The sequence below is a fragment of the Podarcis filfolensis genome (assembly GCF_964270895.1).
Source record: "Podarcis filfolensis genome assembly, chromosome: 9".
Lineage (NCBI taxonomy): Eukaryota > Metazoa > Chordata > Lepidosauria > Squamata > Lacertidae > Podarcis > Podarcis filfolensis.
Window position 1 is genome coordinate 49,560,799 of NC_139610.1, and position 144,179 is coordinate 49,704,977.

The 144,179-nt window shown below is 40.7% G+C and overlaps 1 protein-coding gene and 1 long non-coding RNA gene across 5 annotated transcripts; one reads left to right on the top strand and one right to left on the bottom strand.

Annotated features, from left to right (window-relative positions):
* The first annotated feature begins 7,202 nt into the window (after window positions 1-7,202).
* PRDM5 (PR/SET domain 5) lies at window positions 7,203-91,795 on the top strand. Of its 3 annotated transcripts, XM_083571307.1 has the most exons (17): window positions 7,241-7,511; window positions 10,654-10,737; window positions 21,342-21,464; window positions 26,596-26,794; window positions 27,740-27,914; window positions 30,971-31,063; window positions 31,361-31,482; window positions 36,085-36,164; window positions 41,255-41,339; window positions 42,934-43,091; window positions 50,852-50,941; window positions 54,673-54,766; window positions 57,657-57,817; window positions 60,448-60,541; window positions 73,600-73,685; window positions 80,576-80,680; window positions 90,217-91,795. In XM_083571307.1, exons 1-17 carry the CDS (start codon window positions 7,419-7,421, stop codon window positions 90,379-90,381), a joined length of 2,007 nt encoding a protein of 668 aa, XP_083427433.1. In that variant the 5' UTR covers window positions 7,241-7,418; the 3' UTR covers window positions 90,382-91,795. The 3 variants fall into 3 exon arrangements, with proteins under 3 accessions (XP_083427434.1, XP_083427433.1, XP_083427435.1); XM_083571308.1 differs by lacking the exon at window positions 50,852-50,941 and having other exon boundaries at window positions 7,203-7,511; XM_083571309.1 differs by lacking the exon at window positions 42,934-43,091 and having other exon boundaries at window positions 50,847-50,941.
* Window positions 91,796-92,448: 653 nt separating this feature from the next.
* LOC310742536 lies at window positions 92,449-105,963 on the bottom strand. 2 transcript variants are annotated; one of them, XR_014538525.1, is made up of 3 exons: window positions 105,486-105,963; window positions 99,290-99,478; window positions 92,449-92,653 (listed from the first exon to the last, which is right to left on the bottom strand). It is a non-coding gene; the product is annotated as an uncharacterized lncRNA (long non-coding RNA). The 2 variants fall into 2 exon arrangements; XR_014538526.1 differs by lacking the exons at window positions 99,290-99,478; window positions 105,486-105,963 and adding an exon at window positions 94,573-98,276.
* Between the last annotated feature and the right edge of the window lie 38,216 nt (window positions 105,964-144,179).

The window sequence follows — 144,179 nt, forward strand, 5'->3', positions numbered from 1 at the left end:
AGAGCAATATAACTCGATTTTCCACAAACCATTTTAATCTGATTTTCATTTAACCAGTCAATCCACAGTTAGACCAAGAATCTGCCAACAATCTGAAACAATATGATAAACAAAAATTGGAACAAATGTTCGCACTGTATAAGTAGTATACAAAAGTCATAATTAAATCTCACGAGTTTAATGTTGATGCACTTTTCAAAACAAACTTTTAAGAGAAAAAATCTGTTACTTGTAGATGACAGTACCTAAACTATTTTCTTTCTCGGGTTGATGGAATTTCCACAGGGGACTCTGAAATTAGTTTTTGAATTGCATATGTCTGTAAATAATCTGGAAGAACATCATTGATCAGAGAGTACTTTCAGCTTCAAAACAGTTTCCTTCAGTTTTATGTGGAGCATTAAGTGTTCAAAAGTAATGTATCCCAGACAAAAAGTCACTTAATGTCACTTGTGAAAGCTGCTTAAAATTCCAAGCCATTGGCAACAAAGTATTGTTCAATTAAAACAGGATATTCTTATTTAATCTACTGCTTTCATTTCAGTTTGTTCTGAATTCAACAGATGGGAATATGTCTAATTGAACTCAGCCTAAAGCTGGAATCCTTAACATGCTCATTTGGGACTGGAAGTAAATTCCATCAGCATTGGTGGAATTTATTTCTAAATGAATAGGTCTTGGCGTATGGTATACGTCTGCTTAACTGCAAGCTTAACTGCAAGCAAGCGCTCTTTATTGATGGATGTAGTCAGTTGACTGAGGGTGGTGCGAGTGGTACCCATCACATGCAAGGCATAGGTGAGATGCAAGATTGGCTGCTGCCCATGGAGTATAGTCCTCACAAGCCCTTTTGTGTATCTGTTTCTCCACTGTATTCTGCCTTTGTGCAATCTCATTGCCTTGGATTTGGCAATAGAGACTGCTGTCAACCAACTAAAACTGATCCACTCTGCTGTACCAAACATTTTGTGTCAGTTTGGAATGTCATTTGTGATTCTACACTTTGATTTTCTGGTGTAGTGGCTGATCAGAATGAGCTGTACAATTTTACTTTATCCATTTTAAAAAAATAAAAAAAATAAAGATATGCATTGAGCTGTGTAAACTGAAAAGCAAACAATCAATCTGTCACAAAATTCCTCAGAGGTAAACAATTACATATTTAATTGCTTGTTAATTCTCCATAACAAAGCAATTGAAGGATGGCAGGGAAAATATTTTTTTAGAGCGACAACCTAAATGGAAATGCTAATTAATGCCAAAAGGTTTGGGGAAAGCTACTTTTATCTAACAAATGCCAGCCATTTTCAAAGCTGTAGAAGAAATTTGCTTCCAGCAAGTCAAATATATTAAAGGATGAGTAACATATGTTTCCAAAATCACCAGAACTGAGGATAAAGCAAATAACATGATAGGAGGGGTGGTGGAAGAACACAACTCACTTCTCTTTTGGATGGGCTGCTTAATTTGGCATTTAATATGCCAAAGGGGCTGCTTAATTGTTTAGGCAAGTCTTCGGTTTCTTGTTAAGGATTTAAGTTCAAAATCAGTAGCACAGCATGTGCTTTGTATTTTGCTGATTTTAACAAAATTTGCTTCCAAATGTCCTGAGCTCCATCAATGCTGGCACAAGAAAAATGTTTTAGGAATGGATACAGAAGGCTCATTTTAAAGTGCATGAAGCAGTCTGGAGGAACATGACGTGGACTTCTTTGCTCTTTGCAGGAACTCTGAAATACTAATTTTCATATGCTTTTTTCTTTAATAGAACTGTTCCTGAGGAATCAGACCTGCTGAGAGATGTGGCAAATTGAGCAATGGAGTAGGTGCCCAGGTTCTATGTTATACCCTAAACACCAACTCTTAGTATCCTAAAAAAAACAACACTTTCCTGGAATGTTTCCCATTTGCATGTTACACAAAAGGGAGCCTGAAACAGTCAAGAAAAGGAAAGAATGGCAGCACAAGGACATTGGTGGTTTCAGGTAACAGGAAATGATCTCATATCTTCATGTTGTAGGTAGGAGAAGAAGAAGATGAAACAGCTAACCTCAAAGAGAGGTGATCTAAAAATGTTGAGGGAATGAGATGTGTGTGTGAGAGAGGGAGAGAGAGAGAGAGCTGTCCTCAGCCAAAGTGATCATAGCTTTTGTCCTTGGCATGCTACAATTTAGCCTTGCTCTCCAACAAGTGTATTCCCCTCTTCCCCTCTCCATTTCCTCCTCTTTGTCAGATGGCCAAGTGATCTAAAACGGATTTCACTTTCACCGTGTTTCCCTAGCAGTTCAGTAAAATTGTGTGCATATGCATAACACACAGAGAGGGGGTGTTAGGTTTTTCTTCTTCTTCTTGGGGGACAATACAACTCGACACACAAGGATTATTTTCACATTTACAGAGCTATTATGTAGAGAGTTATCAGGAACACTCCTGCAATATTAAATACTGTCAGGAATATTGGCTATAATGGATGACCTGAATACTATCGAGATTCATTCTTCCTCCTCTCTAAAAAAGTAAGTTGGAAAAGGATGCATTGTGTCTGCTGCTCCTGGCCAAGCCAAACATTGTTCATCAGGATAGATGCAGGGCTGGATATCAGAAGAGGCAATTAGAAAGCTCAAAGCAGTCGGTCAGCTTGGCAAGCATTCTTCTCATTACGCCAATTGCAAGCAGATCCCCAAAGGCTCCTTTGCAGTTGCTTTACTAGGCAGTCCAGTCCTGAGCCAGTCCTGGTTCCAGTCCTGAGCTTTGGCCCTGGAACAACTGTGGCTGTGGGAGGCTCTCCAAGTGTCCCATTTACCACCCTTATAGTTGCTCACTGACCCCAATAAAACTCTGCTTGCCTTTTGCCTTGTGGTGCTGTCTTTGGGCAGGAACAATCACACTGGCAAGTGTGACACGCATTTCTTCTGGGCCCAAACATGTCAACAGCAGACTGTGCCAGTGGCAAAAGAGGGTGAAGCAATGAATGCAAATTTTACTTTTATACCGTTGGTTAATTTCTAAACGCAGTCACAGCTCACTCTCTGTCTTTCATCCAGGCAAGCAAGATGCATTGTGAGAGTTAAAGGACTCACCTCAGCCAGACAGAAACACCCAGGTCATTGAAGGGTGTTGCTTGGGGAGAGTCCCAAAGGCCTGACAGAGCAGCCTGGAAGTCCAAACTTAGCCACCATATGCACCCTAGATTATCTATCTACATGCACCTAAACATGCCCTTTTTAAACACACCTGGGTACCACAGTCTGTATATTTGGTTAAGCCTGAAAGGGTTTGCATTTTAAGGCCAACTTGTATGCCCTTTTCCTTATCTTTTGACTTCAGAAGGAGTTACAAGGCTCTTCAAGCCCCCCAGTTGCACCAGGCGTAACTTTATCTGCGGTTGTCTCAAAATGACAGCAAAGAGAATGAAGTAATTGCACCCTTTGGTGTGCTTGAAAGGGTAGCCATGTCAAAGGAGGGCGTATGTAACAAAGCATAAGCCAAAAGAACAAATCCAGAGCAGCCTAGTAATTAAAATTATGAGATGTAAGCCCACAGCGTTAAATTTAGAATTTTAAATACTACAGGTTTGTCAGTTTCTCCTCACCTCCCTTCCCCCACTCTCTCTCTCTCTCTCTCTCTCTCTCTCTCTCTCTCTCTCTCTCTCTCCCTCTGCCTTCCCCCAAATGCATTGTTTTTCTTTCAGCTTTATAATCAGATTTAAACAAATACATCTCCCCGCTGGGAAAAGAACAATCTTTGGCCAGCTCCAATCTGCACTTTGATAAACTGTGTATAAACGAACCCAGGAATAATACGAGCACTCTGGATTGAATTCCCATCTTAAATTAATCTGTTTAATAGAGTGAGTTCACTTTCAGGTCCCCCTGTCATTCAGAAAACTGCTAGTGGATACTATACAATATTAGCAAAATAACCAAAAGTGATTTACAGCTTGGTGTTCAAACTGGGACAAGGTATAGCATTATTCAAAATGTAATGTTCCAACTGGGTGCACTTTGTCTTTAATGATGTATTTAGTTTTACTACGTAGAGGAGTATTTGGCAAAAAGGTTTTCTTTGGGTCTCCTCCTCCTCCTCGTATGTTTTCTGACACCACTGAAGCCTGGGATTATCTGTTATGCCTTCTGGAAAATGGAACCTTAGCAATTCAGCAACCAAAGAGCAAAAATGCAGCTCGCCTTTACCAAGTCATCTTCTTCTTCTTGTAAAACTTGGTTTGATGTGACCCTTAAAAAACCCCTCTATTTTAAGCAGAGGTTGGATGGCCATCTGTCATGGATGTTTTACTAGACATCCCTGTATTGCAGGGGGTTGGACTAGATGACCCTCGGGGTCCCTTCTAACTCTACAGTTCTTTGATTCTATGAAGTGAAATGTACATGTTCCAAGGCACCATTGAAGGGCCTTTGGTGAGGATCCTGTAAGGAAAGAGCTTGCAAAGTCCTGACAATTTAATTCATCTGTTTAAATGATTGCTAGAGGGGAAACAATTGTCAGTATGTTTCCTTCCCAAATTTGGGAATATGAAATATTCATCAGAATAGCTTAGATAAACATGTTCAAGATCCATTAGTAGATTACAATCCTGTGTATGAAGGGCTGGCACCAGTGGTTGGTCAGATGGGGCACTGGCCAAGGCCCCCGGGGTTAAGAGGGGCCTCCACAGCCCTGCTTTGCCACCATTCCCCATAAGGACTTGACACTAACTTCCCTTGTATTCATTAATAGCCTGCTTTTCTATTTAAATAACAACAAAAAGGGCCCATTTTTCTAAAGTACCCAGGTAATAAATAAACTTAAGTGACAGGTCTTGTTTTTTATTTTTTTAAGGTACTACACACTTTTTTGGGGGATGTGGGTGGCGCTGTGGGTAAAACCTCAGTGCCTAGGGCTTGCCGATCGCATGGTTGGCGGTTTGAATCCCCGCGGTGTGGTGAGCTCCTGTCTTTCGGTCCCGGCTCCTGCCCACCTAGCAGTTTGAAAGCACCCCTAAGTGCAAGTAGATAAATAGGTACCACTTTATAGCGGGATGGTAAACGGCGTTTCCGTGTGCTGCGCTGGTGCAGGCTCGCCAGAGCAGCTTCGTCACGCTAGCCACGTGACCCAGAAGTGTCTTCGGACAGTGCTGGCCCCCAGCCTCTTAAGTGAGATGGGCGCACAACCCTAGAGTCGGACATGACTGGCCCGTACGGGCAGGGGTACCTTTACCTTACACATTTCTTTGTAGAGATGGTGCCATCTCACTCTTAAAACCATAGACAACTTATTGGAACGCTTGCTCTAACATGTTGACTTGGGAGATCTCCATGCACAGGGCTATTTCAGGCAACAGCGACTATATGCAGAGTTTATCATCACTGAAACTGAATGCACTAACTCTGTAGAGAAGAATCTGGAATACTGGATATCGTAGGAGCAGAAGCTAAAAAGCTCAAGCATCTGTCTGGCAAACATGTCTGTCTATCTTTTCTGTTGCCTTACACCTGCTGCAAGTGTCCACTGTAAGATGCAATATCGTCTACAAATATGCAAAAGTTAAGGTAGGTTTGGGGGCTGATGTGATAACTACACTGTACAGCCAATGTAGAGGAAAAGAGACAGTGGTTAGTTTCACGGTTTTGTAGATGGGAAATCCAGATTCAAATTCTTCAAGACTTATTACAGGAAGCTTGCAGTGTGGTCTTGCACATGCAATTGTCTCTTGGCCCAAAACAATATAGACTGAAGATTACTGTGAGGCAAAACTTTGAGTTCCTTGCACGTCAATCCTTTGTTGCCTTTACAGAATTTAGATCCAGCTACAATTGGTGGGATACAAATGCAACAAAAAAACAAATGTATCATACAGGGTTGCAAATGTAACAACTGAGATATAAATGCAACAAATAGGGATAAAAATGTAACAACAAAAAAACTCCATATATGGGATACAAATGAAACAAAAAACCCAACAACCTTGGAGATCACAGATAGTCATCCCATGTTCAAAATCCCTGCTCAGATGTGAAGTTGGCTTTCGGCTGTTCAGTTTAGACCCTTCATCTGTTGACTGTATACCAGCTTACTTACATACAGTTCTTATATTTATTTTACCATTACAGCTCAATCTATTTACTTATATGCATCTGATGAAGTAGTCTGTTGCCTTTGTGGGGTGGACGGACCACCAGTTTGTGTCTAAAAATATTTTATTGTTCTGGTGCCATCCAAGTTAGCATTTATGGCAAGAGTAACAGAGGAATCCCCTGTAAATTTACTCAGAAGTTAGTCCCACTGTTTTCAATGACATTTACTCCTACTGTACCACATGTACAGCATTATTTTTATTTTTATTTTTTTTAATCACAACAGCCTTGTGAAGTAGGATAGGGTTGAGAAATTGTGATTTGTCCAGCATCACTCCTTGAACTTCACAGCTGAGGGATGGTTAGTCGAGCATCCTAACTCCTACAACACACTGTTTATTCAGGTTAGTATCCTTTTAAGGGCTCCTCCAGACGACATATCCAGTTCTCTCCCTCCAAAGTTTATCCTCACAACGACGCTGAGGCAGGCATTAGGCTGAGTGGGAACTGGAACCTTGGCCTCAAAGGCCCTACGCATGATACCACCAGTGGCAGACCTACATTTTTGGAGCCCTGAAGCTTGAGCTGTCATTGGGGCCCCTTCGCAACCGGCAAGGAGGTCTGGGTAACCACTATTATCTTCTTCAATGGAGTTGTTCCATGACAGATCACCACAGTGTTTTCACAAAGATCAACTGCTACAATATTTTGAATGAAATCGCTGTTCTGCACTGGATTATTTCACATGTCAAAGTCACTAACGTGAACAAAAAAATCCCTATGCCATATAGTTTTTGAGTTATGGGAGGGGGAAATGAAAATTAGGGAAATGTGCCATACATGCATCATAGAATGATTTAAGTCGCGCCACTCAAATTAGGTCTGCTAAACCCAAATTTCCAAAGCATTTTTTTAAAGCCCTGGAGCCCACGCTCCGCAGCAGGAATGCAGGGCTCTCGTGCTGTCCCGAAAAGAGAAGCTGCCCGCTTTCTCCCTGCCCAAGATTCCCGGGATCCTTCGCTCGCCTCGCAGGAGTCGCGCGCTCTGCCTTTCCTCGCTCGCTCTCGGCAAAACTTTCAGCCAATCGGAGCGCTGCCTTTCTCGAGCCTCGGCAGAAGCGCCGGCCCAGCGAGCGAGGAATCGGGGCGGGGGAAGAAGCAGGCCCGGCCCGGGGGGAGAGCAGGGGAGGAGATCGAGCAGCAAGGCTTCCCCGCCCGATCCCTTCTCCCTCCCCACACGCCACCTACCCAACCCGCTTCCCTTTGCAATGAAAGCCCCTCTGGATCCCTTTCCCCCGTTTAAGAGGCTACATTAGTAACTCCCCCCACCCCATAATAGTACAAAATGCTGGGCATGTACGTGCCGGACAGGTTTGCCCTGAAGTCATCTAACATTCAAGACGGGATGGGGCTCTTTACGGCCCGGAGAGTAAAAAAGGTGGGTGATCCTTGCTGTTGCACCATTAAGGTGAGGGATCGGCAGGACGGGAGGGGGGAGAGATCCGCCAGGCTTTTCCTGCAAGCTCTTCCTTCTTCAACCTTCCACCCTCCCCAGAGAGCTTGCCACGTATTTCTCTTTCTCTCTCTCTCTCTCTCTCTCTCTCTCTCTCTCTCTCTCTCTCTCTCAGATCTTCACCATTTAATCCCAAACCCCTCTTCCTCTTGTGATACTCTTTAGTTCACTTCCGTCCGGCAACTTGTGGAAATTACTACATAAATGGCCTCAAAACTTTTGCTTTTTAATCTATCTTTTTCGCAGCGCCTCCTGCGCCCATTGTTGTTCGACTGAGCTCTCCTCGGCGCAGTCAGAATCCTCATCAGTTCGACAACAGCCACATAAAAGAAGGAGCTGTGAGCTCAAATCCGATTCGCATCCAAAATAGATTTGCCTGGGGGCAGGGGATTCAATTTGCATCTTGCAAATCCGTGACAGTCTTCGGTTTCAAAGGAAGAGCCTGTGTATTTCAGTCCTTCACCTCAATGGCAAAGGGAACGAGAATAAACAAAAGGTGCCTTTCCCAAGCCGCTCTCTTGAGCTGGTTTAGGTAGCCAAAGCTTGCCAAATTGTAGCAAACTGTTACTGGCCTTTCTTACTGTAATTGCTCCTCTGGTTCCTGGTTTATGCTTTCTGGGCTGTAGCTCCGTATAGATCACCTGTGCTTTGTGTAGACCCAGGTTCAGTTGCAGGTATGTCCAGGTACAGTCAGAAAGCAGCTGCCAGTCAGTGTGGAGAATACTAAACAAGACTGACCAATGGACTTAGTATAAGGCAACTTCCCTTGTTCCTATAAACAAACAAATAAGCAGCTAAGCAGTGTAAAGGTAAAGGTAACGGTACCCCTGACCATTAGGTCCAGTCGTGGCCAACTCTGGGGTTGCGGCACTCATCTCGCTTTATTGGCCGAGGGAGCCGGCGTACAGCTTCCGGGTCATGTGGCCAGCATGACTAAGCCGCTTCTGGAGAACCAGAGCAGCGCACGGAAATGCTGTTTACCTTTCCGCCGGAGCGGTACCTATTTATCTACTTGCACTTTGACATGCTTTCGAACTGCTAGGTTGGCAGGAGCAGGGACTGAGCAACGGGAGCTCACCCCATCGCAGGGATTCGAACCGCCGACCTTCTGATCGGCAAGTCCTAGGCTCTGTGGTTTAACCCACAGCACCACCCGCGTCCATATTATGCTAAATAATAGGATGGATGATTGACTTAGTGGATCATGTGTGAGTACCATATTTGCAGTTTATCAGGTAGCACAGCAGAGGACATCGTGTTCTCTCCCCACCCCACCTGGACCCCTGTAATTGACAGCATGTACACTGAACAAAACTGACAGGCTACTTTCCTGAAGGTTGGGTCTCTTTGACAGCATTCCTATTGCCATGGCAGAGAATCACATGTGTGACCTTATGAGCTAATTCTCCACATTGGGGGGGGGGGAGAGAGTAACCAATAGGATCCAGGGGTTGGAGCAATTCCCCCATGAGGAAATGTTACAAAATCTGGGGCATTTTAAGTTTTAGAAAAAAGGCAAGTAATTTGGGGGGTGGGAATGAGAGGTTTTTAAATCCTTCTCATAATACTAGAACCAGGGAATATCCAATAAAGCGGATGTGAATTTCAATTAATTTTAGTATTTTAACTTTTTGTATGTTTAAAAGTTTTGTAATTCCCCCTCCCCCTTGATTTTCTTGTTTTATCCTTTTGTAAACTGCTTTGAGGTTGTTGCTGTTGTTGTTTTACATTTGATTGGTATATAAATAAGTAAATAAAAATAAAATAAACCTGAAAGGTGGAAAATTCGAGACAGATAAAGGAAACACTTCTTCACACAATTAACTTCTGTAGGCACGGAATTTGATCCCTCGAGATGTAGTGATAGCCACCAACCTGGACTTCTTAAAATGGAGATTAGGCACATTCACCAATGATGATAAGTCTATCAACGGCTACTAGTCATGATAGTGATATAGAACCTTTGGAATGAGAGACAGTTTGCCACTGAATACTAGTTGTTGGAGATCATGAGTGGGAGAGAGTCCTGCTGTGCTCATGTCCTGCTTGCAGGTTACCCAAAGGCATCTGTTTGGTCACTGTGAATAGAGAAGTTTGGACTAGATTGACTTTTGGTCTGATCCAAGTCTTCTTATATCCTTAAAGGTAAAGATAAAGGGACCCCTGAGCATTAGGTCCAGTCGTGACCGACTCTGGGGTTGCAGTGCTCATCTTGCTTTATTGGCCGAGGGAGCCGGCGTACAGCATGACTAAGCCACTTCTGGCAAACCAGAGCAGCGCATGGAAACGCCGTTTACCTTTCCGCCAGAGCGGTACCTATTTATCTACTTGCACTTTGAGGTGCTTTCAAACTGCTAGGTTGGCAGGAGCAGGGACCGAGGAGGGGGGGATTCGAACCGCCGACCTTCTGATCGGCAAGTGCTAGGCTCTGCGGTTTAACCCACAGCGCCACCCACGTCCCTTCTTATATCCTTATTAGGCTGCTAATTTGTATCATTAAGCAGTTAAAAAAATACAGTTGTTAAAAGGACTTTGCATGATATTCAAGAAGTTTTACTCAGGGTAGACTTAATAGACCAGACATAGTCATGTTCATTAATTTGAGTAAACCTTAGTTGGATACCACCTATTAGCCCTCTTCAGAGATTCAGGATACTTGTCCCCCATATCTTGTTTTATTTTTTTCAAATAGGGTATGGAAAGTTAACCTTTCTCTCCAGTTCTGATTTTCTGATTCGGAAAACATCTGGACATAGCAATTGTGCTGGAAGGCTTTTACCACTGGGGAATAAAGCAGCTTTTTGTGGGGTGCTAGGATTGATTTCCATTGGGGATGGGTGCTGGGGGAAGGGTATAAACCCCTTTCCCCACATCTTTGTTCAGACATGAATCCTCTAAATCTGAGCCCCATGTAAGTAATTTAAAGAAACGGTGGTGCAGTCACACATTTCTGTAATAATATGTAGCTGACCCCAATAAAGTTGTGAAACTGAACATAGCAATACATTTTCCTAGAACAGAAGGAAGGGTTTAATGGCTTTGCTTTGCTTGTGTTTCCACTCCTTAGGGCGAAAAATTTGGACCCTTTGCAGGAGAGAAGCGAATGCCTCAGGAGCTGGATGAAGACACAGACTGCAGACTGATGTGGGAGGTGAGGACTGCAGGAATGGCTTGGCTCCTGGGGCTCTAGGGACTCAGTTGGTACATTGTTTTGCAAAAACAAAGAAGTCACACCCAAATGATACATTTGAAGCACATGGTTCCCCTGCCCCAAGAATCCTGGGAACTGTAGTTATTATTATTATTATTATTATTATTATTATTATTATTATTATTAGTTGTTGTTGTTGTTGTTGTTGTTGTTGTTGTTGTTGTTGCTGTTAATTATTTATACCCTGCCCATCTGACTGGGTTTCCCCAGCCACTCTGGGCAGCTCCCAACAGAATATTAAAAACGTGATAAAATACCAGACATTAAAAACTTCCCTAAACTGGGCTGCCTTCAGATGTCTTCTAAAAGTCAGATAGTTGTTTATTTCCTTGACATCTGGTGGGAGGGCGTTCCACAGGGCGGGCACAACTACCGAGAAGGCCCTCTTCCTGGTTCCCTGTAACTTGGCTTCTCACAGTGAGGGAACCGCCAGAAGGCCCTTGGCACTGGACCTCAGTGTCCGGGCTGAACGATGGGCATGGAGACTCTCCTTCAGGTATACTGGGCCGAGGCTGTTTAGGGCTTTAAAGGTCAGCACCAACACTTAGAATTGTGCTCGTAAACGTATTGGGAGCCAAATGTAGGTACAATTCCTAGCATGCAGAGCACAATTCCTAGCATGAGAATACAATTCCCATGATTCTATGAGGGAAGCGACGTGCTTTCAATGTACTGTGTGGATGTGACCGAGGGCTAGAATTGCTATTGTTTGTTAGTCTAACTCGATATGATGGGATACGAAACTTTTTCTTCTTTGTATCATCTTCTTCTATCAACATAGGGACTCCGGTGGCGCTGTGGGTAAAACCTCAGCGCCTAGGACTTGCCGATCGCATGGTCGGCGGTTCGAATCCCTGCGGCGGGGTGCGCTCCCGTCGTTCGGTCCCAGCGCCTGCCAACCTAGCAGTTCAAAAGCACCTCCGGGTGCAAGTAGATAAATAGGGACCGCTTACCAGCGGGAAGGTAAACGGCATTCCGTGTGCTGCTCTGGCTCGCCAGATGCAGCTTGTCATGCTGGCACGTGACCCGGAAATGTCTGTGGACAGCACTGGCTCCCGGCCTATAGAGTGAGATGAGCACACAGCCCTAGAGTCTGGCAAGACTGGCCTGAACGGGCAGGGGTACCTTTACCTTTACCTATCATCTTTGTATCTCTTCCTTCTGTTCCCGATCACATTTACTTGCATTCAGTGTATGAGGTCTCCACACTGTGTGCCCTTCTGCCCCACCACCAATTGCCAGTGATGCGAGGTGGGAGTTGGGCAACTCATAGGGTGTGGATGCTATACAATACACTGTGTTCAACCCGGGTGGAAAGATGCAGAGCAACAGTGGCAGCTACAAGGGCGCTACAAGGGCGCTACTACTTGTGACAAAACTTAGACTCACAAAATGTAGTTGAGAGAGAGAGAGAGATAGACACAGAGAGAAACCTAGGGAATTATAAACCTCTACAAAGGCATGAATGGTCACAACTCTTCCAATTTAAACCAATCCAGACTACCTTTTCTTAATTAGGGCCATATATTACAGTTCTATTCTTGAATGGATAGCATTTCTGCTGTTTTATCTAGTTTAAATGCCTGTATTTTTTAAATAATGGTGGCATGGCTGCTTTTAAATTTTAAGTGTGCTCTTATAAGAAGTGATCCACTTTGGGTGTAGTTTTCCTTTAATAAATGCCATTTTAGCAGTGGTGCTTGTTTAAATTTTTCATTACCAGGGGCACCAACTATAGGGGGATCTGGGTGCCTGAGCATCCACAAAAAATTGTTGTGAGTGCTGCCCAACGCAACTTCTGAGGTCTTGTAAGGTCTCGGAGCCTGACTTCCGTTGCCACTGGAAGTCAGGTTCCGAGGCTGGGGAGGGTGAGGGACATCATGACATCACACTGCAATGTGACGCCATGATGTCATGCTGCAGCGTGACATCATTATGTCATGTGCACTGGACACCCATAACCTGGGACCCAAGTTGGCTCCCCTGTTCATTATGAAGAACGAAGATTCTTTTTGTCTAATTAAAGTGACCTAGAAGCTCAATAATCTTCTAAATGCTGTAAATGGTTTAATATTAATTTGAGAGTGTGACAGTGTTTCAGTGACACGTAGATGTTCTAACAGCAAACCATAAAATCAGGTTTTATATGGTTCTTTGACATTTTTTCTTAACTTTCCCCCTCTTTGACCTATTTTTGGAACCTTGCACAGATTCCTGCATACCGCATTTTATGACTTCCTGAATGTTTGAACCCAAGCGGTTTACGTTTACAGACGCTGATCTGAATACAAGTGTTGTTGTGCATTATGAATCATGCTGTGAAGTGGCCTTGAGTTGCAAGCCTGTGGCTAGGGACACGTAAAGTAAAAAGCAGCTGTCCAGGTTTACATAGATAGCCATTCAAGAAATTAGGAGGGCAGCTTCAAGTTAGTGACTGTTCTGCTGGAGCTCATATATTGTCTATTATTATTAGTAGCAGTATTAACCATATTGGTGCACCCTCAAAACAGAGTTAAGATCACTCCAGTTAATGAGGAAATATTATTCGTAGGTTACATAGAATCTGAAAGACCCCTAATATAGTTCCCACCCATCCTTTAGTGGGGTGGCTTTTTTGGGCAGGGGGATGGATCAATTGTAGGAAACCTGCCCACGTTCAGACAGATTATTTTTACTTTTGTTATTTAAAAAATCTGGAAAATATTTGTCACCAGGCCCCCTTCCTGTAAGTACCCTCCATGAAGAAATGAGAAAGTCCTATGTTTTGTTAGTGGGTGATAACCAGACCTGGAGGACAAGGACGATCCATTGGGGGGGGGGGGAGGGTTATTGTGCCCCCAAATCACTGTGATTGGAGTTCAGCTGGAAAATAGCTGACCAATTTAAATGCTAGACCTCTCAGTCAAATCAAAAGATCACCCTACCTCTCCACTCTCCTTTCCACCTCTTTCCAGTTGAATTCTGAGTGTTTTCTCTATTAACTTGGGGATCTTCCAAACTTCTACTGGCCCTGCCACTTTCCCCTGGGAAATTCCGCTGTTTACTGCTGAATTTGAGCAAGTATCAATCAGGTTTTCTCCGGATTAACATTTGTTCCAGTTTAAATAATAAGATATAATATAAGATAAGATGGTAAGGTAAGGTAAGAAAAGATAAGATAAGATAAGATAAGGATGATGATGATGATGATGATGATGATTAACACTTCACCCTCTGTCTGGGTTTCTCTAGCCACTCTGGGTGGCTTAAAGGTAAAGGTTAAAGGGACCCCTGACCATTAGGTCCGGTCGTGACCGACTCTGGGGTTGAGCGCTCATGTCGCTCTATAGGCCGAGGGAGCCGGCGTTTGTCCGCAGACAGCTTCCGGGTCATGTGGCCAGCATGACTAAGACCTGTGCTTTGGAGGCACCAGAAAAGCAGAAGTGTGGATGAGCCCTGTGTTTCATTTCTCAAAAAGCCAGTCTGTGTGGGGTGGCGGGATGGGGGGGGGTCATATATTTCACGCTACGGAAAAACTGAGGCAACTAAACTATTCCGAGGATTGGGCGCTGCCTGATCTCCCTTGGCATTATCTGTTAATGGCGCAATGTGGTAACGTGAAAGACTCCTCAAATCACTATGCTTTTCCTCACGATTTGGGCTACACACAGAGCTTACGCCCACCCCTAGTATCCATGCCTAGCATTGTCAGGCATCAAAAGTGCATACTCATTCATGTAAACAAATAAAATTCTGCTCATTGAAAAATAGGATATCAGGTAGAAGGCTAGGCTGGGATTTTTCTCCTTGACACTTTGGTAGGCAGGGAGATTTGGATGTGCTTGCAGCGTTCCAGCATGCCTTTTCCCTCTTCATATTATGAAATGATACAGTGCTAGGAGGGCTGCATCAAGTGCTTTTTATAACCATGCAGTTCATATCTTAGATTGAGCCCTTCTGAGCATTTGGTTTGACTATAGCTCTTAGTATGCTTGGACCTTCAAAACTCTGTTGATTTCATTAAGGCTTTGGGGATGCTCAGTGCATTTGGGATTACAGCCCATATCCTGTGGATGTGTGGTCTTATATGACAGAGCTATTGCTTGATCTCCGATGAGACTAGTATTCTTGGAGGGCGTCTTAAGGAAACCCTGCTGGGTGGTTTGGTGTTTTGCTTTGTAAAAACAGTTCCTAAATTAAATATTTTGTGCTCATAGAGTGACAGTATTTGTAATCAAGTGACATCATTGCTCTGCCTGCAATGCTCTTGCAGCTGTCTGCTTTTGATGAAATTGGGCATCAATACACCCTCAGCTGATGGGCTTCTGAAGGTTGAAACAAATAACAGTATCCTCAATTCAGTTGCCAAATTAAGAACCATGGCATGAAGTAGTAGGGTATGCAAACATTTTATCTGTAAGCCACAGACCACTTGCTCTGAAGTTATCTCATTGAAGTTACTTCACTAAAGACCACATGACTAATGCAAACCAACACTGGGCTTGGCAGAACATTTATTGGGCATTACCTCTCTGGATAAGCTTCCTAAAATACCATTAAAAATATTTGCCATCACCTACAATATTCTGCAGAGGACTGAAGGTCCCTGAATAATAAACAGCAATTAATCTCTATATATTCCTTTCTATTGATAGTCTATGGATAAAGTATCCAAAGCGCTGGCCTGGTTCGCGCCTAACGCTAAACCATGTTTTATTAAACCATAGTTTCTTTGCTCATATGAATCAACTTAATTGGAGTTTGTTTAATGCCAACAAACCACAATTTGAAGCCATGGTTTGTTGTTGGTTTGTGAACCTTGATTTGTTTTAACTATGGCCTGATGTTACATGTAAGCCCAATACTCTTAACCATGGTTTGTTTGGCCATCGCACTCCAGATGCACATCAAGATGCAAAGTTACAAGGCAAGAGCAGCTGGAAAACATGCCAAACTTTATAAAACCAAACTATAGTTTGTTTGTTCAGTCAACTGTGGAAAAGTCTTCATCTTTTAAATTTTCTGCCAGAATTGGAAGCAAATTGCAGGCTTGGTTGCCCCTTTTGAGTGAATGGCGTTGGCAAATTTCAAAAAGATAGATGCAACTTGACCTTGGAGGGGCTGCACTCCATTAGATAGAGTCTCTGAATGGCATTGCTCTAACCCAGCAAGGCTAACATTTAGCTTCTAAGAGCATCCCATACCAGGTCTCATGTGTTCTGTTTCAAAATTAAATTAGAGGAGTCACGGAATATCCCCCCCCCGCCCTTGCTGTTTATATGGGAATGTAGTTTCTTGCCTTTCTTATTTAATAACAATCCACCAAATGGCCTCCAAAATTGCAAGCAATGTGTTTACTGAGTGCTGTAGCAGAAGCCATCTGTTTGTTATCATTGCTGTGCTGACATTTTCCCCTCACTGGCTGTAAAGTATTTGACTTCAGCTCACAGCCATGCTTATGTAGTGCAACAGAATACATCCCGCTGCTTAATCCTTTTGGCCAAACGCAACATGATTTCATTTCAAACTTGAGAGAGTCATTTAGCAAGTTGCCTGAGCTACATATGCCAATACAGTGGTACCTCGGGTTAAGTACTTAATTCATTCCGGAGGTCTGTACTTAACCTGAAACTGTGCTTAACCTGAAGCACCACTTTAGCTAATGGGGCCTCCTGCTGCTGCTGCGCCGCTGGAGCACGATTTCTGTTCTCAACCTGAAGCAAAGTTCTTTACCTGAAGCACTATTTCTGGGTTAGCAGAGTATGTAACCAGAAGCGTATGTAACCTGAGGTACCACTGTATAAGCTTTCTACAATTTTTTTTTTGCCTTCACCAATACCCTTCCCCAGAGTGCTGTTTTGTTTGTTTGTTTGTTTGTTTGTTTGTTTTAACCAACTTGCATTATTGGCTTGCATCAAGGCCACCATTTCACATTGGTGGGTAGTATTCACTGAAGGTGTTTGAATCTGCATTTCACTGCTTTATACAAACCAATGGCCCCCAGTTCCTGAAAGTTGTAATCTCTTGTCTCCCAGCTTGTGGTAAAGTGGGTTCAAAGGAGTTGTTAGTTCCCTAGTTATTGTCTTTTTCCAAATTAAACAATCTGTTGTATCTCACAGAGCTACAGCTTCCAGGGTGGTTTCAGAACTGGTCCTCTTTCCAGAGAACTAACTCTGGGTCTCCTAACAACTATCAGTGAGTGCTCTTAACAAATTACAGTTTCCAGAATTCATTGTGGGGAAACCATGATTATTTAAAGTGGTATAATGGTGCTTGAAATGTAAAGTGTGGATGTGACTTCTGTCTGTTTAATGGGAATCAACAGACAAAATAGCAAAACTCCCTTTAGCTAAGAATAGAAATAATGTTCACATCAACTGCAAATAGCTAGAAATCATGACTGATTTGGGTGCTTCTCCCCATCACTGTATAAGTGATTAAAGGCTTCAATCCTATACCCATTTACCTTGGAGTAAGCCCAATTGCACAAAACTCACATAGTTAGGTTTTCTAAATTCCACTGAGGTCAATATACTTTTAAACAATCTAACTGTGTACATGATTGCAGCCATAGTATTGTCCAAAAGGAAAGCTCCAATTTTCCTGACTGCATTACTTGTCTGCTTATTTTAATGTACAGTTTTGTGTACGGCAGTGGTCCATTCAGGCTTTCAACCCTTTCATGTTGAAAACACAGCATAAACTTGTGCTATTGTGGAAATGTCAGGCTGTTTGAAACACGATAGCTTTAATTTCATCCATATTCATGCAAGAATTAACACTGGCCTTGCTTGTCTGTCCCAAACAAAGTCAAATACATATAAATATAACTTTTTGGAGCAGATTTTGTTTTTTCAGAGGCACATACAAATCCTGTTATCTTCAAAAACAACTTATATTCACATCTCTGTCTCTTTGGGGAACAAAATCTCTCCTTGGAAAAAGAGTAGTAAATTGGAGAGACTTTTATATTGTTTTGCAGAACCTCGGGAGCAGTTAAATAAAGAAAATAAGAACAGTGTCAAGAATACTCTCATGTGGTTTTTGCTAAGCTTTGTCATAATAAGGCTACCTGTGTCTGTCAGTGAGGAAGTAGGATGTCCCTTCCCGAGGGTAACTAAGACAAAAAGCTTGTATGGTGCAGTGGGCATTGTGTCAGACTAGGACCTGAGAGACTCAGGTTAAAATCCTCATCCAGCAATGAAGCTTACTGGATGACCCTGGGACTGTCACACTCTTAGTCTGACAAACCTCTCAGGATTGTTGTGAGAATATCGTATTTTTCGCTCCATAAGACACACTTTTTCCCTCCTAACAGGTAAGGGGAAATGTGTGTGCATCTTATGGAGTGAATGCAGGGGGAGGCAGGCAGGAAAAGCCCCCAAGAGCCGCACACAAGCTCCGTGTGGCTCTTGAGGGCTTTTCCCCAGGAGGGAGAAGGGACTGACGTGGCCAGTCAGTCCCTTCTCCCTCCTCGTAGAAAAGCTCGCAGGAGCCGCACGCTCCTTAAAGGGTGCACGGCTCCTGTGGGCTTTTGCGGGAGGTGGGGGTATTGCCTCTCCGGCCGGGAGAGGCTGCACGCGGCTATGGCTTATTTAGCCACGCGCAGCCTCTCCCGGCTGGAGAGGTTGCGCACAGCTAAAGAGGAAGCCAAGACAGCGAGCAGGATCCTTCTTGGCTTCTTTGCTCTTTGGGGCTGGGGGGGGGGACCCAGGCTTCCCCCGGCAGCCCCAGAACCTCTGGGAGAAGCGTACAGGCTGCGAGCAAATAAGATTTTTTTCTCTTGATTTCCCCCTCTAAAAACTAGGTGTGCCTTATGGTCCGGTGTGCCTTATGGAGCGAAAAATACGGTAATATTGTGGAAGAGGTAGATAACCACACATATTAGAAAACAAGACCATCAATGGCTACTAGTCATGATGGCTTACATGAACAAATCATAGAATCATAGAGTTGGAAGAGACCGCAAGGGCCATCGAGTCCAACCCCCTGCCAAGCAGGAAACACCATCAGAGCACTCCTGACATATGGTTGTCAAGCCTCTGCTTAAAGACCTCCAAAGAAGGAGACTCCACCACACTCCTTGGCAGCAAATTCCACTGTCAAACAGCTCTTACTGTCAGGAAGTTCTTCCTAATGTTTAGGTGGAATCTTCTTTCTTGTAGTTTGGATCCATTGCTCCGTGTCCGCTTCTCTGGAGCAGCAGAAAACAACCTTTCTCCCTCCTCTATGTGACATCCTTTTATATATTTGAACATGGCTATCATATCACCCCTTAACCTCCTCTTCTCCAGGCTAAACATGCCCAGCTACCTTAGCCGTTCCTCATAAGGCATCGTTTCCAGGCCTTTGACCATTTTGGTTGCCCTCCTCTGATTTTCAATGTCTTACTTCCAGAAGCTGTGGATACCCAGGTGATGTAGAAAATGATGCCACATATTACCAGGATGTTAAACTACTATATCACCTTAAGATTCAACCTGTTGCTTTATGGGGATGGAGAATGTGACCTCCATTGTGTTGCTAGCATGAGTAGACCAGGCCACTCATGTTAGCAATTAAGTGCATAAGAATTTTGGGTGATGGGTTGAATCTTACCCTTGAAATCTGGAACCAGTGCTTTTCCTAACAGTTTTCCTAACAGTTTTCCTAACAGTTTTGGAAGAGATCCACCTAACCTTTTGAAAAGTGTGGTTTCAACGGAATAATATTTTCTCCCCAGAATTTTTCTGTTTTTGTCCAATGTGAGTACACAATGCTAAAGAAGTATATTATAATATCACTCAGGAACAATGGTCAGTTACAGTCCCTTTTGGCACAACGGTGAACAGTGTGCTAGTTTGTTCTTTTATTTTCCAGGTCCAAGGTCTTAGAGGCTCAAGTTAAAAAATGGAAAAGGAAAATATATATGAAGTATTGAATAGACTGCTTTGGTTAATATTATTAAAGCACGGCCTTCCCTCTTCAGAGACCCTGGAAGAGGGTCCATTACTGTTTCGTAATATAAAAACATTTTCTTAAAGGAATTGGGAAAATGCTGCAACCATATGTGATGAGGAGCAGTACAAATGTGGGTTTTGAAAGGCAAATGAGGAAGAATGGTTGGAGTTGAAAGTGCTAAGGAGAGCACAGATGTGTTTACCTTTTCCCAACCTATCTGGGCAGCTTGCCAGGGGCTTTAGAATATCTTAAATAATTTTGTCCAGAACATTTCTTTGGGTAGCCCATTGCAATTATTATCTCCAGTGCATCCATTATTTTTTGAAGGCCTTTTAATAACATTTTTTTTAAAAAAATCTTTGAGTATTGTTGATCATAATTTTTAGTATTTTCTCTGCTGTTTGACAGTGGTTGGTTGGTTTTCAATCTTTTCAGTGCAGCTGTAGCTCTTCTGTTGTGTAAAATGAGATGTGCCTGGCCTTGTTTTACTCTTCTGTTCAAGTTTTGGTTTTGGTGTGGATTTGTATTATTCTTCTACTCCAGAGTTGTTCTTATTTAGCTTATTGTCACATAGCCATTATTATGAGGTAACAAATATAAATAAATAAATAATCCAGCAACTAGTTTATATATTTTTATTGGACTCAGCAGCTCAGCTAAAGAAGTCCTTTATTAAAGTAGACCAGAGATGGGGAACCAGAGGCCCTCTAGATGTTATGGGAAGCCAGCTCTCATCCGTTGCAACCAGCATAATGCCAGCCCAGAGGAGTGCATTCCATAATACAGTGCTACCTCGGGTTACATACGCTTCAGGTTACAGACGCTTCAGGTTACAGACTCCGCTAACCCAGAAATAGTACCTCGGGTTAAGAACTTTGCGGCGGCAGCAGGAGGCCCCATTAGCTAAAGTGGTGCTTCAGGTTAAGAACAGTTTCAGGTTAAGAACAGACCTCCGGAACAAATTAAGTACTTAACCTGAGGTACCACTGTACTGGTGCTACCAGTGGAAAAAAAGCCTACCTCCACCTCACTAGAAACTGACAACAATCAGACTTGTGCCTGTGGGAGTTGTAGTCTGACACCAGGGGGTGGTCAGGTTTCCCTATGCCTGCTGTAGACCAAGATAAAATGGGAGCAGGTATGGGTTCAGAAGTGGGATTTGGAAACTATCTAGTTTTGTGCTTTTGACAAAACCAGAAGTGTGGGAAGCAAGCCCTTCCGTAGGTAACTTATAGCACACGTTTTCACCTGTGTTTTTTCCGCGTGTGGACTGTATAAGATGCTTGAATTCTATAGTTAACCTTTTGTGCTGTCTGAATTAGTGTTGTTGGTTATCCAGTGGGGCTATTTGACATAGGATGGAGCTTATTCATTAATGAACATGAGCCCTGAGAAAAGAAGGCTGTCAATTTGAAGAGAGTTAGCAAAAGAGAAGGGCCAGTTGCTGATGGAGGTACATGGGCCAAGGATGTGAGACATGGTGGATTCCTGGGAAAGTGACAGATTTGCTTCTTCTGCCAGGCAGAGTAAGATAGGCTAGGAGGGTGAACCCTGGTGATTTACAGTGGAATATTTTAATTGTTCTGCAAAGTTTTAGTTTTGCTTAACGGTTCTTGCCATTGCAGGTGCGTGGGAACAAAGGTGAGGTGCTTTATGTGCTGGATGCCAGCAGTCCAAGGCACTCCAACTGGCTCCGCTTTGTACATGAAGCACCATCCCAGGAACAGAAGAACCTGGCTGCTATCCAGGTAAATTTGGTAACCGCTCATTATCCTTAATCTCCGTAAAGGAGTGCTCATTTATTTATTTAAATAAAGCTTTAGCTTTGACTTGATTCTGCCTTTAGATTGGAGTCTATGAAATTAGAGTAAAAGCTAGGCAAGAATAATTTTACAAATATCCCAAAATCATGCCTTATAGATACAAGCGGTGCTTTTTTCTGGAGGTATGCAGGGGTACACATACCCCTAAACATTTTGTGAATCTTTGTACTTTTGTCCATTTACTGTATTTATTCTTCCCGATTTCAACTATAAAATGGTGATTTTCTTGAGTCAAAATGAGAGCACCTCTAATCATTTTTTTTAAGAAAAAAAGCACTGGATAGAAGAAATTAAAAATAGTGGCTAATCATACATCCATATTCAAGCAGATTAGCTTTGTATGCTGTGCCTGAGCTATGGAAATTCTAAAGAACTGTAAAAACTATTTAGAATCTGAAGTCAGTTGAGTGAGTATGCTTTGTTAAGCAGATAAGAATGCTAAGAGTTGCAGGGAGCGTCAACTATCTCCCCACTCCCACCCCGTCCTCAGATGCATGATATACTTTTTGACGCCTCCCCCAGTGGAAGGAAATGGTTAATCAAAGTTTTTGGAATATTGCCAGATTGAATGAGGACTTGTAAGGCCATGTATGACATATAGCTATGAAGTCATTGGCCTTTTGTTGGAAGCTGTAATCAGTGTGACAGCAACAATAAACCTTCAGTCTTTTCTCCTGTCATTCAACTGATCAATGAACATATAAAATTCACAATGCCTCTCAAAGCTAAATGTGTTTTCTGCTTGCTTTCCTGTACCTTAATCCCGTTTTGAGTAACCTGGTTGAATAAAAGGCCTGCATTTGCTCCTGTGTTTGCCAATTACATTTTTATACTTTTTTTTAACAATGGTGTCTGCTGGTGACTACTGTATGGCGAAGGCCCCTTAGCTGTTAATGTCAAAACTCTTTATAAACAGGATCACAGCCAACCCTTACTATTCAAGCACTCTGTTCATTAGCCACCAGACATTCTGGTGGTCTGGACAAGCTCAGCAAACTGGAATAATGAAATGGCAAAGGTTAATGGGAAAAGAGGTATTTACTGTGATGCAGTAGAGTGGTTTAAAGTCATACTTAACAAATGTAATAATGGAAGATTAGTATTTGAGAATCAGTCAACACTGTAATAAATATGGCACAACTGGTCTGCCTCTCAGCCTAAAAGGCAGGCGGGAATTTGGGAGAGGAGGTAAGCCACAAAGAAATCCAAGATAAATGCATCTTATTATAAGAAGACAAGGAGAGTCTTGCTGGCTCAAACCAAAACCCTATCTGGTCCAGGATTCTGTTCTCACATTGGCCAAACACATGACTATGGCAAGCCCATAAGTGGGACATGAGCATAATAGTCCTCTTCTGCTTATGATCCTGCTTGTGATTTTATATATTTACCTATTGCAATATTTACTTATCATAAGGCAAGTTTGAGGTTTTCTGTTCATTTCTTGTGCTGCCCATAAGCAATTATATTAACACAAAGTTAATACCCAAATACATAGCGTTTGACTTTTATAAGAAAGCAGGACCATCTCCTTGTTTTAGGGGACCCGTGGCAGACTGCACTCCCTATATCAGTGGTCGTCCTATATCACCACCATCATTCAAATATACAGACCACATCAAAGTATAAAACCATCAAAGAAGACTAAAACAAACAAGCACAGGTTCAAAAAACAATAAGTTCAACAATCTCAAAAAATGATAAAACCACTCATCTAAATCTAAAAAGCAAAACAATTTCATCGGTTGTAAAATTTGAACCGCCATAAACCTTCAGTGGGCACCTAAACATCATTGTGCCAGGCACCTGTCTGATTTTGAGTGGCTAGTCTGAGAACTAGAGCTACAGGAATAAAAGCCCAATTTATAGTACAGGCTAAGCACACCCATCTGCTGGACAGAGATACAGTAGGAGAGATGGTCCCATAGATACCCTGGTTCCAAGTTGTTTGTTGACATGGCAGTCCTGGCAGCAGTAGTGTTGGACACATTGCTCTGAGCCACCATTTAAATTTCTAATAATGTAGGGTCATTATGGGAAATTAAAATGGTAGCTGAGCACACGTATTTGAGCATAAACCTTCAGCAGTAGTCTTAGAATCTTGGTATGGGGTGAACGAAGGCTAAAACCGACACCCGGGGCGGGGCAAACCACCGGCTGTGCATACGTTGTGCCACTACGTATGACGCATGCATGGTGTCACTACGTAGGGCGCGTGTGTGGCGTCACTACGTACAGTGCATGTGTGTGACACCACACATGTGTTGTACATAGTGGTTTGTCACCGGTGCTGCCCCAGCACTGTACGGACGGTGGCGGGATTTTCCGCTCACAGCTGCAGCGGCAGCAGAGGGATCACACCGCCATCCGTATGGCGCTCGGTCCGTGCCAGTGGCAAACCGCTATGTACAGTGCAGGTGTGGCGTTGCTATGAACAGCGCATGCATGTGACACAGCACATGCATGTGACACAGCACATGCGTTGTATGTAGTGGTTTGCTGCCGGCACTGCTCGAACGCTGTATGGACCGTGGCAGGATCCTCTGCTTGTAGCTGCAGCCACGAATGCGGCTGCGGCGGGGCAAGAACCCCACGGGGTGCCTTCTTGTCACCCCTCGAGACATAGCACCCGGGGTGAACCGCCCCCTGCCCCCCCTTGCGACACCACTGTCTTGGTGATCTTGGTAATCTTAGAAATGACTCTCTCTCAAACTTTTATCAACTCATGTCCCCCTTCTGGATTTTTGGTGCCTTCTGCCCTTCCCTTCATGCCCTGCTTCTAACAGCAGAGGTATGGATTTGATACAAAGATTGTAACTGAAGCAGTGCTTGGTTTTATAAATGAAGTCATAGTCTTAGGAGCCTTGGTTTGGTTTGAGTGTGGTTTGGTGTTACCATACACTCTACCCTGCTTCTTGAACCATGCTTTGTTTGAGCTCCCAGCCAGAAATGCTCAACAAACTGCAAAAGTTTTGACTCAAGAGCAGCTGGAAAACAAGTCCAGCTTTGGAAAAACTAGCCATGGTTTGTTTGATTGTCTATGGGACAACTTGTGGTTAACTAACGATTTGTTAAAACAAATCATGACTTAGCCTTTGTGTATCAGGGCCTTTGTGTGCCTGGACATATGTTTCCTTGAAACAAGAAAAAGTAAGAGCCAAATCTTTTTACATTAGGAGGAGGGGGGAATGTCTTATAACTTGATTTATTTTAAGTTTTTATTGTGGTAAATTAAAATTCCCTGGAACATGCAACAGTGCTATAAGAGGAAAAAGTAACTCTTTGATGAAGGCAAACTATCCTGATAGCTATCTGAACTCCACTGTGAAATACACATCTTGAAGAAAATATGTAATTAATTTTCTTCTCCCCATTCCATCACTGATGTAAGAGCAAAAAATGTGTCTGGTCCTTGAACACTGTTGCTTTTGACAAGTTTTTCAAATTAAATTGACTTTCCCATTTCATAAATAAGTCATTTTAATCCATTACAGACCTATCTAAGCTTTAGAAGTAAGATATCCCTTGTTGGCAGTTTCAATGAATCTTAGCATACTGCAAATTAAAAATCATTATCTTGCTGTAGCCTCGCAAAGCTTGTCACAAAATATATGGCTATGCACACCGTAAGCAAGGCTGAATTAACTTTACTGGATGTTGATCAGATAAGAATTATGATTTACGACAGCACTTGGCAGCATTTGCTAGGTAAATGTGATTCTCCTTTTGTTTCCTTTGGAAGAACCCAATGCACTTTGCTCATCTGATAACTGTTGCCCAAGTCTGCATTACCATAAAACCGTTGACTGAACCATATGAAAGCAGGCCCATGGAAATGAGAGGTGGGCAGAAGCAAGAGGCTTGCAAATTTCAATAAAGCTATAGAGACAGAGCACAGGGCACACTCCATGTTTTGAGAGGACCCTGGGCAAAGTGTCCTCTCATGGACTTCCTCTTATGTAGATATAGGTCCCATTGGGAATACCTGGCCACAGTGTTGGAAGTAGCAGGAGTAGTCCTTGGGGGGCTGGGAACTGGCATTGTAAGCTCTCAGAGTTCCATAGTGCAACTCCACGACATCCTGAAAAATGTCAGTGGGTGGCTTGCAGACAGTGTCCTGACATCCCAAGGGACCTGCTAGCTGCCTAGGGTGCTGGTGCTGAGCTTGATATACTGCAAAACAAACATCTTTATGTCTTCAAAAGCATGCAAAATTAGTAGGTGGGCTTCCATAGGTTACATGATTCCAGCTGTCTGGAAATCAGTTACCAACTGAAATTAGGCACACAACTAATATTCTGATATTTAGGCAGCAGTTGAAAGCATTTTTGTTTAAGAAGGCTTTTCCTAATATGTAACTCAGGCATTTTATGGACTATTAATTGTACAATTGAATTGCCGAAATGGTTTTATTGCTGCTAGCTCATTGAGTCTACAGGGTTTTTTTTGTATTTTATCTTACTTTTCCTTCTGTCATACACTGCTCTGGAACCTTTGACTGTGAATTGGTTTATAAGTTTGCAAATAGTAAATAAATAAATAACAAGCTCAATTGTGTCTGAAGGGAAAAGTCAACCTTGTGGTACTTTAAAGACTAACAGATTTACTATGGCACAAACTTTTTAAAAAGTGCAACAAGACTATGTTGTTCCTACTGGAACTTTTGAGCAATATATTATTTTCAAAACAATGGGTGAGATTCAAGTAAATTGGCTGATCAGAATGAGCTCTAGTCGTGCAGTGGGATTTCCCCCTCTCTCTTCCACCTGTATGTCCCCCAAATCTGCTTTAGGGGGCTGGGGAAACCCCCAGAATGGGTTTAGGGCTTGTGGGGGTACCCAGAGGAAGGAGAGGGGAGAAAGTCCTATTGCACAAGCAGACCTTGTTCAGCTCATGCATACCCGTCTTAACGCTACTATGAATTCCACCTTGTATCTGACAAAAATGACTTGTTCTTGTATCCACTCAGAAACTTGTATTTCTTGATGCTTTTAAAAATTAATTTAGCTGTATGCTTTCCTAAAGGGACTGTCCAATCTCTTGCTTTCCCCAACAGGAAGGCGAAAATATTTTCTACTTAGCTGTTGAGGATATTGAAACAGATACAGAACTGCTGATTGGTTACCTTGACAGCGACATGGAAGAAGTAGAGGAAGAAGAGGAGGAAGTAATTACTAACCAGGAAGAAGATGACAGCATCATCAGCAACAATGGTAACAGCAGCCATAAGGAATTGCAACAAACTAGTGAGAAAGGTATGGATGAAATTAAGATGAATGGAAATGATGTCCATCTGTTTAAAAGCACACAGTCATTTCTTAATTTAAGAAAATGAGGGGCACCTTTTCTGTATAGTTGAGGATTTTGGTAATTTTAGTTTTCTGAACAGTTTACAAATTGCAACCTTTGCAAGCTATCAAGACTACTTCAGACTTCGTACCTTTCTGCCTCAATAACTACGAAACAGGATTCTATTCTTAAACATTACTGAAAAAACCCACACCTCTCTATGTGACTCTTTTATAAGATTATTTCAGTTTTAAAATATATATTTAAGGTGCTTTCTTAAGCGTCTTAGAAGGCACTCATAGCAAAGAACTTATCTTTATTTAATGAAATAACATAAAACTCCAAAAAATCAAACAGCAGTATATAAATAAGGACTTTACAGAAGTGATAGAATTTACATAAATGATATAATAAAACAGAGCACCATCCCTCTCCCCCAAGTTCTTTCTTTTAGGTGGTGTCACCACTAAACCTCTTCCTTGAAAGTTGATCTTTCTGTTGGCTGGAAGGAACATTGCCTCATCTCAGTCACCTCAGCAACACAGCAATCTTCTCAAAAGAGTTGCCACTTAGGAAATGGAAACCTACAGCCCTTTATAATATAAAGAGCACCAGTTCTCTTTCCAACTGTCTGCAGAATTATTATAGCAATGTATGCTAGAGGGTTACACCAAGACAAAGCGATGCAGAAAAATAAGTTGCACAGAAATAAACAAACATAATTAAATTTATTTGCTGTTTTCAGATGTCAGCTGAATTAATCATGTTTCTTTTTGCAGTAATATGAACTCACCACAGCTTAGAAAATATTGTGGATCCTCCTTCATTAGAGCATTTTCTTAGAATATAATCTTCCAAACATGTTATACGCAGGAAATGATTTTTCTGAATTTTTCTTCTTTGCCGTGCAGATTCTTTTAGTTGCAAAGAGGACCATGCCTGCCCTAACTGTGAATCCAGTTTTGCCAGCCAGGAAATCCTAGCTGAACACCTTCAGACATTGCACCAAAAACCCAGTGAAGAAAAGGAATTCAAATGCAGGAATTGTGGGAAGAAATTCCCAGTTAAGCAAGCTCTGCAGAGGCAGTAAGTGTATAACATCATTAACTATGATTCCATGTCGCTCAGATCATTAACTTGAACTTCTCTTCTTTAGGGATGGATGTATTGCAAAGTTAGCAAACATTTTTAGACTACTTTAAAATGTACATTTTTGAACGCACACTGAAAACATCTTATACCTGGAATATGACAGAAGTTGTGTGCAGACAGATGCACTGCAGCAGGTACACTTCTCAGAGAAGTCAGGATTGGCTTTGACTTCCTGCTGAATGTTCCCTCAGTGAGCAACCTGGGTTTGTCCTGTGTTGTCTATGAAACGGAAGTTTTGGAGGAGAGGTAGGCTTTCATGTTAGTCTCCAAGCATTCCTTCCAAGTACAACAGCCCATGTTGGCTGTTTTCGCTGAACATTTTGGACAGGCATAGGCAAACTCCGGCCCTCCAGATGTTTGGGACTACAATTCCCATCACCCCTAGCTAACAGGACCAGGGTCAGGGATGATGGGAACTGTAGTCCCAAACATCTGGGAGGCCGGAGTTTGCCTGCACCTCATTTTGGATAATGCAACAAGCTTGGGGAACATCATCATAGCTATGAATGTATGGGTTCTGTTTGGGTTGGGTGGCGCCATCTTCCTGACAATGACATCACTGCTGCTAACCTGGAGGCAGATGGGGTGGGACAGAGAGACTGCAAAGTTGGAGTCACCAACTAGAGAGTGGTGGCCCCGCCGGTGTCTCTACACAGTCCCAACCTTGCCACCACCTTGACTCTTGAAGACCTGGTCCAGGTAAGAACAGCAAAGCCAGTAAAGGTAAAGGTAAAGGACTCCTGGACGGTTAAGTCCAAGTTTTGGGAGAGCATCTGTGTCCCACCACAAACTCCACTACTAGTTCACCTTCACCTTTCCTTCCAATGTTCTCTAATATTGTGGGTGCTGTAGACTTAGCTCCACAACCTCTTTGAATGCAGCATGGAATCAAGACAACTCCACTGAAAGCACAGCACATTGATTGCGCTAAATTGTATGAATCCAAATAAGCCCAAATAAGTTATGAACACTCATAAGGACTCGTAAGAATTGGCACCTCAGATAAGTTTCAGCTGTAATTATTTCTCCCCAAAATGCAAAAAAAACCCAAACAAACCCCATGATGTCACATAATATTTATTGTACATAGAAATCGCATACGACCAAAGCTTGATAGCTCAGTTGGTAGAGCATGAGACTCTTAATATCAAGGTGGTGGGTTTGAGTCTCACATTGAACAAAGGATTCCTGCATCGCAGGGGGTTGGACTAGATGACCTTCACAGTCCCTTCAATTCTATGAAAACAGAAGAGAACATTTAAAATTGAATTAATAGCAAATAAAATCACATAACCAGAAGATCAAACTTGCAGCCTATTTGTAACATATTAAAATGAGAAAATATACTATGTTTTAAAGGTATACATGAAGCAGCTAAAGGTAGACAATTTGTGAGAGGTTATTAAGTCTGACCTCAATAGAGAGATACATTTTGTTTCTCTTCAGGGGATTCAGCATGTGAAAATATTCCATATTTTAATTGTGTATTTTGTTTTTGAAAAAGCAACCCTGGGAATGTGTTTGAAGTGCAGAGGAAAATTTCTTAAGTAAATATTGTACATTGGAGCAGCAGCAGACCTCTGGAAATTATACAGGGCGTACAACACACAGTTCCTCTTTCCAGCAGAAATGGAACATTTTCTCCCCCATTGATTTGCATTCTGAGACACAATCTTTGTAAAAAGCAACCGTTTAAATAAAATGGGCATGGTTTCCCAACAAGGCAGGAATTTTAGAAGTTTTCTATATAATGGTGTGTATTATAAACAATGTATATGTAAGTAGATCACTGTATAGAGATCCATTGTGAATCAGTTGTTCTGGATGTGTTAACGTTTGTGGAAGGGGAAAAGAACGAAGGGTTTTCAAAGGTTTATGTTGTAGCTGTTAATCCCAACATGTTTCAGAAATAGTTTTCCTTCTTCAGGGGCATTTTGTTTGGTCAGAATACCACAGAAAAATACTATTGCATTCTGCAGCCTTGAAAATATGGAAACCACCCAAAAAAACCACAATATTTTTTTTTTGACTGGGCTGATGGGAGTTGTAGTCCAAAATAGATTTTGCTGATCCAGCCCTAAAACTTGATTGTTGATTTGTGTTGTGATCGTGGTCTCCCCTTCAAGACACCTAGTATATTAAAAACAACAACAAAAAGTATATATATAATTTAACTATAAACTTTGTAAATAAGATTACAGCGGTACTTCGGGTTAAGAACTTTATTCGTTCTGGTGGTCCGTTCTTAACCTGAAACTATTCATAACCTGAGGTACCACTTTAGCTAATAGGGCCTCCTGCTGCCGCTGCTGCCACCACTGCACAATTTCTGTTCTCATCCTGAAGCAAAGTTCTTAACCCAAGGTACTATTTCTGGGTTAGCAGGTCTGTAACCTGAAGCGTCTGTAACCTGGGGTACCACTGTACTCAATTTAAATAGCATACATTGTTGCATTAAGATGGCTAAACCACAAATTAAGTGGCTCGTCGTAATATTCTTAATTTCCTTCAATAATTCATATATAGTGGTACCTCGGTTTAAGAACAGTCCTGTTTATGAACAGTTCAGTTTTTAACTCTGCAAAACCGGAAGTAGTGTTCTGTTTTGCGAACTTTACCTTGGTCTACAAATGAAAACTGAATGTTGGAAGGGCACCGGCGGCGGGAGACCTCATTAGGGAAAGCGTGCCTCGGTTTAAGAATGGATTCGGTTTAAGAACGGACTTCAGGAATGGATTAAGTTCGTAAACCGAGGTACCACTGTGTATGTATGTATGTATGTATGTATGTATACACACACACATTTACCCTTTGAACAAATATCCCAGGATGTGTGGGAAGCCAGTCAATTCCTGAAATCTAATTGACCTTGGAATGTTTGACTTCTGTTTTATTTTGGAAAACAAACAAACATAGCATAAATGTGGATGGCATCGAACGCCCACACAATTTAAGCAAATTCATTTATTTTCTTTTGTCTTTCCTGACAGTGTTCTCCAGTGCACTGAGAATGTCAACCCAGGAGATCGTTCGAGAAGTTTTCAGTGTTCTGTTTGCAACACATCCTTCAGCTCAGAATTGAGGTTCCATGTCAGAATTACTGGACTGCTCTCATGCTGCTGCTGACCTCCCTTTTGCATGCTTGCTTGCTTTTCAAGTTCCTTAGTTGTTTTCTGAACCCTAACTGTGCAAGACGAGAAATGCTTTCATGCCTACCTGCAGTAGGTTATGCATGAAGTGACCCCAGAAGTCTTCTGCGCAGCATGTGTTAAGCGCACTCAAAATGCCTGCTGAGAGGCTGATTCTTTTTGGAGAGGGGGGAAGTATCTTATTTCTTGATGTATTATTTTTTCCCCACTCTCCCAACTCTCCAACATCAGCTACGAGCAACACAAAGAAGCATGCCGAGGTGATGCCAGGTTCGTATGCAAGGCTGACAGCTGCGGGAAGAGGTTCAAGAGCAAGGATGCTCTGAAAAAGCACAAGGAAAATGTGCACACTGGTAAGCATAAAATGTTGAAATCACCGGTGTTTAGGGAATCACTTCCCAGTGTTCAAGTTTCCTGAGCTGAATCTGGATTCAAGAAAATGTCAAAATCTGTGGCTATTAACTGGGAAAACCAAAGTGTTCAGAGGAAGAGAATGAGAGCTCCATGTTCAGCTCCATGTTGAGAGCCAGTGTGGTGTAGTGGTTAAGAGCAATAGACTCACAATCTGGGGAACCGGGTTCGCGTCTCCGCTCCTCTACATGCAGCTGCTGGGTGACCTTGGGCTAGTCACACTTCTCTGAAGTCTCTCAGCCCCACTCACCTCACAGAGTGTTTGTTGTGGGGGAGGAAGGGAAAGGAGAATGTTAGCCGCTTTGAGACTCCTTCGGGTAGTGATAAAGCGGGATATCAAATCCAAACTCTTCTCTTCTTCTTCTTCAGAAGCAGGACACTTGAGTACCAGTTTGTGGAAAGAAACACAAGCCCATGTTTTATCACTATCATCTGGGCTGGAGTCAGTCCAGAGTACCCTTCTCAGAGGCAGTATTCTGGGATTTACAATTGGGGAGTGCGCTGTTGCATTTAGATCCTGCTTGTGGGCTTTCCATGAGCATCTGATTGGCCACTGTGGGAACAGGATGTTGGCCAAAGATGGACCTTTGGCCTGATCTAGCAGGGCTCTTCTCATGCTCTTGGGTAGCTGCATCATCGCAGGATGGCCAGAACTGACGTCCATGCCAGTTTGGTTCTTCCTGCTATTCCCCTGGCTGTGTGCTGGGCTTACCTGAGTGGCAGTGACTGGGTGCGGGAATTTTAACATGATGAGCGGTTTTCACAGATCCAGCCACTGCTGCCAGGTGAGCCTGTAGCCTGTGAGACACTGACTGGCCAAGTTCACAGATGACCATTCACCTCCCCCCCAACCCCTCTGACAATTACTGTGGGCTTCCTAAGAACAACTGGTTTGTTATTGTTGAAGACAGAGTGCTGGACTAGGTGAAACTGGATATCCTTATGTGCTTCCGTTTTGAAACTGTTGGACAGACATGGTTCAGAGCATTACAAGGTTACACTTTTGCACGCTACCTGGAGTGCCCAGGGGAGGGCTAATGATCCTTCACTACATTTGAGTCTCCATGCTTTAAATCAAATTGTGACTTGAAAGGGGCAGCCTCCCTAATCTGTAGTGTAATATTGGACCATAGTATGGGAAATTTTGGGAGTTTAAAGCAGATGTGGCAGGCACAGTTAAGAGAAAAGTTAAGAGGCTCACAGTTGGGATACTGTCTGGCAAAGTCACCCTTTAAATACGGTATCTGCACACCTAGAGGAAGCCTCCCTTAAAATCATCTTCCACTAGTATTGGACACCAATAAGACTAGCTAAAATAAACCACAGGCTGTCTTTCCTTCTGTACTGGAAAGGGTGCTGGAAGCCTGGGTATTATATGCACGTATGAGGGATGTGCATTAATTGTTCAAAAATTCTAGATCAATGTTTTCACAGTTGTTTCTATTATTATTTCTAAACAACCATTGCAGACTAATCAAGTCTTAGCACTCCTCATACTGGACCTTACTGGGAGTCATTTTGGACTCACAGCTGTCCATGGAGGCACAGGTCAAATCTGTGTCCAGGGCAGCTGTTTACCAGCTCCATCTGGTACGTAGGCTGAGACCCTATCTGCCTGCGGACTGTCTCGCCAGAGTGGTGCATGCTCTGGTTATCTCCCGCTTGGACTACTGCAATGCACTCTACGTGGGGCTACCTTTGAAGGTGACCCAGAAACTACAACTAATCCAGAATGCGGCAGCTAGACTGGTGACGGGGGGCGGCCGCCGAGACCATATAACACCGGTCTTGAAAGACCTACATTGGCTCCCAGTACGTTTCCGAGCACAATTCAAAGTGTTGGTGCTGACCTTTAAAGCCCTAAACGGCCTCGGCCCAGTATACCTGAAGGAGCGTCTCCACCCCCATTGTTCTGCCCGGACGCTGAGGTCCAGCGCCGAGGGCCTTCTGGCGGTTCCCTCATTGAGAGAAGCAAAGCTACAGGGAACCAGGCAGAGGGCCTTCTCGGTAGTGGCGCCCGCCCTGTGGAACGCTCTTCCAGCAGATGTCAAAGCGATAAACAACTACCTGACATTCAGAAGACATCTTAAGGCAGCCCTGTTCAGGGAAGTTTTTAACGTGTGATATTTTACTGTATTTTTGGTTTCTATGGAAGCCGCCCAGAGTGGCTGGGGAGGCCCAGCCAGATGGGCGGGGTATAAATAAAAAATTATTATTATTATTATTATTATTATTATTATTATTATTATTATTATTACCTCAAGTTGTGCTAAGGGTAATAAAAAATTAATTGGTTTTCTTCTTACTGTGGATTTTTGAGGGAGTTTTTAAAAAGTTTCATAAGGAAACTTGCACATTTGACTTTTCCAGCATTGTAAAGATGGCCACCATTTTGCTTTTAAGACATAGAACAGACATGTAGTGTTGGCAGTGGCTCACAGATTAGCCTGAAGCATAATTGGGATGAGTGGAAACTTTTCTTGGTGTTAGTTAATTATGTTAAAGGGCAGAGGAAAACATGTATTACAGATTCAAATCAGAAGAGGTTTTGGTGTGCTTTCAACTTATTTATGACAGGAAAATCTAAGAGATACGTGTAAACTTCCAGAAACGAATGGATTTGGAAACCTTGTTTCCTGCGCATGTCTGAACCTCCAAAAGAAGCCACTAGCCCTTACTTGGCTTGTAGAACTTGGCAGGGAGAAAATACAATAGTGACACAAATGGTAGTTTAGCACCAGAACCTGGGACAGTAGCACTGTTGGAGCTGGAGCCAAGACTGAGGCCCCATCAGCTCTGCATCTTTAAAGGGGTATCATACCACTTTAAACACTCATGGCTTCTCCCAAAGAATCCTAAGAACAGCAGTTTGTCAAGGGTGCTGAGAGTTGTTAAGAGACACCTATCTCCCTGATAGACATACAGTTCTCAGAGTGGCTTAATAGTTAGACCCTCATCCCAGGGAACTCTGGTAACTGCAGAGGGCCTTCTTGGTAGTGACACCAGCCCTGTGGAATGCCTTCCCATAAGATGTCAAGGAAATAAACAACTATCTGACTTTTAGAAGACATCTGAAGGCAGCCCTGTTTAAGGAAGTTTTTAAAGTTCAAAGTTTTATTTCGTTTTTAATGTTCTGTTGAAAGCCACCCAGATGGGCGGGATAGAAATAATAAAAATTATTATTATTATTATTAATATTATTATTATTATTATTATTATTTGTTTGTTTGTTGCTGTAGTAGTAGTAGTTGTTGTTATAGCTTTCAGAAGGAAATAGGTGTCTCCTAACAACTCTCAGGATTCCTAACTAACTACAATTCCCAGGATTCTATGGGAAGCTATGACTGTTTCAAGTGGTATGATACTTGTTTAAATGGTGTGAATGTGGCCAGATTTTTTTATGATATTGCTGCCTACCATATGTGAAGCGAATAATCTGGAAGGTTGCTCCAGTGCTGGTCTGAAACTTGTTGAAGGCTGAAATACCCCTGCAAGACACATCTGTTCCAGGGTGTAACTTGGATTAAAGAGGTCACCCTCTTTCTCTTGACTGAACTTAGGTCAAGCTGGTATGTCTTCTGCCACCTCTGGTGGCAAAGGTATGGTGCCGAGAGCTGAGGGAGTTTCTGGGGAGAAGTTGGCAAGGAAACATTTTCCATTTCATTTCACTCTTAATTTGTATACCGCCTTTCCATATTACTATACACAAGGCCATTTGCAAGCTGAAGAAACAACGAAATATATAGAAAAGATCACACACCTAATAACAATATGACCCAATACAAAAAAAGTCATAATAAAAACATAACTTTAAAATAAACATTATTGGGAGCAGGGGTAGAGAAAGCACAGTACATTTTTATTCATCTTCTGTGGAAATGCCTGCAAGAACCACAGTACCACTGTCTGAAGTCTGAAACGATCTTCAGTTTATTGGCCCTCATCCAGTCTATTACTGACTCTGGACACTGTTTCAACTCTTCCACAGCATTGCCTGAATTCACTGAGACTCATTTAAGCCTATGGGACAAAACCATTCTAAACTATGGACTATGGCTGCCTTCACTAACCTGCTTCCCTTCAGATGTTTGGGAGTTGTAGTCTAAAACATTTGGAGGGCACAAGATTGGTGAAAGCCAAACTATGATTTATTCCTCATAATTGCTTATTGTAAACACAGCATTTTTAGAAAATAACCAGTAATTAATAACTAAACTGTTGTTGCATTCTGAACTGGAGGTTAATAAATGGATATGTTCTCATTGATTATATTAGGTGACGTAATATAATTGGATTGCTTTATTTATTTATTTATTTTTAAAGCAGCCAAAGCTTTCTTGGAGCTACATTCCACAGGCCAAAACTTCTGTAGGGCACCCACAGAGCTGTCCTGTAACATAATACATTTGCGGTGGGGTAAAAGTGTAAAATTCTTGTGTCCATCAAATGGCCTGTGAAAAATGGCACAGGCAGTGAAAACATTTGGCCTCTTCCTTTGTACTTCTTTATTAAAGCTGTTGGTGGTATTTTTGTTTCTGGCTTAGGAAACTCTAGGAAGAGGCTGATGTGCTCAGTGTGCAATAAGAGGTGTTCTTCAGCAACAAATCTTCAAGAGCATCGAAAGGTCAGTAAAATGAAGGCTGACCCCCAGCAGGTTGTGACTCTGCCGAGGTAGAAGGCCATAGAGTAGGGTCGCTAGAGAGCTGCTGAAATTCAGACTATCGTTTTTCTCATGTTCACAAAGACAGTAGTCTGCTTAGATCCTGAGATTTTTATTTTCACAACCACACAGTAAATGAAAAGAAAATGATCTTTTGTTTCTCTTCTTTTCTTTCGTTTGCTGTGATCAGTACTTTATCTTTCTGTTACGCTTTCACTTTTCAGTCAAATTCCATGTAGAACACTGAATATATTCTGAACCCATTAAACTTATAACACCCTAAAAGAATAATTGGATAACTGGCAAATCCACATAAGGAATTAATTTCTTTTAACAGAAGCCCACTGCATATTGTTTGTACTGCTAAAGGCTATTAATGCTAAGAGTCAAAGCAGCAAGTAGCGTGCAACAAAAATAATCAGGATTTAAAAGAAAAGAAAAGAAAAGCTTACTGCTCTAACCTTTACAAATTATGGAAACGAAGCAAAAAGGTATCTCTACAAATAGATATCTGTTTACCTGGTATGCAAAATGCACTTTGCTTCTGCTTGTGACAGATTGAGGGGACACAATAGCCCTGATCCTGCAAATCTTGTACAAAATGCCTCTGGCATTTTGAGATTTTTCTAGGTATCAGCCACACATTTGCAAGCCAATCGGGTACTCTTAATTGTTAGAAACAGATTTTTAAAATGAAAAGTGATGTTCCCAACTTTTCTGTCTAATGCCAAATTCTGCACTTATATTGTATAATTATTTTCTATTCGAAAAGTGCATCTAAACTATTTTCAGTTGACCTAAACTAAATCACATTTTGGGGGCATCCTTTTGATGTGTAGAAGAACTTGCAGTTGTTGCTCATTAGGACACTGAAGACACAAATACACTTGCTGAAAATTCATAGGGCAATTTAATTGCATTAATAAGACCCTTTAACTGCGTTAATAAACCTGCCTGAATTTCACTTCAGTTTGCTTGGGTTTTTGTCAGGTTTCTACTGCTGCCTGCCCTTATTCTTTGCCAGTGTTATTGATTGCCAGACTTTTATATCTTGTTTTGCAGCAACACCAAGTCATATGACCTATTATAAGAATCCCAGCAGCAGCATAAATAACCAGTCTCTCTGCAACTCAGCAATGTTGCCTCCATGCTTACTCCAAGCCACTGTATGCTAGTACCATATAAAGGGTTTTTTGGGGGACCAGGGGAGATTTTGGGTATCTTTTATTTACGTAAAAATAGCTTTAGTGAGAGTTTTGAGGGTTTATGTGGCAAATAAGGCACAGCTGGTAAGACAGATTCTATTATTTAGGCTGCATTTATTACAGTACGAAACTGGAAAGGGAGATGAAAATCTTCTGTAGATTTTCTTTTAAAAACTCTTAAAAAATATATTGTTTGCATTAATCTTCTTCTGACCTTTTAGCTGAAGACAGTCTTCAGAAAGGAATGTTTGAAGATTTTTTACTTTGTGTCTAGCTGAGTATCACATCGGGGATAGGAGCTCATTGCTCATAAAACCTGGTTTAAGATCTGGTCTTATAAGAAGAAAGGTGGTTGTGTTTCCCTCTATTTTACAAATATCCCAGAAAGCCATAAACTGGAAAATCATTCCTTTGAGCTGTACAATTAAGTTCTACTTAAAGCTATGGCATTGAGATTATGTGGTGAACCAGCTGCATTGATAGGGTTCCACCATTGTAGGCATTTGTTGCTGGAAAAATCATGCCAAATACAGACTGTATGTCTGAACAAGTTCACCTAAATGCAGGTCTGCATCAGCATACGGAAAGTCCACTTCATTTTGTGGCAGCTGCCTTTCACAACCAGCTTGTTCTTTGGGGTGGTGGTATCCGTTACAGTTGAACGACATTTGGTTCATGCTAATTCAGATGTACCTGTGAAAGGTGTGGCAGTCTGGACAGGCCTTTAGGCCTGTTGTTTTGCCTGGCTGAAGATCAACTACAACATAGTGGCAAATAAGGGTCAATACTCCACTAAGTTATTATAAAATTTAGTGATCTTAGGAGGCATATGAAACAAGGACCGGCCTTATCATTGGACCATCTAGCCCAGCCTTTTTCAACCTTGGATCCCTGATGTTAGATTACAACTCACATCATGCCTAACCATTGGCAAAACTGGCTGGAGATGATGGGAGTTGCAGTCTGATCTAGCCAATGCTACAGTCTTGGGTAACCTTTGACCCTCCAAATGTTTTTGGACTACAACACACATTATCGCTGGTATTGGCTGGGACTGATGGGAATTGAGAGTCCAACAATATCTGAAGCTCCAAAGGTTCCCCAGCCCTGCAATATGATCTACTTCAACTAGCAACAGAAGTTTTCAAGGTCTCAGGCACAGTTGTGCCAGCCCTGCTGACCAGGATCCTTTTAATTGGTTTAGGACTTCGGTTATACCAAGCATGTGCCCTACAGTGGTACCTCGGGTTAAGTACTTAATTCGTTCTGGAGGTCCATTCTTAACCTGAAACTGTTCTTAACCTGAAGCACCACTTTAGCTAATGGGGCCTCCTGCTGCCGCTGCACCGCCGGATCACAATTTCTGTTCTTATCCTGAAGCAAAGTTCTTAACCTGAAGCACTATTTCTGGGTTAGTGGAGTGTGTAACCTGAAACGTATGTAACCTGAAGTGTATGTAACCCGCGGTATCACTGTATTAATAGGTTCCTGTGACTTGAAAACAAAATGCCAACTGAAAACATCCCTTAAAATTCATACCTATGAGGATTCTTTTGTTTCCAGTGCAGACTCTAGGTTACCTGTATACTAATTTACTTGTCCTTCACATTTTTAATATTATTTCTAAGCAGTTTGTTTAATAGCTACCTTCAAAGGCAAAAAACTGATGCAAATCCAGGAACAGTTTTTGGAGGGCAGTGATACAGAATGAGAAATCTCTTTCACAGACATATAGTTGTGAAGTTAATTCCTGCATAAAGCCTAGAACTAGCCAGCTATTTCGAATTGTCTTAAAAGTTTGAAAGGTCAGATCACATTGCTTGGATTAGTGAATCTCTTTAGGGGCTTATAGTATTAGTTGAGTTCTAAGGAAAAACAATCAGGCAGATTTATGGACTGTAAGTCAAAGTCTGTCAGGAATTACCCAATCTGAGGGGTATCCCTAAACATTGCTATGCAAGTATTTCAGAGAGTGTTACTTGTTCTGTAATTATTCTTTCCTCTTGATTTTCTTCCAACTGTTTTTTGGTTGATTTTCATGTTGCTGCTGCACACATAGGGTTTTTTGAAGGGCAAACGACACCTTTCTACTCACCAAACCAGTAGATTAAAGGACACACTAGGTGTGATGGCAGCAGCTTTTAATGTGTCTGCCTCCTTTGCCTAAAGAGCAAGGGGGAATCTTACCTCAACAATAAAAATGCACATAGGAAAGAGGTCCTGAAACCTGATGCTCTGGGGACCTTTTGCAGTTCCCTGGTTAAATTTGTACCCCATTATTCCTCCCAACAGAGCCCAGGTCAGCAAACAGCAAAATATTTAAACATAATTAATGTTTTGTGTTCTGTTTTCCTCTTTGAGGAGCTTAGAAATTTCCACATCCACTTTAGATAACCCTCAGTTTCCTATTATGTCCAGATCCTAACTCTGGCTAACATAGTTAAGATTAACCACAGTTTGGGTTTGGATATTACAACAAGTAGTGGTTAATCTAAAATGGAAGCAAAAGTATCTGAATTTATCACTGTAGCTGCACCCAGAGGGGGGGGGGACAATACACATCTGGATTTTGCTGTAGCTCATTCTCATAATGTACAGGCCTACATTTTTGAGAAATTAAAAAGAATCCTCTATTGAGGCATGATGCTGTACCCAGATTATGACATCATGCAAAATTTATGGTGCTGTAACTTTCCTTCTGACCCCAGTCCCAACACAGAGGTGGGAATTTGGAGCAGACTCTTGATTATATTAAACATTGGGCATTTGATGGGTTTCAAGTTCCACAAAGATCTATCTGGAACAAATAATTAAATGGAAAAAAAGCTTTTCATATAAATATCAAAACCACATAAAAGTTATGTCTGCAGCAACATTTGGAATTACAGGTTTCTTGGAAAGCAGAGAAGAAAAGCAAATGTAGAGAAAGAGGTCAAATATATCATCTAGTTTTAAATTTAGTCATACTCAGAGTACCCCCATTGAAATTATTGGAACTAAGGTGCTAAATCCATACTGTGGTTATCATGCAAAGTTAATCTATGTCAAGTTCACCTTTGGAAAGTTTGGCAAATTATTTTTTGTCCTTTTTAATAAGACAAATGAAGATTTCTGAAACTGTCACTTTTAAAAAATGAAGAAATATGTTCATTTCAGGCTACACAGACCTTGGTTAGGCTGAAGCAATTCAGACAATTAGTGTTTTTTGTCCCCAGACATCTTTGTCCAGAAGCTTGGTATTCAAAGAACGGTAATATAGAGTTATATTTACAATTTTAAAATCATTGCTACTTTGGAAAATATGATAGTAGCCAAGAGAATGATTTCCAGTGCAATTCTTATGCAAGTTTACTAAGAAATGACTGCCACTGTATTCAATAGGGCTTACTCTCCGGTAAGTATGACTAGTGTTTATGAGTACATTAGACTATAATTATATTCTTCTTAGAAGTCAGTGCACATTATTGAAATGTTCTCTGTATTTTCAGACTTTATGCTAGAAGAAAAAAAGGTTATGTATAAAAATTGCCTAGTCTGAGAGAATTATTTTTTTGGGGGGGTGAACACATATTCTACAGTAGTCCTAGAAATGTTGATTTTTAATTTTTTTAAGAGTGGGTTATGGATTGTGGACTGTGAGGTAATTTTTGTTCACTGGAATGAACTTTTTAATTTTGGAAATGTGGTTGTTAAGCAAAGGAGTTAAGGAAGGAAGTACATCCATGAGCATTAGCATAACTCCGAGCTAAGGAATAATTACAGTCTATTTGAGATGTTCTTTTATTAGCTTAAGATGTGTGATCTTGTGTAAGACACATACTTAATTATCATTAAATACTCATATTGCAGGTTCATGAGATCTTTGAGTGTCAGGAATGTGACAAGAAATTTATTTCAGCTAACCAGCTAAAACGCCATATGATTACTCACTCAGGTAAAAACCTTTTTCTTTTTTTATTAAATCAAGCTTCACATAATACCTTGAATTGCTATTGTATAGTTTTTTGTTGTTCTATTGGGCTTTGCATTAACAAACAGGTAAGACCTAATAATGAGGCTCTTTGGTAGTTGGTTCCATAACCTAGTTTTGTCAATTTAAGTGGAGGGAAGTCTGTGGCCCTCCAGATGTTGTTGGATTCCACTGCCCTTCAGGTCAGGAATAATGGGATTTGTGGCCCCAGCATCTGGAGCGATTCAGTTTATTCATCCCTGATTTTAGATGGCTGATCACATGAATATGGCATATACTGCAGCTCTGAACACTTGCTTGTTACACTTGCTTCCATTGTAAGTGTGTTTGGAGTTTTGGCAGCCTAAAAATGATTTAGCTCAAAGGACTGATTTAATTGGTTTGAGAGTTTCAGCCAACGCATATAATCCTAATACTTTACAATTAATAGGTTGAGCATTTCCTTTTAGAAAACTCCAAGTTTATTATATGGGCTCCTGCTTCCACATATCTTTTTTCTTCTTATTGGACACACTTGCATCATGATATTTGCCTTGAAACTTGATTGAATAGTTATTTTTTAAAAAAATTAGTAGGCTCATTGTATGGTAGAAATAATGTAAGCAACGCCGAGATGGCTTGAGGAAATGTTTCCGGGATGTTTCCTTGGGCTGAAATAAATGGGAAGGTCTTTAAATTATCTATTGGTCTCTAGGTATCAACAAGATGCTTCCATTGTTTCTAAAGCAGACCATATACACCTTTAGGCAATAGCCTGAGAAGGCACCCTTTATCAATGATGGAACTGGCAGAGGAGAAGCCATGTAGAACTTGCAAGAAACACTGTTTTGTCTGATTGGACTCTGCCACTTATTTCTGTTCATTAAGCTCTGGCATTTCCACATCTTTCATTCAATAATTGGAAAAAGGTGCAATCAAAACCTGAATTTCTGTTCCCTACCTAAATGCTTTAAAACAGGGTTTCAACATTGCTAAAACGGTTGATGTTTAGCTGCTATCTCCATTTCATTGCATGCTTGAAGTGCATTTGTTTAAACAAGCAAACAAAAAGGACTGTATCTCAGGGGCATTTAGCTGAGTTTTGAGATTCTGGATTAGAATATTCTACATTGTAGTGCTAGGCTTCATATAGCAACTGAAACACAAAAGCATATACACACCAACTTTGGTTGTTTTAAAAACGAATCTGCTATGTATATTGTTAATTAAGTTTTAAAACATTTAAACTGTCATGCCCTCTTTCACATTTGTAGTCTGGCAACAGGCTTTGCCTCTTTGAAGTCATTCTCTTTTGATTTAAGCTAATTAATCAGAGTTTAGTTTTAGCCATGATTGTGGCAAAGAACGTGCCAATTTCTCAAGATGCGCCATGGCTCATCTTTTACGAAGCGACTTAACTGTGTAACATAAAGGGCATTAGATGTCTTTCTAATTGGTTTAATCTTAATTGGGTTGACTTCATTGCAGAAATCTCTCCAACGAGATGGCTGTCTCTGCCTTTCATCTTCTACCCCTATATAAACAGGAGATTAAATGTCCCCCCACTCATTTTCTGCAGAAAAACGCCCCTACACCTGCGAGGTTTGCAATAAGTCCTTCAAACGACTTGATCAAGTGACTGCACACAAAATAATACACAGTGAAGATAAACCCTATAAATGCAAGCTTTGTGGAAAGGGATTTGCCCACAGAAATGTTTACAAGAATCACAAGAAGGTAAAAACAAAAACAAAAACAAAAAACACTCTGCTGTTGTTGTTTACAGCTATGCCAGGCTTAGATTTGCAGCTGTTGCTCATTTTAGTGATGGATCAGTGCGCTTTGGCATGCTTAGAAACATGAGCTTCAAATTTTGCAAAATATATTAGCTAGCGTTCCTTTGCGATAGCCTAGATATCTAGATCATAAACGGGTCCTTTGTGATTGTTTCTTTCTTTCTAATCAGTCCAAACTAGTTCAACTGATTGCATACTTGTTTTGATTTTGTTCCTTTAGGAATTTTTTTTTTTAAAAGAGTAACTTCTTAACTATATCTATCTATCATGATGTTGCAGTCATTTTTTCTCTTTGTGGCAGACATTATCAGGAGAGCCGTTAAAGTTTGCACTGACGACATTTCAGTTAGACATGATTTCAGCAACAGAAGAAAACTCTGCCCTCAAAGTACAGAGGGACCTCACATTCAGGCTCCACTAAACGACTCCTGGCTGTGTGATTTAAGCTCCAATCTGCCTGCCCTAATTTTGATAATGCCTGTCATTACTTTTGACCCTGGGTTACGTTTTCAATGGCACGGCTGCACCCTTGACTGATGCCGCTGCTTCAGAATTGCAAGACTGTAAAAAATTATCTGGCTGGTTTCCTGCTTAGTCTTTGAAACCCTATTGCTCCTTCCCTCCACCCGCCCCTTGCGCCAACACTTTGATGAAATAGATATACCAATACTTACACATTTTTCACAGTTTGGCTCATGTTATATGCCATCTGGGAATCTGGCACCGGATCTTTGCACCATCTTTTGTGTTTTCAGCCATAAATCATATGAAAGTAATAATAATAACCAGAATGCTTCTAACAGGGTGAAACAACGATGACTGTTCTTTCTAAGGCAGACAGGATGCATGAGCCCGTTGAAAGACACAAGAGCTTGCATATCAGGACCAGAGCTTACATATGTAATGACCTTTTAAAAATACAACTTACAAACTGGCTACACTGAGAGCAAAGTGAATGAAAGCTATTCTGAGTAGTCAACTTTAAATTAAAAAGAGAGGGAGAGAGAAAGGAGGGGAAAAACATGTCCTGTCCCCCCCAGTAATCTCTGTGTCCTGAAGCATTATTCAGTCAATAAATATTGAAAACCTAGTGTGGACCTTGCCCCTGAAATTGCTTTGAGAGTCATGGAAATATGTCCACATCGGTGTATTTTTATGTATGAGGTGTGAAGATTGAATTAGGGCATTTCCATTTTGGAAAGCTCAAGCAGCAGAGCTGGGATAGGCCCCAGCCTCAGTCTCTGAACCCCTGGGTTTGAAGCTCATTAACAATATTGGACCTAGTAGATCAGGGATGGACTTGCTTCAGTTTGCATGGTATGCTTTTCTTTCTATCTTGCTTGAATACTCCTGGCCCAACAGTGTCCTTTTTCAAAGCTGGGTATCACTGATCTTCGTTGAGTGATCAAGAATATGCATGTTTGCTTAAGAAGTGCCTAGCTTGATTCAAAGCAAGATAAATCAAGTCTACATTTGCAAGCAGGGGTGTCAACGTGAATAAGATATTGAGGGGGCCAAGGTAAGCCCCACCTTGCATAATCGATCACATGATGCGGTACACGCACACCACCCCTCAGATATTTTACTGGGGGGCAAAAGCCCCCTCGTGTCCTAGGAGTTGGCTTCTGTGTTTGCAAGCACTGCTGCAAACAGAAGACTCAAAATGGCCCCCGGCACATTGGCTTGTGGTTCACCAAGGGATTGGGACCCCCTTTCTGCCCATTCCTATGGTAGACCATTGGTCTGAATGAACAGAAACAAGTCTGAGCATATTCAGTGCTAAAAAAAGATAAAAACCTGAATCATGGTTACTAATAAGACTAGTTGACTCAATTTGCATGAATTATACAGATTAAGCAAATGTGTATATTCTGCATAGTTGATTCTGCACCTGTAGTTAGGGTAGAAGGTGGAAAGCTAAGTTGCCTCCAACAACTGGAAATTCTGCCTCTGAGCTATAGACAGGCTCAGAGAATTTTCAGCCCTACTTGTACAGCTTTAAGGGGTGAATCTTTAAAAGACCAAGCAGTGCTCCCTCAAAACCCTTCAATTGTTCCACGTCATTAAAACAGCAAGTAAAAATTGGCATAAACTACACTAAATGAGCTACAGTGGCTGTTACAGAAGCTCATGAATCTCAGCTTTCTTTTTTCTCTTTTAAACCCTTATGGTTTCAAAGATAAGACTGGGAAACATGATAGCAATTTGGGCTGGAAGCTCAGAAACCAGATGGCAAGTGAAAAGGAACTGTAATTCATTCATTTTCTCTAAGTTTACTAAAGTTCTTAGTTTTAAGCTCAGAACTGAAAGATTACAAGTTTTCAAATTTTTAGCATTTGGCGATAATACAGTAATTCTGTAGTAAGAAGCTATCCACGCTAGTGCCTGAGACACAGCAACTGATAGGAAAATACCTGCTAATTATATTGGCTATGGCTATGTACAATTAAATATACCCGTGAGCTGTAGCAGTTAGGGTTCATGCAGTTCATGAGCTGTTTGTGACTGTGGTCCAAAACAGACTGACTTCATACACTTTTCTCGCAGTCTGGCTCCACCACCAAAAGTGAGCTGAGTTGTGGAGAAAAGTTTCTGAAGCAACATATTGCAACTAGGTCAGCTGGGAAGCAGACAAGTTTATCTCATCTCACCTATGTACAACTTTTGTTGCAAAAAGTAGACCCCACCCCTCCCTTTAAAGATGAATGAAGTATTAACCTATGTCTCTCTGTGTGGCTAAAGGAATATGAATGAACCCCAGTACTGTAATTCTATTTTTGCCCTCAAGTCTAATTCACAGAGTGTAGTAAACGGGTCCCTGGGCTGCTGTATTTCAGTCTATATGTGGAGGCTCCCATGTTTGAACCTTCCTTCATAACAATAACAAATCACTAAGTATAGAGAAATAGCATTTCAAGGGCTGGGCAACAATACTCTCCCCCTCATGTCTAGCTTTCTCTATGGAGGTTTTGTTTGGGGGGGGTTATTTTTTTTATGGAAGAGCATTCTGTCACGTGAACCCCCACCTGCCATTTGAAATGGTACTGTCTAGGTGAAGGGTTGACACTACCTCAGGGAAATCTACATCTGAAGTACCCACTTGTAATCTCTTTTTGTGTGCATTTTGTGCTACTCTGAGTAGTGCTTCGTTTGTAAAATATCAGGTGCTGGTTCTGAGTCATATAAACAGCTTTATCTGGAAATCTTCTCTTTAATCTATGGATTTACCTGGAGTAATTGTGCACATTTGTTTTATTTATCTGATTTAGGAAATGTATACACTACTGACCATTTTTAGCAAAATCTCTATAAAGTGGCTTACAAGGTGTCATAAAATGTTACAAAACAGAAATGGGAATACAGTAAAGACGTTATAAAAATCTGTTGAACCTGTTCAACATATTTTGCTGCTTGTTCCTGTGCTTCTCTCAGAAAACAGGTTATATTATAGCAGCCTTCTCTAACCTTTAGATGTTTTAGACCACTACTCCCAATAGTCAGGGATGATGGGGACTGCAGTCCTTTCACATTTGGAGGGCACCTGCTTTGGGGGGATAAATGGGAGGTAAATGCAGGAAGCAAAAGTGTAGTTTAGTGGCCAACATGTTTTGGACCTTGTCAGTGAGTTCTACAAATAAAAATATTTGTATAGTTAACAGAACTGTGCATTAGAGATAAGACCTAGTCAAATGAAGCAATGTTTCTGTGTGGTTTTGAAAAGGGAAAAGCCATAGCTTAGTGACAGAGCATACACAGTTCAGCTCCTGTACTCGGGTTAGCTGAATTGGGAAAGAGCTCCTTTGGTGACTTTGGAGAGGCAGTGCCATTCAGAATATGCCGAATACTGGGCTAGATGAACCATATCAAAGGCCTGCTTAGGAGCAGACATCTCCTGATCCGCAAGCCTGATTTGATCCAGTAGTTACCAAAAATTCCAAAACACATCTAACAAATCATATCAAAGCACCAACTTTGGTGCTTTATTATTCGTCTGCAACAGGCATGGCTTGGTCAGAAGAGCAAAATCCAACTCCTATAACAAAAAACATGTTTTTCAAATTTGATACTGTCAAATATAAATCCATGATAATCTTGTGGTCTTTGCACTGAATTGGTATTAGAGCCATTTCTCTTAAGAATATTTAATGAAAAACAGGACATGGGGATTGTGCCCTCTGGGAGGGTTTTATTATATGCTTTGGGCAGAGGTTGCCTTGACGCCTATGGATAATTTTTTTATGGATACATAATCTGGTGGTGTGCTGGAGCATCAGAACAAACTTGGCTGACTCGAAGTGTGTGTTTGACTGTTTTCCAAGTTTACCCAGTGCTGTAACTGATGTGGTTTAACATAGTCTTTTCACAACAAGGAGTTGATTTCATTTTGAGGTGGCCCAGTTATCCATGTGTAGCATATAAAACACTTGCACTGCAATGGTGCTTATCACCTCAGATCATAAAATGGCTAACAATAGCACCTTGGTTGTACACACTTTCATTATTTCACTTTGTATAGTGCAGGGCTTGTCTACAATGAAGTTTACTGTGTGTCTGCAGCTGTTACCATTCCTATTTAATTTGCACAAACTACAAGACACTACCTTCCAACAACACCAGCCCTGATGCTTTCTCCTTGTAAATGTGGGTTTAGCCATACAGGGATAATCTAATGAACTGGGGGACATTTGCCCTCAAACCGCTTCACTTGGGGTCACAGACTATTTGTCGCAGTGCTTTTGGATAGGTGAATCACCACTTTCTGCTCTTCCCCTTTGCATGACCACTACTTCCCTCGTGCTCTCATTTCCTTTTATGTACATTCTTGTAGCTATTTCTGGCACACTCCTGAACGAAGTGTAGCCTTAAGACATTTCTTAATTTTGCTCCTTCAGATTTGCACAAAACCAGAAAATTACACAAACCAATCACATTAAAAATGGTTTTCCAAACATTTATATTTGGCTGACTATGTGCTTTTGTTTACATTCTGGGCTCAGGGCTCATCCAAATCCTGGGTAAGTCCCATAAAAGGAGGATTCTGGGGAGTGACTTACCTCACTCCAAACTTAGTTTAGCTCAGTCATGTGACCTATTAACCCAATAGAATTTACTTGAGCAGAAGGGTTGGTGTAAGTCAAGGGTGGTATACGCCGACACAGCTGGCAGTAGCCCCACTCCTGAACCAAGTTTGGAAAAAAATTGCCTTGGCTTCCTATCATTTGGATTGCTTTATAAGTGACTAGGTCAGCCACACTCTCTGAGCCTAATCCTACCCCACAGGGTTTTTGCGACAATAACAGGCGGGGAGGCATGTCCGTTACACTGATTTGTGGCGTAGGATAACAAGCTAGTTTTGTACAATAAATGTTTCCAGCTCTGCTTTCCTGATCCGTTGCCCCACCACCCTGGCAGATGCCTTTTATGTTTAACTAGTAACTGTGGAGACATTAGCAGACCCTGAGTAAAGGGGGCATGGGGATGCAAGGCAGAGAGGAAAGCACAGTGTCCCTACAGATTTGCCATAAAAAGAAGTGCTTTATTGAACACTCCACATGCATAAGACAGAGTGTCTAATAAAAACATATGCATTCTAGGCAACTACTCCCAATCAAAACAACTTAAAAACCCTGCTGCATGCAGAGAGGTCAGTTATCTGAGACACCCCTAATGAGACTGGGTGCCTCTACCTGATGCGGGAGAGGGGAATCTCTTTAAGAAACTGGATCTAAAGGCTACCTGTATATACCTTTAAAGGTTTTCTAATATATCAGGCCACAGCTTCACATTACAGATAGGCTTTAGAAGATGCTTGAGATCTTCACAATGGTTTCATGGATCATGTTTCCTCACATATAACATGCTACTCATTTATAATATTTGGGTAGTGGAGGAAGAGGAAGAGGACTATGTGTGTGCTTGGGCATCATAAATTCTTTTTATTTCTTTGAGAGCTGCTTTATATCACTAGGCATGTTGAATTGGTTTAGTACAGAATATGACTAGAATACTTCAGGATAGTTTGCATATTTGATTCCCTAAGAGTTGTGGAAGCGTGGTTGGGCTGTATAAGAGACCTCTGATGATTTCCCATCCTCTGATATGGCATCTTCATTCTGGGCAAGAAGAGCCCAGTCTGGTCTGGAAATCTCCTCTTGATCTGCTCAAGAGCTGGCAGGGTCAATATTGTCATTAACAATAATCAAGAAGGAAGTACAGAGTGAGAATCATTTGCATTTGTAATACTGGGTGTATTTTTTTTTACATCCCTTGTTATTGCATATTTATAATATTGAAAAGGAGCAAAAATAGAATAGAAATTACATGGAGCTGATAAAATCTGAAAGAAAATAAACACTGCTTAGAAATGTAAATTAATAAAACCATTTCCTACTAAATGAATTGCTGTACTGAGCCTCTAATTCTACTGATGTTCCAAACTCTGCATAGCTTCCAAAAGAGTGACCAAATGTATGCAGTTCAACCATCTTTACATTTATTACTATGGACTCTGTCTACTGGTCTACTCTACTATGAGGAACTGTTCGGTCTTCCAGTGTTGTAGAACAAGCTGCTTCACTTATAGCCTAGAAAATATGTGTCTTCAAACAGCAGTCGATCAGCACTGCAAATGGCTTTGGAAATTCTACATGATTTCACTCATATGGGCTTCTGTTAGGAAGAGAAATTAGTCAAAACTCTTGATAAATATAGTTCCTTCAAATGTGAGCACAGTCAACAAAGTTCTGCATGTAGTTAACTGAGAGCCAATTGAAACATTATAGCTCCCATGCGAAGGCTGATTAAAAAGTGTTTATCCTCATGCTTTGTATGCTAGGCATAACATTTAAAAGCCTCTTACACTATGTATTGGCTCAAATTTGTACAAGGGCCAGCAATTGCTTGGGATGTGCATTGCTGCTACTGATGTGAAAACACTGCACATTTTGGTAAATGGAAGGAATGACAAGCTTTTAAATGCTACTCACAATGCTTTTGGGAGTCTGTAACATTTAAAATTGGCCTGATAATTCTTGTAAGGGAGTGACAGTGGTTTTGGTGTTCAGGATAGTGGTTTAGAAAAGCCGATAAAGGGCTGTTAAGTGGCAAAGCAAGAGAAACTCTGCAGCTATTCTGAATGAAACTTAAGGGCTTGTTTACATGATCTGGAAATAGGGTGACCAGATGCCAATGAAGACAAGATTCCTGCACCTTTTAACAGTGGCATAGGAGAGGGAATTTCAGCAGGTCTAGAGTGCAAACTACACATGCTGAAATTCATTTTTCTAAAGGTGTAGTCCTGCCATCTTTTGCATCTGGATACCATATAAGGAAAGCAGAGTTGATACAGCTAGCTGAATTAACCATTCTTCGTGCAGGAAATAAATCCCAGTGATATAGTCATACTTTCAGGTTCAAGGTCTACAGTTTCCCCGCTTTATTCTTTGCACAAGAGACAAGGCAAGTCCAAATACTTCTGATTATCTGGGGGTACTTTCTATGCTCTCAGTTTGATGTAGCTTCTGATCAGATTAAAAGAAATCAGAAGGTAAATCTATTTAAGATGTTCAAAAAGCCAGATAGCTGATCACCTAAGCAAGCCCCAAGTGTGTTTTTTAAATGAGGGCGGGGGATTTTTCACTCATGCATGGTGCCAGATTAACAGCCCTAGAGACTGAAGCCTTCTATTTATCCACAGAACAGGTACAGCACAGTCAGCAGCCATGCAAGCTTTCCCACAGCAAAGTATCAACCAAATGTCTCAACCCTGTTCTGGAGGAACCACCTGTTGAGGTGAGAAGGTAGTTCAGTCTCTTTATGTCCAGACTTGATTTGGCTTTTCTGTAGCAACTGCTGTTAAAGAGCCACACCAATAGCCCTAACAAGGATGTGGACTTTGGAGAAAAGCATCCCGCCTTTTGTGTAGGCCACATCCATTAAAAAAAAATGGTGTTAACTGATAACACAATATTTTGTTCTATGCAATGGAGGAACAACTTTGAAAATATGGCTCAATGATTTTTCTGGATGAAGAGTTTTCACATCACCTGCCATAGATTATCAGAAAACAACAACAGGGGAGCATGGTCATTTTAGTTTCTTCTGCCTCCTGATTATTGTGAAGAGGCTGACAAAACAAATCCTATGCTTCTCAGCAGGAAATTATGCTGCTGTACATGCAGAAGGCATGCCATTTCTGGTTAAAAGGGGGAAAGGAAAGGTTTCTTCTGTCCCCCACTGCTGGTTTCAACCTTCTCTTTCACAATGAAAGCTTGAGAAGGAGATGGAAGACTGTTGAGGCCATGCTTCACTCATTTGCTTGAGCTCTCTTGGGAAAACCTAAAGCAACTCAAGTCCCCCTTCCCCGCTGAGCGTTTTCCAGAATTGTTTATGGAGGGTGGGGGGTGAATACAAAGTGAAGAACCATGTTGTGGTTTTTAACTTGTTTTATTTTTAAAATTTATATCCTGACCTTCCTCCCAAAGGAGCTCAGGGTGGGGAAATGGTGTGGGAAGTAGTTCCAGATGCACTTGCCTTTCCTTTCTGTCCTTCTGCAGCTAGTCTAGAATGCATATCTGTAATGGGGAAAAGGCAACAGTTACTTTGCAGCAAAACCTATGGGCAGATGGTGCATTATATATGAAAGATATTTCCATGCCTTGTTCTACAGTAGCAATCTATTATCAATCACAATTCCTATGATCTTCCAGGGGCTTCTCTTTGAAGGTGTTCTTAGTGCATTAAGTGAGAACAGCAAGGCACATAATGTTTCTAGTGGCTGTTCTCTAGCTATGAAATATCTCCCTCCTTAAAGTTTGTCAAAGTCCAGAGGCAATGTTAAACTTCTTTTATTTAAGAGATACTTATTGTGATAGTTTAGCTCCATATTTTAATCTGTATTTTTTTTGTACAGTGGTACCTCTGGTTAAGTACTTAATTCGTTCCGGAGGTCTGTTCTTAACCTGAAACTGTTCTTAACCTGAGGTACCACTTTAACTAATGGGGCCTCCTGCTGACGCCGTGCCGCTGACACCAGTGGCGTAGCGTGGGTTGTCAGCACCTGGGGCAAGGCAAGTAATTTGCACCCCCTAACCCGGTAGGGGCAGAGAGCTGCGAGTGCGAGCGCGCCCCCCCAGATGTTGCACCTGGTGCGGCCTGCCCCCCTGCACCCCCCACACTACGCCACTGGCTGACACGCAATTTCTGGTCTCATCCTGGACCAAAGTTCTTAACCCGAGGTACTGCTTCTGGGTTAGTGGAGTCTGTAACCCGAAGTGTTTGTAACCTGAGGTGTTTGTAACCCAAGGTACCACTATAGTCATATACAATCCAGATTACAGTGATGTGCTCTATGTGTGCCTTGCTCTGCAGATCCTGGAGAATCTTCATGGGGTGCAAAACTACTTTGGATTCATTTGCACTTGTTTCCAGTTGGTTTCTGAACACAATGAAAAGTCCTGGTCCTAACCTACAAAGACTTAAATGGTTTGGGGGCAGGATATTTGAAGGGCTGTCTTGTTCCATGTAATGCTGTCTGTCAACTGAGCTCAGTACTGGAGGCCCTGTGTCTCACCAGTTTCAGAAGCATAAAAGCCAAGCAGCGCCTTTTGTTGTTGTTGCAGCATCTGCATTGTGGGCCTCCTCTCCCTAGAGAGGAAGTTCAGTTGGCCTCCTCTCTCTTAAGCTTTAGGTGCCTTCCTAAGACTTAAAAAAATTTATCAAGCTTTTAATGTGGCTTAGAGCTTTGTCTCCCTGTTTCACCGCTGAATTGTTTTATATTTCTCTTGGTGTTATTGTATGGAACTGATTTTATTCATTTTGAACTGCTGTTTTTTGTGAGCTGATTTGAGTTTGTTTTATAAATAAAAGCCAGGTATATATATTTTTAATAAATAAAGTAGATATATCCAGATACACAAGTGTAAACATAATAACAGCAACAAGCCCAGGACACAACTCATGCTTGTTCAATTCACTGATGGCCTTTTCATTGGGTTGTATCCAATGGTCCTCTTCCAGTTACGGAAGGGCTTTTGCATCCATGAACAGAAAGCAAGGGAGGCAATTTTCACTACTTCTTCATCCTGCAGCTCCCAGTTCCCTTAAATTCTGTTCTGGAGGATTACACTCTCTAGCCAGTGTAAGAAGTATTGCAGGGTGCAGCAGGTGAAGAGGAAATCGGTGAAAATTGTCTATCCCCATTCCATTATTAGGCCTTCACTTTCAGGAATTGAAAGACCCCTTCTCCTCCAATAGATACAACCCATCAATTTTTATGTAGCTGAATTTTTCTGAAGGAACTCTGTGATACTGCAAAACTGCTTCATTTTTCGAAGAATTTCAGAAATTCAGGTGGTGTTTTGGCTTCATATTTTTATAATAAATTATGTCTGAAAAAGCTTGTTGATTGGGTAAATGTGTAAGTGAGGCAAACATGAAGGAAAGCAGCTTATTCTAGTAGGGCAAGAAGTTCTTGCTTGAGGTGTATGTTAACCTTGGTCAACTTCAGAAATCCCTGGGAGGATATCGGTGAAAGTGACTACAAAACTTTAGTGTAATGCAGTCCTTACAGGTTCTGGTACTGGTCTAAGTCAAGAGCAATGCCTTTAAATAATTTTGCATTTTACATTTAATGGAATTTTACAACTCTCCCACCCCGCCCTCTGTCTGGATACATAGAATTTGTGTTGCGTATTCATTTTTACCTTAAGCAAAATACTGCTTTTGAATATAAATTTGTGTAGAAGCCATGCACACTGAACTATAATGAAACAATTCTCACTGTCCTCCCAGTTAACAGAAATCTAGTGACTTTTGGTTAAAGTAAGTACAGTTCTAGATCTACCGAAGAGCATTAAACAACAACAAACCTCTTTCTTGTATCTGGAAATGAGAGAAAATTAAAAACACAGAAATATCTTAACAACCTGATTATTCCAGTGTATTATACATTTTCCAGGAGGAAATCCAAGAAGATGTATGGGGGGGTGTCCTTTCAGGCTTTATGTTTTATTTATGATTTGAAGCTTATTTCAGCTACAAAACACTTCAAATGTGGCAACAAAAAAATCTACTCACCAAAATTTTGATACTACTGATCTCAGTTTCAAAATAATAAACAAGGTTGAACTGAGAGACAGGATTTGAGTTCTAACTTCATTTTTAAGCTTCAGAAAAATAGAGCTAAGCAGCTGGCAGAAAAGTAGGCTGAAATTAAGTGGGGAAATGTCATTCTTTTATGTTGGGCATCTGAACCACACAAAAAAATCTGGAGTGCGGTTTTTATCTCTATGGCCACGTTTATATGTACATTTCTCTGTTTGGTGTTCATCTGCTTGACACCACCCAAACATAAGCTTCTCCGTCACAGGAGCATGTGGTTTTAAGCCTTTGTTGCTTTTTTGGTGAACCAAGGCAATATCTCTTCTGAACTCAGCCAGCAAGGTTAGCCACAATTATTGTAATGACTTCTAATTGATCTCTCTGAGCCTTTCCCCTTTAAATACGTTGTCTTTCATCTACAGACCCATTCTGAGGAGAGACCATTTCAATGTGAGGAATGCAAAGCACTGTTCCGAACGCCATTCTCTCTGCAAAGACACCTCCTAATACATAACAGTAAGTGTTAATGTAGAAGATCCAGAAGTTCCCACATATCACTGCTGTATTGTAATCTGAGAAAGTAATTGCACTGTTAGTTTAGAAGACTGTCTGGTGTAGGTTAGTATCAGAGTCTTTTCACTAAATGCACACAGGGGGGAGAGGAGGGATGGAGAGGGAGATTTAGAATTTAAAACTCTAACCATGACTAGTAAAGTGGCATGTAGTTTATCAATAAACTAGTGATGCATTGTATCTTTGGCAGGGAACAGAGTCTTTGTCTGTTTGATTCAATAGAAAAATGATCTTTAATTTACCATTAGGCTGAGAGCTACAGAAAGACAAATGTGTTTATTATTTAACAAACATCCCTGGGTGGTGAGTCCTTCTGTCAATGTGGGAAATATGAATGAGTTCTTCAGAAGATATAATCCTGCTTCAATGCTCAAAATTGACGTGCCTGTTTTCTCAGCTCTTCCATCTACTCCTTACCCAGGAATAGCCAAATTTGTACAGCACACTTTGTCTCTCTTGTATAAAACTCCAGTGGTGACTATCCTGCCCCTCCTGACCTTACTGCTTAGTACCATTCACCAGTAAATCCTGCCCATTTTGTAATGAGCTTCCCTTTTTTCAAGATATGTCATTGGCAGACAATGGTCAGTAAACTCCTAATGACCATAATTCTTGTGGTGAATGGTGGTATATGATACACATGCAGCCTAGGACATTCACCCTAGGAATGTGGATCTCTACAGAGTGTGATGTATATTCCAATTCAGTCCTTTGTGCTGCCTGTGATTAGCATAGGGAAGGGGCATAGGTCAGATGGTTTGATCCCTGAAGTCTCCAGGTAGGCAGGAAAAGCTCCTGCCTGAAACCCTGGAGAGCTGCTGCCAGCCAGAGTGGAAAATATTGAACTAGATGGACCAATGGTATGGCTTGGGATAAGGCAGTTTCCTGTGTTCCTGTGTTAGCGCACATGAAGGAATATAATTGTATTCGTGGATATTTGAGGGTGATATAGAAGGTGAAGTCATTGCGGAAGAATTAAAGTCCTTATGCAGAAATTTACCTCATGATTCAAATATCACCTGTGTCCTGAACTTGGTTGCCTTAGTCGTAAGTTAGCTCCTCAAGAATGGTAGCCTCAGATGATCTGCCTTAAAGAATTGCGGGAAGGATTACAACCTGATACATAAAGCATCGTGAACACTTTAAAAGCATTATATAAATGCTAAGTTTTATTATTGTAACTTGATACATTTTGTATGTGATGTTGCTCTCCACATGCCTGTGTTACAAGGCAAGTTTTAGCCAATAATAATAATAATAATAATAATAATAATAATAATAATAATAATAATTCATACCCTGCCCTTCTGGCTGGGTTTCCCCAGCCACTCTGAGAGGCTTACAGCATATATAAAAACAGCTAGAGTACTGCAGTATCCCATGTGAATTTGGGGGTCTGTTCAACAAACAAAAACATTTCAGTACCATTCCCCACTGCTACTACTAAGAAGCAATTCAAAGGAAACTAAAAGTGGTGGCTGTGAAAGTCAAAGAATTCCCTATAGACTTCAAAATCTGTTTCTCCACCTTGAAATCCATTAGGTATTTTTTAAATCGCCTTGATGCCTGATCATCTTGATCGTTGTTCCTCTGGTGCCCAAGCATGCGAGTTGAGATTTTGTTTGTGTATCTTTTGTATGACTCATAGAAGACCTGAGATTCTTAGATAATCCTTTGAGACTCAAAGGTGACGTGTACAGAAATGAAGAAAATGTGCCATGTTTGTACAGCATAATTGTGCTTGTAACAAGTTTCTGAAGGTATTGAATGATTCTTGTTTACTAGGCTGACCTTGTATGGAGTAAGCAAAATCCTGTAAAATTTCAAACACTACCCTGGTCTAATATTGTGCTGAAGCAGTTAATTATTCATTCACTTCAAAATTTTATAGCCTTTGTATCTCTATAAAAAAAATTAAATGTCTAATGCCCAACTGTCAATAAAACAAAACCAACATAATACTATGTAATACAATAAACTGATCTGTAGAAAACACAACTTGAAAAAAGAGACAGTGCACGTATTTTTGTAAACTAAGAAATCTTTAATAACAATATATTTTTAAAAATACCATGCAATACAATAAAATTAGTATATCTGCTTGCTTGCATTTTATGTTTTGTTGTATTCACAATAGTATGTGGCTGTCTGCAGCTTGCATTAATTTTTGTGAGTTTACTTTTTTCAGTGGTTTCAGAATGGTCAAGCAGGCCCAAATATATAAATGGTGATGACCAACACTTCCTATCTATGTTTTTAGCTGTTTCTATTTTAGCTGTAAGCCGCCTTAACTTTTTCATTGCTGAGAAATGTGCAAATTCGTCTTCATTTGAGTAATTTGTAGAATAGGAAAATACCTTCAAGATACACCTGGAATGCACACCGAGTGTAGATTTCTAAAGTGGATGCCTGAAAAATGTGCTTTCTTAGACATCTCTCAAGGAACTGTAGCAGGAGGATTATACAGTCGTAACTTGGTTCTCAAATGGAATCGGTTCAGGAAGTCTGTTTGACTTCCAAAAACATTTGAAAACCAAACATTTGAAAACCAATTGAGTGCTTCCTGCACTTAATCAGAAGCTGCGGAAGCCACGTCGGACGTTCGGCTTCCAAAAAAAAGTTCATAAACCGAAACACTCACTTCTGGGTTTGTGATGCTTGGGAGCCAAAACGTTTAGTCACAAGGTGTTCAAATACCAAGCTAAGACTGTATGCCGCATGAAGTTAGGATACTTTTAGAAACAGTAGTTTTATAAACACCCCTTAGTATGATAGTGGAAGTTAAGCTAAGTCTACTACTAACATAGCTTTATTCCCTTTTCCCCTCTGCAAGGTGAAAGAACCTTTAAGTGTGATCACTGTGATGCAACATTCAAAAGGAAGGACACATTGAATGTTCACATACAAGTAGTTCATGATGGCCATAAGAAATACAAATGTGATTTGTGTGACAAAGCCTTTGTGACACCGTCTGTGCTTAAGAGTCATAAAAAAGTAAGTATAACCCGTAGCTTGTAAAAACTGAGATCATTGTAATAGGTTAAATTCGTTCAGTGTGTACTATGCTTACCTCTGAATATAGAGATAATGGAATTTATTTTAAAGTAAATACTTTCAGCTGCGGATTGTCCATACCAACAGAATAATAAATACTTATGAAAAGTGATAGCATATGCAAATATTATAATTAAGGTAGCTATAAACACAGTTTTCAAAAGCAAGCAATGAAGACCTTCAAGCTTATTAGTGTGGTCCAATCTTATTTATGAATCAGTGGAGCTGTTTTAAGACTCCCCAACAATCTCTGTTCCTTTGACTGCGACTTACTACAATTTTTTTCTCATATCTCACTCTCATTCCTTATTCTGATAACAATAGGATTTTTCATTAGCTTCAGAGAGAAATCTATGCAAGAACTTGTATTATTTTAATTGATTGGTTTGGGAAACATTGCAAATGTGGATGTGGACAAATACCCAGAAGGGTATGAAAAGCTGGAATAAATCATTCTTTCAACATTTCTTCTTCCATTGCCTTTGTATACCTGCTGACAGCTATTGAAAAAGCCCAATGACTCAAAGTACATAGCTTCTTGGGGAAAATGCTAAACTTTTCCCTTCTTTGTTAAGCCATTGCACGTTGTATGACCTCTTAGGGCCAAGGCTGTGGTCTTGAGTTTGGAGTATTGATGGGTTTGTATTTGTCTTCACTTTGATTTCATTATTGTTTTGTGCTGTTGCATTTGATAAGATGAGCTATGTCAACACTCTCTCCACCTCACTCTGTAAGTCCTGACTTTCGATGAACAGAGTAAATATTGACATTGTTTATCCACTAGGGATGCAGGAGTTAGTGGCAGGATTTGTTAGGATTAAAAGAAGTCTCTAGAAGGTCATATCCTCTGTCACCTTACCTAACTGGCAGGTAGAGTTATGGTTTTGATTAAACTCTTAACAGTTTTGTAATGGAAAAAAGTTAACTATATTGATTTTTAAAATAAAATAAAATCCTGAACTAGTAGGCAGAAGCCTAAACCTTCGTTTAGAGGATATTTTTTCTTACAGTTGTATCCATGGAGAGATCAGGAATATATGTAGAGTTTTTGCCCTCTCATTCTTCTTCATTGGTTCTTACTGTGGAAAGAATTGGAAGTGACTGAACTGGAAAATCCTGCATTCGAACAAACGCAGTCTGCCTGAACTTTGCAAGACAGCACCCATTTGAGTGGCCAGAAGCACCCAGTGTCTGCACTGTGATGTCCTTGGCTTTGATTTTTATTTATTAGAGCTTTTCTAATCAGCCCTTCAGACTCTTTCCAAATAAAAAGGTGCCAAATCTAGTTTGTGGGGCACGAGTGTTCCATAATCATGAGTGCAGTCACTGAGAAGGCCTTTGCTCTTGTTCCAGACAGCTGAGTTTCCACCCTAGGTGGCGATGTCCTTCTGATCTATAGGAGTGGGCAGGGTAGTAAGGGAGGAGGCAATTCATACAGTATACTGGACCTAAGCTGTTTTAAAGGGAATCCCGAGAGTGTGGTATTGCTCTCCCCTCACAGTTGTCACTCAGCAGTGGTGGCCTCTTTTACTTCTCACCACTTTATTTCACTGGCAGTGGCTGTTGGAGTCTTAAATATATAACTGAGTTGGTAGAACATGAGTCTTTTAATCTCAGGGTCGTGGGTTCAAGCCTCACATTGGGCAAAAAGATTCCTTTGCATTAGATGCCCCTCACAGTCCCTTCCAGCTATACAATTCTATGATTCTATGGTGTCACCTGGGCAAGCTATATTTTGGTGTCATCAAAAAACCTTAAGTTTCCTATTTAAATCAATCAACTTAAATGTCCTTGCCATAATTATTCCCATTGTATTTTACTGTGGCTAGGTCCAGCATTCCATCTCATATTCACTAAAATTCCAAAATGTTCTTTTAAACAAGATTGCTGGATTAAGTCCCTTTGCAATGAACATAAGCTGCAGTCAAAGTTGTGTAAAAAATGTACTTTCTCATTACTATCTAGTCGCAATGAATCTTTCTAGTAGTCATCTTTCTCACAATAGTTTTCGTAATGCTCAAAATCTTCTTTTCCAGCTATAGTAAAAGTGTTTTGTGGGTCAAAGTCTCTTTAACAATTTTATTGAACAATAGCATTAGTAGAACTGGACACAAACAGAAGTTTTAAGTGAACTTAAGGTTATCATTAAGAAATCAAGCCAGTGTTTGCTATAAAAGCTGTAGTGCAAATATGGAAGTAACAAGGACCTTTTTCTTCTGCCGCAAGCAGTTTCAAGAACCATAATTGAATTTTTATGAGCCAAACCATTTGAGAAATAAAAAACAAATTTGGCCTGTAGTTAAGTTAGATAACCTGGTTTGTTTTGCAATGAGTAGCAGTATTCATTCAGGCATTTTGTGGTGTTGTCCTAAAGAGTAATTGTAATCTTAAAGTGTAACCATTATTAAACTCCTAAAACCTGAGTTTGATATTATAGTGTGATATGTAATGGAAGCTGAAGAAATTAGACTCTTGGAGCAATAATAATAATAAACATTATTAATTTATGTTTTCTTTCGCAGCTAAGTTAACTCTTTCTTTTTTCCCTCCTTCCCCCTTCTTCCTGGTAGACTCACACGGGCGAGAAAGAGAAAATCTGTCCATACTGTGGACAGAAGTTTGCAAGCAATGGAACACTGAGAGTACATATTCGAAGTCATACAGGTACAACACTACTTTGTAAGAAACGAATAACATTTCCTAGGCACTTGAATTGCACCATTTCATAGTGTAGACTTGCCTTTTTTTATTGAAGGACAGTTGCCATAACTCCCCTGTAAAAATCACTGGTGCCGAAATTTGGAATTAGTGCTTAAAAAATGAAATCTAATAGGATAATCGTTATAGAGAACCCTAACTTCTACTCACCATACTTTAATATTTTCACAATACAGTTTGCAGTGCATGTGCTCCTGGAATTTTACTTTAACCCTTTAGTTACTCTTTGCCAAAGGAACCAATCAGTTTAAACATTCACATTTGAAACCATGCAAACACCAACCATGCTTTAAGAAACATCTATGTAGTTTATTCCCTTGTTCAACATATCTTTCTCACTCGTGGTTGGGTGCTCATTTCTGATTTAGCTAGTTGACTTTTGGCCACTGTTTCTCTTGAATGTCAGGCAAAAGCGTTTTTTCCTGTGTAAAAGTTCTTTGCAAGGAACAGCTACATGGGCCCTTCTGTTTTAGACCTGCATTATGCATGTTGCTGCTGCTGCCTGTTCTTCTCCTTGTGTTGCAGCCCACAGTGGCTGTGTGTCACTCAGCTGTAGTAAGCAAGGTACATGTTGTGATGCATGACACTGTGGCATGTGTGGTTGGAAAACAACACCATATTACACATACTGATGCACATTGATGTTGCACTAACATTCAGAGATACTTTAAAATCTCAAAATTCTGGAAAACGTCTGCCCTAGTCTGTGTTGTTGTTGTTGTTGTTGTTGTTGTTGTTGTTGTTGTTGTTGTTATGTGGCTCGAAACAGAACTGATGATGATGACAACAACAACAAAACAACAACAACAGTAATAGGGCAATAAAATATCAGAATTTAAAAACTTCCCTGAACACGGCTGCCTTCGGATGTCTTCTAAAAATCAAATAGTTGTTTATTTCCTTGACATCTGATGGGAAGGCATTCCACAGGGCGGGCGCCACTACTGAGAAGGCTCTCTGCCTGGTTGAATTTGTAACTCTTCAAGGAAATGATGAATTACTGAGTGGCTAAAAGTTGGAAGATTCGTGACATACAAAAGAATGTATTTGTTTAACAACCGTTATATACTGCTTGATTCTTACAATACTTCTAAGTGGTTTACAAGAAATATTAAAATGATCAGTAAAAATAGTTCCTCAAGGTTATTATTATTATTATTTACTTGCCCTTCCTCCTCAGGTCCCAGGGTGGGTTACAACAATTAAAATACAACATTAAAAGACAGTATTGTAAAAAAAAAACTTAGTCACAAAAAATAACGAGGGATAAAAATTTTAATCTGTCCACTTTCTCCATACGGTGCATCATTTTATATAGGCCTCCTCTTATTCATCTTTTCTCTAAACTAAAATGCATCAATTGTTGCAACTTTTTCTCATAAGGGAGTTGCTGCATACCCTTGAACATTTTGGTTGTCCTTTTCTGATCTTTCTCCAACTCCACAATATCCTTTTCTTTAGGTGAGGTGACCAGAACTGTATATAGTATTCCAAATGTGATTGCACCATAGATTTGTATGGTGGCATTTTGATATTTGCAGTTTGCCTTTCAGCTCCCTTCCTAATGATCCCTAACATGAAATTCGCCTTTTTCACTACTGCCACACACTAGTCCCAGCTCCAGTTTCCTACTTGTAGATTTTGCTGGCAATCCCTCAGTGCCATCGTGTTCTTACAACTGGCTGTACGTGTCTCTGTCACCTATTATGAAGTAGTTCTACTTATCTATAGATCTGACAGTACATCGAAGACACAAATTTTGAAAACAAAGTGGATGCCCTAGAGCATTCTGTTTACCACAGACTACGTATTCGAGTAATTGGCAAGCTGCTGAGTGTTTTTGTGATGTTTGGTTTCCAACTTAAAAGGGTGAGGATTGGTGTTTGACATGCAAAGCGCTTGTTAACAAATAGTCTTCTTATGACATTCTGTTCGGTTTTGCATAAACAAATTTGGCTTGCAGGAAGATGACAGAACATGTGCACTTAATCACTTGGCTTCCTAATATGTTTGATAAGTCTTAATCACTTCCATCTCTCACGGCCACCTGTTAAGATTAAAGCTGTTTACTTGTTTGGTCCTGTTTGTAATTCTGACTGTAACCAGGGCTGAATACTGATTATTCCAATGAAAATTTAGATTGTGTTGCTGAAACAGAATCTACTTCTTGGAAAGGGCTGAAATTGTAGTTCCTCACTGGAGGGTAAGGACTCAGCAGATGGTACAGAATCCTTGTTTGCTGGTCACTGTGATGCAGGCAAATAATCCTGGGACAAAAGTTTTGTAAGAGGATATTATCTGACCCTCTGTATGTAGCTGCACATTAACACATTTGCGGTATAGGAAGCTAGTAACATTGTACTAAATGGTGGACCCCGGTATGATCCATCAGGGCAGTAGCATCTTCATATTTCTTAATACCTAATTTAGACCTTAAAAAATGTCATGACTGATGTAGGATTAAGTTTCATATCTCCAGAATAAAGTGCAGCGAATTATTTGTTGACAGTCCCGAGATTTGAGCATTGCACCAAACATGTGGGTGTTGTGCTTTCATCTTGCCCTCCTGTTTTAACCTTTTCTACTTGTGCGCAGTGAGGGACAGGGCAGAGCAGTGTTTCTCACCTGCTTTCCCAGAGCCAAACATTGCTGCCAATTATTGAGAGGGGGGAGGGTTCAGTTGTGGGAAGCTCAAAGTGGGCACAGCAGTGGAGCCAATCTGATGTTCCTCTCCTCTTGATGATGCTTTGTGGTAGGAAGCTGGCTAGCAATGCTTTGCAGTCTGCACCATCCTGTCAACAACTGGGTGTCTGCCTGTGCAACATTTACAGTATAACCCTTGAAAGCCGTCACCGTAAAGAAATTTAAGAAAATTTGATCTTGGAGGACAATAGACAAGCAAATTCTGCCCATCCATATTGGGGGACAGACACTAGATCTGAGTGTGATTGGGAAATGTCCATAACATAGCCCCAAGAATTCATGGTCATTTGTCAGCATGTACTGGTCTAGTAAATCTTGTTACTAATGACAACCATGTTCTTCTCAGAGATTAGCACACATTCTCTGCAAGGCAGGAAAACTAAGCATGTTCAACCTCTATTATTTGATGTGTGGTTAGATGGCAGTCCACAAGTATCTCTGTTTCTCCCATCCTCCTCCACCATTTCACTTGGAATTCTAATTTGTCTACACTTTCGGTTCTCTGGAAGGCTCTTCCTTGCTCGATGTGCAGCAATGTGATCTGCTTATACGTTTAGCTTTTTATTAAACTTTCAGGTTTGAAAGTAAATCTGTGATTGACCACTGTGCAAAAAGAATGCTGGACTATGAGGGCCTTTGGTCTGATCAACAGGCTTGTTCCTACACTCTTGGTCTTTGCTAAAGGGGAAAGCCTTGTGCAAGGACATTAAATCTAGTAGAAGCTTTTAGAAAATGTATTCTGTTTATATTCAGAATAAAGGTAGACGATTGCATGTTTGCATGCTTATCACAGAATCCGCGCACATAAAATTGAAACATTAGGGAGAAGGTTTGGTTAGGATCCTTTACTCTGGCACCATAATTTTCCGTGGGCAGAGCATTTTTTACATTAGGGAATTCACATGGAATACGTCTCTCACTGCACCATGACTTTTGCAAACATATCCTGATGAGATCCATATGCAGCTGAGGCTGCAATCCTATGCTTGTTTACCAGAGAGTAAGCTCCACTGAACACACTTGAACTTAATTCTCGGTAAACATATGTCGGATTAGGTTGTGGTTTTGTAAAAGGGGCTAACATCCATTTTGTCCCCAGGCCACCATACAGCTATCTTCAGGTTTGCTCATTATAGAGTGGTTTGGCCCAGTATTAATTTGTAGAGTAGTAGAAGGCTGTGACCTTAAAGCAGACATACTCAACGTGTGACCCATTAAGCCAAACGGATCCCTCCATCCACATATGTCGACCCAGCTGCAGCTCAGTTAAATGTATTTTTTTCCTTGGGATTGCAAAAATGAGGGCTGTCGAGCCCACAGCAGGACAGAGGTGGCATATTGTGTTCCACTTCATGGGTCCCAACTAAAGCAGGCCTGGCTTAAAGAAACACATCAGTAAACTAATTGCCATCGAAATGGTTGCAGAATATTACATTCTGTATCACCTCTCTTTGTTACTGTAACAGCAGATTGGCTTCCTAGATATTGTAAGAAGAAGAAGAAGAGTTTGGATTTGATATCCCGCCTTTCACTCCCCTTCAGGAGTCTCAAAGCGGCTAACATTCTCCTTTCCCTTCCTCCCCCACAACAAACACTCTGAGAGGTGAGTGGGGCTGAGAGACTTCAAAGAAGTGTGACTAGCCCAAGGTCACCCAGGAGCTGCTTGTGGAGGAGCAGAGACGCGAACCCAGTTCACCAGATTACCAGTCTACCGCTCTTAACCACTACACCACACTGTAACTGTTCCTTGGGATTCCTGTCAAGGGTATAACTCCAATGAACTGGCCTAAATGTTTCAGCGTGTGGCAAATGGCCCGAATCTTTCAGCAGTGGAGCCAGAGAACCAGGCAGAGGGCCTTCTTGGTAGTGGTGCCCTCCCTTCAGATGTCAAGGAAATAAACAACTATCTTACTTTTGGAAGACATCTGAAGGCAGCCCTGTTTAGGGAAGTTTTCAATGTTTGATGTTTTATTATGTTTGAATATATGCTGTGAGCCACCCAGAGTGGCTGGGGAAACCCAGCCAGACAGGCAGAGTATAAATAAAATTATTATTATTATTATTATTATTATTATTATTATTATTATTATTATTATTTATTATTGGAGTAATAACCGTGAGCAGTGATGCACTGAGATATAAGAGCATAGATATAAGGAAGGACAGGGTCATGGATGGCTTTGAAGAGGCTTGAGCTGGATTCAGCAGTAGAAATGAAGTAGCATTGGTGTATTAGGAGGACCTTAATTCATATATTTCCAAACAATCCTTATGTTTAACATGTTTTAGTAAGGAAAGCGAAATTTAATATTTTGTTATTTCTAGCCTAGGTCTTGTTTACAAGAGGGGGTTCTTATAAGCAGTTGCTCCCCAACACACTTTAATCTCAGAGTTGTTTGCACAATTCAGGGTCTATCCCAGAGGCAAATTAATTGAGTTCAAAGTGAAGAAAGCAACAACAACAAAAAGGAACCCTTGACTCACCTTGCTGATAAGTAATTGTGTAAACAATAAAGGAGTTGTTATCCTGGTTAGGTAGAGATTGTTTCTCATAGAGAAACAAAGTGAATTGTGAATGACCCAAGATAATCTGCAAGGGGTTATGACCGAAGAAGTCTGAAATCCCCTGTTTTTCTGATGAACAAACTTGAGATTGAACTCTTCAAAACTCAGTTAGCTATCTTAGATATGTACTTTGCATCTTGGCTAATTAACCTCCTTACAGTATATACTGGTATCTTGCACTGATGATTATGATTATTATTTCTAAATTCAATTTAAATACCAGTCTTCACTAAAAAATCCCAGAGTGCTTTACCCAATAAAAACAAAGGAAAACATCAAACATAGGAAAATATCAAATTAACAACTATGTTTAAATTCCACTGATACAATCAGCATACTGGGGCAGCAGTGGACAAAGCAATTAAGTAGCAGCACTGCAAACAGCCATGCTAATTCACTAAACTTGCCCAAAGACTTGTGTCAGCAGATGTATCATAAGCTGACATGGGTATGTGCGTGTGGCATCCTTATCTCCATAGTGATCAAGTTCCACAGACAAGGGGGTCACCACCAAGAAGGCCCTATCTTACAAGAAATGTTTGCAGAAGGAACCATGAGATGGGCTTCCCCTGTGGACTGCAGGGCAGATAAGGGGAGAGGTTCTCCGTCAAGTATTTGGGTCCTAAATTGTTCAGGACTTTATAAGTTAGAGTTAGTGTGTTCAATGGAGCCCAGTAGTAAATAGTCAGCCAGTGAAGTTCGCATAGCATTGGTGTGTTATTTCTTGCCCTATCACTCACAATACACGTGACTGTAGTCTGCAGCAGTTTCCTGACTGTCCTGAATGGTATAATAAGGGACGGAAAGGACAGTCCCCAAGACTTTTGGAAAGCTAACACCTGTCAAAATAGGCAATGCTGTGGTAAATTTCCTTCCCAGCCTGAATCCTTATTGACTTTACCAAATTTTTAAAGGAGTAAAATTATCCTACTGAAATAAAAACGTGTTTTATATTTCTGACACCGACCCCAGGAGAAGAGATGCAACATTGCAATTGGGGACTCAGATGGTCTCAGTGCCTAGGACTGCCTAATTCCTTCACTGGCTGGTTTGGCCTCTTTTGAGCAGATATGTCTTAGCAACTCTAGTAACTCACAGACTATATTACTGCAATGCACTCTACATGGAAACTGCCCTTGAACAAGATTCAGAAACTATTCTGAAATGCAGGAATCAGATTAGTAGCTGGAGTTCCAGCAGAGTTGGCCCTCTTGATAGTTCCATTACCTTCCCTTCAGAAGTTTGGGGACTGGTGGTCCAGGAAAAGTTGTTGTCTCTGGCAGCACCTAAGCTGTGTGTGGATTTGCCTCTCCACAGAGGTTTGTCTGGCCCCGCCATCATTCAGTTTTCGTAGCATGCTTAAGGCGCACTTCTTTACTGTGGTATTTCACTGCAATTTTTCTAAACTGATTTTAATATGGTATTTAAATATTGTAACCTGCCCTAGAACTTCACTGTGATGGGCAGGCCAGAAATCTAATAAATAATGATAGCAATAATAAATATTCTCATTTCTTCTTCTTCTTTTCTGGGTTCCCTAAAGTCCCTAAAGCATCCTTCATCTTGGACACTGCCACATAGTAAATTTCCTTGATCTTACTGCAGCCTCTCTTTATAACAAATCACTTGGGTGATTTTTCTTTCCTTTTAAAAGAAAGAATCTGTTGTCTATAAAAATACTTTCATTCTAATAAGCCACAAAGTTAAAGAGTTCTGCATTCCTAGCACTTTGGGGTTGTACATCATTGTCTATTTTATCTCCCCGCGACAGTTAAATCTTCAAAAGTACCTGTAAAGTCTCAGGCAGCTGTCAGCCTCCTGTTGGTTTGCTACTAGTGGATGAGAGAGTCACATTCTTTCAAAGGATGCTTGGCTAGATTGCTAGTGACTTCTTTAGATCAAATGAATTACAGCACCCAATAGGTTGAATATTGTGAGGAGCTGGAAAAAGAACCAGCACTGGGTTCACAGGGGTCAGAGATTTTAATCTTCCTTCCTTCCTTCCTTCGTGTTTTTTTTTTAAGAGGGGGTGGTCAGAAATACTGATTCCATCCCATTAAAAACCCAAGGGCCCTCAAATCCAACAAAGAAAACATGCTTAATTCCATTGAAATCAATTCGATCAAATGTAACTTAAATTGTTTTTTTATTGTACCTCAAAATATAAATTGGAGTCCTAAGGGGGAAGGTATTACTAAAGCAAGTGTGACTTATTTCCAAATAAATATATTTAAGTGGCTTTGTCAAGTTTATTTATTTCCTAAAGACATCCTAAGTATGTAGTGCTGTTTCTATTACAGTAACCATACATAGATGGAACCAGGGTTGTATCACAGTTGAATTCATTGCGTTTGTTTGTTTGTTTGTTGCCATAACTCAAGATTTCAGTGTTATACTACCATCTGATGTTTCTTTTTAAGACATCTAACTGCCAGTACTTCGCAAATTCACGAAAGCTCTCCCCAAAACCAGTCAGAATATATTTCAAGCTCAATATTGAGCTGGAGCTGATTTGGATTATTTATATCTATTTGGTTTGCAAAATTTGAGCATTATTTGAATGTTCTGGTTTGGTTTCCTCACTGAACATTTTATAAACAAAAGGTTTACATAACGAAATAAGCAAAAAGCCCTTTTCCTAACCTCATTTATTTCAATCACTTGGCTATCTGTCAACAAAGTGCATCTCTCATATCCTATGTCTGCTTAGAAAAACATCACCCCTATTTTTTATGTTTCTTTGTTTCTTGGTCTGTTTGGATAGCTGGGCTGTACTGTATTATAAATTTCTTGAAAGCACAGGCCAGTGAGTCGTGCATGTGTAGTGCTGGTATGTTTACTGGTACAGGTTTCTATTGGTTTACTTGCTAGTGAGAACTCGGCTATTGTCTTCAATGAAAAGCTTTGTGTAGTGTTTTTTTTCTCTCTCTGCTGACAAGAATAAAATAAATTAAACACCTATCCTATGCAATTAGACAAAGTAAAATTTTCAGTGATTGCAGCAAGAGCTCTATTGCTGCAGTAGACTTTTCTAAATTAGCTAAAAGTGTAAACAAATACTTTTGTACAGCATTCTCTAAGTATCTACCCAACTTATGCTGTTCTCCGTTACCTTAACCTTTTGTCCATTCATACTTGTTATTGCCTGCTGTCGTCACCTCACACTATCTCTGATTAGAAAAGCTCTCTTACAGCTTCCTTTCTGGACTGCTCTATTGATCACCTGGCAGGGGGTGTTGAATGTGTGATCCAGATGGCCCGTCTCCTTCACCTCCCATGACCTCCTGCCCAGGAGAATTACCTTGATTTTGCAGATAGTCTGTGGTCCCGGTTTGGTATTGTAGTGCTGGATTGCTGATGCTTCTCTTTCTCCTGTTATCTGATTTAGGATATACTTAAATAAAACAGTCAGAATTCAGGATGAATATTCTGGGTTTCTCTTTTTATCAGCAAGGATGTAGTATGGGAGTGATGAAATAAAAAGAAGTCTGCTGAAACTCAATCTGCTTGAGTTCTATAAAGAAAATCTGTTTTAACACAATATGCTATATCAGACTCACCACCAGTTTTACAAGAGTTCATGTGCTTCCTTCTCACCTCTCTTTCTCTGGCACAGCCATGAAGATCTAGAAGCCTTTGTTTCCATTTTAGAGTGCCATCTGAACCTGGCAAACTTATAGTTTGCTGAAACAAGCCAACTTCAAACAATAGTTTTAAGATAGTTAAGCTTAGGCACCATTGGGAGGCTGGACATAATGCTAAACTATGGTTGATCTAAAGTGGGATTGGATGTTTCTGAACACCCTGTGGCTGCGCTGGAGGATGGGCAGGGAACACGTGAGTCCAAAGCTTGCTGCAGTTTGTGGTCATAATGCTAAGCCTTGGCTAACTTTACCATTGCATGCAAAACAGCTTCATGTTGAAAACAACCTATTCTTATGTAACAGCATAAAACTGAGTTACAGACTAAATCTCCATTTCGGGCTATACCACAAGGTTTGAATTTTCGCACTCTGTTCAGGAGTTGCATAATTCTTTCCCACTCCCTATATGTAAACAGGTACATTCAGGATCACTAAGGGTTCATTCACACATAATGCTTTGAGAAATATACAGAAGTGGAAAAGCCATGGCTAACTAGAGGCAGCTCATAGGCATTGCAAAACCTACTTTTGTTAATTTTGGTTTATTACTTATTTCACAACGTATTTTGGTTTGTGAAAAATACAAACACATCAATGATTGATCCTGTATGTCTGGATTAGCCAACATGGTGCCCTCCTGGTGTTGTTGAATTACAGCTTGAATCGGCCCTGGCCATTGGTCAGTGTGATGTGGGTCTGATAGGATTGCCCTGTTAGATATTTATTCCCATGATGTGTATTTTTTAAAAAAAAAATGGTTAAACAGATTTTAAGATAATCTGATGGGTGCTGATGATTCATTTTTTATAAACAAATATAAGTGTAATTTTTAATTTGTTAGTACTGAGATTTAATTAAAAACCTAGTTTAAAAACCCCAACAACAGACAACTGTTACAACTGGAATTTTAAAAATCTAGTTTTTAAAAAATTAAATTAATTGTTTATGCACCTTGAAAGTAATATTTTAAATGGGCCTAAGAATGTAATTTCAAAGTGCTTTGAAAGCACTGAAATTAATGGTACTTACTTACACATAGGGATTGAAATATGAGGGAATATTTTAAGCTCTTTGTAAAGCTCCTTTGTCAAACCATAACAAAGTAAGCTGCAGAAATATTCAAAAACTGTGAAATAATGTTAACTTTTGCTTATGAAAACTGAAAATAACTGGAACCAACATTTTTTCAAAAATCTCCAGCTCTTATTGTCAGCATTGTGCATTCCTATGGCTGCGGTTGTTGTATCCTGTGCTACCACAACAGATTCTTATTCTGAAGCATCTCCGTGTACTTCATAAATTGCATGACTGAGCAATCACATTGTCTGCCTGTTTCTTAAACTTAAATACTGGTCACCAGGGGGCTGGGGGTGGTTATAAATATCATAGCTCATGCAAAGTGGAGGTTTAAGTCTCCTCTCCCCAGCTTCTGTCTCTGCAAAATTTGCTCCCTGGTGTAGTAAAAAAAAGAAGAAGTTATCATTGGTGTAAAATGGGACCCTAATGCTAATTGCTGCTTGGGAGGATGAATTTCATTTCAGCGCAGCTGCGGCAGGAATTAAGATTGTTACCAAGCTGAGCAACATGTAGCAGTGTCCAGAAAACCCCCCACAAAGACTTGCAGTTGATACATACACACAAACACCACTTCCGTTAGTCATAGCAGCATTTCATTAATCCACTAATTAATCCCGAGGGCTATGATTTAGCTGTAAGAGCTGAAATTGTCTGTTGTATGGGATCCTGAGCTCAGCAACAAAAGAATGAGGACACATCTATATGATAGATGATCCAAGGCAGGTCAAAGCAGGAATAACGTTTTGTTATCAGATGCCAGTGTCGCCTTCTACGTGCATCTACTGAGTTGCTTGAATCCTAACTTTCGCATTTATTGAATGGGGAATTCCCACCTTCATCTTTCCCCGCAGCCCCTCAGAATTTGGGGGTTGGGAGGATGTTGTGTAAGGGGACTGCAGTGCAGTGGGTTGTTGGTTGAGATGGTTCCTCCTCATGTGAGTCGAGATCCAAGCCATATTCTTCAAGAGCTACAAATGCTAAGGTTACAAAGGACATTGAGAACAGTGTTCCTATCAGCCCTAAAGCCACCCCATTAAAGCAAATCTCTTCTCTGTAAACAAAGAATGAAGGGGGTGGGGGGAATCTCAGCACTGGCCTGTCAGCAGTCATCTGCTTATGAATCTTTCCAAACTTTCCCCTTGAAATGCAAAAAGCCTCAGAACATTAAAATGTCAACTGGATTAATTAAATGTTTGAGTCCCAACAGCTCCTGCAGCGTCCAAAGGATGACAGCATGGATTAGTGACATCAAGGGTCACAAGAGATAGTGTCACGTTTCAAACAGATGTGAAATGGGTAAATCGGAGCGCTTGGGACAGCTTTCGGGCTTTGTTAAAAAATATTTGCTCAAATCCTTTTATTCAGAGTTAATGAGCTAAGGCAGGGTGATCGGGTAGTGGGAAAAGAGAGAGGCAGTCATATTTTACAAGTACACTACTTGTACTTGGGTCTTCGGGTGACTTTATTCCTAACAGTGTTAAAGCACACATAGCTAATCTACTAAGACCCATAAAGTGGTATAACACTGCTTCAAATGTATGGTGTGGGTGTAAAGTGTTCATGATGTGGCTCCACATCATAAGATGGCTGAGGCCTGGTTCAAAGATTCTGGAAATCAGACTAACGGTTTAGTGACGCTGCCAAAGTATGAGGGGAACTAATGAAGCATGGGCATTCTAGACAAGAATACCATGATCTGGTATTTGGATGGACTGACATCCAGTGAATAGAGAGGATTCAACATTGCTCTGTCATATGCCAAACATGGATTATACAGCAGGGCAGCCAAGACAGTTTTATTTCTGAAACCCAGTGACTGCCAAAATCAGTTAAATGTGTGGCGCTGAAAATCTAGGGGATCAGTTGTGGTGTAATCAGGGTAACTCCTTTTGATGAACTTTTTAAAGAACAGTCGTATCACGGCATTATACAACTTCCTTTTGCTTTTGAAAACGTGGGATGAAAGTTCTGTAATATTATCAGCCATGCATAAAAGTGAAATGGTATATTGTATGTTTTGCATTTTGTTGTTTGTTTTGCATGATAGCCCTGGCTTTTGCGAGGAGGGGGAATACAGTAGGCTATGAACCACTGAAGGCATCTAACTAGAAGTTATGCAGCAGGAGTCACAGCAGGAGCAATCCAGCCGATCTGCTTTTAGTTAAATAAGATACATGAATAGAATGGGTTGAGGTAATTAAATTGGATGGTGACACCCAGATGGCTCTAATGATGAACAGCTGTGAGGTCAGGAAAACATACTGTACTTTTGAATACAATTAATGACTATCCATAAAAATGGCCATAAAGTGACCGTTATAGAAGTCCCACCCCGCAGTCAGCACTGTTGTCACCAGCAATATGGGGGGGGGGGTGGATTGTCATATTCATATCTTGTTAAGACAACATCAAACAGCTGTACTTTGATGTTGCCCTGCTTGATGCAGACTTAGTGTTCTTTTGTTCTTAAGTGCGCAGTCACTTTAAAGCATCAATGCCCCTGCCTTTCTGGCCTCCTTCACACACAGAGACAGTGTCATGGGAATAGTTTCAGTGTGGCACAGTTGCTCATTGCAGGGCTGTGTGTGTGTGTGTCTATTATAACCACGTGGACTGTGCCAATTGTGTGGATCTTTCCCATGCAATCAGGAGCCTACTGGGAACGAGGCCCTCATTTGTATGAAGTGAACATTAACATTTGACCACAGAAATATGCCTTTGACAGACATACATGCTGTGCTTCTTTGATCTTCTAAGACAGTACGTTCTTTTTCCTGGGCCACATTTTTTTTAGACCCTGGTCATGGTTTGAAGGCACACAGTGTAGCACCATTTCTGATGCAAAGCATGTCTGGATCTGGTCATTGCCTGGATAGGAGAACATTGGTTAAACCCTGCCTTGAGGAATACCATCTGAAAATTCTCTCTGTGCTGTTTTGAACTCAGTGGCAGAAAAGGGTGATATAAGTAATAGTAATAATTTTTTAAAAAATCTGATGTTTACTTTATTTTCAGGTGAGCGTCCGTACCAGTGTCCTTACTGTGACAAAGCTTTCAGCAAGAATGATGGGTTAAAAATGCACATTCGCACCCACACAAGGGTACGTATGGCTATGTTACCTTGTGTTATAGCTGTTTGTTTGACAGCCTAAAGTGGACCATGGAAATAAAAATATATTGTGTAGTAGGAAATCTTTTCCCCAATAAAAAGGCAAATTTCAAAAGGAAACTTTTCAACTTGAATGTCAGAATCCTTATCAGATTCTGTAGAATTGCAAAGTCGTTTTTCTATCTGCGTTGTATGATTACGTATTTCATGGTAAAGGGTGGTGTGGCAAACTTTTTGTTGCATAACAAACCTTCGTATTTAATCCAAATACCCTTGTTTCTAAAACAGAAAACAGAGTGTTTCCACAGTCATTTAACTCAAGCCATGTGTGGCATGATGGTTTAAATAAGTTTGAGACATCATGACTGATGGTCAGATAAGAAGATGAAATGTCACATACCTCATTGCCTGTGACAAACAACACTATTGGAAATCCTTGCAGCCCTGCTAAGTGTGATTTGCAAATACAGAAAGCAGAGACGGAAAGTCTGTTTGAACCCTTCAAGTTTAGTCCCCTCATGTTTCTGAAATCTGAAAGTCTTTCTTGTTTATAATCCGCTGACATTTTATGTAACTTCTTGCAAGTTTATGGATCTTTCATTGCAAAATAATAGAACTTTGCAAAGAGTTTTCAGTGATGCAAATAAACCACCTTCACTTCACACCAAGCAAGAACCCAACATGGAGCCTGCTCTTTGAGTTTCTGAGTGAATAGATGACAGTTTGACATGTTTTACCACAAGATATAGTTGATCCTGGCTTTGCATAAGATGCTGAGCCAAACCTTGCTTTAGCTGCTGTGATAGACTGTACTTAAATGACTGGAGAAGAGCAAAATGAGGGCAAGCTCCTCTCTGGGGCTACCATATTTGTGCAGTCCCAGTAAGCCATAGTTTGTTGTACCATGAGACCTATGAAGGACGGGATTCTGAGCATCATTTTTTTCTTTTAAAGCCCATGACTGTTTCTTTTATTGCCATGACTGTTGAAGTAGTTTAAGAGTTCTTTAAACGTATGGTATATGTCAGGGGGCTGCCATTGGGACAGGGGAGGGTGCCGGGGGATACAGAGAGCCTCTGGCGCTTCTGAGGAGCAGCACCTCCTTGAGCGGTGGGGAAAGCCACGCCTCCAGTGGAGCAGAGTGGGAAGGGGGGAGCCAAGCAAGGGGAGGGCTCAAAGATGCTACTGAGAGCTCAAGCGCCTCACCTAACCTGGCTGGCCAGGAGGCAGTCATGCCGTTTCCGTCTCCCAGCTTATGCAGAGGGGTGAAACGTAAGGAGGGGAGGCGGAGGTTGGGGTGTCTAAGTTCTTACGTTTGGTGGGAGGGAACCGGAAGGGGCCACTCCCAGAATCTGCAAGCGACCAAGATGGACATGAACGTTGTGTTTCTGCACTGTATATAGTTTGCACCAATAAAATCTGCAAAAGACAGGTTGGAGTCCTGCCTGGTTACTCACGAGCAACCACCACCAGCACCTGACAGTATAGATCCGACCAGTCTCTCTCTTACCCATCTCCTCAGCTAATAAGCAGCGTTGTGGGGATTCATCAGCATCATAGCAGAACACACCTCAACCCCCCCCATGTATTATGATCCTGATGAAAATTCCCACCTGCTTTTAATTCTTTTAAAAACGGATAGTCTTTCTAATGACATGTCTAGCATAATGCCTAGTTTGGCCCCAGCTCAGACTATCGGTCTATCTAGCTCAGGCAGAGCACCAAGCCTTCATAGCCGAGGTCTTTTAAACTTAAATTTGGGGGTCCGAGATTGGAGCCTTCTAGATACAATGCATGTGCTCTGCCAGTGATCTAAGTTCTAGGTTTCCTGAGAATGTTGCAATAATTTCCATATCAGACAACTATAGAATCTGACAGCATCTGATGTTTTGAATAATTGCTCTTTAGTTATGGTTGTTATCTTTAATGTTTAATGATACCCTTTAAAACTTTAAGGAAAAGCACATGAAGTCTATAGAACTGGGGTGTTCATTTTCCCCCTTTTAAGTCTGGAGATTTAAACAAGATTATGATTTATTACTAATTGAACATCCGTTTTCTTGCTCCAATGAACAGTTTTAAACCTGCCTTTTATTTTAATGCTTAGACACATGCTTTCCAGATTAAAATTCTCAGCATTTAAAGAAAAGAAGCAAAGTAGTGCTCCTGAACTCCTCTTTTTTACTTTCAAAGGGAGCTAGTCTGAAAATAAACTTTTCTTCATTTGTAATCACAGGCTTATTAATACATAAAAGATACATAATTCCTGTTACCCTTTGGCATGTTCAGAGAAAATCTTCCAGTCTCTTGTTGACTTAAAGACATTGGCCACATTCCAGCATAATTATGTATTCTATACTTCCTTTGAAATCAGTAGAATTTAAGAACGCTTACCTGTATACTAGATTGCAGCCATGGCTTTTACTACTGCTGTGGGTTTGTATTTGACATGTTTTTGGAATCTAGCTTTATAGGTTAGAGGTTTCTCTCTACTGAAGATGACTAATCATCAGATTTTCCAGTAGAGGGAAATGCATTTTAAAAGTTTGCTGCTAAGAATGGAACAAAATATCTCTAGGCACCTCCTGTCTGAACCAATTTCCAATAAACCCTAGGGTTCATTAAGATTTCAGGTTTATTTTCTCACAAATCTATTGTAGTTCCACAAAAAATTTTTGCAGTTCACTGTTATGCTTCTATGGAAAACTGAAAAGCAATGGATCTGGTTGGCAGTCCTCAAGGTCCTTGCCTACAGCTTGACATCACCAGGATTTCTGGAAGGGCTATGTGGTTTATGGAGTGGGATATTCACCATGACTAGCAATAAAATAACTTCCCCCTTATTTTTCTTGACTTTTTTTTTTTTTAAAAAAGGCTACATTATGGCTTTGGAACAGTAGTCTGCTACCACAACTGTTAGACAAATAATTTCTTTAAATTGCAATCTAAAGGGAAGGACTTTTCCCATTTCGTGAAGTCCATAGTCGGTTTCCAGACCAAAGAGGGTTGTAAGAATTTCATAGGTTCTTGTTTCTTTTTTTGTTGATAGCATGCCTAACTCCATGGCAGTTTGCTGTTAACTGTGCTCTTGTGGGTAGATCAACCATGCAATGTGTGGGTGCTGATGTTATTGCTCTGCTGTATACATGGGCTGTATTACATTGGCTGCCAATTGAGTTTTATCCCCCAAACTAAAAGCAAAAGCCAGCGATTATTTACAAGAATCTGTGAGGAAAGTGCATGATTTTTAACATTGGAAAGCATTAGCATAATTCCAAAATTTCATCTGGGATTTGTCATTTTTGAGCACACGTATATGTGATCTTTTTCCTATCATGCAGTCCCATTAAGCACCTTGAGCCCATATTATTAGACTAGTTAGATTTTTTGAAAATGTGAAATATGAAAGCATTTCTGTTTGGGGGGATGCATTATCAGAAGCCAGTTGTTTCTTCATTTAATAAGAAGTGCTGGCTTTGAAATTTTAGGTTGCAAAATGTTGTACTATAGGGTTGGTATCCATATTGGAAAGTGGCTTCTGATTTTCCTGTGTCTGGACAGTGTCATTGCCTACCAGAATTGAGGACTTATTCCTTAAGGGCTAAGGCTATGCTAGACACCTTGGCTTGACACCTGATTTTCTATGTGGTATCTTATAATATTCAATCATGACAGCCATCTGCAATCTGCATTCTGAACTGGTACAGACCAGATAGAGGTTTACCACTTCATTTGTGAAAACTTTGCCTTAGTTTTCCACATGCAGGAAGATTTTCATGTGGGGATACTTACGAACAAACTTATGCATTCTGAGGTGCTGGTATGATCTCTTGAGAGGATGGTACTGCATGCCTCTATGAACATTTTAGTCATATTGGAGTAAGCCCAAAGAAGCAACTTTTATTTCTGCAAACCTTTCCTCTTCTAAAGAAAATGTTCCACTAAACAAAAGCAAGGACTGTAAATAATAACAACCCTCCAAGTTTCTATTACAAGTAACTGATACTTCAGGCACCAAGAGAACATTAACAATGTGGAAAAAGATGTCGCCTGGCACGTTCTCCACACTAGTAAATCTATACAAAACATAAAGATAAAAACTATAGCAACAATTTGGGAAGAGAATTAATGCCATTAGGAAGGACAATGGGGACACTGAAGACATTAAAAGAAAGATGAAAAGATCTAAAAGCACAGAAAAAGAAAGGGAGGGATGGCTTAACTGTCAACAAACAGAAGGTCATCTGGAAGATAATAAAAAACGGATTTCACAGGCACTGAATGGCTGCTAGGACTGTAAATTCCAACTGTTTATGGAGCATCTATCAGATTATAGAAGCAACTACTTCCACTCACCAAAGTAAAAGAATGTCATGTGTTTGCGTTTATTGATGACAGGAATATAAAAATGGGTTGTGGGTATGGATCATTGTCGCTGTCGCTAAGTAGCTTAGTAAATATAAAATATGCCAGTCGTAAATCAAAGCATATGTAATAAAGGAAACTCTATAACCTGTCTCTTTTATGTGAACCAACACAATGAAAACACATCTCTTGGTCATATATTAAAACTTTAGGTTGCAAAAATTATCTTGCCACCAGTCTTTCTTTCTTCACTCCTTCCTTGATCCATACTCCATCCCTATCTAACCACAAAATGCTACATTCCCTGAGAGATGTGTGAACCAGCCCTATATAGGAAAGAGTAAAGAAATGACAAGCTTATTTCATACTAGGTTTTGGAAGACTTAGGGGGCAGCCTTATTTCATAAATTGTAGCCATGGGTTGGGCTGAGGTTACATTAGAAAGATATCTGGAGAGAAGCCAGGTAGATTTTTGGTCCTCTCAGCTTGCCGGATGAGTTGAGTGGCACTAGGAAAAAAATTTCATTACACCGTGATAAGTCCTTTTTCCTTTGTGGCCACTCTGTCTGTCTGCCCTGCTAGCAGTGAAGTTGCCAGCTACTGCAGCTGAAGCAGTGTCTCTGACAGAAATAGGTTTAAGTGCATTAAACTCAGAAAACAAGACAATGAAAATGCTTGCTCCCGATGGCCTCAGCCCAGATAATTGTTTTCTTGGAATGGAGTGTTCTCTTCTCAGAGGTTTTCTTTCATAAGGGTTTCCTCCTTCACATGTCCTCTTCTTATGAGTCACTTTCAGAGTTGGAGTGAGCCATTCACCCAGAGTGGACGAGACAGCATCTTCAAATCACAGTGCAGGCAAATGATAAACAAAACATTTGTGAGGCATGGTCAGTAATCCCATAGCTGTGATTGTTCTGTATACTATCTGCATTTCTTTGCATCTCAGATATGGAACTGCTTGCTATACTTTATTTTGAGCTTTTTACTGAGCAGCACATGCAGATAATAAAATGGATTTTCAGAGGGCTTACACCAAATGTGGTTTGCATTAACTACAATACAAAACAAATTAAGGCTATGTTGGTGATGCCTGTTTTTCATATGCCTGAGACATATACTTCTGTAAAAATTACAGGGGCCTGTCTGTGGAGTATTTACTCAATCTGTAGTCAGGGAGGGGAAAAAATCCTATTGACGCAAAAGCCTGAAGACAGGACCCGCAAGATTCTTTTCTAAATATCTTGTTTGCTAGGAAATAGACCTATTCTGATGTATTTTTTTAAAATGCTGGTTACCCAAAGTAAAATAAATATCAAGAAGCCACAAAAGTGGATAAACATTTCTCTGAAAGGAAAAACTTACACAAAAGAGCTCCATCATCAGGAGTATGTTGAGACTACATTGAGGAGTTCTTATTCAGAGTGGTAATTTCATCATGCATTTGGCAAGTTTAAAACTAACACTGAAGTACTGTAGAAATATTAATATTATTTATATAGGTGATGTGTGGAGATGGGAGGTGTTCTCGACAGGAATCTCTGCCCAGCATTATCAGTTAAACTGAAGAACGCGTCCACAGCCTCTCAAACTTTCAGTGTAGAGACTTCCCACAATTTCTTTCCATATAGTATGCACAGATAACTACTTTTAATTGTGTGATTCTGGAAAACCCTAGCACTTGTGGTCATTGGTATTATGGTTGACAGAATTAAAAATGGCTTCAATCAAAATGTTTCTTTTGAAAATAGGTTGTAAATCAAGCTTTCTGAGACATTGTGCTTTTTAGTTATTCATATTAAAAGTTATGGAAAAACAAACACACCCACTTCCCTGAAAAACACTGGCTATGAAAGACAGAGAAAGATTCCTAATTGTTAAAGTGGAAGACAGCTCCTATTGCTGCTGAATTATTTTGAGGGGGTATTCAGTAAATTTCCGTTACAAAAATGTAGATAGCCCCCAAATGGAAGGAGTGAGAGATAAGGGCTGCAATCATATACCTACTTATCCTAGAGTAAGCGCCATTGAACTCAATTTATAGTTAGTATAGCATTGTACTGTACCTGTTGGATTTTATTGAAATGGTATGAAGTGGACATAATTTAAAATTTAGGCAAGGAGGAAAGTTGAAGATGGAGACATGGAACTTAACAGGTTTCTTTGAAGTTGTTACAATAGCTAATATACTGGAATTGTTTTTAGGCGTCATTTTGCATTTGTAATTTTGTCTTGATCATGATGATGAACGATAATTGTAGGAACAGTTACACTGGATTGTATAGATTTCGTAGTTAGATAAACAAATGATATATTGAGAGAGGGCATGGCCAGGCTTCCGGTGCAGTACAAGGTGGCAGTCTAGAGCTTTCCCACCAGATATAAAGACTTACTGAACTTTGTCTCGTGAAACTAATACAAAGCCCTCACCATCCAGTATGGAATGCTGTCCTGTTAATAGCCTGCTTTCTGCACCGAGTCGAGTCACTTTAATTCCTTCTCTTGCTCACTGTGCTACAGGAAAAGCCTTACCAGTGCTCCGAGTGCAACAAAGCCTTCAGTCAGAAACGAGGTCTAGACGAGCACATGAGAACCCACACAGGGGAGAAGCCTTTCCAGTGTGACGTGAGTTGGGTTTCCTTTTGATCTATTTGTGTTTAATCCAAAGATGAACCCCAAAGGGTGCAACCATACCCACGCCAACAGCAGCGGTCAGTGGGGTGGCACAGGTAGGGAGGCATTTCTCACCTGGCTTCCCAAGGCCAAGTGCCACTGCCAGCTTCAGAAGGGGCAAGGGGCAAGGGGTGGGAGCTGAGGGCAGTTCAGATGCAGCACAGCCAGTTCCATGCACCTGCCACCCCACCCACCTCGTGTTGTGCTCTTCATGCCTCTCTCCTCGATAACTGGCAGCAACACTCAGTGTTGGGAAGCCAGGTGAGCAACACTTCTCTGCCTGTACTTCCCACCGACTGCTGCTGCACACTTACCTGTGAGTAAGTCTAACTGAATGGGACTTACTTCTGAGTAAATATATGTTCAAGAAACATTTGCATACAAGGTTGTCAGTCTTTCTCAATCTTTGATTAATTAAAGGTGGAGTAGCTAGTGAAATTTCACTCAGACTATTATTATTATTATTATTATTATTATTATTATTATTATTACTGTGGTACCTTGGGTAAAGAACTTAATTCATTCTGGAGGTTCATTCTTAACCTGAAACTGTTCTTAACCTGAGGTACCACTTTAGCTAATGGGGCCTCCCGCTGCCACTGCGCGATTTCTGTTCTCATCCTGAAGTAAAGTTCTTAACCCGAGGTACTCTTTCTGGGTTAGCGGAGTCTGTAACCTGAAGCATCTGTAACCCAAGGACCCCTGGACGGTTAAGTCCCGTCAAAGGTGGATTATGGGGTTGTGGCGCTCATCTTGCTTTCAGGTCGAGGGAGCCAGCGTTTGTCCACAGACAGCTTTCCAGGTCATTGGCTGGCATGACTAAACCGCTTCTGGTGCAACGGAACACTGTGATGGAAACCAGAGCGCACGGAAACACAGTTTACCTTCCCGCCACAGCGGTACCAACCTTGAGGTCTCCTAGTTCAACCTGGCATGCTAACCCTTTCATCCCACACAAAGGTTCTGTTGAAAATTGAAAATTGCCACCCCTGAAGCTGGTATTCCCACTGCCATTAAAAGCTGCCATTGGGGTCTGATCTCCCTCTTGTTGACTTTGCTCTTTAATTATATTTAAAAACACACGAATACCTGAAACACAGTCATGCATTTCTCATAATGTCCAGTTTGGTCCTTTAAGTAAGTAGGACTGCAAGTTTTAGTTTCCAAACTGCTTGCAATGTCTGTGTCATTTTCCCCATAGCAATTTTTCCTAATGTTAGTGTCCATAATTACATGTGTAGACTCCATGCACACATCAAGAATGTCTATTTAGAGAAATGTTTCTGAGACCACATCTTTTTTTGTTTGACCCTGTTTCCTTCTGGTTAGGGAAGTGATGTCAGCTAGAGGAAATTAATGCCAAGTTCATGGCTCTTAAAATACCTAGTAAAAATGCTTGGTTTCATTAGAAATGTTAGCATCAAAAAATTAGGATAGTGGCTTTACATTTTTGGTCATTCCTTTTTTCCCTTTGAGTAATTGTCTAAAGGGATAAGGAATTGTTAAAGTACCATTCTCTGGAGTTTAATTCTACTAGGTTCTTAATCTAATGGTGATGATCTAGTGTCACAAAATATGGTACTTTTAAAAGATGCCTAAACATATAGGGAGGAGCAGTACCTGTACCAGTCTGAGGAGAAGACATTCCTTTTTTCTCTGTAATAAATTCCATTTGTGTTAATATGAGTTTTATCTAGACTTTTGGCTAGAAAGGATACCTGCCTGCATGCCAGTTTTATTCAAGATCCTGCCTAGATCATTTGATCACATGCTTTCTTGACAAGGATTTCATGCTCAGATGAGCAAGGAGAAATTAGAACAGGGACAGACTGCATACTCTCAAGCATTTCGTAGGCATTCTTTTGTGTACTGCTGACATCTCCACTTTCACATTGTGGCTGAAATCCTATGCAGAACTGGCTGGGAGTAAATCTCATTGGAACACAATGGGACTTACTTCTGAGTGAATATGCATAGTATTGCACCGTAATGATTATGGCCAGTGCATCATTTACCCACCTACTATTACACATTACTGCTGAAGTCTCTTCTCCATCTACTCTATACTGCAATCATTTATCTTCCCACAGCTTGCTATCCACAGGGTAAGCAAAACATACCCTGTCCTCAATATGGAACCTCACAAACTGAAGTATTTGTGTACCTGCATGCTCACCAGGGACAGCATATATCTGCTCAATCCACAGAATCATACAAGTTGGAAAAGGCCTCAAAGTCATGTGGTTCAACCCTTTGTAGATGCATGAAATCTTCTGTTAAGGCATTTCTGATAGTTGGCCATCAGTCTCTGCCACTAAAGGAGAGTCCCCCAGTTTCCTAGGCAGTCTGATCCAGCTCATACCGTCAAGTAGCTTGTAATTTCAAGAAGTGCTTCCTAACTTTAGTTGGAATCCCATTTCTTGTCATTTGGACCAGTGCTCTTCAACTTTGAGTCCCCATATGTTGTTGGACTACAACTCACATCACCCTTGACCAATGGCTAAGTTGGTTGGGGATGATGTGAGCTGTAGACTAGCAACATCTGGGGACCCAAGGTTGACCAATGCTGACTTGGACCTACTATTTTGGATCACATGCCAACACACTGACCACTGGCTTCTGGCCAAGACATTGGGTGACCTCACTGACAAGCAGCTCAAGCCTAGGGTGAGCAAATTTGCTCCATCTGCTAAGTGTCAACCAAATATCTGAAGATAGTTATCAGGTGACCTCTTAATTGTCTCTTCTCCATGCAAGGCGCACCTACCTCCTTCAACTTTTCCTCATAGTCTCCAGGTCCCTCACCATCTTTGTTGCCATTATCTGGACATGGCAACATTCCACATTCAGAGAATTAACTTTTAGAGGCCCAGTGAGATTATTATTAACTTTTTTCTATTTCCACTGATTTGTAAGAAAATCTGAAAGGTTCACTGAACTCTAGCAACTAGCATAATTCTGTGAGAAACAGACACCATGGGTAACATGAGGCATTTCTGTTGTTAATATTAATTCAGCAATTAGCATTGAGAAATGCCTTTAGTGACAAAGATTTAAATGAGCTCAAGTTTCGCTTATTGCAGTAAAACACTTTTATGTGCCTCAGGAGAATTCTGCAGTAACAAAGCACCGGGACTCCTGTGCATTAGGAAAAAGATCCTTTTAAAATGTAAATATTCCTTTCCTTCTATAATGAGAATTAAATGTAGGGGCAATTCTTTCCCACTCTGCTTTTTTCCATTCTCATCCAAATGCAGTGTGTGGAGACTGTGTGTGCTTTGTTTTTTGTTTTGTCCCCCTCCCCTTTTCATACTAGCTTCTATAATGCCTACCCAGATTAAAATATTGGTTGCTTTCAGAATAATGCAAAACCATGATTTGCAAAGCCAAACCAGGCGTTGGCATTATGTTTGAACCAAAGCTGATTTGCAATTCATCATTCATCAATTCATCATGGACAAACCACTGCTATGGCCATTGCTGTGCCTTAAAAGGTTGTTGCACCATGCAGATGGTACTGAATTTATGAATAGATCATAACTGAAACAGAGGAACACCAAAGTTTACTCAAACACATTCAAATTAATGAACCTTAGGCAGCCATGTTCGTTAATTTCAGTGGGTCTGCTCTGAGTATGACTGATTTGGAATACAACCTTAGGTCTGGAAGCTCAATTCATGATGTGGATTCTGAACTATGGTCTGCAAAGATCATGATTTGGCATGAAGGCTGACTTGAGCCATTGCAACATTTTTGTCCTGTGCATACTTACCTACAAATAAAAGCCATTGAACCCAGCAGGATGTAGTTCTGTATAAGATTGCACAAAACAGCAGTAGCAAGAAAAGTGTCCTGTGTATGTGTAATCCTATCGTTAGCTAGAAATATTGTATGTTTAACTGTAATATGCTTTACGATCATGGACCTGAATTGCAGGTTTTTATTAGACTATTTGCAAAGCAGATCATAAAAAATATCACCAATTAGATGCCTAATTAATGTCGGCAGGGGCATGGATGAAGATCTCATTGAAATTTCAATAGTTGTTCCATATTTTGTTTGGTTTACAATAAGTTTTCAAAAGCCTGAACAGTACCACTGTTGTATTTAACAGTCTGTAACAACTGACATCTGATGGACAGTACAGTGGTACATCGGGTTAAGTACTTAATTCGTTCTGGAGGTCCGTTCTTAACCTGAAACTGTTCTTAACCTGAAGCACCACTTTAGCTAATGGAGCCTCTTGCTGCCGCTGCACCGCCACTGCATGATTTCTGTTCTCATCCTGAAGCAAAGTTCTTAACCCAAGGCACTATTTCTGGGGTAGCGGAGTCTGTAACCTGAAGTGTATGTAAACAAGGTACCACTGTATTTCATAATTTTTTACTCAGAGTAGACCAATTGAAATTAACAGACCTAACCTAGTCATGTTCATTAATTTCAATGAGACTACTCTGAGTACTGGCAGGATTTCTAAAAAAAAACAACTGGTATAAAAATAGGTTTGTTCAAATAAAGGTTGTGTGTAGGACTGAGCAAATACTAGCTTTTTGCTTGAAAATATTTGATTCTTAAAGGACTCAACATGCATAGGCTGCATTTATAGTGCTTTAAGAATCAAAATGTGCACCAGCCCCTTTGGTAATATAACAGACCTTGCACTGCCCACAGGGATGCCACTGAAAAAGGCATCCCCATGATGAATTTTCTGCTTGCACCAGCTGCTGTAGCATACAACATGCCTTAGAGGCAGGATAATGTATTACTGCCACACATGGAACATTTCCACATCTTGGCATAGCTGCCAAGAATGTCCTATGGGGCATGTAGATACGATAGCAGCAGTCTATGAGGTAATTCTATGTATTAGTCAGTGTTAGGTATTTCAGTAAAATTCACCCAGGGTTGCTGTTTTCGGTGACATCACCACATTGTGTATGTGTGTTTCATCTCTCCATTGAGGTGCCTCTGTATCCTCCTTCCACCACATTTTTAAACATGCTTCTTGGACAGAAGACCCCATAGGGCATTAAAAAAAAAATCCTGCTCCTCTTACCCTTCCAACATGGTGTAGAGCCAGCGTGGAGTAGTGGTTAAGAGTGGTGGGCTCGTAATCTGGTGAACCGGGTTCGCGTCTCCGCTCCTCCACATGCAGCTGCTGGGTGACCTTGGGCCAGTCACACTTCTCTGAAGTCTCTCAGCCTCACTCACCTCACAGAGTATTTGTTGTGGGGGAGGAAAGGAAAGGAGATTGTTAGCCATTTTGAGACTCCTTAAGGGGAGTGAAAGGTGGGATATCAAGTCCAAACTCCTCTTCCTCCTCCTCTTCTTCTTCTTCTTCTTCTTCTTCTTCTTCTTCTTCTTCTTCCAGTTTCCATGCTATAGGGAGACAGGGCTGACCCACCCACGAAGCAAGGTGAAGCAACAATTTCAGGCAGCAAGATCCATAGGGGCAGCAGATCCAGCCTCCAAGGAATGCATTGCCAGCTGTGACATGCTCCTTGGAGACTGGATCTGCCGTCTCCTTGGCATCCCTCAACCCCAATGCCACCTCTACAGTGGCCTCTTGGGGAGTAGGAGGCCCTGCTGGTCTTCCCCCACCCTTGTGTCTAATGTAGATCTTTATCCCATCCCCTGATGTAGATCTACACTTAACTCTTCTTCCCTGGTGGACATGGGGAACTGTTTGCTTCAGGCGACAAAATGTCTTGGGCCAGCCCTAGGCAGAGCCATTGCACTAGCTTCCTGGCAGGTGGGTTGCTTACTTAGAGAGAAGAGACAGTAAGGAGGTTAAACTTTGATTTTGCTGTTGCATTTACCCTGCTGCCTTGCCCCCTCCTTCCTGAGAAGCAATAGCAGCCTATCTACCGGGAATGTAGTATGGCGTCTCTGCTCCAGCCAATGAGCCACTTCTAAGTATGACATATTTCAAAACTGGGGGAAGCTGACACACCCAACAGAAGGCTAGAACCCTTTAACTTCACAAAAGGTTTTTGCATAGGGAGGATGATCATTCAAACATCTGATTCTCAGCTTGCTATCTGAACTGGTACAGTGCAAGGAAAGACTACGCCATGTGATATTTCTGAATGTGCAATTCAACTCTAAGTATACATTTCTCATACTGAGATGCTTCCTTGTTCTGTCCAGCATTTAGCATACATATACTTAAACTGCCCATTTAAATTCTCACACTAGGCATTTAAACACATTTAACATTAAATTAGCTACATTAAATTCTTTCTCAGCATGTTTCAAAAGCCTTTTCTTTCAGCTTTTGATGCTAGATTCTAGAATCTAGAACAGCATCTAAGCTAATAAAAAAACTGCTTTCAAACTTCAGCTTTTCAGAATGTCACAGAAAAGTTGTATTTTGCATGACTCACCTTTCCTGTTTGAGGCAACCCATCTTATAATTTTCTCCATGCATTGCAGCTATCACTTTGCAAACTCTTTCTACTGTTTCTTTGTTTTGTTTTAACCTTGGCAGTGCACACTTCTTTATTTATTTGCAGGCTTTTGAAATGTTACAGTTATAGCATATCAAGAAGAATTTACTGCTCAGCGAGGGATAGGTATTAAGTGTGCATCTGTAAGCAGTTTATTCTTCTCATTTTGCAAAGATAATGTGCCATTGTTAAACTGTCATCACTTGTATGATTGAGACTCATTAAGAACTACTTACTGGTAGCAGAATTTGACACAGCACATCTGCTGAAGATGATATTCCTAGAATTTATTTCTAGGAAGATGAACGATGTGTCTATGATGCTGCATAAACATATACATTCATGCAAATGTGGTCATCGGTAGTACTTACTGGGTTAAATGTTTATTTGTAGCATCTACATCTGTTAGAGGTTTCATGATTTTGGTAAAAGAGGCATTTTATACTTGCCATTTAAGTGTGCAAAAGTCACAGTCAGTATTTAATCATTGTGGTCCAGTGGTCCACATGATTCCATTTGACCATGTTATAATAACACAGGGAAGGCAGAGATTGCAGGCCCTTCAACATGTCCCAGGTGAAAATAGGGACATGTCATTTCCCGTGTACTCCATAGTAAGGATCACTGCCTGAGCCTATTATCACACATTGCTGAAGGCTCTAGTCACCCAGCTGTATTTGTTTACTCTGAAATTGCCTGCCCTTCACTGATTTAGAAGCCAAGACAGCGCCTGTTCTTTTGTTTAACTTGTGTTTTGTTTTAATTATATCTTTATCAGCAGTTCAAAATACAGTACAGCTGCTGCAGTCTGCAAAATGTTTGGCTGCACGCTGCACGCTGCCTTAGCGTTCATGCACATCTATTTACATGCCTGTACATTAATGGCAAGCTGCATCCACACAAACATCCCACATGCACACTTAAGAGAATTACGTTATATCACACTACAAACATTTGCACAAGACGCCACCAAAAGGCAAAAATAGGATCCAATATATATAAAAAAATAGGAACTGATTTTGCTAAAGGGTATGGGACCATAAAGTCTACTGCATGCTATAAATCAGGGTTGGAACATCTGTCCCTCCAGATATTGTTGGCCTCTAACTGCCATTAGCTGTTAAGGCGAAGGATCACAGATGATGGGAGCTGTAGTCCAGCAACACCTGGAGAGCCACAAGCTCCACACCCATTGCAGGCAACTGGACTGGGTGACCATTGGGTCCCAATTCCATGATTCTATGGTGATCGCCCTCATTTCCATAGAGACGATTCATAGTGCACTGGATCCTCCATCTCTTTGCCGTCATTAAAACTAGTTTGTTCCAAGCAGAGCTACCAAATTCATAGCTGAAAGTATGAATTTACCTGAAAGTCTTAAGTCTTGTTTGCTGCAAAAGACTAATATGGCTACTGCCATTTGCACGGCAGAAGGAGTAATTACAGTATGGAGCTGCAATAGTGCCTTGCCTTCTCCGGCCCTTTGCAGTAGTGTGTTAAGCATTAGGAGATAGAGGATTTGTCTCGTTGCTTGTTCTTCCCCAGCCCTTGACACCTATTAAAGAGAGAAAGCCCTAGCCATTTTGAAAATTCCAGTCTGGTCACAGGGAATACTTGAGTCTGTGGTTGTTTAATTTAATGGTGCACTGTAGAGGTTGCACACAACTGCTTTTCCTAGATGTGGGTAATGATCATCTGATTACATTGCACTTATCCTTAGGTCTTCTGATAACTAGGAATGCATTAAGCCTCTATATTCAAACTTGTAATCTACTAAAATAGGCTCGTTTGGAGCAGAACTGACCATTGGACAGCGCCTGTCATTGAACATAGTGAGGAAAGAATAAGAGTTTCTGAGACAAATTCCTTTTAGGGCAAATACTCTTTTCTTCCAGTGTTTATATGGCAGTCCTTAAAATTATACCTGTAAATGATGCTGATTCAGCATTCTTATACCTTGACAGAAGTATGCTGGTACTGTTTCCAAAGGGTTATGGAAAGCAGTTCATTAATCATTGGTCTTACAGAGAAAGACTCAGCAGTCAGGATGTGTTTTTTCATTCAGTATGTCATTGTATTGTTTTTGCTTGCACAATGAATAATACCAGATATCCTTGGGAAGATAGAACACTGCTTAACTCCCTATTAGGGAGACACTGTTCAAACATCAGCCTCACCTGAGTTTACTTCTCATGCAGTTTATAAGCACAAGTAGTTATATTATTGTTAAATTAAACCCTTAGACCAGAAAATTACTTTGGGAGGGAGCAGGAAGTACAGATATTGCTACCAACTGTCCAGAAAAATAACAGCTTAGCCCTGTTCTCTTTCTTTATCAGAGGTTTGAGATACAGAAATCAGCAGCATGGAGGTAAATATGACCATCTGCTCATGCTGAAGATCAAATACTTTTCAAAGGACAACTTCAGGGCCAGTTCAAATGTTGTCAAGTGTAGTGGAAGTGACTTCCACTTCCTGTTCTTCATACTTCTCTTAGTGAGCACAGATTAGCAATTTACCAGGTTCTTAAGTGTTTCAGTAGAGACAGTAGAAACAACTGGCTTGGTCTTATTCTGAGGTTGCTACTGGTCCACCCCTGGTTACTAGCTTGTGGTGTGATGTTTTTTCCTCCATGCATTGCTGTACTAGTTTTCTCACTAGCTGAGGATGAGAGATAGTCACTTGCTTAACGTTAGAGAGGATGAGCAGCAAAATAGTGAAGGAGTGGTTACCTTCTTTATATCCAAACTGTGTGATCTCATAAAGCCACACAGCCTTGCTGTGTTCTCCAGGGAAAAAAGGAGGCAGCTCTACAGTGGTGCAATCCAGAGATACAACTAAAGCCTTCTGATATGATTAGATAAAAGATTAATAAAGTTAGCAGCATATCCCTGGTTCAGAAATGGTGGATAATATTACCCTATTGCTTAATCTGGGTTGTGCATAATGTTGGGTGCCCAAATGTCTACTTATGAAATATTCTTCTGAATCATAAACAATCCACAGGTTTCCTTTTTGTCTTTTTATCATTGCTTTAGGTTTGTGACTTGTCGTTCAGCCTGAAGAAAATGCTGATCCGGCACAAACTGACTCACAATCCCAATCGCCCCATGGCGGAATGCCAGCTATGCCACAAAAAGTTTACAAGAAACGACTACCTCAAAGTACACATGGAAAATGTCCATGGAGAAACTGACAGCTAATTTTGGCTTGCACGAAAGAGTGTCTAGTGTTTCCTTTGTAGGAGTATAAACTCCAGACTTCTCACCTGATTAGTGAACACAAGACGCACACACACAAAACTCTAATGTGTTCACATAATCACTTTTTTCATGGTGTCTTGTATTTCTGTTCAGACAAAAAAGAAAAAGGGTGCCCTAAATTACATGAGGCTAGAATCAACATAAGTTTACATACTGTGGGTGGATTTATAAGACCATTTTAGAAGGGCAAATTGTCACCCAAAGCCCTCGCCATTCTGTTATAGGTAAGAGTTCTTTCTAAATGCTCTATCATATGGTGAAGTAGATAGTTAACTAAAGCTTCAATCCAAAGCACACTTACTGGGTGTAAATTCCAGTCTGCTGTTCCAGTAGACATGCTTAGCTTTGCACTGCACAGGGTGTAAATGTTTTGTTGCCAGGATATGGGGAAATAGTTGCTTTCTCTAAGGAAACAATCAGTGAGTTCTCCAAAATAATAGTATAAACTCACTGTATCTCATTCCTCAGACATTCTCACAGTCTAGTTTGAAATTTTACATATTGAGGATGGTGCTTTGAATTACCTTAATCCACCTCATAATTACACATGAATGGGTTCCATAGAAAGCATGGGGACCTCAGCAAATGTCACCCTAGGACAAAAAGCAAGTCCCTGTACTGGTAACTGAGAGATTGCTAAATCTGTGCAGCACTTTATTACGCTTTAGTAATATTATAATAGTGGCTAGATTTTTATTAACCCGGTAAATTGACTTCAATTCTGTTAACCAGCATGGCTCTTGCAAGCAAAGTTTATTCTGGTTTATACATGTTTTGATTAAATTCAGAACTGATATTGAAATACTAGAATATTTTTCAAGTGCCACCGTACTGTGGAGAATGAGATCTGGGGGCATGCTGTCTCAACTGCTTCAGCATAGTTTATTACTTTGGGTTGCTATTGTGGAAGGCAAATCAAAAGCAAGCAATGTGAGTAATTTTTGTTGAAATGCTACGTTAGCACTAATGCAATATTTGTAAATGCCAGTGCCAGAGGAAACAAAATATCAGAATGGTATTCAACATCTGATTAAGTCAAGGAACATGTAATTAAATTGCTAGGAAGAATTTTTACCCCATGGAATTCTGCGGAGTTTAGAGTTAGGCTTGTGCAATGAATCTGTCATTCATATTCTTTTTTTATATATTATTATTATAAAGACCAAGACTGGGTTATGAATAATTTGCGAACTACATTACTTTTTCAGCAAGTAGTTTGTCATAATTATTAATGGAAAGCCTGTAAATTCTCTTACTTGGATAAGCCAGTTAATGTTCAAGGAAGCAAATAATGCACCAAGGTGTCATCTTTGTAGGAAACAAAAGTTTTTTAATAAATTTGGTTCTAGGTTGATATTCTTTCAACAGTTTTGTCTACACTACAGCTTCCTCTTTGGAGTTTGCTGCTTGTGCACCAACAAATAGGCTACAAAAGTTTTTTGAGCTGTCACAGACACAATCAGGAGGTATTTTTTGTGTCCCTTCTGTAACTGATATAGACTACTGTAAGGTAGGTCAGACATATTTTACAAGTTGCTGCTTTTGTGTAGATGTAATTTGAGATTCATTGTTCTGTCAAGTCTAGTTTGAGATCTTCATAAACGAACTTTCAGCTGTCAATTGCACTGACAGGCACACATGGGATTTCTAGTTTAAAAGGCTTATAGTAACTGACTTTATTGAATCATGTCATTTGTATTTAGCAGTTATCACTCACTCAAGCATATGGCTGTGTCAAGAATAGTCCAATCAGTTTTGCTAGTGCAAAGCCATGGAGCTCCGTGAAGCCTGAAGTATCAGTTCTGCGGCTGTACAATGAACACAACCAAATGGACTATCCAGACAGAAAGCCAGAGAAAGGAAGAGATTGGATATTGTATACTGCATAAGTCGCTCTTACAGTAAAACATGTGTGTGTGTTGTAAACGTGGAAATAAAAATCACAAGAAACAAGCACATACACACAATCCTGACATTCCACAAAGAGGATGCATCACTAATTAAAAGTGTAATTGACAAATGCTTTAAAAAAGTTTATTTAAGAATATAAGAAAGATGCTATGCCCATTTAGTTCAGCATCACGTTCTCATGATGGTCAACCATATGCTGGTGGGAAGACCACAAGCAGGACATGAGCACCATAGCAATCTTCTGACTGGTGCTCAGAGGCATGCAGCCTCTTGATACTGGAGGTAGTGCAACTCATAGACTCTGAAAGAAAAAGAACACAAAGTCCTTCAGTGGAGTTTTCTTTGATAATTTTTCACTAAACAAATGGTAGGCAATGTGATGCTCTCTAGATATTGTGGACTATAACTCCTATCATCCATGACCATTGGCCATGTTGGCTGGGGCTGGTAGAAGGACACCACTACCCCTTGACTACCCCTGCACTGATTATTCCAAGGCTGACCACTCCTCCACAGAGGCAGCATTCGGGAGGAACCTTTCTAATACCCTAGAGATGGCCAGTTCCAAAGGGAGATTCTGGTTTACCATAAATTAACAACCCTGCAAGTACTCATAGGACAACTTACACACTTTGGCTTAGGTGGTGGCCAGGCCTCTCTCATTAAGTTCTAACCTGTTATCACTGAATTTGTGGCAAAGTCTGGTTTGATGTTCCTTTATTGTCCTCTCTATTTCATTAAATGATGTTGGAGGTTGAAGGGATGCTCCCAGATGTGGTTTAATAAGGCAGGGATGCCTTTGTTTTTCCCGCTTTCTGCCATGAGAAGGTCACCTTCATGAATTAGAATTTATTGCAAATCAAAATGCCCCTTTTTTACTTGGTCTTTTAATTTCAAATGTAGGAGAAGCAAACAAGGGCACTTTTTTCTCTTCCTCCCCCACCGTCTTACAACTCAGTAGTTAATGCAGTATTGAGTGTTAAGTGACACATTAAGTGTCACTTTCCCTGTTTCTTGTTAGTTCTGCTCATGTGACATTCATCTTTCAGGCAATTGAGGTGATGGTTAACCCTTGGTTATGTCTCGGGTTACAAAAAAGTGAGCTCAGAGACTTTGCATGACACGAACTCTTATCATCACCCTTCAGCGACAAAAGAACACAGGAAGGGAACAGCCACCTAGAATGACAGAGATAGAGAGAAGCCCAGATACTCCCAGTTCCCACCGCAGATTCTATCTGAAGTAGGTGAGACTACATTCCTGTGCCTCGCGATCTGGCTCTGGCATGAGATTAGCTACCCTGAGATCAGCAAGGCACCAACAGTATGGGGGAGAGGAAGGAGGCAAAGTGAAAACCTGGATGCATTTAATGTTTGGGGAAATGGCTAACATGGAGAGACAACTGAGTGAACTGCTTTGATGCATATTTCCTTTCAAAGAGATTTATAGTGTGTGAAGTTCTGAGGCCACACCAGAGACTGCAGCTGAAAGAAGCCAGGCAAAAGACTAGGTTTGCCTGAACTGAAGCATTTTTAAAGGGGGGCATATCTATGGAACATAGGACACACTGTTTCTTTTGGCCCTTTGAGGACCAGTTCTCCAAAACGCTTTAAGTAGCTCTGTGGATATAACCGTTATCGAGGAAGAAGTACATCACCGGCTGTGATCATGTTTACAGTCACTGTGTCTCTGCAATGTTTCGTGCAAACAAGGCAGCTGAAAAATGTGCCATGATCACACCAATCAATGCCCGAAAGCAGCATCTGTCAGTGTGGGCAGACTTGCTGATGAGAATCCTTCCTTCATAGGACTTCATCCATGACAGACAATGTACTTTTGTACTCCAAATCTTTCATAATTTTAAACACAACTACAGCTTCTTTACAAACTTAACACTGAACACAATCTCTTGGGTACACGCAGGGCTTGCCATGTAACAATTTTGTAGCAGCAACGGGATAACTTCCCACTTTAATTGATTCCTTGACAAGAGCATTGGTCCAGCACAGTTAATGGGATAATTGGTAACATGATATTTTATGCATTCATTCATTCATTTCTTTTCTTTTTAAAAATACCCTGCCAGTAAGAATTGCTTTCAGGGCAGCCAACAACACATGATAAAGCAATTAGTAACATAAAATCAAAAGCAGTAAACAGTAGGATTAGAAACAGCAAGATTTGAAACAGATAAGCTAAAACCACAAGATAAAAACTCACCCCAGCCAACATTTAGGAAGGTGTCTTATAGAAGTCAGACTCTTGGCCCATCTAATGCAGGTTTTATCTGCACTGGCTGGGAGAATCTCAGCAGGATTTCAAACAGGGTTCTTTCCCCAGCCCTACATGAAGATGAACCTGAGTTCTTCTGTGTGCAAAGGATGGGTTCTGCCACTGAGTTAGGGCCTGGGAAAATAAAACTGTTTCCTGATGCTGAAGAGACGAGTAGGTGCCAGCAAGCAAGCATCACAACTGTCAAATGGGTGTTGGAAAGAGCAGCACTGTGTGAGAGAAGGCCTTGCTTCATAAGGCAAACCAGTGAATGCTTAAGTGCAGAGGCTTCACATTTTTATTCAAAGAAAACTGTATTTTATTATGTGGCAGGGCCCTGCTACAGCTTGGAGTGTTGTCTTTCTTACGTGCTGCCCGCAAGTACTTGAGTGGTACAAAAGGGAAAGTGTTCATTCAGGAAAGAACTGAATAAAATTAAGAAACGAGTCCACTGTGGAAAGAACTAACTAAATAAATGGTGCTCAGTTTGTTCATGTGACATTGACATATCTGTGGGTGATATTCCAAGTTAGTCATACAGGAGCCCCAATGAAATTGACAGACAGGTAATTTTAAGTCCATGGATTTCACAGGGTTTGCTCTGAGTCTGACTAACATTGGATACCACACTATAGTTATATACTGAGAGAAAGGGGGCTATAAATTCCCTTTGGATTCTGAACAGTGGAAATATGCCTGCACTATTTGCAAAAATCCAAAGATGAAAAATCAGTAGGCAGAGACTGTGGACTTTCCTCAAAGAAGGTTCTTGAATAATGGGATTGTTTTTCTTCTCTGAGGAAAGAGGCTGTGTGTTTTCAATCCACAATCTCATTTCCAGTTTAAACAGCTGTTCAAACACAACTGGAGGAAAATTTGAAGCAGGTTCTGTAGCAGCATTCTGTCAGGATTAACAGGTTACTGTGGACCTTGATCACTTTTAACTCTCTCAGTTCTATTTTTCCAATAAACTGAACAGACAAATATTGCAGCCTGAAATATATCTGTTTGGAAACAGAATAATTTAAAAGTTGCAGTAACCATAAGTGGAGTGATACATTCGGGTGTCAGGGTTGGGAGTTTTTACCTTTGTTTTCTGTGTCACATGCATGCCACAAATTGTAAATATAACATATGAGAATAAAGAAGCCTCAATCCATTAGTGATCATAATATCAATATGCATATGTAACAGGGATTTTGTGGAATGGATCATCTTTCAGGTCCAGTAATCATCTTGTTCTGGCAGTCCTTCTGTATCTTAACATAGCAATTTGCCAATATTCCAAATCAAACCATTGTCCCATTTAGCTCAGTATTAGCCACCTCTCCATGGTTTCAGCAAGATTTCCAGGGATTGAACCTGGAACCTTTCTTTGGGTTCAGAACCATGCATAGTCCAACGAGTGTTGCCCTTTTAATATCTCTGAAAGCATGGTCAGGTTGTTCTCCAACCACTTGTACTGAACCTGGATTCCCCCAAACAATCCAATCCAATCCAATCCAAATAACTTTATTGAACTAGCCATTGGCCATGACAAATCTGACTCAAAAATAAATAGAAGCAAAAGGGGTGTAGTGCCACAAATACTGGTCTCCATTTAGATCTCTGTGTCTCCCTTGCAGTTCACTGCTATATTGTCCAGGGTTTTCTTTCTGATCTTTTTGGCCGCCAAAGCAAAAAGGGTGACTTTATGAGTCACTGAAGCATTTACATCACTAAGAAGCCATAGGGCCTTCTCTGCTGGGGAGAGACATCTTTCCTGTACGGATGGTAAGGTGAGAAATTGCCTCCTGGGTCCAATGTATAGTGGGCAATATAGCAAATAGTGCAAGATGCCTTCCACTTGCAGTTGCCCACATACACAGGGTCTGTCTTTGTATGGTACCCTGTTATATCATCCATCTAAGATGGAGGAAGGCATAGCTTGAAAATGCAGCTCAGTAAAAGCGAATCTAAGTGAGGCTGGCTGGAGATTCGACAGGTAGCTGGCTCTAAAATGGACTGTTTTTAGAAAGAGGAACCAAGGAGGAGTGCAGTGTAGGCACTCTTTCTCCTGTCAATAACTCCTTCAGTGGTGGGAAGGAATGTGATGAAAATTCCTGCCCTTTTATATTTTGGAGCTTAATGGCCAGTGGAGAGCTCCGCAGGGAAACTGGGTCTTGTGATCATTCTTCTCACTTTCCTTTAAAACTGATTCATGTTAGTGAATGCCACGACTACCAGAGGCTAGCAGCTTTATTCTCCTCCTCTGCAAGAAATTAAAACGGATCTACTACACCACCTCAGTCAGGATATGGCAGCAGTTTGAAAGCACACTGCCCTCAAAGGACCTTCTGAATTTCATTGTGAAGCCCGAGTCAAGGGTCAAGCAAAACCAGCTTGTGGTGGCCTGAGGTGTGAAAGTTAGCTGAGAGACCAAGGCAAAGATGTGTTTGAAGCAGCACCTCACCTGCATTGCACCGCAATGAAAAAATGAGAGTTCACATTCCTCTTCTTTTTCCTCTCTCTGGAAATGGAGATGATTTCAACAAGGCCTGATAATGCATTTTCAACTCCTTTGTTTTTATATGTAAGTTCGTGTAATAGCTTTCATTATTCTTTTTAGTCTTTTCCATGAACACTCAAGTCAAGGCCTGCAATATGTATTTACTTCCTTGTTTTGTTTTTTGAACTAGGTGATCATTAAAGCAGGAGAGGATATATTAAGTCTACCTTTAGGACTACAAGGACGCAATTTCGTTCTCCATCAAATTGGCTGTCGTGGTTCAAAAGCTTTCTGTGAAAAAGAAGGAGGAACCTCTGTAGTCAGACATGTCTTCCCAAAACCAGTTCAGAACAGGGCCAGGCTGGACTTGTGGAGCTCCTGTGTTTGCTCCAAATGGTTGTGGTAACAGACTTTGCTTATTGAAAAAAGCAAAGCTAGATAATGCAGCTGGCCTTGGCTGATCTTTCTCCACCCACTATCCCTCCTTGATAACATTTTGAGAAAAACCAGAACCACAAAAATATACTTTCTCCCTGGAGCAAAAAAAAATGCATCACAGATGGCTCCTTGGGTTTATATATTCTCTTTCTGATTTGCTGTAGGTGAATCCACAGCTGTTGTTGATTTTGTGACTAAATTGATAAGCACAGCTCAAGTGCCATTCAAGAAGTTAGAAAATATATACACATTACATAGCCTTGGCTTTTTTTACATACATAAAAATAGATCCCTTGCCCCTCATGAATGCATTTTATATCTGAGGCCACATCTTTTAGGGTACCCATCTGAAAAAAAGGAATGATTTCATTATGTTTTATGTTCATCTACTAGGATGATTTACAAAAGTACTTAAATCATTCTTCATTTTCCTAATTAGAAAATGTTCTCTTACCAATTCATCATTTAAGAAGCCTTTGCTGAAAATAAGTCTGTGATTGTTTTGGTGATGTAGTATATTCCTGATAGAACACTTTGTTCTGTCTTGCTGTTTTCTACATGGTTCATTGGAAGGCTCTCTCAATCTTGACTACAGAAAAATATGAACCAGGCTTCCAGAACTGCGTCGTCCTATTGATGGTTGAGATTGTGCCTGGGATAATGTGCTTCCTGTTGTCCAGCACCGCAGTGTGTAAAACTGCACAACAGCCATGCAGGGCCTGCCCTATAAAAGGTAAAGGTAAAGGTAAAGGGACCCCTGACCATTAGGTCCAGTCATGGCCAACTCTGGGGTTGCGGTGCTCATCTCGCTTTATTGACCGAGGGAGCCGGCATACAGCTTCCGGGTCATGTGGCCAGCATGACTAAGCCACTTCTGGTGAACCAGAGCAGTGCACGGAAATGCCGCCGTTTACCTTCCCGCCGGAGCGGTACCTATTTATCTACTTGCACTTTGACGTGCTTTCGAACTGCTAGGTTGGCAGGAGCAGGGACTGAGCAACGGGAGCTCACTCCGTTGCAGGGATTCGAACTGCCGGCCTTCTGATCGGCAAGTCCTAGGCTCTGTGGTTTAACCCACAGCGCCACCTGCGTCCCTCCTATAAAAGGTAGAGTGAGGCAATTGTTTCAAAAGACTGATAATTCAGGTACAGCTGTAGCTGTCTCTGGCTATTCCGCCACATGGCCTCTTTTGGGCCGCCTAATCTGGCCTTGCTGCTTCAGGTGTTCTGGAGGATGCTATCCTATCACCAGCATTGAACTAAGACTTAGCTGCCTGTCCAGTCCATCTCTGTACATGATACTGACGGGGACCATGATCTTGTCCTTTGTCTCAGGCTGCAAAATGTGAAGCCAAACCAAGCAGCAGATGAATCGTGGTGGCATTTGGAACCAGGATGTGGTAGCCAGCAGGGAGTGTAGTGGCTTGGCGGTTATCAAAGGCCTTTGCCCAGTTGTCAGCCTATCCTCAAATATGATAGGAAATGGGCATGTTGCTCATGTTCCACATTTCTCAATGATTTAGGCATAATTGTGGTAAATTCATGTTCTTCAAAATGCCTTGCAGAAGGTCAAAATCCTAGAGTTTCCCAGTGCTTCCTTGATCTCCTTTCACTGCCTGGCCCACTGAGGACGAAGCATGTGGTCACTGTGCAGAAAGACAGTGTGGCAGACTTTCTCAATGGATGAGTCATAAGAGCAAAGGGTCTTTTCCGTAACTGCATCACACTTCACTTCACTTACCTCCTCGTGTGTCTCATATTGCATTTCCACTCAATCATCCTTTCAGCTGCTTCTTTTTACATCTTCATTTTCATCACGCTTAGGTAGTCTGAAAGGTTTCGGTATTGTTCTAACTGGAGCTCATGCAGAAGCATGTTAATAAAGCCCCCGCCGCCGCCTGACAAGGTACACGAAGTGGAACAGTTTGGTCTGCAGCACCAATGAAAACAGATGGAAGAAACAGGGCTGTGTGTGATGTAAGATGTATCCAAATGTGGAGGATCTTGCCCATTTATCATAGGAGACTGCTGACAAACAAGTGACAGTAATGAATGTGCCTCTTGAGATGCAATCTGGATCTCCTGTATCCGAGGAAAATCTATCCGTTGGCATGTTAGTGGCGAATAGCTGCCTTGCTTAATTGATTTCCAACTGTATCATATTAGAGGGGAGCAACAGTGAAAAACATACCACTGAATTAACTGTGCGGAATTGGTGAGTACCATCCTACCGCCTTGTCACGCAAACTGCTGAACAGTCCATTGCAAGGGCCCTTTTTAATGGTATGCAGTGACTGGGCCAGGTTTCAGAGGCAGTATATCTATGGATAGCAGCTTCTGGGAGCAACCACAGTAGAGATTAAGAGCCTTTATATCCTGCTTGTCGGCTTCTCAGAAGCATCTCATTGGCCACTGCAGAAAACACGACACTGGACTGGATGGGTGCAGTGGATGTGATACAGCAGGGATCTTTTTGTGTTCGTTATCTGAACTAGATGTATTATTTGCTCATGAGAATTCACATGAGCTACCCGCTCAGCGGCTCTTTTAACAATGTATGTGAATGTGGTTCTTTTTTGTACTTTTTTAAAATAAAAAAATCATGTTGCATTGAAATGCAGTTCAGACAATAATTTGCATGTTATGAAACCTCAGCACTTGTTGGTCTGCAAGTGCCCATCATGTTGTGAAACAGCAGAAAAAAACAGCCTTATGAGACTTGTGTTCTGTGTTAACACACAATTTATGCATACTTTTTTTAAAAAAGTGCATTTGTAGTGCAAAGCAATTTGGCCATACTTCTCTTTGATTCAGTAGGCTCATAAAACACAGCATGGATCTTGAATGTCATTTGTATTTGTTTAGAGTAAGGAAAGAGAGCTCAGATTTCTCAAACACATATTTGTCAAACTAATTGTTGTTGGAAATGAATAATTCACCTTTTTGTCCCAGGCATACCATGTCAGGTCCAAGAGCTTTGGAGATGGGGTGCTTTAGATGACCTTTGTATAATCCTAATCCTAATCATAATCACTTATTATTTATACCCTGCCCATCTGGTTGGGTTTCCTCAGCCACTCTGGGTGGCTCCCAGCAGAATATTAAAAGCACAATAAAACATCAAATATTAAAAACTTCCCTAAACAGGGCTGCCTTCAGATGTCTACTAAATGTCAGATAGTTGTTTATTTCCTTGACATCTGAAGGTTGGGTGTTCCACAGGGTGGGCGCAACTACTGAGAAGGCCCTCTGCCTGGTTCCCTGTAACCTCACTTCTCGCAGGAAGAAAATCGCCAGAAGGCCCTTGGAGCTGAACCTCAGTGTCCGGGCTGAACGATGGGGGTGGAGACGCGCCTTCAGGTTACTGGGCCGAGCCCATTAAGGGCTTTAAAGGTCAGCACTGATACTTTGAATTGTGCTCAGAAACATACTGGTACAGGTCTTTCAGGACCAGTGTTATGTGGTCCCGGCGGCCACGCCCAGTCACCTGTCTAGCTGCTGCATTCTGGATTAGTTGTAGTTTGGTGTTTCTTCCAACTATACAATTCTATGATTCTATCAGATGGTAACTCAAATGCAGACTCTTCCTGTGTGTTTTAGAAGCAGATACAGAAGAATACCATAACTGCTTTATTCTGTGATCTGTCAGAATGAGGTAACAATAATTGAATTCGAAGCCACTTTAGCAACTGGAAATGAATAAGACAATCAAGATGAATGCATACCAAAGTGATCCGAGCCCTGGGCATTATCATCAGCAATTCCCTGTTGTAACAGAAGGCTGCCATCTGGTTTCACATGACTTTTGCAGATCCCTGGCCCACCTTTTTCATTACTTTTACTAGAATACTAACTCCTGTTTAGCAGCTCATCCTTTATTCAAAGGAAGTTCAAAGGAATGTAACGCAAATGTTGCTAATCCTCTGGAACTCCTGAATAACCGGGTCAAGTTCATGGAATCACTCTTATAAGGGGCGCCGGGTACGCAAGGTATCAATTAATAGAAGGTGGGCTATCGGTAAAATAAACAGAAGAGCATGAAAACAGTAACTGAAATGGGAATTCTTTAGCTGAATTGAATGGCAGGAGTTAAGTATGAAAAATTAAAATGGGTGTCTGTTGCTGTTGGCATCCATCTGCCTTGAGTGGCAATGGAGTGCACTTCTGGGGGGTGACGTCTAGCCACTGCAATAGCAGCAATGAAGTGAGTGCAAGGCTGGGCAGGGTGTATGGAGGTCCTGGGCTGTACAGACAACACGACCCTCCCACTTGGCCTCGCTGTTGAGGAATGGCTGCTGTCCTTGTTACTGCTTTGCTGCATTAAGCGTGTTCTCCTTCATGGAGAGCACGTGTTGCAGTGGGGGCCGCCATGACACTCCAAAGTTGGGGGCGGGCTAATTGATCGTTGGCCACTGATGTGATTGGGGCTTCCCGTGTTGTTGGGAAGAAGTTAATGTTGCCATTTGTTGATTGACAGCCAGAAATGCTAAAACTCCTTGCACGAGGCTAGGGCTTCCTCTTTTCACCCGTGCATCGGATTGCCCATCCCCCCCTCCCTAGAATTAGAGTTGTTCGCTTTGACCTTGCTATGCCTGTCATGGGATCATCTGCTCCTGGGGCAGGGGCCCAGTAGGAATTTTGTCCATCTGGCTGATTGGCTGGGGCCATTTGGTTTTTGCCTACTGCGTAGCAAATCGTCACAACTTCTAAGGTTGCGGTTAGGCATTGGTTTATGGTTTGGTTGGTTGAGGGGCATGGATTGGCTGTGCCTGCCCCGCTAATGCTGCTGCTGCAAGGGATTCCGTTAAAGGAATCAGGGGCTAACTATTACTTGTCCACTCTGTCAAGGGGGCTCGGGCCATAGCAATGAACTCCTGGTTGCATTTGGGGAGGACTGAGGGCAGGTTCCCTGCTCCGTCGCTACCCCCAAGTGTATTCCCCTTTTCTGACTTTCGCATCGTGTGGAATGTCAGTCTGTCCCCCATGGTGGGGGCAGATAGTCGCAACCAATGCCTAAGCAACCACTCACATTTTTGTATTTTAATAAAGTTGTGGCCAAAATTATGCCAAAAACCTTAAACAAAAAATTCTGTGTGATGTGTGAGTTATTGGGGTGGCCCTGGGGACCTCGACACGCAACTGCCAAATTGTGGGAATTTTTACCATGGGGTGAACTGGAGGGAGTGTCAAGGAGAGCAATTTGTGAGTCAGTTGGATAACAGTGCGAGTTACTATGATACGTATTTACTGGCAAGCACCTTACTGACCTTTGGAGCCTTGTGATTTCTTTTCCATTGAGATATTTGGCCATATGTGGAGTGCAAATGTCACAGGCCTTAAGCATTTGTCCAGATGCACCCATATTCAAGGGTAAAAAGGGACTATTGCAACAGCACTGCTCACTTGGTAAGAATCAATGGGGGTTGGTAAAGCAAGATGCAGAACTGAATTGAACTTTATGCTAGTAGCATGGAGGCCCACTCAAACTGTGCCCTATTGCAGAATGCAACTATCCGAGAGAAGAACCTTTGCATAGGGAAGTTTTTAATATCTGGTGTTTTATTCTGTTTTTAATCTGTTGGGAGTCGCCCAGAGTGGCTGGGCAAACCCAGCCTTATGGTCGGAGTATAAATTATAATAATAATAATAATAATATAATGTAATAATAAAATAACAACAACAAGAACTGGATGAGCCCATCTAACATGGCACAAAAGGGGAACGACACATTCCACATATTCATTAGCTCTTCCAATCTCAGACATATTGGCTGCCATCATTGTTCCACCCATCCTTTGTGCAGGGATAGTGGGCAAAACGACAGACATCACTTTCCAAATCACATGGAAAGAGTTCCTTTAGCAGGGGTGATCTTTATTCTTTGCTTAAGTTAAATCTGAGATATTTAGAGCTATAAGCCCCCAGACAAAAGGGTATTATTTAACATTCCTAGCTTCAAAAGGAATTCCTGGGATATTGGCTCCACAAGCTTCCTGGAGGGGATTTTGTACCATCCATGGCTTCATATCTATATGCTGCACATGTTTTGCTTTTTTCCCCAAACCAATATCACTCACTAGCAATGGTTCTATGATTATTATTTGTAAAAATGTGTTTACAACTAATATTATTATTACATCATTTTCATTTCTGAAAATTAGATCAAGTTTCTGAGCATCTTTTTCCAGTCTATGCATTCATAAACATTGAAAGTCTGTTTCATGTAATAATTTTGCATTTATAGAATAGGCACACTATATTTTTGTGGAATTTAACACACATGCAAATACCACCAAAAAGGCAGGATATAACTGGATCAGTGGCTGTAAGCAGCAGCTAATCTCACATCATGGAATTAAATTTAAATGGGCTTAAGTGTTTCAGAGGCCTACCAGACCTGTTTGTTCCATAGCAAAATGTCCTGCTTGAAAATATAAAGTCTTTTTTTAATTTTCCAGAACTGAGAAATCCCTAACATTCTGTTTACTTAAACATCCAGACATACTTGGTTAGATAAACAGAAAAAAAATGTAAAGCAGAAATAGATCTTGAATATAAATGTCTTCCCTGAGAAAACAGTGACGGTCTGAAAGTTTTAAGAATGTCTATCCCAAAAGTATGAAATGCCCACATATGTTTTGATCGGGATGGGGGAGGTGGGGCTACAAACAGACTATTAGCAAGAACGCACACATTGAATAGTTAGGTAAACAGACAACACCTTCGGCTTCATAGAACATCAGCCGCTGACTTTACTGGAGTCATAATTTATCATGCTTTTTGCCATACCTGAGTACAACACCACATGTATTTTGTAAAAGAAGTAAGAAATGAGACAGAAAATAGCATTTCTGTTTTTCCTATTAAAAGCAGTGTGTGTGTGTGTGTGTGTACACACACGTCATCTGTTCTAATATAAGGTCCAATTTTATTTTGTATTCTGCAGAGCAAGAAAACAACTTTTCTAGGCTACAGATTATATTTTTGTCGTAAAATACTATATAGCTATCCCTAAAGAAGCTGGGCACCACCTAGCAAAAGTTAAACACTGCGAAGTCCCACTGATGCACTTAACTTTACCACTGAAATCACTGTATCTTCAAGGTGCTCAGCTATGACTGGATTATGTCACCCCCCTCTCTCTCTTTTTTTAAAAAACCCACTTATGTGTGCAAGAGTAAGTCTGGCCTCCTCCTTCTGAACCCTAATGGCTTCCTTCTGGGTGAGGAAGCAGCACATTTGTAAAATTTGCACCTGTATAAATATCCTGTGTCCATGTGTGCAGAACCTTTCAACAGCGAAAGCTGATTGGATTCAAGATGTGCTTTGAATGTTTTCTGCTGCCTTAGTGCAAAGTGACAAGTGTTTGACAACGCCTGTGACTGGGAAGCAGGAACTGCAATGAAATTAAAAGCAATAATATATTATCACTAGCTTTAGGGGTTGTGGAAAGAGTGTTGCGGTGAAGAAAATGACACTCCACACCCACAAAATTATTTGAAGTAATATATTGCCTCTCTTTGACTAACAAATCAATTCTGTGCACATCTGTCCTCAGCCCAGCTGAGTTTATTGTGACTTACTCCCAAGTAAGTGTGTATAGGATTGCAGCCTGTATGTAGAATCAAATGACAAGAATGATCTTGACCACTTGTGCAGCATTCCAGAGCGTTCAAAGCAATTCAAATCATTGTAAGCATCTCAGCAAACAACTCTACAAGATCATTAACTCTACAAGCACCATTTTGAAATAATAATAATAATCCAGGCTGGTTCACAACAATATAAATGCATTCTAAATAAAAATTAATACATTGAAAACAGTAAATGCAACATCCACAGTAAGTCAGAATAATTACGAAAAGCTTGGCAAAAATGCTTGGATGAAAAGGCAAGTCCTTAACAGGAGCAAAAAACACATCAAGTTTGGCACTTGCCTTGTTTCAGAGGGGAGATGATTCCAAAGGCTGGTTGCTGCACAGAAAATGCCCTTTCCTTGGTTTCTGCAAGATGAATTTCAGCAAGCTATGGAAAAATGAGGGCAGCCTTCTTTGAAATCTGAATGCGTGGGTAAGCTTAGCTTAGTATGGGGAAAAGTACTCCCTCAGGTAACTGCATCCCAAGTTGTTTTATTCATATTCCTTTTTTAAAAATGATTATTTAAATATATACCCCATCCTTCCTCCCAAAGGAGCCGAGGCTGGCAAACACACAAGCAATAAAACAGTTGAAACCCCTAAAAACAATTCTAATACAGATGCAGATTAAGAAAAATCTCTACTTAGAAAACTTGCTGCAAGGGGAAGATCTTCAGTAGGTGCTGAAAAGGGAGCAGAGACACTGCCTTCTGATATTTTAACAGGAGGGAATTCCAAAGGGTAGGTGCTAAAACACGAAAGCCTTGATTCCTGTCTTGTGCAGAATGGACCTCTTGATAAGATACTACATGCAGTCTCTTATCCTATGGGCAGTCAGTGCAGCGGTTTCAGCAAAGAGGTGGCGTGCTTGTGATAAGTTGCACCATTCAACAACGTAGCGACTGAATTTTGCATCAGCTGAAATTTCTGGACCAACTTCAAAGGAAGCTCCACATAGAGTGCATTACAGTAGTCCAGTTTCAAGGTCACCAGTGCCTGGGGGTCCTATGGCCAGACTCTCCCTGTCCAGAAGCAGCCATAAGGTGTTAAGCAAAGGCTAATAGGCACCCTTGGCCAATGCAGCTCTCTGGTCCTCCAACAACACCCCACCCCAATATAAACCCGATCCTTCAGAAGGAGTGCAGAGAAGCACCCAGAACAAGCAGACTGCTTAAGTCCTGGAATCAGGAAATGATTATAGAACATCTACCTTGTCAACATGCAATGTTAGCCCTCATCCATCCCTCCACTGCTATCAGGCACTGATCCAAGAATTGCACAGCCACACCTGATTTAGATGTATCAGTGAAGTAGAGCTGGGTGCCATCAGCATATTGATGACACTATACTCTGAATCCCTTAATAGCTACTTTCAATGGCTTTAGCAAGATGTTACAGAGCATTGCAGACAATATGGGACCTTTTGTACCCCACAGTATAATTGCTAGGGGGCTGAGATGCAACCACCCAGTGCATTCCAGTATATTGTCCTCATTCTCCGAAGCCTGGGGAATTGAGAAAGGTGTCACAATTATACAAGTGACATGGTTCTGACAAATGGCTTTGGAGATTTGATAAATGGACTCCATTCATAAAATCTTTAGAGCAATTGGAGTTGCAAATGCAACACCATGGCAAAAGTATAAATACGTTGCTTGGGAGATTCCTTTGTGGGTGTTTTGGTGGAAGGAAAACAATAGCAATTGGTGGAACAAAATGCCACCTGCTCATTCTAAATCCCCAGTCGTTCAGAAAATGCATCACATGGTGCCTAAAAAACTCTTAACACCACAAAAGTAGTTTCATATTATCAGTGTGGAACAGATGTCTTCATAGAAGCATGAAAGCACCTAAATCTTCATGCACCACATAGTCAAACTATGGAAGGCAGTGATGGCCACCAACCTAGATGGCTTTAAAAGAAGATTAAAGAGATTCATGGAGGAGAGGACTATCAATGGCTACTAGCCATGGCAGCTATTCTTTGCCTCCATGACCAGTAATGCTTCTGAAAACCAGTTGCTGGAAACCACAAATCTTGCTTGTGGGTTACCCACAGACATCTGGTTGGCCACCATGAGAAGAAGATGCCAGACTAGATGACCATTGGCCTGATTCAGCAGGTTCTTATGTTCTATTCCCAAATCCATGCTTAGGCTATTGCATAGTGGCATTTTTTCCCCTTCTTACAATCTTTCAACATTGGCTTTGCAAAGCAGATGTTTGTGAAAGCTGAAGAATAGGTTACCGGTCTGGATTTACTGACCAGAAAATAATATGGCAAGAGTTGATGTAGTTAAGGTGCAAAAGATACAGTTTCTTCTATAATGGCTAGGTTCTTCCTGGAATCTGACATGTATAAATGACATTAGTGCTCCACGGGGAATCAAATAGCTGAGCTGGTGCTTGCGATAATCTTTGGTTTACACAAGAGCTGGGAGGCTCTTTGAAATGATACCAGCCTGTAATCATGTTATCTAGTGCTGCATATTCATAAATCTCATTTGTGTTCTTTGCAAGGATGGAGAGATTTGTATATATTTTGGAGGCTCAGCGCCACACCACCCCCATGAAAATCTAGTTTCTTGATTTAATCTGATGAAAGTGGAATGAAAGCCCTTTTTAAAGTCCTGATACATGCTATTCCTGTTTCAAGCACTGTGTGTTCATCGCATATGACCTTGCTTCCTGATGATCTGGCGCAATGCCTGGGCACACTTCAATGATCCACTGAATAGCTTGATTCTGCCATGTGGGAGACAATAAAAGAGCATTTGGCATCAATTATCCTTCCCTTACTTCCAGTAAAATTGAAGCACCAAACATTTTAAAAGATTGTATATAAAGTCTGGATTTCCATTAACCAGAAACAGTTGGTGTAAATAATATTTACACAAACTCTTTGACCAGCCCTAGGTAATATATGCTCTCTTTTTCTTATCATGTGACAGATAATTTTTACAAGTGCAAAGCATTTCACACCTGCAAAGAATAAAAAAATCTGGCAAATGAATTATAGAAACATTTTATATAGCAGCACATTTGTGATGGGAGAGAGAGATAGTAACATGAATGTGGCTATATTGCTATATTAGACTACAATTCTGAAACATTAATCATTCAATCATTTTATTTGTACACCGGCTTTCCAAAGTTAAAATCATGCTCAAGGCAGCTTACAACATATAAAAAATTACACAATTACAAACATAACAAAAGTAGTCATAAACAACAAATAAAACATTGAAAAGTACACAACCAAATCAAACAATTTCCATCTAAACTGAGCCAGCGTTTGTCCACAGACAGCTTTCCAAGTCATGTGGCCAGCACAACTAAACTGCTTCTGGTGCAACGGAACACCATGATGGAAACCAGAGTGCACAGAAACGCCGTTTACCTTCCTGCTGCAGCGGTACCTATTTATCTACTCGCACTGGCATGCTTTCAAACTTCTAGGTTGTCAGCAGCTGGGACAGAGCCAACGGGAGCTCACCCCATTGCACAGATTCGAACCACCGACCTTCTGATTGGCAAGGCCAAGAGGCTCAGTGGTCTAAACCCAGTGGTCTAAACACAATCACATATGAGCCCAACCCTTTATGTTGCCTCCGGAAAACTACTGATAGTAACTACAGTAGTCAGGAGTAGAATTCTAATTACTGAAGAATGTAGACATCCAGTCAGAAACTCAACCCAAAACATCATGTCAAATTGTGGGCCCTAGAAGCATTAAGCACCCAAAGCAGAGATAAGCCAAACAACCAATTGATGTCCATGCCTGAAGGAAAGTGAGACAATAGCTTCCGATTAGCCATAAAAGTGGGTTCCTTTCTAGTCACATGGAATTGGAAATGTTACCAGGCCTTGAAGATCCAACCAGCCTCAAATGCTACAAGGTTAAAACAAGGGCAGATTTTCCAACAGATTAAGACACCGGAACAGAAAGTTTCCATAACTAATGTTTTATGTGCTGTGAGAATTTAATTTAAAAAAAGAAGAAGTTTGAAATATACCTACACCTGCAACTGATAACAGTTCCTGTGACATTCATGCTTTCGTCACCATCACCTCTAAAAGTCTTGTGCAGTCTAGAGTATGTGCTCAGAGCCTTTAAAGACTTTGTAAGCCCTCCATGAAAACAAGTGCATGTTAGAATACCTAAATATGCCAAGGTGTTGAAAGGGAATACATAAATTCAGGGGTACATGCTCTCAACGTGGAGGGCTGCAGCACCAATTGGAGGATTCTACTGGCATGCGCACATTGTTTATATAGTAAAGGGTGAACACCACACAGTTCACATAGGATTGACTGAGAAATAGGCTAAGCTACTTCCTCCCAAATAACATTGCATATTTTGAATCCAATCCAGTTTGGACTGAGCCCAAGTTCTGAGTTCTTTTTTGTGCATTTTTTGTGGGAAGGAGATGCCTCTGTGAGTGGACTTGGGACTGCTGGATTTGGTTTCATCTGAAGCAGGATAGTAATTAAATTTTGCATGATGGTTTCTGAGACTGTAGAGGTTTTTTTTGTCTTTGTTTGGCTACAATTGTATGCCACTATGAATCAATATGGCTGACTGAACCTTTCAAAACTACACTGCTTAGCATTCTCAAGCAATATATATAAATCTCTAGTCTGCTATATATATTTTGAAAACGTGTTTCTCTGTTTGCTATACATTTGGAGAGCTCTTGAGATATCATAACCAAGTTTTGAATGGTGGTTCCTGAGATCAAAGCAGGGTTGTTGTTGTTTTGGTCTGTGTCTGGAGACAACTGAACGCCATTTTGAATCAAGATGGCAGCCAGAATCTTTCAAAGCAGCACCTGTTTTAACAATGGATTTCAAAACTGTACAGTACTGTTCTTTTGATTTCTTAGAATCCCCAAGCAAGGCTGGGGGAAAGGCTCCTAGTATTAAATGAATGCTTGCGTGCAGTCCATATGCTGCATGCTTACTCAACAGTAAGCATGAGTTCAATGGGTCTTATTCCCAGGTAAATTTCCAAACTATGGTTGTTTAACAAAAGGTGAATGCTGTAGTAGTTCTACGACCAGGCTATTACAGATGTATGTTGCCATTGGACATGGAAGCTTGAGTTCTCATCCTAAAATAACACATTTCATTAAACCCTAATTATGTTACCTTACCTAGAAACACTAGCTTTAAAGGTCATAAACTGATTGTGACATTTTTGGACACAGTAAACATTTAACAATAAACTGCCAAAGTTGATGGAATGGCTAATGGAATTGCATTGCAATGAGCAGTAATAAACCATTGTTCTGACTTTTCCAACATACTGCAGAAATGCTTGTGCAATATGTTTAGCAAGTTTACTGGAAATTGAAGTCAAGGTTCAGAAAGTACAAGCTATAAAGAAAAGAAAGGGCCCTAGGCTAGAACATGGAGCTACTGAATGCAACCTTACACAGACATTGTTTTGTGTGTTTCGCTACATGACTTGCTACAGCGGCTATCTATGTTTAAATAGAGCAGTGGTAAATATTCATTTAAATAAATGCTACTCAGAGATTATGTATCATTGATTTGACCGTTTGGCCTCCTGCTTACATTCCTTACGATGCCCACAGGCATTCAGAATTTTTGGTTATTGAAATAGGATTTATGCCATTAGCATTTAAAAAATGTAATCTACCATAAATAAAGTACACAGTTTTAGAGAGACAAATGTCACATAGAAGCAATTTTGCAAAGGCAAATGATTCCCAGTAGGGATCATTTATCAAATTTGAGAACAGAATTTGTGAGTGCGGTCACTTTCTTTCTTTATTCACCCCCCCCCCATTTTTGACCTAATCAATTCCTATCTAAAACATAAAACCCTTTGTGCCAATATGTAGTTGAAGATGAATGGCAGATAGTATTTATCTCCTTTTATAACTATAGGCATGAGTGGAGTGCTGCAAATCCAACATTACTTACTAGAATTTTAAAAATCAGAGCTTCCTTCAGAAAGGAGGCTATCCATATGCCTTTGGGATGAAGTCAAACTGCAGTGTTAGCAGCACCAAAATGATCTCCCCAGGGTGCAAGCCTAGGTAGTGTTATGGAGGTCCTGGGCTGCCCAGATGACAAGACTACCACTACTCCCAGTCAACCTCACTGATGTGGTCCAGAGGAAAGCATAGCAAGACGTCTGGCACCAGCTTGGCTGCAGAAGTTGCCAAAAGGAGGCCTATAAGGCGCCATCCAACCATCTTAGGGACTCTACTCCAAATTTGTGTAAGGTCTACTCCTTAGCTTTTTCTTCTCCCAAAGATATCCTGCAAGGCTGCAGATGTTTAGAAGAGTTTTCCTTCTCCTAGGTGATCTACCTTCACAGGTTTATGAGTCCCAAATGCCCCTCTACAGCACATGCAGAAACTGCCTTCTCGACCATTGGACCCACTATTGGTCCCATCCGCTCAATCCACTGGAGCCTGCCTTCTCATGCAGGGAAAGTCCCTAATTCACAGAGGGTTTGAAACTTATCGGCTACCTCACCTGGTTTAGCTGGCCTGTCAAAGCCAGTCCGGGGTGTGGCCACTGTCACATGCTGACAGCTTCTAGGAGCCACAGGTGAGAGTGTGGGGTGGGGACCAAAGATGGACAAACTACCCCAGAAGGAGCATATGTCCCCTGCCCTGCCCCTCCCCTAACACCCCATACACCCCAGTAAGTAAAACATAAATATCCATAAGTAGAACACAAATATTTGTGGCAGAAAAATGTAGGGCCTGATATGCAAATTCAAGCAGATACTGTAATGAAATAAGAAGTACTTGTGAGGGTATCTATTTGATAATCAGGGCAGTGAATTTTTAAGAGCACTGTGTGAGGACACTGCATTTTTCTCCTATGAAAACCATAAAAGTACGGTATGTACATATTAGGAATAAATTCAGTTTTCTATGCATTTTTATGAGAAACTGCCTAATCCACAGTTCTCAAACCAATACAAAAGTGAAGCACAATTTAAGCATCAAAATCCATATCTCCAAATTTTGTGATGTAGTACTCCAACTCAACAGACTTTACCAAAATGCATGTATCAGGGGGAGCTGTGCACGGACAAGCATATTTGACTGAAAATAACACACACACACACACACACACACACACACACACACACACACTTGGATTCCACACACACAATATATTTTATTAAAGCAAATTACTTGCAGAAATATTTATAGTGGGAGAAATTTGAGCTGAAATTCTGATAAATTTTTATGAGGATTTTTTTTTAAATAGAAAAAATAGCAAATTGCTGTGGAAATGCAGAGAACTAAATCTAAGAATTGAAAGATGAGAAACAGAGATATTGAAATTGGCAGATTTGTCAATCCCTAGCACAGGCTTCCTCAAACTCGATCCTCCAGATGTTTTGAGACTACAATTCCCATCATCCCTGACCACCGGTCCTGCTAGCTAGGGATCATGGGAGCTGTAGGCCAAAAACATCTGGAGGGCTGTTTGAGGAAGCCTGCCCTAGCACGTATGCACTGTAACATGTAAAGAATTAGGCTATTTTCTGCAAGTAAACATTATGCACATTTAGTGTGCCTTTAATTAGGAATCCATCCATTGAATGGAACCTATCCATTCATACTTTGTACATGCTTTTCTTAACAAGAACAACAATATCCCTGTAGGAAAAAGATAACATCTAAAGTGAAGGGTCATGTAGAGCTTGTTCTGCTTCTAGGTTTCCCATAATCATCTATTTGGTCACTGTAGAAAAGATGATAGAGTAGATAGGCCTTTGGTCTGAACCAGCAGGGCTCCCTCTTAAGTTTTCATGGGTATGGATTTGCTAATGGATTTGCTAATAGATTCTTCAGGGATCTCTCAAGCTCTCTTGTAGTTTGAGGAGCAGAAATGAGAGAATGTGATGGACAAAAGAAAACATTTACATATTTGGTGTTCACATTTCATGGAGAGCCACATATTTTACGTTCTGATGTTTTTCTTTAAAGAAAATGTTATAGATTTGTTAGGGGGGAGAAAAGCTACTTTATCACACTGCTCTGTCAGCAAGTGCACGTGGGAAAAATAAATTGGTCAAATGCTGCCTTTCAGACATTTATTCCCACTTCTAATCAGTAGTAGATCATAATCTCAGCTCCCTAATGGAATTGAAAGCCATAATTGTAACAAGTCTGTAGTAGAACCACAGTGGAATTGTGGTTTTGTAAACTTCGCTTATTCCGGTGATAATTTAATATTGCAGCTAATCCATCAAAAAATAATCTTGGGCGCTCTATAAAAAATGGCTGGTGGCAGTACAAATACTAACAAGTGCCAGCCAGAATTGCTTCTCAAAGGTGGAAGGATTACATGCTATTCTGGGAGTGATAGAGAATTGTGGAGGACAAAATTGCCAGCAGAATCCATCAGCTTTTGCAGTCCTTTTTTCATTTTTGTGCTGTTTGTTTTATTTATTCTAGGTCGTTTTTCACAATGTTAATTTAAAACAATGAATAGATAGTAATACTCACATTCTGTCCTAAAAACAAAACAAAACAAAACCATTACATGAACAAGATTAATGGAAATATCTTTCAAGTGTGTATTTATTTGTAATTCATGTAATGTTAGTCTGAGTCTAGCTGTTACAGCACGTTCATGCTTTCAGTACCATAATTTGTAAAAATCTATTATATGAACTTTTTCATATACCTCCAGGCTGCTAAGATATATGCAAAGCCCTAATATGTGATCCCCACCTTGCAAATGCCTCCACAACAGGGAGACAATATTTATATGTAGAGGTTGATGTGACAGCTTTGCTGAATATGGCCTATCATTTTCTTGAAATCTTTATACTGTAACCCTGTTTTTCATTGGCTGCACTGATTGGCAAAAGCTATCCCAGTGGCATACTATTTGCTAACTTGACAGACAACCAAACCTTTCTCTCTTCCGGTTTCTGACTGGGAAAATATTTATTAACCACCCATTAAGGTGCTCATCTCACTCTATAAGCTGAGGGAGCCGGCGTTTGTCCGCAGACAGCTTCCGGGTCATGTGGCCAGCATGACAAAGCCACTTCTAGAGAACCAGAGCAGTGCATGGAAATGCCATTTACCTTCCTACCAGAGCGGTACCTATTTATCTACTTGTACTTTGACATGCTTTTGAACTGCTAGGTGGGCAGGAGCTGGGACCAAACAATGGGAGCAAACCCCATTGCAGGGATTCAAACCACTGACCTTCTGATCGGCAAGTCCTAGGCTCTGTGGTTTAGACCACAGAGCCACCTGCGTCCCTTGCCCTCACACCTATACCAAGTTGGAAAAATGAAGAAATAGTAAGTTTATCACCCATCCTCTACTCTCTCTCCCTACCTCTGTATGAAAAAAGAGAGAGGTTGCATGTTCTTTTCTATTTCATGAAAATCTTTAATTTTTTTTTTAATTGCCCTATTACCGGTATCTCAACTACATTATGTCATGCTTAGTAGGCATTTGATAGGAATGAACTTGCTGAGCCTTTAATATCACTCCTCAGCTCATCACAACAATCTATTTGTATTTTCCATATATTTAACAACAGCCCTGACTCATTAGGCCAAAGGACCATCTAACCAGCTTCTTGTTCTTGCAGAGGCCAGTTAGATGCCTACAAAAAGCCTGCAAGCAGGAGTCCCCACTTGTGGTTCCCAGCAACTGGTTGCCTTTGAGAGGGGAGGAAAAACATTGTCATAGCCCTATCTTCCATGAATCTGTCTAATTCTCTTTTGAAGCCATCCAAGTTGGTGTCCAACTCTACATCTTATGGGAATGAACTCCATGGTTTGACTATGCGCTGTGTGAAGAAGTACTTTCTTCTGTAATCAAAGAATGTTAGAAGGAAAACATTTATTTTTAGAGAAAAATATACCCAAGCAGAAATATCTAACTATTAAACTGTTGGCTAATTCCCCTTGCGGTGGAATGCAGACTTGGGACTTTAAGGGGGTACTAAGGTCTAAACAACAGATGCTAGGGCTTGCTGATAGGAAGGCTGGCAGTTCGAATCCCCGCAACGGGGTGAGCTCCCATTGTTCGGTCCCAGCTTCTGCCAACCTAGCAGTTTGAAAGCACGTCAAAGTGCAAGTAGATAAATAGGTACCACTCTGGCGGGAAGGTAAACAGCATTTCTGTGTGCTGCTCTGGTTCGCCTAAAGCAGCTTAGTCATGTCTGCGGACAAACACCGGCTCCCTCGGCCTATAGAGTGAGATGAGCACGCAACCCCAGAGTCGTTCGCTGCTGGACAGAGCGGTCAGGGGTACCTTTACCTTTACCTAAGGATGTGAAATAATATAAAAACAGTATGAAAGGATGCTGGACATACTTTATAGAAAGAGAAAAACATTGTTCAGACTCTCCTAAAAAACATGGCTCAGACTCCCAAAGCTAATGTGCAACATCTGCTAAAAGGTGAAAAATTGAATTTGTAGCAAAATACACTGAAAAATATGCATTGTTGCTATCATCATCTTTGTCAAGAAGGATGGTCAATGCATCACCAATGGACTGAATGAATGGTATCCATGAAAGGCAAAAAGGACATTGACAAAAAGGAGGTACATTCAGAAAGTGAAACTGGCTAACGTTATTTGAAGGCAATGGGCGGGGGAACCCTGAAATAAAATATCTGAGAAACATTTTGGTCTTGTGGTCCTTTTACCTACTTTTATTAGATCCTTTAAATGTAAGATATTGCACTTGCTTAAATATCCTTAAAACTGCCATTAAAGTGGTTAAATGCATAACAGATGCACAGGTTAGCCCTGCCGCTCATGGAGCTATATTAGCCACACAAAATTGTCAGCAAACTTTTCACAAGCACAATTTTCACCTGCTCATGTGGCCTCCACCTGTGCGGATTGCTGGCACACCCCAGCAAGGTCATTCGACCTGCAGGCTCGCCTTGCTGCTCAGGAAGGTACTTCCCCTCATTCCACCTTTTACAGAGTATTCTCTGAGTGCCCAAAATCATTCAATGGCACTTACCTATATAAACTGAGCTGTGCTGCGATAGAAATACAGGTCTAACAGAAATCTATCTGGACATTTAGTTAATACAAGAAAGACTTTCTAAGCATTTTCACAGCCAGTCTCCGGTCCTAACATGTTTTACATTACAGCTCACAATGTTAACACTTGGCCAATGCGCCACGAACCTCCCAATGCATACGGATTACAGAAACATCTGGGTTAAATAGCTTCATGCCAATCCACTGAGAAAATTCACAGAGGATCCAGGACTCCTAAAAGAAATTGCTCGTGTTATATAGAAGATAGCAGGCTACATGCTTAGGGTCATAAACCCATTCATGGACACACAGGAACCATTTTGATTTACAACAGTCTACAGTGCATTCGGTATTAATGGAAGATCTGAGTCCCTTTATACAGCCCTTGAGTTTGAGGAAGGGTATGGAACCTCTCTTGGTCATAACAAGCCACATGTGTGGGCAGCCCACAAGGATCAACTCCATCCAATTTCATGTGGAGCTACTTAGCAAGTACTTTCAATTAAGAAAGTGGAGAGTAGCTTTTATACTTCAGTGGTACCCAACAGAGCAGTGTTGAAGTGAAAAGACCCAAGAACTATGAGTGCCAGTCATTTGTTTTTTCCAGCAACATAATATATTCCCTGTACTGTACATTCAGCTGGCTTAAACATTACTCCATTTCCCTTTAAAAATTATTTCATTATTTAACAACCCCTGCTTTTATGAAACTTGTAAACCTTTCGCTGATTCAATGTACCTGTGTGCAGTTAATTATGCTGTTGAAGGCCTCCTCCTTCACTGCTGACTTAGAGCAGGTGGCTTATACCGCAGATCAGCCTTCGCCAACCTGGTCCGCGCTCCCCCACCTCCCAATTATTTGGACTCTGGCTCCCATCAGCCCAAGCCATCACGGCAGTGTATTGGGGCACCAGGCTGGCAAAAGCTGCCATCCATTCTGGAAGAAATAACAGGTGAAAATAGGGCGTGGAATTTCATCCGCCTATAAAAACATGGGAATTTTTTTAAAAAGAGGGGAATTAGTCTGGGGAAATCTGCCACCTAAAACTAACACGAGAGAAATGGAAATTATGCGTGTGAGTGGAGCCAAAGGTTCAATGCTTACATTTCCACTGTGGTGCATTGTGACTTGTGCTAATTAAAAGGAGCAGCGGAGGCCAGCCAAAATGGCAATAAACTCCTTTTATATGTAGTATAAAATCCTACTCGTGTTCCTTGGAAAAAGTGACCTTTTCACAAAATAAAATAAAAAGTCAATATATCATAAATCTTTCAGTGTGCTGTAGATACCTTACTGTGCGCCACTGCCTTTCAATAATATAGGGTGCAACCCTTAAACCACTACTGCTATAATGAATGATTAAATGAATGATTAAAATGAATGGAGGCTGTGCTGCAGAAATGGATGTTGAATTGGAAACTGGACCGGGCTTGAAGAACTTTCAACAGAGCTTATTCAGAGCCAGAATGCAGTTATCAGGATTGGAACCAAAACCAGGTAAGATATTTTAGCCCAAGTAGGGGAACTATGGACCCAAAGGATTTCAAATGACAGGTACACACCATTCATTTAAAGCACATTCAATGCACATTTAAAGCATTTCCCCAAAAAAATGTAGCGCTGGAGGAAAGCTTTGATTTAGTGCACATTTCAAGCCATATCTATCAAACCTGCAGTTTGAGAAACATTATGTGAATCACAACACAGTTATCCTTCAGTTTCAGAATTTTTCAATGCAGTTCTCCAACCAATGATTAAAAAAAAATAAATAGGGGAAAGTATGCATAAAAATGAAGATATTAGTGAAAATATAATAGGAAAAAGTCATTATATTAGAGGATATTCCTTGCAAAAATGTGTGCAAGTTAGTTAAAACTATAAGACCAGAATTCACGTACAAAGCCTGCTAGAATAAAAGAAAGTTCCAAATAAGCACTGTTAAGTTCAGCTGGAAGGAGATTGTCTGCCCTCAACTGGGAGGGAGTTCCACAGATACTGAATGTGTGGCTTCTTGTGCATACGGTCCATGAATCTGAACCATGGCAGATTACTAACAGTGACAATCCTAGATACCTCGTTGATAGAGCAACCAGATCAGGTGTTCCCTGATGTATCTTGCACCCAAGTTGTTAATAGAAGAATATTAATACAAAAATTAACACGATAATATAATCATAGTGAAGCTTTCCAGACATCTTACTGAAGGATGAATATAAACTAAAGGCAGCTCTTGATCAGAGCTAAGCCTCAGCCTCAGAAATTAGCTTGAGCTACAAAGGAACATGCAAAGTAATACTAATATTAAAGAGTTTTTCTGAGCATGTACAGTGTGTCCCGCTTAACTACCAAGCAGCCAATCCTGACTGGTTTCCATGCTCCTAGGATTAGGGGTGTATGTGTAAAGTTGAGACCTAGCTTTTCCATTTTTAGAAATTACTCTCTAAAAATTGCACACACCATCTCGCACATGCAAATGGCTCAAATCCACAATCTGTTCCAGGAAAGTCTTCACAAAGTCAGCAGGGACTGGTCCAAAATCAGTTTGCAAATTGCACTCCAAATCCAGTTTCTCAGATAAGTGAAAGCCAGGTTTCTTCTACTTCAGTGGTCATTATTTTTGTGACCCAGTTTCATCACTCAAGGCTCGACTGCTTCAGTATTTGGAAGTTGGGGCAGTAATAAATGACCTCCTCTAAATCTGAGGCAATGTTCGGGTTTGTATATGCATCAGTTGCACTGCATGAATGTTGGCAAGAATATCGAAAGCATTGCTAAGAGTTTTAAATACCCAGTTGGATGTACTGAAACTGCACAGTATTGCCTCTTTCTCTCATTTAAGTCATAATAAATACATACTCTTTGCCAAAGGGGATGCTTGCAGATCAAGGCAAGGAAAATAATGTATCTGTCCTTTTTAATGTCCAGCCATCTATGGGAAGCTATGCCAAGTTAAACTTTCTAATGTGTTCTTTGCCAAATAAGGTCTGTTATTTAAGTATTACAACAGTGTCCTGGGAGGGACTCCTGTTTTGAAGCGTACTCTGTTGAGTCTTTAGTAGCTAACAACTCACAGCCTATACAACAAAATCAGTCAGAGAAAGCTGCAGTCAATATCATTCCTATGTAATTTTTATTCCAATAAAGCATATTTCTTTGAGAGTGTCACGATGAGGCAGTTGACTTCGCATTGCAAAAACCCTGCCATTTTGACACATTTTTATTAGGATGCAGGGCTGTGTCTATTTGTTTATTTAATTCTTTTTGCTTCCACTACCAAAATCAGTGGGGTCGTGGGGAAATCAGAAATTTGCTTGTGAGAACTGGATTAGGCTCCCAATCTGGGGGTTAGCCACTGCTGATCTAAAGCCTTCTCAGTGGCAGTGCCCCAGCAATGCCCAAATGCAAGAAAATCACTGGTTCACTCCCTACTGACATGTTTGCAGAAGGTGATCTGCTCCCCAAAAAAACTTTTAACCATATTAGCTTTTAAACTGGAATTTTTGACCTTGTTCTTCTTTGTTTTGATATGACATAGCATTTTCTCAATTTTATTCCTTCTTCTGTTGCTTTGTGCTTTATTGTAAACCATTTGGTGATGTGCTATATAAATCTGATAAATAAAAAATAAAATGGTAGGGCATATAAACATAGTACTCCACAGTGCATCATTTCCCTTTGATCAGAAGCAAATGGCAATATTCACTTCTGCAAACAAACGTTGCAGTGAGCTATCACATTTATTACACACAAACAGTCCATTATCCTAAAATGTCTCAGATTGGCTGTGCAGCTTCAAACCTTTTGAATAATGCCATGAGCTGCTCTCATGGTGGAGCTTTTATAGCTGCCTCCCGATGTTCTGGACCTTAACTCCCATCAGTCCCAGCCAGCAAAACTGTGATCTAATCCAGGAAGGATGACAACCAGCAACTCATGATGTGAACACTGGCCGAACACTGAAGAAGGAGGGCAACTAGTTGCATAACAGACTTCCAATTCCCACGATATGGGCCAGTTCTACACCAGCCAGAATGAAATCCATTGTATATAATAGTAATTCCAAGCAGCAGATAATTTAGCTTTGCCATGGAATAGATCAGAAAACTGGCCAAATTGTAGAGCTAATGTTAAACAACTTGCCTGTTGTGTGTTCAGACCCAGAGACCTCCCCCCTAAATAAATTCACACAACTCAAATTTTAGTTTTGGTTTTTGGCAGAATTTAGGCCACAACTTTATTGATTACAGAAAGTGAGTGGTTGCATAGACTCTGGTTCGACTAGCTCCCTGCACTCTTGCAGGCAGCGTTGACCCAGGGCACCAGCATAGGTCAGCCAAGGGTAAACACCTGGGAAGGTGAAAAGCCGGGAACAGACTATGTTCACCACCCAGATGCCCCCCTGGACTCAGGTACAACCCTCTCTCAGGGGTTGACCACACCAGTTAAGTCCCTGGATTCCTTTAATGGAACACCCTTCACATAGGGATGGCGAGACCGTTCTCCCATCCCTATCACCTGAACCAGTGCCTATCCGTAACCTTACAAGTTGTGACAATTTGCTATGCGGCAGGCAACACCCAAATGGCAACAGCCAATCAGCCAAGTGGGGAAATTCCTACAGTGCTCCTGTCCCAACAACAGGCGACACATGATGGTATAGTAAGACCAATCACACAAAGCCCTAAAATTAGGGAGAGGTGGGCAGGTGTTCCGAATGCACGCGCCGAAAGAGGAAGCTCTGGGTCACATGCATGGGTATAAATAGGTCCCTCAATCCGTTTGGACTGCACCCCACTGGTCAGATTGAACCCAACATCGAGGGACCTACCAATCAGGTGTTGTGGCAAACCAATCCAACCCACCCACAACACAGGAGGTCAGTCTCCAGGTCTCACCGCAATACGTGCCCTCTTTAAGGGAGGACACAATTTCTGTACTGAAAGTAGCCACAATGGATAAATAAGAGAGGTGAGATCTACACTGACATATTCCTCCGAAATAAAAGAAAACTAGCATTGGCCTGACATTTCAGAGAGACTTCATCCTTGGCTCTTATTGTACACAAACACAATAGAATTTAAATATCCAAGATTTTGGTTCAGTGTGTTACAAACTAGATTGTATTTTTTTTTCAGGGGGTGAGTTTTATTTAGTCTTAAGATAATCATGTTACAGATAAAGGATACTATGTTGGACTTGGTAGGAAGAATACCAATTTGATTGAAAGGTTAAGAGTCTAATAACTCTTCCTTGGTACAGACGAAATAAACACAACCCTTTCAAGATGCTCTCCCAGGAAATAAAAATAGCAATCCCTTAAATCTTATACGTAACTTGCCTATTTCTGCTTGAATATTCTCTTCCTCTAAACAGATTTCATGAAGTTTCTACCAAGCGAGAATATATTGAGGTGCATTCTAGTCCTACCCAGAGTAAACCCACTGAAATTAATCAATGTGACTGACTTAGAAAGACACCATACAGCTCTGTGGACTGATTTGATCTGCTGAGGCACAAAGCTACTGTGCCCTGACACCTAAAATAGCATCTTGTCTTTAAAAAGTGAAAATGTCCTTCTTTGCATTGTTGTTGTTGTTGCAGTTACAGATAGGTAGCCGTGTTGGTCTGCCATAGTCAAAACAAAAAAATATTTTTTTCCTTCCAGTAGCACCTTAAAGACCAACTAAGTTAGTTCTTGGTATGAGCTTTCGTGTGCATGCACACTTCTTCAGAACTTCTTCAGCACCATAATTCAAAAGCATCAATTCCTTGGCGATCAGCCTTCTTTGCATTGCTTGTTGTTGTTGGTTTAGTCATTTAGTCGTGTCCGACTCTTCGTGACACCATGGACCAGAGCATGCCAGGCACTCCTGTCTTCCACTGCCTCTCACAGTTTGGTCAAACTCATGCTGGTAGCTTCGAGAACACTGTCCAACCATCTCGTCCTCTGTCGTCCCCTTCTCCTTGTGCCCTCAATCTTTCCCAACATCAGGGTCTTTTCCAGGGAGTCTTCTCTTCTCATGAGGTGGCCAAAGAATTGGAGCCTCAGCTTCAGGATCTGTCCTTCCAGTGAGCACTCAGGGCTGATTTCCTTCAGAACGGATAGCTTTGATCTTCTTGCAGTCCATGGGACTCTCAAGAGTCTCCTCCAGCACCATAATTCAAAAGCATCAATTCTTTGGCGATCAGCCTTCTTTGCATTGCTTGACATATATTACCTTTTTTGTTAAAGTTGTGTAACTGCTCCTGACCTGGCTCTGCTATCAGCACATAGAATGTTTCTTTAAAAACTATTGCCAATTCTGCCTAGCTATTCCTAGTACCCTCCCACAATCCCTTTGGTCAATCAAGATGGGACAGCTGAAGGAAGTGAGCAGCTTTAGCCTAAATAAATTAGGATTCAGAAGAGAATTTTCAATTACTTAAAGGAAAAGACTTATTCCCAATCTGGTGATAATGGGACAAGATGCAATGAATACAGGAAGTTAAGAGTGGGGTTAAGTAGTCTCGAGAACTTCCTAATTAGGTTGAAAGCTCAGTGGAATAATAAACTAAAGAAATTATAGAAGAGAGAGGCAGAGAAACTGACACTTGTTTTAGGGCAAGGAGTGAACTAAAATACCTTCTCCAGGTTACAGTGCTGGGTGGTTAGTAAAAAAAGGGTCTTTTCCATGGTGGCACCCTATTTATGGAATAACCTCCCAACCCCACAGAGAGGCTTGCCTGCTTTGAAGCACCAAGTGAAGACCATATGTGCTTTATTCGGTAACAAGTGGTGAGGATTTTTGTGGGCCTGTGGGTGTTGTTGGATTCACATGTGGTATGGCATGTGTGAGAGGACATGTAAAGACTGGTATCCTGTAGGACAGTTTCTACTGTTGGCCCCTGAAGTGAAAAGGGAGTCAAATGCCTCAACTGCATTACCTCTGCCTGCCACCACTGTGCAGCAATCCTCTTCTTCTGAAACTCCTTAAGTATATGATTGTGCAATTGGGAACGTAACGAGGTGAGAGAGACTGATGATGACGGTGATGGGAAGAACCCCTTCTTGTCGTGCAGCGTTAGTTTCAACCACTCAGAAGGGAGGAGGCCATACTGCTAGGACTTTAGCTCCTGTACAACAAATAAACGGTAGATTTCGGTCTCCTCCAACTCTTTGAAGAAAGAGTTGTGCTTTCTGGCAGCATCTGGCAGCACATGGGCAATACCAGCGAAAGGGGAACACCAGCCAAATTTGAGACCCAGCTGCCAAGAACACAGATTTTTATTAGCACTATGACCACATACTCCTTTATGTCATCACAGTTCCAATTCAGTTTAAATTTAAGAAAACACTTTGACCTCAGTGCCATTCTGTGGAGGACTTATCCCTCGAGGAACACCATTTTCTCCTGCTGAAATACACCTTCTGTGGGCATGTAACTGTGGTGATGTGACAATGGGGTTTTAAAATAATATAATAAAATAATAATAATAAAAAATTGCAAGCTAACTGATCATGTGAATGCTCTTGTTTAAAGTTTTCCACAAATCAACAAACTAAGCTATTTGGCACATCTAAGGCTATGTACATATTAGCAGCTTAAAACACAGTGAGTTCCTCCCCACCATGACAATGCACTGCGTTTCAAATTGCATTTTTATACAGTGGTACCTCGGGTTAAGTACTTAATTCGTCCCGGAGGTCCATTATTAACCTGAAACTGTTCTTAACCTGAAGCACCACTTTAGCTAATGAGGCCTCCTGCTGCTGCTGTGCCGCTGGAGCCCGATTTCTGTTCTTATCCTGAAGCAAAGTTCTTAACCTGAAGCACTATTTCTGGGTTAGTGGAGACTGTAACCTGAAGCGTATGTAACCCGAGGTACCACTGTATTGCTTTAAACAAAAGAGAAAGGGAAGGGCTGTCTTCACCCAAAGCACATCCCCTGATTTGTTTCCGTGTGCCTGCAACCCTCCCAAACTCCAACGAAACTGTCATCTGCACATGCAGGAGTGCCAACTTGAATAAAATATTGTGGGGGCCCAAGTAAGCCGGCCCTGCATAATCAGTCACATGACACACTGCACACACCATTTGGATGGCAGTGCCCATGAACTTTGTGGGGGTCCAGCCCCCTCAATATTTTATTTCAGGGGCCAAAACCCCTGAGGCCCCCAAAGGCTGGCTTCTATGTGCAAAGGTGCCTTCTCAGATATAACGCCTCAGCTTAACTGCAGCATTGCTTTTCAAAGTGGATGGGAAAATGAGGGAAAACACATCAAATAGCAAGGAACTACAGGATACAAATGGTTTCTGGCTAACGCCCTGCGCACTCCACTTCAAACACCTGTGGTGAGGGTGCACTGGAGCCAAAGGAAATGGTAAAGTGTACACACCCTAAAATAAATGAGGCCATTCAAATGAAAGTCAAAATACATCCTAGTATCACTCTGTAATAGCTTTAGTACTTTGATCACCAGCTAAAATAGTCATCTGAAGCCAAACTTTGATAACAAATTTACCTATTATTCTGTCAAAGCCTGGAGCTCAATTTCCTCACAGCTTCCAGGGGAAGGCATACCTTCTCAGGGTGGTGCCAGAAACAAGAGGTCATGCTGCTTTGTGCTTTGGTTGAACGTGGGTGACGCTGTGGTCTAAACCACTGAGCCTCTTGGGCTTGCCGATCAGAAGGTTGGCAGTTCGAATCCCTGTGACAGGGTGAGCTACCATTGCTTGGTCCCAACTCCTGTCAACCTAGCAGTTCGAAAGCATGCCAGTGCAAGTAGATAAATAGGTACCACTCCGGCGGGAAGGTAAATGGTGTTTCCGTGTGATCTGGTTTCCGTCACGGTGTTTCATTGCACCAGAAGCGGTTTCGGCATGCTGGCCACATGACCCAGAAAGCTGTCTGTGGACAAACACCGGCTCCCTCGGCCTGAAAGCGAGATGAGTGCCACAACCCCTTAGTCGTCTTTGACTGGACTTAACCATCTACGGATCCTTTACCTTTTACTTATGCCATCAATCCATGTCCATTAAGGTCCCCTTGCCTGATAAACTTTTCCCCAACCTACTAGGTTCCAACCTCACATCTCACAAGATTCTGTCTTTTGATCTGCAGGCCACTACTCCTCAGTTCCCCAGGTCTAAGCTTCGGGTTAATCTAGTTAGGATGCCTTTCTTGTTCCTCTCCAGAAGCCCAACCAGTGTTGGATTACAGCTGCAGCTTTGAAGAATGTAGTGAAGAGACCTAAGCCACCATCTTTTCTAAACCGGCTAATTGATTCATTAGGCCTCATTTCACAAGTTGTTTTTTGTTTTTTTTTCAAGCATCAGGATAAATCTATAAACGGATCATTAGTGCTTGTGGAATGTCAGAAACTGTAAGCCTGTTATTCATCGCAGGTATTGTCCATGACAATGTATTAAATGTGTCCTTGTTTTTAAAATGGTCAAGGTTTAATCTGTTCCTTGCTCTTGGTTTTAGTAGCATATTATTAGACCCTAATTGATCATTTAAAAACTTGAGAGGTTTTTTAAGAATGTATTTAATACCCTCTTAGGAATGAATATTAGGTGCATTTGACCACAGATGACTGATTCAGTAATCTAATAACCGAGTTATTTTAATTCATAACCTCGATGCCTTATTACTCTAGCTCCTGGAGTGTGAGGTTGGTTCCAATTTTTGCTTCAGTGTCGTAAACTTTCTCAAAATATTTTAAGAGATTCAGCTTACATGACTTTCTGAAGCAATTTGGGGTTTCAGCATTAATTTCACATTTGTCCCCAAAACTTTGGAAATACTTCGTACTTTTAGCTGGTTCAAACATTAAATCTGTGAGATGCAGGGCTTCTTAACAAAAAAATTTGGGTCATTGTTCTTTTGCCATTTTGGAGAAGGGCTGATTATATATTAACCGGCAGTACAGGAGATGTGTGGAGTTCTTTGCTATTAAAAATAATTCAGTGGAAGTGAAACTGCATGTAGCAGCAGCAACAGAAAGTTATGAAGCTCAGAGGTTGAGCATCTACTTCAGATGCCAAAGGTTCCAGGTCTGCATGTTTAATTTCCAGCAGTTCCAGGTAGGGCTGGATGAACCTCCTGTCTGAAATCTTGCAGAGCATCAGACAGTTAGTGTAGACAAACAATACTGAGCTAGGTGGACGATTGACTCAGTATAAGGAGGTTTCCTACATTCCTAACAGGACATCCAGCAGGTACTAAGAAGAAAGGGGTCAATGTCAGATAGAAACTTGTCTTTCTAAGCCCAACTAGATTTAAATAGTGAGAGTTTTGTAATAATTTTAAGAGAAAATTTAAGACTAGGTGTAGTTGAGACCCTAAACACATTACTGAAGCTTAGGGGCACTGATGTAATATTTACCCTTCTCGGTAACAAATTTGCCTTCTATTTTTTCCATCCCTGTTTAAATTTCAAGATTTTGCCGTCTAGGAAAAATTGTGAAACCTGTACAGCAGATGTGGCCAGATGTGTTATGAATTGCAGTACTCACAACACACTAGCTGCTTAGCCATATAGGGGCTGGTATTGTGCATTAACACAATTGATTTCCACACTCATTTTAGGGTTCTATTATCTGCTTTGATCGCTAGACTCTGGTTTTGCTCCATCTAGTTCTACATAAGACCCACTTTGAAGGCAATGGGTTTATGTCATTCAGGGATAGTTAGTTGTTGGGGGGGCTCCTTTATTCTGCTACAGAAAATATATTTTAGTTTCTTACTGCACATTCCCCATTAAAATGCTATGCATTTCAATTGAAGACTATTTTAAAGAAAATGAAATTTCAAACTGGACTTCCTCTAATACAGAAGTAGCCAATAGGGTGTCCGCTAGATTTTGTTTGACTGTTACCAGTAGTCAAAGATGATGGGAACTGTAGTCCAAACACATTAGGAGGCCACCATGTTGACTACTCCTGGTCTAACACTTAACTTATCCTGAAGAGAAGTATCTGGGATCTCACACTTGATGAATTTTTTTTTTCATACAGTAACCATCCAAAGTCTGATTTTTTAATTCCAATACAGGTTCTGGGGAAATTCTTACCAAAAACAACTGCACAGAAGAGCTCAAGCTTCTGCTCCACACTACCCTTTCAAATTCACCCCGTCCCTCGTGCCCAAGGATTAAGGCCTTCTGGGAGATGATTTATAATGAAATGAAAAAGGTATTTAAGTATACCTTCCTGAAGAAACCAGAGGCTTTCCTCCTGGGCATGGTCGACCAATTGGTGTTAAAGAAGGATAGGACTTTCTTTATGTACGCCACAGCAGCAGCAAGAATACTTATTGCAAAGCATTGGAAGACACAAGATCTACCCACCCTGGAAGAATGGCAGATGCAAGTAATGGACTACATGGAAATGGCAGAAATGACCGGCAGAATACGAGATCAAGGAGAGAGCGGATGGAGGAGGACTGGATGAAGTTTAAAATCTATTTACAAAAACACTGTAAAACTTTTGAATGCTGATGACATTGAAATGAAATGAAGGGGTTCTAGTAAATAAGGATTGGGAAAGTATAATACGTGAGGGAAATTGTATAAGGACAAAACTAATAGAATGAATTTGCTGATCAATTTCAAAGTGGAATACAAGAAAGGGAGGCGGGTGGAAGTCAGGAAAATAAGGTAATGAATGATAAGAATTTGAAAAGAGGTCTTTTCCTTTTCTTTTTTCCTTTTTTCCTTCTCTCTTTTTTGTTAAATTTTTTAATATTTTTTTTCTTTTTAATTGTTGGTATTTGTTGGTGTTTTAATATGTATTGTTCTTTTTTGTATGGCTTTTTTCTGTTTTCCTGTAAAATCTAATAAAATATTATTAAAAAAAAAAACAAATTCACCCCGTCCCTCAGGTCTTTAGTAGTCTTATTTCCCTCAGCTAAAACTGCTCATAATCTCCATCTGTACATTTTAATGCCACGTGTCATGTGATGTATAAAATGCAAACGCTTTCTGACAGTTCTATAAAGAAGTAAGTCACAAGTTAATGAGGTGAAGCATTCATTGTCTTTTAAGGGGGATACTGCTGTTGTACAACACTGGCGAGGTTGGGGGTCAACGTCTTGTTAATGGTAGCCATTAACCAAGTTAGAAGAGTCTTTGTTTACTTAAGATTGGTACTTAAAAGAGAGTCTGGCTGTTCTTCCAATCATGGTGAAACAGAAACACTGGAATGATGTACCTGTAAAAAAAAAATCAGCAGAACAGGAAACTATAGAGATTGTTTCAAACATTTATCTTTTGCTGTAACATTTATTTGAAAAACAGCTTCAGAAATAGGACGCTTGTAGAGATGGACAAGTATATTGATTTCACTGTATCTCAGTCTTCCCAATCTGAAATTCAGTACTCCGCAATTGCATGTTAATCTGCAGAATCCTCATGAAAATTCACCAGCATTTTAGTGTGAATTTCTTCTAATGAACACGTTTGTGTATGCAGTTTTGACTAACACAAACGTTTCAAAAACATGTTCCCCATAATACATTGCATTTTGGCATGTTATTTTCACTAATATATTATTTTTTAATGCAGTTTCCCAATAGATATGCATTTTTGTACACTTGGGTTGCAGAAATGCAAAATTGGGAGAAGTACGCCTTTCAAAGGATAGCTGTTTGGTTTGCATATTGGCTTTCAGAAGTGTGAATTTCATTAAAATGTGAACAGAGCAGAATTTCTCCCCCTTCCCTAGACACATATTGCAAAAGTATCTCCTGTTGAACAGACCTAGCTGTCAAAATAAACATGAATAATTAGGCCTTTGTTACCATGTAGGTATTTAATTCTTAGCTAACAGAAACACATGCAAACTTCATCCTTTAGCATAGAATTCAAAGCATTCATGGTGGAAGAGAGCTGGCTGAAATATGTGCATGTTGTGTTTGGCTGATAAGTGCTTTTCATAATAACCATTCTTAAGATGTCATTAGTACTCCCTCTTTTGCACTAAAATAACATTTTGTTAATTTTATTGACATGCAATAGAACTTTCTTAACTCTCCTGTAATCAATTATACAACTGAACAGTTAAAATAATTCATGTAAAGTATGAAAGACCTTATCCTTTTCTTTGTTCTAATTTACATACAATTAATTCTGGACCATTTATTTATCTAGTCTGCTTCCTCCCCTCCCCCCCCAACATCTCAGCTATAATAAATGAGCTCTCTTTCTTTTACTTGCAGAAGTGTTTCACAATCTGATTTCTATAGCCACAAAGTGACAAAGCACAAAGTGATGTGTTGATTTAGTGGACCTGTAATTGTATGCTAAACTCATAATCTCTGGTGCTGTTTCATGACAGTGCCCTGAATTTTATTTCTTAATAATGATGAAAAATCAGCTGGAATTACTTGATTGAATTCCTTTATTGGAGTGACACTAATTGACTCCGACTTCCTTCTGACACTGACTATTCATTAGAGTCTATTAATTACACATCTGCTTGTGTGAAAACTGTGTGCCTAAAACTCACCTTCTTGAATATATATGGTGTTAGCAATTGTAAATCTTAGCCTTGCTATTCAGCAAATCAATCAAGGGAACATGAGCACAGCTTTTCACAGAGCCTAATCATAGAATTCAAGGGTTGCATCAACTGAAATTACAGACCCCTTGGTCTAATTTCTCTTCCACATAAATTGGTAGAAAGCATTATAGATACATAAATATGTAGGTCTTGAGGAGAGAAAATCAATAATGTTTTTAACAAAGGAAAGTCTCACCACCCAAATTCTTTGAGAGAATCAACAAAGATGAAGATAGATATTATATACTTGAAGTTCAATCCGACCAGATCGTGCCTATGCTTATTTACTCAGAAGTAGACCTCACTGAATTTGATGGGTTTTAGTTCCAGGCAAGTAAGTGCGCATCTGACTGCAGCCTTAGACTCCCCCAAAGATTTATATGAACACCTTTAGTAAATGCACCATAGTGGCAGACATCCATTTCTCTCTCCTCTAAGAATGTCCTAGAAATGATGCTACATCATTACATAGCATTTCTCCTATTGGGTCTTTAAGAAGAGAAGACAACACCCTCTGCTACCTCATATTAAATAATAGTAATACCCACCCTCCAGAAATTAATGAATTACAGAGAATTCCAAAGATTATTACAATCTTCAGGGACTGCATTTGCCCAAGCCTTGAAACCAGTGAAGCACTCCATGCCGTATGAAGCACTCTGGGTCCAGTTTGAACCCCATTGTCAAAATTACCAAGTAGTGCCTCCTTGCGATTCCAGTTGTGTTGTCAGCCTGCAGCAGAGAACATACTCCTACACAAGTGATGTTGTGGAGCCACCTGAACTTTCCTGACAGGCCTCGTATTTCATTTTTTGACAGAATGAATTGTTATCCTACCAATTTATTGTTTATATTCTTAGATTGCCCGTCTGCTAGATTTCTCAAGGGCAGTATAAAAATAATACAATAATGTAGTACAACATAAAATCAACAATGCAATCTTTAGTTTATCTCAGTTCCGTTAAAAAATAAGAGCTGTAGAGAAGGCACAGCCAATAATCTTTTTAGTCCCCCAAAAGCCAGACAAAACATGTATTTATAACAAATTCATTGACCTACATTTGTAGAGTCACAGTTAGGGTGTATTCTCACTTGAATTTTGATTACTTAGTTATGTATGTGCATGGTATCAATTCTGAACAGCAGTTTACCGAAGTAGTCTCATATATCTGAGGGTTTTTAAAAAATAAAATAAAAGAGATGGGTTTCTAATTCATCTTGCATTATTCACACTTGATGGAGTGTGCATGCATTTCGTCCTGGGTTAAAGGTAAAGGTAAAGGGACCCCTAACCATTAGGTCCAGTCGTGACCGACTCTGGGGTTGCGGCGCTCATCTCGCTTTATTGGCCGAGGGAGCTGGCGTACAGCTTCTGGGTCATGTGGCCAGCATGACTAAGCCGCTTCTGGCGAAACCAGAGCAGTGCACGGAAACACCGTTTACCTTCCCGCCAGAGTGGTACCTATTTATCTACTTGCACTTTGACGTGCTTTCGAACTGCTAGGTTGGCAGGAGCAGGGACTGAGCAATGGGAGCTCACCCCATCACGGGGATTCGAACCGGCAACCTTCTGATCGGCAAGTCCTAGGCTCTGTGGTTTAACCCACGTCCCAAATACAAAAATGGGCACTAGTTGTTAAAGGTGCTAGTCCTTAAACACAGCTAAGCCAGAAGCCACCTTCCAGAGCGGCACACATTTATTTCAGCAAGAGGAGAACCAGTGCAGTACATTAAACAGAATTCCAGGTTTGGGATGCTAAGATCCAGCTTCAAATGCCCACTTAGCATGAAGCTCTCACTTGGGTCAAGGATCTCAGCTTAACTTCCCGCATGTGATTGTGAGTGAGGAATTATGGAGACTGAATCATGTACGCTGTCCTAATTTCATTGGAAGAAAAACAGGATAAATACTATATAAATAAAGCATTTATTTTTAAACTTCTTTTTCATCCTCTCCAGTCATGTGTGTGCAAGGTGATCTATAATGGTTTTTGCATAAACGCTGGAAATGTTTTGTGTTTCCCTTCAGGCAATCTGCTAAATGACTTTTAAAGGTCCCCAGAGTTTAATCCTAGACTGGTATATATAAAGAGTGTCTTTCTTGCACCACTAATTAACAACAACTGGACCCCACATAGCTGGGCTTCAGAGGAAAGTCTTTCAGAATAGAAGGTCTCAGCATTCAATTCTAGCTTTAGTTAAATATATATATTCCGCCACCAGCAAAAGTTCTGGGTGCAGCTGTATTCAAGAAAGCTACACCCAAGCAGGATCTCAAGCAAATGCTTGGAGTAAATCTCACTAAACTTAAGGGAACTTTCTTCTTAATAAATACACTTAGAATTGTGCAGCTCATGACTTAATACTCGAAGTATCTTCAGATTTAAAGTGATTTTGATATGATGATGGTTTACAGTTATCTGTAAAACAATATATAGGGACTTACATAGGCTGCCTCAGAGAACACAATGGAGGCCAGACTTAGTTGTACTATTATTTACCTCTAAATATTCTCAGGGGTAGTTTGTCTGTCGGGGGGCATTATTCCCCACCAAGATGAAATAGTTTCACAGCCAGCTGTTTAGCATTGGTCACTGCCTTATAAGAACAATGTTCTCATCAGTGCAATTGTACATCACTATCTCTCATCGCACAGACACCAAAGCAAGTCATGATAACCTTGAACACTCTTCCAACAGTTTGTAGGCGTGAACATTAATGATGTCAATCCATTATCTCACCATGAGGTCTGACAAGCAGACAGAGAAAGTGATAGCTTTGGAACTGGGATTTAACTGCTTATGGTTGGAAATTGTCTTCAAGCTGCTATAGTATGAGAAAGGAAGGACTACTACAATTAAAACCATCAGGAAAAAGAATTATTTTCTATCAGCATATAAACAGATAGATCAAGTCTGTGTTGCCCCAAGCCACATTCTCAGTTGCAATTCCGAAATGAATGGTTACATCTTAACATCCCATTCAAATAATTAATTAAAGCCATACAACACTTGCATATGAAAAATCAATTACACATCTACTATAGACCTTTGGAATGTGAATTTAACATGTGCAGTTCTAAGCGTGTTTACTCTTAAGTCAGTCCATTGGGGTCATTCAGTTTCTACTAAGAGTGTTTAGTCCACTGGGGTCATTCAGTTTCTACTAACAGTGTTTAGTCTCAAACCAGCAACTTCTCACCGGTCACTTTTCACATCGCTTGAAGTCAATAGGCCAAAGCGAGCTTAAGAGGTTCATAGATCACAGTCTAAGTAGATGGAGTTCCTCATATTTCATAAGTTCCAGTTTCTATTAATCTATGTGACTTTCAAAATGAATAGATTTATTACTATATCTTTGTTTTCAGATTGGTCTTCAAAATGCAATTTGGGTGTGATCCAAAACCATAATTGATACCGTGCTTTCCTATTTACTTCTGAGATGAAGAGAATACTTTGTGCATGTATTTTGCACACTGAAGGTTTCCATCTTATAGGCAATCCAACACACTGCTAGGATACTTAAGTCCCACTGAAATCAAAGGCTAGGTCATGGAGGGCTGGTGTCACTTTCTAGTTGATCAGCCTTATAATAACATGAAAATATATTTTCTAGGAAGAGAAGAGGAGAATATGATATAGAAAAATGCAAAACAATGCTTTTTCACATTAGTTCACAATTTTATCTCTGTTTAATTCAACCTAGAATTTGTTTTATATCCCAGTTTTGAGTTCTTAAAAATTGTGTGTGTGTTTTGCATGCAATATTTTCTCATTGCTGTTGCTGGATAAACACCACTTTTATGTCTCCCCCACTCCCCACAACAATTCACTTGTTTAATACACATTTAATTTAATTATTTCCTTCTGATGTAAAATGATCACAGTTCTCTTCTTTCCCTTTCTTTCTGGCAGAAGGCTGGCAGAAAGTCCACACGCAAAAATATGTTAGAAGACATCTGGGGATGTTGTTAAACAGTGATTTTGATATATTACATTGTTAAGATGATGGAAGAGAGACATAGATCAATCCTGGATTTTAAGGTTTTTTTTAAACGACTTTGACCTTAACCCATATATTTCTTACTAAATGTATAAATGAGGAGTTAGGTTTTATTGTTTGTTAACGGTAAAAAATACACATGGCCCTGGACACATATTTTATAGTCCTTCTCCCCTACTATTGTATTTCACATCTCAACAGCAGCAGAGGCACCTGATTTTCTGGCCTCTGGGCTAAACAGCATTTGCATTTTTTAAAAGTCCTTATTTCAGGTCTATATACTTGGTTCAAACCATTTTTAAAGTAAGCTACTACTCTGCATCTCAATACACAAGTATCCACACACCCCCAGTCACTAGTAGGCAACTGGCACAGTCAAAGCCTGTATTATTGCAGTCTTCAGGCAAAGGCCCAGAATTTGTAAGTTATTTGGCTGAAGAGTCTGACCTCTTCACTGGTCCTCAAGCTCTAAGTCAGAAGGTTGCAACCTCAGGCAGCTATTGAGGGGCCACTGTTTTTCCCATGCCACTTTACATGAAATTAATTTGTCTTAAACAAAGAAAGAGGCACTGTACACCATCTCATTACTATCTATTACTGCTGAAATATCAGCAGGCTTTTCTTGCTAAGAAGGTCTGACAATTTTTGCCCCTCTATCTATGTTGATTATTATGGGAAACTGTCGTGGATTTACTTTGAAACGGAGTCTCTGCGATCCTTGTGGTCAATGATTCAGTAAGTTGGCTCCTACATATTTTTGTTGGGCCACTGCCATGGCAGGGAGTAGGGGGAGAGAATCACCTTTCCCTTACAGTATCTCAAGGAAATGGAGAATGAAATAGTAGCAAACACACATTGTCTGCTCAGTGTTCTTTATGGTTTATAAATCAAAATAACATCTTTTTGTCTTACTCTGTAAGGTTTACTGGCTTTTGCCAATGTTGCATACCTTTTTTCAAAGCAGAATCAGCAAGGCCAGATGTCTGGAAATGTGGACAATGCTTTGTGGATATCAAACACAGAAATGGAATTATTGTTAGTCTTCATCAAAAAACTAGACTAGAAAAGATTCTGATGGAAAGGTCAAAAAGGAAACATCAGCAGGCTTTTCTTGCTAAGAAGGTCTGAAACATCTGTAATCAGATAGGGTTGCCGAATTTCAAAAAGTAAAAACCAGGACATCCCAAAAGTTGTTGCACCTTTTTTTAGGAAGACCCCTAAGCTTTTTTCTTTTCTTCCCCAAAACACCAAAACGATTGACTTGCCTAAGATCCAAGACAAAATGCCGCCTTTCAGAAATTCCCCCTGGAAACTGCATGTCAACCCTATATTCAGATTCTAATCAACCTAGTCATTTCCTGTAAATTTAAAATAGTGGTCATAGTTTGGAGTTTCATTTTTTAAAGTAATCTACCAAGTTTTATTCAGATAGCTTAGGTCAATAACACTTAACCAATGAAAATCCCCATTAACATAGAAAACATTGCACAATGTTGCATACTATTGAAAATTTTAAATACCCCATAGGCACTTGACCTTGACCACTGGATAGGTGGATGCATGGAGTGGAAATGAAGTCATGTGACTGTCCCAAACCTTTTCCAGGTGCACACAGGAAAGTGAGATCTCGTGTCACCATCCCAATGGCATCATTAGCAAAAGTTATTCATGAATGCGTAACAAAAAAGGAAGGCTGGAGGAGTCCACTACCTAATCAGAGAGCTGTCAATTGTCAGGGGAGCTTTGCAAAGAAGAGCAGACCCTTCTCTTCTAGCACTCACATGAGAAATTCACACAAACATTTGGATGTTACTTCTCTTTAAAGGAGAATCTGTACTTCTGTAGTCTTCTGGATTTAACTCCCCTCTTTGTGTAAACTAAAAAAGATTTCCAAAGAGTTGTCGACTCAAAGCATATTTGTTAAACTGAAGCAATCATTTATATCAAATTGACCTGTGGCTGAGAGAAACAAAATAAGAGAACTGGTTCAGTATTAGCAAAGGGGATAGCCTGTGGGGTTTGTGGTTAGTAGCATCACCAACACTTTTTATGTCTGAAATGTGATATATGAACCAGCAACACAATTCTGGCCTGTAAACAGCTCTGTATACAGAATTCAAGTCAACACTCACACATCTGACCAAAGGTGTCATGTACAGGTTATATAGTGGCTTATGTATGGCTTATACTGGCTTATGTACAGGTTATATAGAGGCACGAGTGATACCTGCATCTATAATTGTAAAAGTCCAAATTGGTCCTATGAGTGTCAACTTCCTGCATCCCTGGTTGGATATTGTAAGACCCACCTGTGTTGACTGACAGGATCAGGGCAATCAAAAGCATCCTACAGAAGTATCCCTGTGGAGTTCAGAAACAGGTCTTCCAATCCCTGTGGTTAGAATCATCTGCAAATGCCCTCAGGGAAGCAATGGTTTTAGTATTTTGCTCCTATTACTTTTCAACTGTTGACACAGAGCTAAACTCAGCATGTTGAAGGTGTTTCCATGTGTCACTTCTAATAGAATACAGGTGTCATGCGATCTGAGATTATTTCAAAACTGATTTTGCTTGAGTTAAGGTGCAAATTACTCCACGAGAAGCAGATGTCCATTTTAGCCCTTCTGAAATATGTGATTTTACAGTGAACAGTACAAGCTCTATTGGGAAAGAGAAATTATAAATTACACATTTTTTTCCTTCTACAAAGGAAAATATTTTAAAAATCTTTCTCCAGTGCACCTGCACATAGAAAATCATTGTCACTGCACAGGGAAAAAATTGTGAACTTGTGGCCTTCCAGGTGTTGTAGAACTAAAATTCCCATAGCTCCTGATCCTTGACAATGCTGGCTGGGACTGATGGGACTTAGAGTCCAACAACTTCTGTATTACCACAGGTTCCACATCCCTTGCACAGAGGTAAGGTGAAATCCTTTACACAGAGCCATCAATTTCAGCTCCACAATGTGGATGCTACTAAATTTCCATGTTACATACTTTGTTCTTATTCTGAAGAAAACTTGTTTGTCTTTAAAATACCCACTTCCAAATTGTTTCCAAAGTTTCCCACTTCCCTTAACACAGAAAGAGACCAGACCTTTGGTAAATTAAAAATGGTTTACTTACAAACACTTCCAAGGTCAGATTCATGTGCTTTTCCATACAGCAGCAAGGAAAGACAGGCAGTGTAACTTAGGTTCATGAATAGTAAATGTTTCTAAGTTATTCATATAGAAACAAAAAGATGGCATGAAGCCATGCGGCCTAAGCTTGGAGCATCCAGCTTAGACCTCCTTAACAGGTAGGGTTCACATGTTTGAAATGAGAAAGCAAATAATTTGGTAACCCTTTCTCCCAATGTTAATGGCCTTAACCCCCTCAAGCATGTTGGTTTTATGAGGCTGATTTATCCCACAATGTAGAGAATGTGGGGGAAGAGTTGTAACTCATGGAGAAGGGTGTTAGCGCATCTGTTTTGCATGCAGGTGCCAGATTCAGTCTCTAGCATCTCTATGTAGGAGTGAGAGAGACCCCTTTCTGGAGCCCTGAAGAGTTTCTGCCAGTCAGTGAAAACAAATCTGAGTTAGAGGGACCAGTTGTCTGACATGGTATTAAGGCAGCTTCCTTAGAACTCCCCTGTCAAACATACGAAAGGTGGAGCAATGGACAATTGGGATTCCAATGAAGGGAACGGGGCCACAAAGCATCTCCTTGCTCTTCAGGCAGTGTCTCTGCAGTTTAGGGAATCTTCCCAGTCATACCTGGAGATGCCACAGAAGACTGAACCTGAGTACCAGCTTATAAAGTAGATAATCTGCTACTGACTTGCCGCAATTCTCCAAGAGTTCTAAACAACACACTGTCCTAGTCTTAAGGACTATGGTTCCTAGTTCCATAACCTCCAAGATTTCACAGCTGAAAACAGGGACACACATGTAGCACTCAGTTGTCATACTGAGGATCACTACCCAACCCATATTCTTCAACAAATGGCTGAGGGCTTTCCTTTGAAGCCTGTACTCATTAACTATACCATAGTCTCTATAGCACTGATTTAAGAGCCAAGAGGGGCATCTGCTCTTTTGATTAGAGATATACTTGAAATATTTCATTGTTCTACAGCAGGTTAAAAAGAGAACTCAGCAGCTGAAGGTAAGTGAAATCACAGGCCTGTTTACTGCATTTCACCTTTGTGTCCTGCACATGCATTTGCCCAAATGTGCTTGACAGACGAGGCAGGTCCATTCTCCACTCAGGGATTTAACTTCTAGAAACACTTTGGAGAAAAAGCTGAACCCAAGAGAATGACACTCACCCACACTAACCAAATTTGAGCAAGGCAGCCTCAAAAATCTCCAAACAGGGACAAATGGAGACAGTGGTTTACCTGGGACTGAATTCAGAAATAAGGGTGGTTCTTAGTAAATAGGAATATTTGGAGGATATGCAGCTGAAATCCTAAAGCATGTGTTCAGGGCCCAAGGTATATTCGGGGATAATAACAAAAACAACTACTGCCCAAACCCAGATGGGGAGGATGGAGTGTCTGGGACCTGATTAGATCTTGTCTTACCACCATCTGAGCCTCTACTATATCATTGGAAGAATCCTCCTGTGACCTCCTGTGTTGCTTACATTAGTACTTGGCAGGATATATATTTACCTTGCCTTTATCTCTAGAGGGATGAATAAATAAAGAAATGATGAAAATAGATTCATTTAAACATTTGTATTTCAGAGTAATTCAGCATGGACCACAACCTTTAAAAAAACTGTATGTAGTTTTAAAAATATATTATAGACAATAAGGAATTTTACATATTAATAATTCAGTTCAGATGATTTCAAAACTCCATGTTCCTAGGCAGTGATTCACAACTGTACTACAGTCCTGCCGAAAATACCCCGGTGAAAGAGAGATCATTAAACTTTTTTGGATTGGAGGTGCATATCAATTGAAAAATGCTAAGGATCAAGCCGGTTTCTGCTCATATGTCAACTAGATTAATGAGCTTGTCTATAGCAGAAAGGTGATTTATTACAAGTAGTAACTTGATCCAAGATATTTAAAAGGCGACAGGGCATTCTCAAGGGAAAGATGGATCCTAAGCCACAGCATCTTTAAAACTAGGTCAATCAGAGCACAGAAGATGGAAGGCTGGTGTATTGATTTCTTTAACTTTACCTGCTTTATCTACTTGTTCAGCTGCTATACTTCCTCCATTGGGGGGAAGATGCCCTTGATTGTTGAGGAAATGGCACATTATCACATCATCTTGCTAGCCTTCCGTAGATTCCTAGAGTTCTTATTTATATGGGTGCAAATCCTTTTTGGAATATGATCTAAGCAGTGGCCTGTGGCAAATGATTACCAGATTTCTTTGCTACCAGCTTCTGTCCACAGAAAGATTGAACAAATAAAGTGTGCCACTTTATTGTTTAGTGTGCCAAGTGTAAGGCACTTGGCAACTCACAATTCTGCAGATTAGCTCAAATGGCCAGCTTTGCCAATTAAGATCCTCTGCTGGTGGCAACAACTTTGTCAGTGTTGCTGGCCCTGGGCAAAAGCATTTGCAATAATATCTTTTTCTTGCACTCAGCAAGCAGTTTCTTCAAAGTGGGGGTGGAGGTGCCCACAGCCTCAAATACAACAGCTGGCTCACTCAAGACATTTGGCAGCCCGAGGCATCAGCCTCACCTCCCACTAATTAAAATAGGGGCCAATCATTGAAATGACTATAAGCCACCTGTTCCTTTCAATGAATGCAGGTAAGTCTCAGCTCTGTCTGAGAACCAAATTAGACAAGACACGAGCAAGTCACAGTTGGGTCTCCTGATCCTTAAAACCATCTAAAAAGCAGTCACAAAGGCCTGACTCAGTTACATCAGAACAGACTGCAGTGCCAAGAAAAAATGAGGTAACTTAATTAAATAATAAAGACATAGGAGATCAAATTGTGAGAGCACCCTATTGCCCTAAACAGTGCTCAGCCTGAGGCACTTGCTTCACCTTGCCTCATCATAGGGCCACTCCAACATGGAACCAGCCTTGTACATTTCACACCATTGTCCCTACAAGAAGGTGAACTGAAATCAATTATTTACACCAAACAGGGCTGGGTAACAATGACTTTTGGTTTCCCACTGTTCCTCATTTTTCCACATCAGTTTGCAATTTTAAAGATCCTCATGAAAGTTCATCGCCAGATTACTGTCAATTTCTCTTAAGAGAAATTTCCTTTAATATGATTTTTTTTTTGTTATTTTAATGCTCATTTTACATTTGTACACATTACATGGCTGGAGAATTAAACTGCAAATATATTTGGAAGGCTGGCCATGTTTCAGTTTGCATATTGTTCTGGAAAGTGCAAATTAGAGGGGCTCACCTTTAAATGTTTTGAAGTGAGTCAAATTTCTCCTCCATCATGAGGACCAAATGATCCAGCTGCTTGCTTCACATGTGATAGCACACTGTGCAACACAGTTCAGGAAGAGTGGAATTGTACACCCCAGCTACATTTTTAGATAATTTGTTCCCTTTGAAAGCAGTGGAAAATGAGACAAAATCTAAATACTCTGGTTTAACTGTTGTGGCCTGAGCCATTAGTCAGTCATAGTTCCAGCAATCACAAAAGTTTCTTGGATTCCTCCCCAAACAGCAAGCTCTGGACACCCAGCAGCTAAGAGCAATAATAAATCTCTTTGAAGACTTATCTGCTGTCATATTTTTGCTACGTTCCAAAAAGGCTGAAATATTTTCATCATTCAGCTCCATTTATCAAACATCACCATCCCTAGCCCAGTTCCAAAATAGTTTCAGATGTGAGTAATATTTTGATGACACCCAATATCAGATGGGCGTTTAATGTGTGTCAAGAACAAAGACATCCCTTTGACATTTGAAAGCACTACTATTCCTTCAGGCAAATAAATCTGCAACTCATTTTACCAAATTTTCACTCAGATGCTAATGTACCTCAAGAAATAACGGGCAAAATGCAGTCACTGAGGGCTCAGGATCTGAAGGGGTCTTGTGGGTTTTATATATAATATGTTTTTTAAAAGATCCACAGAAATAAAGTCTGGCTGTTGAAAGTGGCATGGGAGAAATGGAGGAGAGGAGAGAGAGAGACCTATCGCGCTTTTGTGCTATAAAAACTGTGTTGCCTTTGGGTATTTGCATTGCTTCAAATGACAATTTTATTATGCAAAAGTAAGTTTCAACTTTGAATTGGCACCACTCTAGAAAAACTGAGCACATGAATTCTAGCTTTCTACTTCTGTTTAGGCTAAAAAATTATCCAAAACATGGGTGGCCAATCTACAGTATGGACAGGGTCTGCCCTACCATTAGGAATAATGAGGTGGCTGCTTCGGGTGGCATGTACTAGGGGTGCAGAATGGCAGTGAGATGTTGGAGGACAAAATTGTGTGCGCCATGGGGCCTATCTCTGCATGCCCTAAACTAACCTTCTGCCCTCAAGTGTGGTGGGGGACACTGTAAGATTCAAGTCTCAGACTGGTCAGGTTCTGAGGATGTCACAGGCATTGGCTAACATTCTCTCTAAGATTTATCGCCATATATTTTCCTAATATAAGACTGCCTGTTATTCTGGAAAGTATCAAAATATAGCATAATTCTTTGTCAGCATGTGGGACGCAGATTAAACAGAAGTACCTTCTCCTGTTTAATGAAAACAAACAACTCAGGAGTGCTCCCACACAAAGCTGATTATAGGATCAGGAGCTAAGTGTGCAGCAACCTCATTGAGAGAATGTGAGAACTTTCCTAGCGACTGCTCTTCAAGCAAAGAATAAGCCCCATCAGTAGAGAGGAAGCAGGATTATAAAAAAAAAATAAATTGAAAAACAAACCAGCCTCTATTGATCTGCAACATTTCACCTTGTTTATTTTGGGGCTTTTGATATCCCTCACTTAATGAAAATGCAAAGCGATGTTAGCCTTTGGTGACCAAAGAAAATAGCAATTCACAAAAAGATCTCCATATGCTGTAACCACCAAAGAAACAACTTGTCTTCTGCTTTGTTTGGAACAGTAAAGCAGACTTGATACTGTAACAAGACTGGCAGGTGGATGGAGAGTAAGGTATAGCCAACATAAATAGATCTCAGCCTTCCTCCTATTCAAATTGCTGGCATTATTGCTCATGAGAGGAAATAATTAAAACTTTCTTTTCTTAAAGACCCGAAAGCCTGAAGGTTTGTTATTGGTGTATTTGAATGGCAAATCACCAGAAACTACAATATAAACTATAGTGACTCCTGCTCTTATTTTATGTATTTATTTAAATCATTTCTATGTCACCTTTCCACTGCATCGGGCTTTTAAAGAGGGGTTCACAAGTCTATTAAAAACAACAACAACAAAATGTCATATGGGAAGGCAATGCATGCAACCAAAGAAATAAATACAGTGGTACCTCGGGTTAAGTACTTAATTCGTTCCGGAGGTCCATTCTTAACCTGAAACTGTTCTTAACCTGAAGCACTACTTTAGCTAATGGGGCTCTTGCTGCCACCGTGCCGCTGGAGCACAATTTCTGTTCTCATCCTGAAGCAAAGTTCTTAACCTGAAGCACTATTTCTGGGTTAGCAGAGTCTGTAACCTGAAGCGTATATAACCTGAAGTGTATGTAACCCGAGGTACCACTGTAACAACATTTGCCATATTGTTTTTAGCAGTTCAGGACTTGGGCGTTAGGTTTAATTTCTCTGAACTGCCGAGGGAGAGAGAGAACTGTCATTTTCATGCAAAGCAGAGTAAAAGTCTGGAACAAGAAGGACCAATAAAAATAAAAATGGTTAGTTAAACTGATTTGGAAGGAAGGGCAAGACTTGTGCTTTTCCATCTAGCATTGCGTCATTGGCATGAAAGTGAAACGGCACAGGGATGATTCTTAGTAAGCTTCTATTTAAGCTGCCATTTATCATTTTGATTGGGGTTTCTACAGGTGAAAGAGATCATTTTCCCAGCTCGTGTTGCTGAGTTTTGATGGCATGCACTTTCCTGTACGCTGCTGAAAGAGTCAAGCAAAGAGCCAAGTGGAAGAGCAGCAAGACTGAATTCCAGCATCCACTGTGAAACCCTGCCACATATAACAGTTTGGTTCCTTTGGTTTCATGATCCTTCCTTATCCATGACTTACTGCGGTGGTTGAATAAAATAATATTTTTCAGGATCAGAAAGCTAGCATTTCTCAAAAAAGGAAGAAAGAGAGAGAGAGAGAGAGAGAGAGAGAGAGAGAGAGAGAATCCTAAATGTCAAGTGCTCCTTGTCCCAACTAAACCTAATAAAGTAAGTAATGTAACTATTCCTTGCACTCCCATCTAGTGAAAACAGATTTGAAAACTGCTGCCCTTAGAGATCAACCAGCCAAGAGGTGAAGGGGAATCAATGGGTATGGCTGGACAGATCAGTCTTTTCCCCTTCTATCCCTTTCACATGTTTTCATTCATAAACACATTCTGTCCCATTTCTGTATCATGGAATGCATTGCAGAACTGGCAAATAATGCTCATTCTGCACTTGTAATAAATTGATCTTTTGTACATCTTTGGATTTCCTGCCTATTGATATCAACATCCCTCCTTTTGGCAATTTTATCAAACGGTGTGTTTCTAAACATATTTTTCTCTCAAAATATGCATTTCCAAGTGTATGCTGTGCTAAAATATGCATTTGTTAACTCATTTTGGTACATTGTTTAAGCCAAGAAATGCACCACAAGATTCAAAAAAGTCCAAGACATTTAGTAGTTCCTAAAATTCGCTTTTCATGGACAACTTGAAAATTGCTGAGTGTTTTGGTGGACCGCTTAATGATTTTTCTGCCTGTTGGAACAATTATTACATGCTGCGCTAGATGCTGAATTATTTTAAACTGTATTTTTTATTGTTTCTTTTATTTCTTGCACATTGTATTTTAAATTGTATTTCCATAGAATTCAAACTATAATACAATAAAATGCAACTTAAAAAATAAAGAAGCAACAAAAATACAATTAAAAATCACTATGAATATTTCATGTGATAGATGTGCCACCTCCCATCTTTAACCACAAATCCATGGACCACCTGAATGAAGCTTGTGGACCACTGAAGCGCCGCAGGCCAGAGTCTGGGAATCACTGCTTTAGTATAATACTAAGCCATACCCATTTCTCTAGCTCATAGAACAGAAAATGGATGTTGCTGAACTGCAGTTCCCATCACCCCCAACCAACATGGCCAATAGTCTAGAAAGATAGGAGTTATGTCCAGAAACATCTAGAGAGCTACAGGTTTTCATCCCTGTTCCAGGCTTTTTCAGTACAATCAAGCAAAGCACTCTGGTTATAGGAGCAGCTACTGAGGAGGGCTGACAATGTGCACCTGGCCTCTTAGCAGTG

Coding starts and splice junctions, on each gene's coding strand:
- PRDM5 (XM_083571307.1), top strand. CDS start 7,419: ATGCTGGGCATGTACGTGCCGGACAGGTTTGCCCTGAAGTCATCTAAC. Junction 7,512..10,653: donor CGGCCCGGAGAGTAAAAAAG/GTGGGTGATCCT, acceptor TCCACTCCTTAG/GGCGAAAAATTTGGACCCTT. Junction 10,738..21,341: donor ACTGCAGACTGATGTGGGAG/GTGAGGACTGCA, acceptor TTGCCATTGCAG/GTGCGTGGGAACAAAGGTGA.